Genomic DNA, 144,179 nt, shown 5'->3' on the forward strand with positions numbered 1-144,179 from the left:
ACCAGATAAATATCCCCGGGAACTGAACCTCAGACATCAGCTCCTGAGGCAAAGCCTCTAATGTTGTGCCACAGCGGCTGGTTCGCTTACTTGACATGGAGAAAATCAGAATATTACATTCATAGGCCAAAACCTCAATCTGATTATTCATTATTACCAACCAGGTAACGCTTGTAGCTGCTTGGCCAGTCTGCAGACACCGGCCACATCCTCTCAGTTGTGAGGAGCAGATTATAGACATGCTATACTGTATCTGCCAAATACTGTAAGGGGATGCAAAAGTGCGTACACCTGACGAGCCCCAATAAGGGCGAAACACGGGTCATGTACACGTACTCTTTGTATTATTTGGTAGATAGAAGGGCTGGGAATCAATTAAAAAAATTAACTAATTAACCGCATAAATGTATGTAATTAATCACGATTAATCACATCGAACATTAAAACATGCAATTATAAAACTAATGCATAACTCATGAAGTAAATACACAATGAATCACAAATTTAGTGCTGAATCAACACAAAGGAATTAAAAAAAAAAAAAAAATGGCATAGTTTAATTTTAAACAGTGACCTTAAACCTGAACAAAATACTGCTTGAGCAAGTACAACCTGAACTTGAATGCCCTTCTAAAAGGCAAGTTGAAAAGAAGGCAATAAGAAAACAAGGCCAATGTATTAATTGGCATAGCATATGAGACACAGACGTGTCAAAGTAAAAAATGACTGAAACGACTGTTGACTTTCACTGCACTGCTAAAGACTGATGTAATTGAAAGAGTAAGCATCTCTTAAATGTGCATACATTAAAACTTGTGCTAAAATTCCACAAATACTATCCTCAATTGTTCATCACCGTCAACGACTTGATAATTATACTCTACTGAAGTGTTTTTCAACTGGTGTGCCATGGAAAGAACAGTGTACTGCCTGGGGGTCCTCACCTGACAGACACACACGCTTCAGGTGGTCAAAACCTGTCTGAGGAGGATGGGACTACCTGGAGAAGCTGACATAAAAGCCGCTCTGTCATCACCTTAACTTTAATCGCACTCCTAACCCCTCTATACTGTGTTTTGCTTCAGTATTATGGCCCAGAAGCACGCTGCTATTTCACTCTCACTCCTCTCTACTCACTCGTTCACTCCGTGCTGCTCCTTCTCGTCTGCACCCGCCCCGTGTGTCTCCTGCGCTCCGTCACCAACACCGAGCAAAAGCGCTTCCATTCCAGCACCAGCACCTTCCACACTCAATCCAGTCTCTTGCGCTCCTTCCACCCTTTTGCTGGGCCTTCCTCCTCTCGCTCAAATGTTTCATTTGTGTAATGCTCTGCGCCTTCGAAAAGCACAGTGCTGAGTAGACGTCCAGCCACTTGACCCTCTGCCTGATCATTATAGTATTATTGTTTCATAATGGTTAAAAAAAACCCATGGAAATGCCACCACATTAACCACGAAAATTAACGTGTTAACTTCCCCATACATGTCGGGGCACACGTTGGCCATGGCACCAAGTGGTGTGGGACTGGCTGGCTCCGTTGTTTGAAGTTGCGGCTCCAAGCGCAGCGGGATGCCTCTTATTTGTTTTCAGTCTGTGCAGATACTACATATTTGTTTCTCCCATAAAGAAGACAGAAAGGCCTTGTAAATCTTTCATTATTAATGTTATTTCACAGGGTCGTGTGTTTTCTGAAGCAGGGGGGCTTTTTGAAGGCTTGTTTTGACTTGTAACTGTGGAACATGTGGAGCTGGAAGAGGTTTGTGACTAAGCGAGTGCACTGGGATCAGAGTTTTATATCAGGTGGTGGCCGTCATAATATTCTCATGGCCAGCTAATGTAGCCCTAAATTGAAAAGAATGCAAAGTTTTTGTTTTTACCGCATGCAGGGTGCAAGTCTGGCTGGATCGGATCTGGACAGCACACACACTTGAGGCATACTGGGCAGTGAGCTCACTCTACACACGCGTGTAAGTTCTGAGCTTGGTTGCTACTGCTCTGTGATACCACTCCGGCCTTGCAAAGCAGCATGGCATGCTGGGGGAAAAAAAAAAGTTCACCGTGCAGCAGACTTCCAGGAAAATATTGAGTGGACAAGGTCACGAGTGAATGCAGCATATTCGCTTTGAAAACCACTTTTTTCAATTTTGACAATCAATGCTACTGGACACCCTTCCCAGATTTGAGTCCCCAAATAACTTAACCCATGCAACTGACAGCAGAGGAGAGGCCAGAGCTTGCGGCACCTAAGACTCCTGCTGCCTTCAGCTGGAGGAGCCTCCCCAAAATAAGAAGCTGGCAGAAAAAAACAAACCTATACAAATAAGTAATTAATAATAATTCTTTACATTTACATAGTACTCTTCTCATTACTCAAAGCTCTTTACACAGTGTGTGGGGAGCCACTTCACCCACCACCAATGGATATCACCTTACCTGGATGATGAGATGGCAGCCATTTTTGCACCTGAAAACTCACCACACATTAGCTATTAGGTGGTGAAGGGGTGAGAGCCAGTTAGCCACTTAAGAGACAGGGTAGGATGATTAGTGGGACAGAATGATCAAATCACATTGGGGTCTTTAGCCAGAACATCGGGATACACCCTGCTCTTTACGGAGGATGCCCAGGGATCTTTAATGACCACAGAGAGTCAGGACCTCAGTTTTACATCTCATCAAAAGGATGGCACCATTTTTACAGCACAGTGTCACCGTCACTGCATTAGGACATTGAGATCCACAGAGTAAGCACCCCCTGCTGGCCTCACCAACACGTTTTTCAGCAGCAACCCAAGCTTTCCTGGTTGGTCTCCCATCAAAGTACTGGTTGAACCTGAACACACTTAGCTTCATGTGCATCTTCACCTGTTCTGAAGTGCATGTGGTAAGGCTGCTGGCAAAAATTGAAAAATCTATGCCAAAAGCTCCACGGGTGGAAGGATGAATGTTTACCTGTTCTTCTAATCTGAAGGGTAACAAATAATAATTAATAACAGAATAGGAAAAACAAAATCAAGGAGAGGCTCCAAATTGAAAAAGAGACACAAAGGAAATGCCCAAAAAGAAATCCAAAACACAGTCCAGTGACCAGAATCCAAAAAGCAGGCCAGAAATAATAAAAAAAACAATAAATCTCATCGACTCATAAACCTCCAATAAAGGAGAAATGGAGACATGGTTCCCAGGTAACTTCAGAAGAGTCCCACCCACAAGGAATACAAGTAAATTTAAAGGCGCAGTACATAATTAACCAATAAGAAATACATTCAAATAACTAACATGCATATATGAAAAAAAAATACAGTGACAATGAAAACAACGGTAAAACATCTAAATATATACGTTAACAAAGAGCAGCACTCAGAGAAATGGCAATGAACCTCTGCTGCCTCCTTCTTTCCTACAAACTTCTAAAGCTAGAGGGAGGATCCAGCAGGAGTGATGTCACAGTGGCCCCGCCTCCTGGGGTTCCACCCACAAACAATAAAGAATGGATGCCACTTTTAAGAGACACTACAGAAATAATGAATAATAAACAAAACTACCAGAAGGAACACAGCAACATGAAAAATAATGATTCAAACTTAACCAAAACAGCAGAAAATAAATATAAGCCTGGCTGTAATATAGCAGCTGAAGTTTCTACTGGAGCTTATCACTTGGTGAATGGACATGGCCATATCAGAATGAAAACTGTCAGGAGGGACACCCCCTCCTCTCGCTGGGTCGTATTCATTTGTGGAGTAAACAGACACACACCCATTTGAAATTAAAAACGTTTAACAAGGGCACAGCTCCCTCCCACCGAGATTTAATCCATTTCCACAGTAAACTGTCATACTCATGTCACACTGAAAACTGTCCAGAGGGCACCCTGGCTACATATGCTGTTTGCATGCCCACATGAGGCTGAAAATTGTCACGATGACTGTAAGTTTGATCAGTTTCAGAGTGGACAGACATAATCATTTCTGATGGAAATTGAGGCAGGGTGGCATTGTGGTTAAGGCTTTGGACTGTAAACCCTGAGGTTGTGGGCTCCAATCCCATTACTATCACCGTGTGACCATGAGCAGGTCCCTTCACCTGTCTGTGCTCCAATTGGAAAAACAAAAAGAAATATAACCAGTTGTATTTCAAATGTTGTGAGTCGCCTTCGCTAATGGCATCAGTTAAATAATACAAATCTTCAAGGGCGACATTTCCCTCCAAGTCATGAACTGCGTGCAGGACAGAATAAACTGGTATACCCACTTAAAATTTGGACACTGCGCCTTTCCGGCGTGATTAATAACGTTGGTGGGGTGAGATGATGCACTTTTCTTACTTTGAAACTCCTCAAGGTGGTCACAGTTCCCCCAGACCGTCACTTTGACCAGTTGTGGAGTGAACTGACACGCTCACTTTACTCTGAATCTGACCATGAGGGGCATCCCCCTCTATAACCATGATTCATGTGGTCTGCTGAGTGGCCACTACAAAATTGAAAATAGTCAAGAAGAGTCCAATCTGCTGTGTTCATTATGACATTTTTGAAATGAAACAACATGCCTATTATAGAATCCAAATCATCGAGAGGATCACTCGCCCACTGTGTAACTCATGCAATTCACTATGTAAAGTGACATGTCCATGTCTGACCAAAAGCTCACCTTAAACTTAGACTCAATCTCTTTATCTGTTGATCAGTGTCAGAAGAGCCAAATTAAATCCAATGCGGTTTAATGTTGTTTAACATGAAAATGTGAAAACTGCCAAGGAGGAGAATACTTTTTAGAGCCACTGTATGTGTAGACTTTCCTTATTCTCTCTGTGTTTGTGTGGGTTCCATAAGAACATCCACATTATTTACCGAATCTCATTTGGGCCAATATGGAAATGGTGCCCAGTTCAGGACTGATCTGTCCTTTTTGTCCTGTCCTGCTGTTGTGGGTTTCTTGATCAGGACGCTGCAAGTCATTTCTGTCCAAATGCCAATGTACAGCAAGACACTGATTGCACGTTCAAGTCTCACTCTAACTGGTTTTCATGATAAACATATGCATACATTCAGAGGTAAGCTGTACACACCACCAAAAATAGTGTTGTGCTCTAATATCACACCCCCCCCATCACCCACATGCAAGAATGAGAAAGCTGCCTTTGGGTGTGATCAGCATGGTGGCAGCAGAACGTGCAAGCAGCTCAGGCCCTCACGCTGTGGGTTGTGGTTCATACGCCAAGCCCACTCACCATGCATTTACCGGCCCACACATCACTGCATTTGTGTTTTGAAAAGTTTTCTTCTTCAGTTTTCATTTTCCCACGTGAAAGGCAGACAGGCTAACAAAATACAGGAAGCTAAATGGAGCATACCTGGAAATGTTTGTGCAAATTCATGTTGCTGAGGGCTATTCTAATGGGAGACGACTCACAAATCCAGCAAACCTCATTTGTGTAAGAGAAAGGTCAGCATCAGGATACATCAGTGATGGTTTATTGGCCTAGGATTCTGTTACTCTGCTTCTAGAAGCAGTCAGAGACCTTCAATATCCTAAGGCGGATGGCCCATGTAATGCGAGTTCCCCCCTTTGATGCCTGATGCTGTGGGGTCAGCCTCTCGCCTTTCCATAACTCGGAAAATGACTTAAAGCTTCTTCAGAACTTCACAAACACACCCATGCTAGGACAGCGTCACCCATGAACCTAACCTCTGCAAATCCAGCGTGTGGGAGGACAGCAGATAGTGACCAGACTGCCATTTGGACCCAGTGCCCCAAACTCATGAAGCAGCAGTGCTAAATGCATTACTGTATCGCCATAACCATTTCTAGGCCACATTTAATAACTTGTGTTGCATTCCCATTCTCAGAGAATTATTTGCAATGTGGAAAAAATGTCCATAAATCCACTTTGGAAACTTGAGCAAAAAAAAAATAAATAAATAAATATCCAAGTTGCCAACTTGCCAAGACTGTGAAATAGTATTTCAGTTTTATAGCAAAAAATTAATGAATCTTTACATTGGGTGGAAAGAAATAATAATATCAGCACAACAAAATTAAATGTTAACATACCAAGCATTAATATGCATCCAATTACTTAATCACTTGCCTTTTAGTGGTAAATTTGGGAAAAATAAAAGTTTAAAATATGAATAGTGCATCTTGATGTAGTTAAATGTACACTCATTATCCCAAAACACTTACTGTCATTTGCTGTATAAATGTCTGATCTGCACTACAAATCAAAATGACAGATACAATGTTGCCTTTGTCAATGCCAATGGCACAAGATTATCACCCTTTTCAAAGTTAAACAGGCAATAAACGCAGGGGAACCGAACAATTCATGAGCTCAGGAAATGACGCCACTATCATCAGGTAGAAGAGTGAGTGAGTGCCAAGTTAATCAGTCAAAGAGCCAACATCATCGGAGGGGCCCCCCGCTATATAAACGCAGGTTTCGAGTCACTCATACAGATTTAGTGGAGTGCAACACACCACAAGCCAAAGACATGTCTCAAATGACCTTTCTAGGTGAGTGTTATAAGTGTGTGTCACTCTAGAAAGGGTTATTTAAAAAAAACAAAAAGTCTGAGCAAAGCATCGATGAGTTAAATTAGTCTTTAGGAAAATAGCGTACAATATCGAGAATGTAAGAAAGCGACTTCCACAGAGCAACAAGTACATGGACACAGAATAGCTAAATGAACCTCATGACCATATTCAAGGAAGAATGACAGTCAGGACAGGGCAACCTGGGAAAAATAAAATGCTTTGTCCTCAAAAAACAATATTGATGAGCACTTGAAAAAGGCTACGTCGGTGCTGACCATCAAGATTAGGAACTGTCGCTTGAGGCCATCTCACTGTAATTGGATGGTTCACCATCCCTGAAGGATAGGACTATCAAGTTCAAGTGTATTGTTGTGTGTACAAATTGTACAAGAAGATTCTTACTGGTATGTCTCCCTCTGATTCGTGACATCATTAAAAATAATAAAACAACCAACAGGCAATGGGCACAACATCAAACACTAGATGCAATATCAGATGACACATTACGTGTAGTGCAGCAGACAAAGCACTCGCAGTCTGGTTTGGAGCTGGCTACCTACATGTTCAGGTGGCTAGTAGACCAAGCACTTACTGGGTACAAACTGGGCGAGGACAGCTACCTGGTGTGCCAGTGAGTGCTCCAGAAAGGAATGGGGTCCAACAGGAAGAAGGATTGATCACAGTACGAGTGAAGAGGGTCCCTGACTAAAATGTAAGGAGGCAGGTGCCACCCTAAGATGTAATGCAGCCAGATAGGATGGACTCCACTGTGCTTTTGTAGATGTGGCAAGTATAGATACATATGTCTGGGCTTTCCTCAGAAAACTAAGGAACTAAAGACATTAGTGGGCCTTCTTGCTGATAGCTGAGGACTGTTGTGCCTACTTAATGTTATCAGTGATGGTGACTTCAAGAAATTTAGGGCTACTACCCTTGTGCGCTGCATCACCTCTATGGTAGATAGAACTAGGTCTCCATCAAGGTTCCTAAAGTCTAAAACCAACATTAAGGAGGAGATACTTAGATGTTAGAAGGCAAACCTCTTCTCTGTACGCCATATCATTTATGGTGATTAGGTATATGAAGGTCCTGTCTTCGGCAAATTTAATGATACAGTTGTAGCTGTGTCTGGCCACATAATCAGAGGTGAATATGGAGTAGAAAAGGGGTCTTAGCATAGTACCCTCAAACAACAATGGACAGGTCACCAGTATCTCACAGGGTTGATATACACATGCACTCCACATGGGGTCAATTGAGAACTGTCAGTTAACCTAACCTGCACATCTTTGGGAATGGGAAGAAAACTTAATTACCTAAAGAAAAACTGGCAAGTGAACAGGAAATATTTAAGGTGTTCCCAAAACACATCCACACAAATGGTGGGCTAGCATCCTTCCCTTTTCTGCTAGACAAGAACCCGCTTCCCACAAGCTATAAAAACTGATCAAGTGTGTCCAGTAAATGGATGGATGGATGTTACAGAACATAATTCAGCATTTTAAACCACAAACAAACTTTACCATGCCAGGCAAAGTGAACAAATGATGGATGGCCTAATAAATGATGGTAAAAACGCTGAACCTCTCACAGATCATCACACATTTGTCAGGTTTAACTGTTCCACTGCAGTGGGTATGAAAGAGAGACTGGCAGGGCCACTATTTGTTCTGACTTTTGGCAGACCCCAGAGCAGTTTATCTACAAAAACAGGAATATGTTAACAGCTTAACGACATGTTTGACCGGTCATGCTCCTCTGCACAGAATTCCTGTAACCCCACTGTGCACAAAAGGTAGGAAGAGACCCGTAGCATGAAGTGCGTGCTTCTCCAGATTCTCTTTGATCATATCAGTTTGTGTACATGGAGAATCTAAAACTGGCCTCTGTATGAAGTATAAATGAGTCATCACATACACCTTTCATCAGAAGATAAAGAGCCATATGCTGGCCTGCTCTCTAGCTGACTAGGTGGGTACAGCTAAGTCGCACTGAAGCTCCACAGAGCTGCCCATGTTTGAACAGCACAAAGGTTGCTTCTTTCTCACTAGAAATGAAATTCAAATAGGAAATATTGATTAAAAAAAAACAAAAAAAAACAGCAATTATACCTGGCATGTCTGAAGTTGCATAGTGCTGACTGGAGACACTTTGAACACTCAAAACTGTAACACAATTCCCAATTTATTTGAAATTAGGGTACAAATGTGGCAGTCCCAGTTAGCACAAGCAAGTCCACATACCTTAACTGGGGTACTTTTAAATGTCGGCCTGACATCCAATAAGAAAGGGGAATCATAACAGGTCAGATGATTTTGGCTTACGCCTTTATCACTAAGAACCCTTCCAGGTCTCCACCACCAGACTTCACATTTTCAGCTGCAATTCCAGTCCTACAGAGTGTGCTGATCTAAAAACATTTGTCTACCATAAACATAAAAAAACAGAGAATATGCATATAAATTAATAAAGAATGTACAGCTAGCCAGGTGTCCCTGAAGACGAGTTGTTTACACCACACAGACCAGCTCTATCAAGACAGCCTGTCTGGCCTACAACAATGTGGGCTTTCATACATGACTAACCTGCACATGCCAGCATGTGCTCAGTCACCCAATACCATACCTGGAAGCTATGCTTGTGTTTGAAGAGTGACCCTGCTGCTTTTGTAGCCATTTCGTGTAGAGGTTACAGAATTATTCTTTTATGATGGAACAGTAAAAGGTTATATGATTGCAAGTTCTAAAACAAATACTCAGTAAAAGAGTAGGAAGAACAAACACACCCAGATAGTGACTAACTCTGCTTAATGTAACGTTTATTTTATGTCTCATTAAATACTTGAACAGCAGGACAAAGAGAAGCCACAGTATGGACATTTAGCCTCCCTTTTTCTTTGGGTTATCTTTTCATTTAGAAAAAGCAAAAGCAAGAATAGCAGCTAAAAAGCAACTGCCCTTTGCAACACAAGAGAAGACAGGCAGACATGCTCGATGCACAGGATGAAGCTTTCAAATGACACACTTGGAATGTTTCTCAACCCTGTGGTGACCCCTAGTGGCAGTGCTAAGCAGCCAGCTAATGCTCTCTAGGACATTTCACATGTCTGTACCCTGAAAGACAGAGCTGTCTGTCCTAAGTTACCCCAATCTCAGACCTTTGCTCCCACAAGTGAAACTGTATATATAACCACTGCCTAAACTTGAAGGAAACCCACAGAGTTGTTTTGATGTTCAAATGGCAGCAATGGGAAAACCTCCAGGAGAGTTGCCAGGGAGGCAGCTGGAGAAAAAGATGATATTCAAGAGCAACTTGTACGTTCCCAAATGGCAACTGTTACACCTCAGATGCTCAGAACCCTCTAGAGATATGTGGATGTACGTAGTTCTGAATTCTCTGGTGATATTACAAAGCAAAATGGAAATTTTAGACAGCCAACACTAGAAACAACCAACACAGGCTGCCTCTTCTCTAAGAATAGATCTCATTGCAGAGACCTGGGATGACCCTGCTATAGCTGGGCCAAACTAATCCCAGGGAGATTAATATCTTTTTTTTTTTTTTTTCCTTTTTAACCCTGTATAAGCTTCATCCATTAACTACATAGTCTGTCCAACGATTCATGTATTTAATTGACAAATTTTTCTCTTTTTGTACAAGTGTAACACATTAACAACACACAAATTAAGTATTACGTCTATAACATCTGCAAAATCCAAGTACAGATTTACTGAGCATTCAAACCAAAAATGATGTCCATCCTTTTCTGACATATTTTAGACACCTAACTACGGCTAAAGCCAACCACACCTTACATTAGTGGCCAGTGTCACTGCCCTATTGACAGCAGTCATTATACGGTGTGGTCATACATACCAGAACAGTAAACATACCTTCAGTGGCTCAGCAGCGTCTTCAGCTTTAGCTCCCTGACATTTAATGAAAAATCATACATACCTCAGTAAGTATATATTCCATACTCACAAACAGGTTTAGACAAACTCACTTCTTATTTGTTTAATTTTACTTAAGTTAATATTGTGATTTTTGCTAAAGGCAAACAAGAAGCAGAACTCAAAATTCTACAAAAACAGAAATGCAATAGAGTTATATACCGTATTAAAAACCCATTTAATCCAATTCAGAGTCACAGTCCATAACATCAGCACAAGACATAAAGCATGTCTAAAGCCAGTGCATTGTGGGTCCAATTTGGAATTTGCAGCTAACCTAAAGCTTGTGTCTTAAGGCCAGGAGAAAATCCAACACAAACACGTGAAGAACATGCAGACTCCACATGGCCAATGACCAGGTATGGTATTCAAACCCAGCATGCCAAATCTGTGACACTGCAGTGCCAGCCTCTGTGCCAGCATGCCATTCTGGTATTAAAAATTACTTGCATAGAATGTGTACCTAGACAGTGGGTGTCAGTATCACCTGGTTTCTATGACTGTGTACAGTTTATATTTTAAAGCAAGGCACTAGGCCATCAAATAATAATGCCATACATTAAGGAATTGACTTGTATCCGTCTCTAGGGTCTGTGTCTAAAAACAAACTCTATAACTCATCCAGACAGACATAACCTACTGTATTAGATGGATGGCCTTATTGAGCAGCCTTTATTAATAATAATAACCTTACTAGCAGAGCTGACAAGGCAACCAGACAGCTTAAAGAAAACTACACCCAAAAGTGATGAATTTTTTTTAGAAGTTAATTACACCACGTAGTTTCTAGTGTTGGCCAGGAAAAGTTGTTAATCTCATTCTTTCTAGCAGAACAAACAAAGTTTCTGAAACTCAGACATTTATGGGGACGAATGCTGCACAACAGCAAGCAATATAAAGAGAAACATCTGTGAAAAAAAATCTCATGTTGCATAATCCACACGTCAAGTCCTCCAGTCATATGCTCACAATCCTAAAGACAGGTATTTCTATTAAAATACTATCAAATAAACAGTCTCCAGAAAATGGTCACGTGAATGAAAATGAAACACACTCGGACACACTGAAAGTGAAAGCGTTACCAGGAGGAGAATATGCCTCGGACTTGAGCGGACGTCTGAACAAGCAGAAGGTCACTTCACTCATGCAGTTTCACCGCCTGCCACTAAATAATGTCGAGGTGCTCCAGGTGTGGTTCACTGCTATACATAGAAATACAACGGGAGGTGGGCTGACAGTTCAAACGCTTGTTAACGTCTGGCCACATTTTTGTCAATGAGAATGTTTTCCAGAGGTGGTTTATTTAACAACAGTTTACTAAAAATGCATGTGTTTGGGATGTTGCGAGTGCACGACTAGTAAACTTGATAAGTGGATTATGCGATATGAGTAATGCTGTCCACCACTGGTCACCACAGATGCTTGTTACATCAGAAACTTTGTTATCTCCATTCTGCATGAAAACACAAGAATAAACATTTTTCTTAGCCATTACTACAAACTATATGGCGTAACATATAAAAAATCTGTGTGTAGAGTAAACCTTTAAAGCCCAAAAGAAGAGGGCATTGAAGAGAGGTAGGCAGAATGTAACTATTCCAAGAGTTTCTACCACAACAGCCCTAAGCAGGAGATGTGTAAAGAATAAGCTTAGAAAGCATGACACGTATTCTGTCTTCTGTCCATCATCTAACACGTACATTTCCCTACTGTACCTCAATTCTCACGTATAAGCCTTAGTGAAAGAGGACGTTTTGAACATGACAAAATCAAATGACTTACTTTAGCAAGTGTCATCTACAACCATCAATCATGTCATTCCAGCACAATAGAATACTTGTCAAAACAAAACTTAATTTAACATTCACAAATCCAAACAGAATTAGTTTGGATTAATACATCACTTGACAAGGCTACAGTTATAATTTATCAATCATAGTAATTATAGTAAAAATATGGCAGGCCTTGGTGAGCAAGGCAGTTAAGAACGCTAAAGGAAAATCTCTCTAGTTACACACAGAAAATGACAGCAAAGCTGTTTTGTCTTGATCACAATGGCATATTTTCAAACATCATAATTATTGTTGCTGAGTGATGGAATTCTTGTGAAGAATAAGTGAACAGGAAACCTAGAAGCAAGGCTTTGAAAAGCCAAAGTACTGATTTGTTAAATGATTAGAATTGCTGCCCTGTATGTGGCTAAGGTACAGAGGAGCATTAAGCCATACGTTTGCAATAAAATGTGTCTCACTTACTTCAAAATAAGCATTATTTTATACACTCCCTTATCACAAAAAGTGAAAAACAGAAAGCAAAGAAAAGGAAACTTGGCACTTTTAGAGATAGTGGTTGACAGTAATTTAATCATGAAATACACCCTGACACATACAAACAGCGCTGAGCATGGAAAGGTAACCAAACTCTGGAGCCTCAAGCTCACTTTTGCATGCTCAAGGAATCCTGAATGACCCAAACACACAAACACCCAGAGAGTTTTTTTACTAGCATGGGTCCTTTCCTGACTTGAGCGGGTGATAGAAATGTTGCCTCTACTTAATGCAGGGTTGCCAGCTGAAACACAAAAGTCTGTTGGAAATATGTTTGCTTGTTTTTACTTTTGAGCTAGATACCAGTGCTCCACAATCCAGGAACATGAAGGCACCAATTTAAAGTGATGAAAGTGCAGAGCGTCCTTGTCCAGAACATTGGAAGAACTTTACCCCAGACAGCAGAACCTTACAGCATTGCATTTTTGGTAGCCACATTCTGCTTTTTGCTAAGTGATTTGGCAGATTCATCTTCTTCCTCTATCTTCTCATAAGGCACCTCTTTTTCACGTTTTCGCTTGTTGACCAAGTTGCTTTCTTTTTCACCAATCTTCCCCTCTGGAAGTCCAAGAGTGCGAAGGCAAACAATGGCAGCAGATTGCTCTGCCAGCTTCTTTGATTTGTCCCTAAATGAATAAGTTCAAATGCAAATTAATAATAGACGAAAACTTTAATGAATTACAGAAAGTCTGGGGTATGGTTTCCAGAATGACAAAGAAAACTGCTTTCTACAGTCACTTAATCTTACATAGATGCATGAGTAATATTAACAGAGCAGGCAGAAAAAAGCATATTACACTCTGGCTGTGGCACATTCTGTTAAAGGTGTTAAAGGAGAAATACCTTGTAAAATCCTTGTTTTTTGTGTAGGTGTATTCTTTTGAATGAGCGTGGAGCCCATCATGGTCATCCTGTTATATTACACACTTTGGTATAACCCCTGTAAAGGACGACGCACCTAGTGGGTGTCCCAGCTGGGATGGGGTAAGGTTCCTTACCTAGATAGAAGGCCAGCCCATTGAACGCTCAAAAGGAAAGACAGGGTGTTCCTTACCTTAGCCAGGAAGACAGCAGAAGATACCAGCTTGGAACTGGCTACACTGGCATCCCGGCAAAGTCAGATCGAAGAACAATACCTGGCCAGAGGGCCAATGTGATTGAAGAATCAAGGGAGAGAATGTATCAGGGCTACAAGCTACCCGAATGTGTTAGGTGGCAACATCCCTGGGTGGCGCTATCTGTATGGACACCCACAACGCATGCTGGGAATCACAGTTCCACGGATCAGCCTTGCTGGGATTCTGGGGGAGCCGCCATAGGTGGCTGTGAGGGCTTGTGATCCCCATGTTCAGGGACTTCCACTCGTCTCGGAAGTACTTCCATTGGGCTATGCTGTAGCACCAGAAGTAATCCTGGGTCTAAGATGAAGGAAGCTACTCGATCTCATCCAGACAAGGAGCTGGGAGAGGAGCTGGACAAGACTACATGGTAGAAGTGGAGGAATAAGACAGAGAGAGAGAAAGTGAGAGGAGAAGACAGCATTTGTGGAGATTCAACATATAAGAACCTTGTTGTAAGGTACTTTAATTAATGAACCTGTTTTATTTAAACTCAGGACTTGTGCAGTGTGATTATGTTTGGGATTTGGGGTGCTACAACAACACCCTACTGGTCACACCCCCGTTATTAAACATATATCCTAAAATAACCCATTAATTTAAAGGATGATTCTGCAGTCAAAACTAGGTTATGAGAGTTAAGCCTGTAATGTTTTAGACATTTTGTCTTATTTAATGGCAGTATAAAAGTTAAAAATTATGAAATGGTTTAGGAAAAACATAAAACAAAGTAGACCCTGAAAGAATTTTCGAGGCCGCATAACTGCCAGAACCAAAAAAAACCTTGGCCTGTTCTTCAGCCTTGTCAATTATCAAAAAACCTCACACTATCTGTAACAATTTTTTCCCTTCGAATGTAACACATAAAATAGCATTCCTAAACCAAGTCAGGGTTGGTTGGGGTTGGGCCAGAGCCTCGACACCACTGGCATCAGGCACAAACCTCTTTAAAATTCTTTAGATCACTCAGAACATTTTAGAAAAAAGAGAACCCTTGTATTGTTATTAGTGAACAACCACTTCATATCTTGCTACTCTTGCCATAGATGCCGTCATCGCCGTGTGCCTTTGTGATGGTTATATCGTGCTTGCCTTGCAAATCCCTGGAATTTGCTCTTAGGGTTCTTAGTCACTTTGCTCTTACAATGATTTTGGAAAAGTCTATTGTTTCAAATTTTAGTAATTTGCACAATAAGAATCTAACTATTTTCTGGTGGAGTTACAGTTTGCAGCTTTATAAAAGGTAAGACCTGCACAAATGCTTCATTCCACCAAAATATGAAGGGAAAACAATCTACAGCAATACTTCTGTAAAATACCATGCAGTGATCATAACAATCACATAATAATGCAAAATGAAAAGGTATTAATTATTTATATACAAAGGGTAATTAGAAGGTGAGTCTAAGAAAGATAATTAAATGGACTTGGCTACTTATTTTAAGAAAACAAAGTTTTAAATACTACACTCACCAGACTGTTGACCGAAATTGTTTACCATCTACTGTTACCGTGGACCTAAAAAACCTGTCCAATGATCTTTGCACCTATGGGTGAAAAAGAAATATCAATTGTCAGGTGTTACCAGTTTTTCATTTTATTAGGTTACATTCATGACTTCTTGTATTCCTATTGAATTCTATGGTTTACTGAACAGTGGGCATTATAAATTTATACTTTCTAATATGACAAAAAGAGAAAATAAATTGAAACATACTGAGCACATAGAAGTACAGTATATAAAACAAACTCTCAACAGAGTTTAAATTAGTATTAATATGAAGGACGGCAATTTATTTAGTAAGACTAAGCTGCATAGAGTTAAACCCTACTTGTTTGTGACTCTGCTTATTCCTACTTGTATATATTTACTCCAAAAAACCAAGGGAAATGAAACTGCTGGTATTTCAATGCTGACAGCCAGTATCACTTTTAACTCACTGTCTCATAAACAGGTTGAGGGAGTTTCTCCCTGCGGCTCCATTCCAATAAGAACATCTTAGGTGTGATCTGTGGAGGGTATTCTCGCCTGAAAGGAAGCAAATGTGTAAATAAAAACAATTCAGACAAAACAATAATTGTAGAACAGTAAAAATAAATTTTTGCTGTTTTGCTTTTTTAAATCCACATTTGATAACACAGAGATTACAAGAAAGATTATCAATTAAAACAATTTTTTCTACCAACCATGTAATAAAAATTTATTTAAAATAGGATTATGTATTACTTGTGTTAATTCCATCATATTTTAGAATACAAAAATCATTATGGAGATTAAATATGTGAAGTTTACAATATGCTTTTCTAGTTGAGTGCCTGGATATACTTTTACTACATCCTTTACTTAGTTTATTTATTCAAGTAATTTACTTTTACTCTCATTATGATTCAAAATACTGACTAGCAAAGTGGTGGGCAACGTCAGTCCTGGAGGGCCGCCAGTGGCTGCACAAATTCGTTCCAACCCAAACCCAAAATTTGCCAATCTCAGACACTATTTAATTTTATGGCTTGTAAATCTGTAACGTTAGGCTCTAATATCATAGATTTTTTTCTCATCAAGGACAACATACAAATAATATGAAGCCTAAAACTGCTAATTTACAGTCTGTCACATTTTTCTCTTAAGTGTTTTATTTACCCAAATAGTGCATGATGTATCCACACAGGTGGACATGAAAACAAGCTAGATGGAGAACTGCTGGCTCCATGGTCATTTGCATCTTATTGCTAATAAGGAACCATGAATGCAGCCATTTAGGACTGAAATAAGCAGTTAAGGGTGGGAATCTTAATAAGTGAGACCACTAAAATAAAGCATTAAAATGTTTCTTGAGCAATAAGTGCTTCATCAGCAATAATTGACTTCTTATTAAGAAACTGGGTTGGAACAAAAACCTGCAGCCACTGTGGCCCTCCAGGACTGACACTGCCCACCCCTGGACTTGCAGCTAATACATTATTACTAATAGAAGTTAATTTACTTGTCAAACCGGACTGGCAACTGGATCACATCTGTATCATTTGGTTGCTCTTCAGTCTCTTGTCTTCCTAACTCAACTGCTGACTTTCTTATCTCCAGAGCTGACTGTGTCTCTTTCCAGTATTCTTCCATCCCAAAAACTTGACTGAAAAAGAAACAAAAAAAAAAACACAAAAAAGTCATGTGGCACAGGAGATGGTAATGGCTATGATATGAAGAAATCATGGTCTAATTATCAGATATGAATCTGTATTTAAGCACAGTGACTAGAGCCAGAGTAGATTTTCCTCATTTCACATAAATTTAACTTAGTATTCATTTTAAAATTTTCAAGATTCTCTTATATATATCTCTTTTCTAGTTTGTCCTGCTTCCACTTCAAAACTGGTCCCACCCACACACAGCCGACACGGCATTTCTCGATTCCTATTCGTCCTCTTCCAAATCCTTCCCCACGCTGCCTGCGGCTGCTCTTCAAAACCGGTCCCGCCGACACGCCATTTCTCGATTCCTATTTGCCACTATGAAGCCCTGCTACCGATTCCGATCATGTCTCCAGAGCAGCATATAATGTCTGATAACACCAACACATCAGTCCTCAGTCATTCTTCTCTTCCACAAAACACTACAGTTTCGTCTACTGGTACAACCTTCCTCTGCGACATTTGTAGTAAACCTTTCAAAATAAAACAAAGCCTGGCCAAACACAAGAAAATTCACTGCAACGACAAATTGTTTCAGTGTCACACTTGCACAAAACGTTTCACAACACAGAACTATCTTCACAAACACACAAAAAATTCACTCCGCTGAAAAATTACCTGACTCCCACTCCAGTACTACATTCTTCCAGTACCATTCCTGCAAAAAAACTTTTCAAACGCAAACCTCACTTGCTAAACACAATAAAAAGCATTCTTCCCAACAACTATATGAGTGCCAGAAATGCAAGAAGTTCACTACACAGGATTGTCTGACTAAACACAACAAAACTCATTCACAAGTCTTGCAATGCAACATCTGCAAAGCAACATTTCCAAACCACCGCAGTTTCAGCAGACATACACACAATCCTCTTCCCGTTACCACGGGTACTTCTTCACCTCATTCCTGTCTTCCCATCCAAGAGTACAACATTGGGACTCCAGACCAGCAGTGCAAACACTGTCATGCACTACACTGTCTGCTAATACATCCAACAAGTACTCGAGGTGCTGCCATGACGGTAAAGTACCACCTTGGCAGGAGCCACCTGTGTCTTTACAACAGCTTCTTACACAGCAAATATCAGAAGGTAAAAATGATCATGAACACATTCAAGAATACAACTCTTCTCTAGCGTTTGCTTCCATGGGTGCACAGATAACTCAGCCTCCTGGCCACGGACCATACTGTTTTAAAATACATGGGCAAACTTATCACCAAATCTCTCCACTATATGCTAACACTTCTACTTCTCCAGGATATGGACAGTTGTATGTTTTTGACACAGCGCAAGCTACTGAAGTACGCTTACAAAATAAAGCAAACTCTGCATGCAGCGAAAATTTATTTCTCCGGCTAGATTCCATGATCAGAACTATCAACCCCTTTGCTGAATCATACAAACACATACATGAAATCGCTCAGCCCAATCTAACAGCATCTGTATGAATGGTTTTCAAGGAAACCCCTGGGCAGGATTTACGACGATACAGTGCCTCAACATGTCACACCGATGTTGCAGCGATTTTCGTCAGAGAAGATTGTGAACCCCCTGCCGAAAGAGACATTTGCATCTATCCCAGAGGCAACTCCTGTAAACAGATTTCCACTCTCAATATGAATTGCGATCCTATGGTTTACCCACTTTTATTCCCTTACGGAGACATTGGCTGGCACAATGATTTACGACATGTTCCAGATAAAAGAACCGTCAACTGAATCAGAGTTACTCAATGCCATTGTTATGCGTACAGATTAGCAATGAGGAATATATTTAGCATTTTGCACTCCAGCGGCAGTACGTCATAGATGCGCATGTTGAAACAGAGGGCGCATGTCTCAACTATCTCAGATTACATCAACAAGATCTGCGTGTGGAACAATACCAAGGACTATCAGATGCACTGCAAGCAAAGGCTGAAAATAACAACGTATGTGTAGGCAAAATGATCATATTACCGTCCACATTTCCAGGAAGTCCAAAATACATGCAACAAAACTATTGTTGTACGTGGCTTTTTCTAGGGTTAGATCTTTTGACTCATTATCTGTTGTCTCCAGCAAAACACCTATTCAGAACTGCGTCTTTCAAGAAGTATTTCTTTCTGCTTGATTTCTGAATTCCTTTCTCACCGTTTTCAGTTCCTGTTCTTACACCGCCGTATGCTATGGCGGGCATTGGCTAGTATAATATTAATATGGCTGATAAGGCTGGTATTTTTGAAGTCAACGTTATTTCTTCACAAACATGGTATATATGCATTTACCACAATGAATTGTGTTCCAAAGTCCAGAATTTTCAATCGTTTTTTTTTTTTTAAATATCTTGCCTGCACAGACATTTTACATTAGAGCTAACAGGTGTGAACACCACGGAGGACATGACCTCTTACCAAGATGGAAGGTAACAGGGAATTCCGGTGACCCATCATGACTTGTGGGGTGCACTTCTGGGTCATTTGGGAACCAGGACAGTCCTCTCCCAAAAGCACCCCCTTGATGCACCCAAAGACCCAACACGGCCTACTTCTGGACTCCGAACTCTCATGAACCATTGCAGGTGTCCAAGCTGGGATGCCTCCAGTGGAGCTCTGCCACCTAACATATGGGGGACTAAACTGCTCCTGGCCCCGGGCTTCTGCTCGTCCATCTCCCTGCACCTTCCATCTTGTTAAGACGTCACATCCAGCTGGGATGCTCTTCTGCCCTCCATGGCACTCATACATGGGTATAGTTGGAAAAAAAAGTGAAAACCAGCTGCGTGTGTGTGGCAGCCTGCAATAACTTTTCACACCTCCACCCCCTCTGGAATTATAAAATCACAGTATAATGTTTTGTGCCACGTGGTTGGTTTTATTTTGATCCGCTTCCGTATTCATGTGAGAATGCACACAAGCGAATAGATAAAAACACTACCAGGAATTTGTGGTAAAATGCTTATTTCCAGATTCCTTTCATTGTCACAAATTTGCTTCAGAAACACAAAATGCATGTTTTCTTTTCTCAGTCTTAGAGGACATATTCAGTCAGTTTTAGGCTTTTATTTTCCAGTGGTGCTTCACACAGTTGCACTCCATTCGAACTAGTATGGTGCTGAGGTATCATCTATTGCAAGGCTGGGCTTGGGTCTTAATCTGGAATCCTGAGGAGGTTGGTTGTGTAGTGGGTACGACGACACACTGTATCAGTGTAAGTTCCCAACCTTCATGCCCCATTGCCTCTGTTGTAAAGTGCCAGTGTGGACAAGATTTTTTTTATAATTTATAGAAAATGATGGACTTTGCAAAAGAATTTTGTGTGGCAAATGCATATATACCACGTTTGCAAAAAAAAATAATAATAACTTGATAAATGAAAAATACTGAACTAAATCTTTAATGGTTTGCAGTAGCTGCAAGTTTAAACATTTTAGAGGAAAATAAAGCCTTTTCATACAAATCTGTATATAAAATGCTCTAATATGTAATGAAAGATTCACATTTATTATGGAAACTTTATTGTAGAATAGCACCTTGGTATCAGTTTATACTTTCCTTCTATAATTTGAATAGAGATGTGACTCTCTTTTGTTTGTGAAATACACTAAACAATTTTTCAATAAAAATGTGACCAAAATTGAGTTACTGAGTTGTTGAATAGAAGGTTCAATTTGCTTCTTAATAAAAAAGGACATGTAAGAAGAACAAAAGAAAAAGAGAGTGAGAGAAAGAGTGAGATGTAAACTAGTTTGTCATAATTATTAATTCCATGGCATTAAAGTTACTTTGAATTCAATATAGTGTGCAGATCAATAATTTCATAAGAGAAAATAAAAAGTTTTTTGAAAGTATTGTGCATCTATAAAAATATTACACTGAAAAAAATGATTTACCATTAAATACATTACCTAGAAGTTTCAAATCACTAGCCTGGGATCTGAACATGCTATTCACTGCCATTTCATTTAATAAAAAAACAAACAAACACACATTCGACTACAACACCAGAGGGTGGTATTAGACCAGCTGCTCACAGTTTGCAGATGGTTTCCAGACTAAACAGCTCCCACCAATTTCTCTGTGCAAGTCTCAAGCCTGAAGAAAGCAAGTAAGTAGTTTGTTGTTTTAACAACATAAGTAACATCCTGCAAGACCTACAAACTGAAAATAGAAATTGTTACTGTAAATTTGCCAGTCTTGCATTACTCTACATTTTCTGCTTGATTTAAATGACATTTGAGGAATTTTAACCCCCAGACGACACAATCTCATTACACAGCTAATGGCATGATTCACTAGACCACTGGTGTCAAACTCTAGATTTGTGGGCCAAATGCAGTCTGCTACTTCACAAGGCATGGCCTTACAAAAAAAGTGTGTGACACAATAACTGATCACTTCCCTTGTAATTTAGTTTAGAGGTGTCTGTGTATACAGGTATAGGGTAAACAAAACACATTATTAAAAAGTTCTGGAATGATTTTCATCTTTGCCCATTTCTTCACTGACACTATTTTCCATATTATTATAGTCTTACTGCTGTGTTCCCTTTTTTGCAAATATCAAGGAAAATAAATGCTGGTAAAAAAGGAAGTTTCAAGAGATATGGGAAACAGAGTACAGTATATGCTTTGGCGGAGTTGGGCTTGGAATTCTATGTATTTACATTTAAACCCGTGTCAGGCTTGGGGTGATTTGTAATGATAAAATTTATAGTGTTCAGCCTGAATACCTCTTGGGAAAGTCTACTGCTGCCATCTAGTGGATTAAATAACATCAATCCAAAACAAAAAAGACTATTTCTATGCTTTCTGCCAATTTATGGCAGCTCTAAGGTAACTCATCAATCTTGATGAGTGGGGCAGAACTGCCAAAGAAAAACACAATGGCAAACAAAAACCTGTAAAGGCAGTTCAAGAACGAACTGAAAATGAACCATTGCTTGAAACGAATGATAGTGATGACAATGTGAATTGGTCATCAGACTTTGACACAGAAAGTGAAACTGATGTATGATATGGCAACGTATGTCCAAACCACTGTGATATACCTGGTGAATTTGATTGCATGAAGCTTCACTGTAGCTGTATAATAAAAAGGCAAAATGATTGTAATCAAGTGCACAAGCAAGATATTAGCCCCTTAAGCACTGTTCACTTCAGGGAAAATGTGGAAGTCACTAAGCCTTGCACTGTGGTAGCCTACACAGGGGGCATGTTGATTGTGCAGGTCAAACACAGACATTCTACCATCTTGTATGTAAGCAAAAGAACAAATATAAGAAAAATGTGCAAAGAAATATGCTTCTACTGTCCTAATTGCAACATCGGCTTTGCGTTGATGACTGTTTCAAAATGTATCACACAAAGGTTGTGTACTAAATCTGCATCAGTACAGCAGTGGACATTAGACGTACCTTTTCTACTGAATTTATTTTGACATTTTGGTATTTACATGTGTAAGAGCCATATTCCTAGTTCTATAAGATTCATGAATATTTTACTAGATGACAAAGCATAATCTATGGGAGGTTCCTAAAACCCCCATAAGTAGAATTATATTGGTATATTTTTGACATTTCTAATAGCTTTGAGTAAATATTACTGTTCTGTTAGTGACAGCCTTACCATGTGTGTAAGGCATAGAGCGCATACCGTTTTAAACTGTGCTCGTGCTGTGCCTACGGGCTCTTTGAGTGTGTGAAGTAACTCGCAAAGATAACACGCTTATATAAGCATGAAGCCATACACTTAAAGCGTACTGAAGAAGAAATTAAGAACTTTTAAGTACAGAAATAACTAAAGTTTCTCAAGAAAAGCTAAGTTTAGAGAAGATACATTTTTACTTTTTTTTGCCTTTTACTCTACGTGTGTAACTATTTTTTCTTTATTCTTGTGTGGAATATTTTGCTGTTAACTTTCACTAAATAATTTTAAAACAAACTTTGGGACTGAGAGATTTCTTTTAACACGTGTTTTACCCGTGCTCGATCTCGCCTTACGCTTTGGCGGCTACAACATGTTACTATTACACATAATATCATTTTGTTTTTATTGGAAAAAACGTAACAGTTTTAGCTCATTTTTCCTGGAGCTAATATAACGCTAAGGAGTATTAGTAGTCTGTTATGAAACAAACCTCAAATGATTTTCAATTGTTTAAATCAGGAGAATAAAACTACTAAAGGGGAAAAAAACCCTTAAATATAGGGATTTAGTGTAAACTACATGTGATTTGAGCTACAATCGATTTAAATATTTTTAAAAAGAACTCATTCATCATAATGAAGACATATCTTACCATAGGGGTGTGAACTGGCTAAGTAGGTGAGACTTTAGGAGGAGATTGTACTTTCCATGATCAACAAGTGAAAAGATGCACCAGACCTATCAGAAGCCATGGCTTATATCTTTCATTCTCCATGACATAACTGAACATCTCGGTACAGCTTAAAAAAACCTTATCAGCTTAAGTAGGGAATCACTTGCCCATTTTAGTATTTGTCTGCAAATCAGTCCTCATCCTGCTGAATAAATACATTTCTATGTAGTGGAGTTGCTGATAAGGTTACCCTTCTGAGCACAGGGTTTGAGAAAAGCATTTCCAATTTTAGAACTCAACAGTTAATTTTCAAGTTTTTACGCAATATATTTGCAATTGATATGGAAGATGTTCCTCACAACATACAGAATAAACTTATCAAGTTAAGGTGCAGCAACAATTTGAAGGCCAAGTATTACATTGTTCCTGGCTCTGATTGTAATGGATTCCTCCTAGATACAAAGGCACTGCTGCTCCTTCAGATTACCCGAGTCCTCTCTATACAGTATTTAGGAGCAAACCAACAAATTGAAACACTGACACCACAGTACTGATGACCAGCAGGAGGTGCTACTTTTGCAGCTAGGGCAGCACATAAGTAAAAAGTTAACACTGCAGTTATAACCTCAAAAGAATATAACCATTGCTTTTTATTAACATTATGCTATGTCAGTGCATTTTTTCTGTCAACCCGCAATGTGAACACATCATGTCATTTTGGCATAGTCAACGTGAATCTGACAACTGGCACTAAACAACAAGAAGCATTACTCATGTGACTTGAACGTTTAGAGCCCCCATACCTACTACACAGCCCCTGCTTACCAGATTTCTTGATTTGACTGGGCAGCATGAAGTCTTTTACCCAGTGGTGTCTCCATCTTTTCCCTCAGCATTTGACAGAGGCAATATTTAGTGTTTGAGTGGTAGTTGTCATAGCATACAGCCTGTGGACAAAGATAATGTACAGTGAAGAGCAGCACAAGAAAGCACCTCTGCTTATTTGAATCAGAAGGAACAAAGAGAAATAAGAAAAACAGCAGAAGACAAATGAGTGCCTGACTGTTTCAGCAGATCCAATATGTACACTACAGTAGAAGACAGCAACTAAAGTGGCTTTAAAAGTCACTGATTATTAAAGTAATGTATGCATATTGTGTGCTTCATTTTCTTGTAATCCCTTCTGCTCTTCACATAATTCTCAAAAAATATATAAACACTTTTCTTAAAGTATTTTCTTAAAGAAGTAAAGTTATAGGAACAATAGAAAAGAACAGAGCTACACAAGCATAAGAATAAGAATTACTAAAAGTACAGAATATTAATATGAAATATGTTAAAAATCATCAAAATTCCAAAATGAAATAAAATATTTCTTGATTTTTTTAAAAGTGCTGATTGTAGCTTGTTTCAGTGCATTGAATGTCCTACAAGCTTCATCACTTCAGCTACTGGCCCTGTGAGCTGAAGGGACGAAGAATGTCTGTTAAAAGGAGAAGGCTGCACTTCTCCAACTAAGAATTCATCTGGTAAAGACAATACGAGATCAGCCTTAATCATTTCCCTGCCTCTGGTTATCCACCCGAATCCTGATGCGCGTGTTTTTCACATGATGTTTGTGACAGATGTCCAGGGACCTTACCCCACCAGGATGCTAGAAGAAGGGAAGGACCGGGTAATGAGCAGTATCTTCCCTGGACCATTGGGGCCACAGAGCTTGGGAGCTCAACCCTATGGAGGGACGTGGCCAACACCAGGGGGTGCCTGGACCGATCCAGAACTGTGGTCAGCAGCACTTCCGGCCAGAAGAGGAACTGAACTCACTAGCAGCACTTCCGCCACACCTGGAAGTGCTGCCAGATGAGGAGCTGAACTCGCTAGCAGCACTTCCGCCACTCCTGGTAGTGCTGCCGGATGTTAATTGGGGACCACCTGGAGCACTTCCGGGTGGACTATAAAAGGGCCCAGCAACCACCACTCAAGAGCTGGAGTTGGGAGGAGGAAGATGGAGCTTGCGAGAGAGGAGTGGAGGCGGTCGAAGAGAGAAAAGGACTGAGTAGCTGTGTGTGAGCTGGTGGAACTGGACTGTAAATATTGTAAATAAACACGTGTGTTGTGGACATTTGGTGTCGTGTCTGTCTGTGGCCGGGATATCTGCTACATGTTCAGTAAAGGTTTTGCTAGCTCAGTATGGTTAGTTCACTATTGTATTATGTACAGTATGTACACACATTTAATATTGAGACATGTGAGAAACAATGCTGTTACCAACAGTCTCAGATACAGACTTGACCCACAAACAGTGCACATCTGGGCCATAACAGAGGAAACATAAGCACAAATAGGTAAACAAAAATGGTGACGAAATGATAAAAACATAAACATCTCATAGAAGAGTTGGAACCAAAATCCAATGTAGTAAATTAAATGCTTATACTGAAATACCCAGATAGGGTGAGAAAAACTGGGAAAGTTGTACAGTACAGTGTTTTAAATAAGTTTTGAAATGTTTTTTAAAAGTGCTTTAATATGTGTATTTAATAGATTAAATATGAAACACCATCATAATACCAGCAGCCTAAGAGGAAATTCACTCAAACAAGCGAATAACATGCTTACTCTTCCCAAGTACTGTAAAACACAAAGTTTTGTTCCATAAGTTGCAATTTATGATGTCAGCTTGTCTTGTTTAGTGTGTGTCCAAAGACAATATGTTTTTATCTCGCTTTATTCAGAGAGGGATGGCTCTGTCAGCTATAAGTCACCCAGCATAAATACGACAAAACAATAATGAAATTCAATCAATACATAATTAGCAAATAAGCAATTAGCAATAGTCTGTTTCTCTCATTGTCCTGTAACATTATCCCCAGAAAAGATAGCAGGAGTCGGGGTGAACAGCTGAAAGACTTACATATTTGATGTACTCTCTCATGACATGTTCCAGAGGCAGTATTCCATCTTTCCTAAAAATGGAAGGGTTCCACATAGCTGCTCTTGCAAGCATAACTGAGGAGGACCCAGTCAATGATTGAAAAACTTCTATATCTGAGTGTACCTTGACATGTTCACTGGATCCACCACTAGGAAGACAGAGAAGAAACCAGAAATCAGTTTCATAACTGATCCATCACCTAGAAATTGTAAAGTGTTCAAGAAAACAAAGAGCTTGTTTATAAATTGAACACAAACTGTCACAACGGCCTTGCACCTTGGAGAAAGAACCAGGCAAAAAATGGTACCCATAACTGTTGGTTTTAATAAGCATCTGCAGCAATGAGAAGTCAGGCAAAATGACACCTTTAACTGGCTAACTTAAAAGATTACAATATGCAAGCTTTCGAGGCAACTCAGACCCCTTCTTCAGGCAAGATGTCATGTCATCAACAATGGCCAACATGGTACAACACCCCCTTACTATAAGCAGTTGAAGCCAAGTCAAAACAATTCATTGAAGTAAAACAATCAAAAAATGAAGTTGTCAAATAAATGCTTCTGTTAAGAAAAGAACTTGCACAAATGAATATCCTTGTACATTTCTCATTTAGTTTACACACTTGAATATCTCTAAGTCAAAATACTAAACAACAGCAACTTCACTGCAATGAAGAAACTGACAACCACTGGTCACAGTGTTGCTTAGACTAGCTTTGCGAATCATAGATTAAGAATTTACACCATTGATGCTGAATCGACACTGCAGAGTCCCAGCACACTTGCAAAGCCAGTGACCCAAATGACTGCCTTCATTTTCTAGGTTCTTACATACAGAAAATGAAAAAGAATGTCAGCACAAAGATTACAAGCTTTTAAAAAAATCTACTCTGACTTATTCAGCCTTGAACAAATATGAACATTTGCATAACTGCTAAAGGTACCAGCAAACTTACTTTGCAATGACTGGAATGGAGACTGCATCTGCAATGGCCTTGATTGTGTCACAGTGAACGGGATGTTGTGGTCTCTCTTCTTTAATCCTGTAAAGTCACAAAGTACAACTCTAATATCTGTGAATAAATTGGCACATACCCTACTAAAGACACCAAAATTGATAACATCCTCAATGAAGCAAGAAAGAAATGGACACATTTCTACAAAAATTGAACTACGGAGGTGTATGATGAAGTGTTATTGTGCCACAATTCTAAAGTTAACAGGGTTGCATCAAATTTGATTTTCAGATACACTGCTCTGCTAGAAGATGCATAAAAAAATTGAATTGATGCATCAAAGGCATTCCTTGTTAAGGAGCTCACAAGAACCAGAGCATTCCAATTTACAGACAGCAAAAAGAAAAAAAATATATACAGGCTAAGTAACATAGTAGTCCTAGGGCTCATTGAGATGAAATGAAAATATGAACATGAACTGCATTCACGAGACACTTGTCAGTAGATACTGTGGTCTATGGCCGGCCAGTCATCCTGGCCAATACCCCCAGGCTGCCAGATGGAGTTCTCTTTGCAGCATAGAGGTGCCCTGAATAACAGCAGAGAATTATGGACAATGGAGTTTTCATCCTCACTCCTGATGGATACCACAGGGGCCACTAGATGAAGCTGCAGGGAGGAGCAAAGAATATTTGCTCTACACTCCGGAAGTATGTCTGAGTCACATGGACAAGAGGAATGACGTGCTTCCGGGGTGAAGAAAAAGGACTTTTTATCTGACCCGGAAGTGTTCCTAGTCACATGGATAGAGGGAGTGAAACACTCAAGGGCTATGGGAAATCCTCAGACGGCGAGCTGAGCTGGGTGGAAGGGTGGCAACGCGTCTGGGAGTTGAGGATTGGTTTATTGTGATTATTGTAGTAATTTATGAGTATTGAGGAGAAGAGGGTGCTTTGTGCACTGTGCAGTATAAATAAAGTCAACATTTGGACTTTTACCTCGTGTCTGACGTCTTGGTCAAGGGTTCAAGGGAGCAATAGTGCCTCCTATCTGTCACAATACTCAACACTCTAAATGCTGTCCAGAATGCTAAATTAAACATGAATGATTGATATTTACAGCAGGAAAAGGCAAACAGGGTGTTCAAACGTAAGATACAAAGGAATATCAATGTTCTCAACTGACTAAAGACATCTGACTATCTTGACAATTACTGATGTCATTTTTGATGCTGGCCACGTCTGTTTAGTGGTAACCAAGCTGGTTGCTATCACATGATTAGCATTAACATGACATGACATCCAGTGCTGACTATTTAAGATGGCATTGCAGCATTCTCAGTATACTAAGGATTTCAAAAACAAACCTTTCCAACATGACTCATGTTTATTTTAGTTACGGATCAATTCTCAATGACTTTGCTAAGTGAATTCTGCTCTACTCTGTTTCACAACAATGTTTTTTTGTCCCAAAAAATAAGTTTGCTACTTTAGCTAGTAGTCTGATCTAACCTCTGCTTGTTTTTGAGCTGAAATTTGTGAAGCTCTTTAAAAGCTCTTTACTTCTGCAGGGAGCACATTGACAGTATAACTGAGTGATTTTTTTTTGTTGTTTTTAATATACAGTGGAGGAAATAAGTATTTGATCCCCTGCTGAATTTGTAAGTTTGCTCACTAACAAAGAAATGAACAGTCTCAAAATTTTTATGGTAGTTTCATTTTGATGGAGAGAGACCGAATATCAACCAAAAATCCAGAAAAAGCACATTACATAAAAGTTATAAATTGATTTGCATGTCAATGAGATACATAAGTATTTGATCCCCTACAACCGAGCCAGAATTCTGGCTCCCACAGATTACAATCAATCAATCAATTACAGATACTCCTGATCTCAACTCATTATGTGTATGAAACACACCTTTCCACAGAATCAATTTCTTCCATTCCAACCTCTCCACCATCATGGGCAAGACCAAAGAGTTGTCAAAGGACATCAGGGACAAGATTATAGACCTGCACAAGGCTGGAATGGGCTACAAGACCCTCGGCAAGAAGCTTATTGGTATGATTATTCAGAAATGGAAGAAATATAAAATGTATATATTGATATACACACTATATTACCAAAAGTATTGGGACACCTGACTTTACACACACATGAACTTTAATGACATCCCATTCTTAATACATAGACTTTAATATGGAGTTCGCCCACACTTTGCAGCTGTAACAACTTCAACTCTTCTGGGAAGGCTTTCCATAAGGTTTAGGAGTGTGTTTATGGGAGTTTTTGACCATTCTTCCAGGAGAGCATTTATGAGGGTAGGCACTGATGTTGGACGAGAAGGCCTGGCTTACAGTCTCCGCTCAAATTCATCCCAAAGGTGTACTATCAGGTTGAGGTCAGGGCTCTGTGCAGGCCACTCAAGTTCCTCCACATCAAACTTGTTCATCCATTTTCTTATAGACGTTGCTTTGTGCACTGGTGCACAGTCTTGTTGGAACAGGAAGGGGCCATCCCCAAGCTGTTCCCACAAAGTTGGGATCATGAAATTGTCTAAAATGGCTTTATATGCTGAAGCATTAAGAGTTCCTTTGACTAGAACCAAGGGGCCAAGCCCAACCACTGAAAAACAACCCCACACCATAATCCCCCCTCCACCAAACTTTTCACTTGGCACAATGCAGTCAGGCAAGTGCCGTTCTCCTAGCAACCGCCAAACTCAGACTTGTCTATCAGATTGGCAGACAGAGAAGTGTGATTTGTCACTCCAGAGGACATGTCTTCACTGCTCTTGAGTCCAGTGGTGGTGTGCTTTACACCATTGCACTTGGTGATGTAAGGCTAGGATGCAGCTGCTCGGCCATGGAAACCCATTCCATGAAGCTCTTCTTGAGCTAATCTGGAGGCCACACGAAGTTTGGAGGTCTGTAGCTTTTGATTGTGGAGAAAGTTGGCGACTTCGGGACACTGTGCACCTCAGAATGCGCTGTCTCCGGTCTGTGATTTTACGTGGCCTACTACTTACTTTGTGGCTGACTTGCTGTTGTTCCCAGTTGCTTCCACTTCATTATAATACCACTAACAATTAACCATGAAATATATAGTAGCGAGTAAATTTCACGAATGGACTTATTGCACAGGTGACATCCCATCACAGTTCCACACTTGAATACACTGAGCTCCTGAGAGCAACCAATTCTTTCAAAAATGTTTGTAGAAGCAGTCTGCATGCCTATGTGCTTGATTTTATACACCTCTGGCCATGGAAGTGATTGTAACACTTGAATTCAATGATTTGGAGGGATGACCCAATACTTTTGGCAATATAGGAAATTTTATATATACATATAACAGTAATGGCACTCTTGACTTATAGTTTTCATCCTCTTTCTCTGTACATTTAGTTTTCATTTGCTCAGTGGCTGATGCGCTTGATGCATCCTCAGCAGCTCTTTTTTCATCGGCATCTTTTCATGTTAAAACTGATTAAGTCAGTGTTTGTGTTGTAATTACTTAATACATTTTCTTAATTCTTCATTTAAGCTGGCACTTAAGTGTTCAGTCTGCATCAAGAATGATTTGATATATGGAGGGGTAGGGAAAATGACAGCAAAGGTGAGATGAGAATGGCGCCCGTATGCATGCACCTCACGGCCGCCCTGCTGCTCGCTGCCGAGAGTTGATTCTACAATAAAATAAAAAAAAAAAAAGAGTAATAAAAATCATCACCCCAAAAGCGGACAGCACAGGTCATGTAGTATATGTGCACCAAATGTCAGGTCAATAGGTCAAACGATTTGCGAGCTACAGGTGATTTAAAATCCTGGGCAGACAAACAGACAGCCACGGTAGCGTATTATATAAGAAGATATGAAATGGTTTCTTAAATATCTTATGTTTGTGCCTCATGTTATTTACTCCCCACTCTATTCATTGATAATGCTTTATGTTATGTTATATAATAATAACAATAAAAAGCAATGTTTGAACTCTAGGGGGCTCTGCCCCCTGCTCACTTCGCTCGCCAAACCCTGGGGTTTGGCTAATCGTATATATACAATTTAAAGAGACTGTTATTTTCATGACAATTATTACATATGCATTATTTTCACTTTTACTTTAAAACTTCAGTTAAAACAATATTTGGAATTAACTTTTCTTCAAGATCGCTTTGAATTTTGATTCTGTGTTTGGATTTGCATCGTGACAAAGCACTGTATAACTGACTGTGAGTGAATATAATTTCTTTCTCTCTAATAAATAAATTGACTTTTTCGAAAGTTTGCCCCTCTGATTTGTTAATTATCATAGCAAAAGCTATTCTCACGGGAAACTGTGAAAGTTTTAATATGAATGGCATATCAAGATCTCCTTTTGTGTCTAATGTTATTCGCGGAATATGTACTACATTACCTTTCTTGTTGCCTGTTAAAATTTTAATACAACTAATCTTGTTCCACTGCATAGTCCATCACTCATACATAACTTACGCAATAAAATTATGATACATCCTTCTTTCAACAGTAATTCGGCAGGTGGAAGATATTGTATTGTAGATATTCTATGGGATATTGTAAATTGATGTTTTTATCTTCCGCACGAACTGCTTCAGCATAGTCTATTGATACGCACTTAATCAATTTGCCGTGTAACTGATCAACAATTTCCGTGTTAATTCAGTTGACTTCATCGTTTCTTGCTGCCATATTTAGATGAATGGGTGATTCTAAACTGGATCTTCTTAAGTGTGTGTGTGTGTGTGTGTTCAAAAGTAAGCCCTTTAATGGATTGGTGTCTGTTCAGGCTAAGTGCCGGAATGCACCTGATGTCCGTGGTCTTGTTTGAAAATACTTGTACGTAGGGCGTGACTTAAAAGAAATTCATGGCAAAAGTGTCTGTCTTGCGTGACTTGCTCCCAAAAGTTGTAAGTATGGCGTGACTTGAAAGAATCTAATGGTAAAAGTCTCTATCTTGTTGGACTTCCTTCCAAAGAGTCACGTCTCGTTGCAAGATTAGTCTCATTACAAGATTTTTTTTATTATAATAGAGAGATAAGGAAATTGATAAATAAAATAAGAACCTGATCCCCAGTGATTGCTTACAGTCTTAAGTTTTACTTTGTCTTTCTGGAACCTGTGCTACTTCAACCACTTTCAAAAACCAGTCCCAATGCCCTGAAACTCTGAAGGCTCATCATTATTTCCACTTAATAAAACACAAACACTGGTGTTCTTCAATTTGCATTGGTAATGAAAGCACACAAGTCTAGATGGGTTGATGATGATTTGAAATTGCACTTAAAAACAAAAGTAAAAAATACAAATCTCCTCATTCTTGTACCGAGTTATGTCTGCTTGTCAAAACTCGTAAATCCGTATGTTGTCAAAGAAGAATGTCTATTCAGTGGATAAGGGTGACTGAAAGTTACGATAGAATAGTTTATGTGAAATCAAATATGTATCAGGCATTATGCACTCTGGGTCAGGGATATAAAATTAATCACCATCATCATGGTAGAACACACACTTACCTTCCGTGTACTGCAATTGCAGCTACACCTGTGCTTTCAATGCGCTGAACTAGCTTCACCGTTTCTTCCACCTAAAAGTGCAGAAATAATAACAGAGTGTCATTACAGGAAAGCTCAGTGAAGACCTGGCAGGAGTTGGCTAATGAAGGCTATGTCCTTCAGTGGGAAAGGGAAAAAAAACAAAAACATACTGAATACATTGCATTCTGAAATTATTCAGACCAACTCAATTTTTTTTACATTTTGTTAGCTTCATGCTACAATCTTTTAAATTAATTTTTCCCTTTTTCACTATGTAATTCTGATATAGTGAGTGTTGCTGGATGAGGGGAAAACATGAGTACAAAAAGATTTTATCATCAGGCAGCAACATAGGAAAATGTGTAAAGAGTTAAGGGGTCCGAATACTTCCTAAATACACTGCATACACATATACATACACACACATACAATAAATGTAGCAATGGCGCCGCCTGTCTGTCACAGTATATACATGGTTGTAGGGAAGTAATTTCCTGATAATGTATTACAGTTGTAAGGGTTCTGAGACTGTACTCAGTGACTATCACTATAGAAATATTAACCCAACTCAAATAATGACCCTAAACTGACGACTTTGTTCATATTTTACAAATGTACAGTTGTGCTTGAAAGTTTGTGAACCCTTTAGAATTTTCTATATTTATGCATAATTCTGACCTAAAACATCATCAGATTTTCACTCAAGTCCTAAAAGTAGATAAAGAAAAACCAGTTAAACAAATGAGACAAAAATATTATACTTGGTCATGTATTTATTGAGAAAAATGATCGAATCTATACTAATAAAAGGCAAGCCCTCACTGACTCACTCACTCACTCACTCACTGACTGACTCATCACTAATTCTCCAACTTCCCGTGTAGGTAGAAGGCTGATATTTGGCAGGCTCATTCCTTACAGCTTACTTACAAAAGTTGGGCAGGTTTAATTTCAAATTCTACGCGTAATGGTCATAACTGGAACCTATTTTTTAGTCCATATACTATAATAGACTTCTGCTTGATGCCCGTAATTTAGTGCCTGCCCATATAAGGCCGTCTGTCAGCGGCAATCCAATAGAAACACTGCCGCTAAATATTCATGGGTGAAGGACTGTGCTTATGCAGAGGAAGATGAGATGGTCAGGGTGGTGTTTGGCACAAACTCAGCGAAACTGCGAGAGAAACTTAAGTGCTGAGTCTTAGCTAACATTAAATACAGCCGTGCGGTGGAAAAAGTCAATGTCCCGCTAAAGAAAGACAGTGTAAAAAAAACCCGTGCCTGCAGTGTGTCACGTCTCATATAAAGAGGAAGACGAGCTGTTTATTGATGCAGTAAGAAACGAATCGATGAATGAAACCTGTTATCTTTACAACGATTGACAAACACGGAATGTAACTTGAACACAACACATCCTACAAATACGAACCTGATTGAAAGAAATAATGATAATCAAATCCTTGCTGACAGCAACACTCATAACACTCACAAAACAATTAATGTATATTGACAATCATGTTACGTTATTTTTAAAATGTTCCCTTTTCTTTTCATAACTTCTTTAACACACTACTTCTCCGCTGCGAAGCTGGTATATATATATATATATATATATATATATATATATATGTGTATATGTATATATATATATTATATATGTATATGTATATATATATACCCCAATCTACATACTCTCAAATAGACAAACCACACGCTGTGGCGCAATGGGTAGAGGCTTCGCCTCTAGCACCGACATCCGAGGTTCGATTCCCAAGAGGGGGTGCACTGAGTATGTACGTGCGCTTCCCGATTTATTTTACCCTCGCATCGCCTTGGTTTGAGACGTATGAAAAAATATGCGGTTAACGCAGAAAGACAGATCACCAATTGAGGCGTAACCACAATAGCACGCGGGCTCGAGGCGTCGGTGCGCGTCAACTCGATCTGAATTGCGCGATCACATTCGAAAAAATATATCTTTTCAAGTTCTATTTAGTCAACACAAATATCTTTGGTTGGAATGTAAGGCGAATTTACTCTTTACATTTGTATGGTGAAGAAAAATTTATGCAATGATGCCTACATTTAACTTACATTCCTACCAAAGATATTTCTGTCGACTAAATAAAAATTCCTTCTATTTAAAATTTAAATAGAACTTGAACAGATACGATAGTATCAGCGTATTGCACTTATCACTGATATGAAATAGGCTGCCCATTTAATTATTTAGGAATGGATAAATAAAAGATTTTGTACAAATAATGTTTTTCATTTTTCTTCCTTGATGGATTCTGGCACCCCCAGCAACAGTTGCTCGCACCCCAAAGAGTGTATATATGTAGATATGTATGTTGTGATGTATGGCCGGCTGTTCATCCCGGCCAATACCCCCACGCCGCCAGGTGGAGCCCTGCCTGCAGTATGGAGGTGCCCCGAAGACCAGCAGGGCATTATGGACATTGGAGTCTTTATTCACAGCTCTGCTGGATATCATATATATATACACATACAGTATATATATATATATACAGTATATATATATATATATATATATATATATACACAGTATATATATATATATATATATATATACATATATATATATATATATATATATATATATATATATACACAGTATATATATATATATATATATATATATATATATATATATATATATATATATATATATATATATATATATATATATATATATATATATATATATATATATATATATATATATATATATATATATATATGTATATATATATATATATATATACACATATATATATGTGTGTGTATACATATACATATATATAATGTGTGTATACATATATATATATATATATATATATATGTATACACACACATATATATATATGACAGCAACACTCATCACTCACAACAGTGACAAAACAATTACATTGACAATCATGTTACGTTATTTTCAAAATGTTTCCTTTTCTTTATCATTACTTCTTTAACACACTACTTCTCCGTTGTGAAGCACGGGTATTTTGCTAGTATTACATATTTGTGAGTGGCAAAAGTATGTGAACCTCTAGGATTAGCAGTTAGTTTGAACGTGAAATTCGACTCAGGTGTTTTCAATCAATGGGATGACAATCAGGTGTGAGTAGGCACCCTAGGGATCTCGCAAAGTCTGCTCTTCACAACACATGTTTGGGGAATTGCATCATGGCACAAACAAAGGAGATTTCTGAGGACCTCAGAAAAAGAGTTGTTGATGCTCATCAGGCTGGAAAAGGTTACAAAACCATCTCTAAAGAGTTTTGACTCCACCAATCCACATTCAGACAGATTGTGTACAAATGAAAGAAATTCAAGACCATTGTTACCCTCCCCAGGAGTGGTCGACCAACAAAGATCACTCCAAGAGCAAGGTGTGTAATAGTCTGCAAGGTCACAAAGGACCCCAGGGTAACTTCTAAGCAACTGAAGGCCTCTCTCACATTGGCTAATGTTCATGTTCATAAGTCCACCATCAGGAGAACATTGAACAACAACGGTGTGCATTGCAGGGTTGCAAGGAGAAAGCCACTGCTCACAAAAAAAAATTACTGCTCGTCTGCAGTTTGCTAAAGATCACGTGGACAAACCAGAAGGCTATTGGAAAAAATGTTTTGTGGACAGATAAGAAAAAAAACAGAACTTTTTGGTTTAAATGAAAAGTGTTATGTTTGGAGAAAGGAAAACACGGCATTCCAGCATAAGAACCTTATCCCATCTGTGAAACATGTTAGTGGTAGTATCATGGTTTGGGGCTGTTTTGCAGCATCTGGGCCAGGACGGCTTGCCTTCATTGATGGAACAATGATTTCTGAATTATATCAGAGAATTCTAAAGGTCAGGACATCTGCCCATGAACTGAATCTCAAGAGAAGGTGGGTCATGCAGCAAGACAACGATTCTAAGAACACAAGTCGTTCTACCAAAGAATGGTTAAAGAAGAATAAAGTTAATGTTTTGGAATGGCCAAGTCAAAGTCCTGACCTTAATCAAATCGAAATGTTGTGGAAGGACCTGAAGCGAGCAGTTAATGTGAGGAAACCCACCAACATCCCAGAGTTGAAGCTGTTCTGTACGGAGGAATGGGTAAAATTCCTCCAAGCCGGCGTGCAGGAATGATCAAAAGTTAGGGAAACGTTTAGCTGCAGTTATTGCTGAAAAGGGGGGTCACGCCAGATACTGAAAGCAAAGGTTCACATACTTTTGCCACTCACAAATATGTAATATTCAATCATTTTCCTTAATAAATAAATGGCCAAGTATAATATTTTTGTCTCATTGTCACAACTGTATGACAAGTTTTCTGACCGTTAGAAACTGAGGATGAAAATAACACACACCTTACTGTTAACTAATTAAAAATGGTAAATGGCAGTATTTGTTAGTTGATTATCTTATTTCTCATGTTAAAAACTTTGGGAAAGAAAATGTTTTAAAATGTAAAATGAATGTGCAACTAATAAGTACAGGTAACAATATTAAACGCTGAAACTTATATGCACATAAATATCAGAGTAACAAGACAGGCTTTACATCAAGAGGAGACACACCTAGAAACAATATATCCAGTTCATTAGTAATTGAAAAGATTTATCCAAAAGAACTTTCTTATTTTTAAAAGAGGCAATTTTTAAAACATAAAGTCTAACATACAATAATACATATTAGATAATAAAAGATGGAGAGGAGTCTTATTATCATTTTATTTTGATTTGTGTAACTGTGCAATATTGACCATTAAATGAAAAAAAATCAACGTTGACAAGAGCAATATTTTAGAATTAGGAAGAAAACAAAAAACTTACAGAAGGAAGAATTCGAATTTTGCATGTCACAGGCTTGATAATTCCTTTGACAAGAGTTCTCAGTATCTATCAAAAAACATAAAATAGTTTTGTTACTCAAAACATTTCAAAGTGCATCAACATCAGCTATTGTGCTCACTGAGCCAAAACAATACTCAATTTAATTCATTTTTCAGCTATTTGTTTTAAAAGGGAGTATATCACCGTCTTTATAAAGCAAGTATTAAAGTGATAAAAATCAGGCCATTCATTTTTTACAATTTTGAAGGAACTTCCTTTCAATATGCACATCCATCCATCCATTATCCAGCCCGCTATATCCTAACTACAGGGTCACAGGGTCTGCTGGAGCCAATCCCAGCAAACACAGGGCGCAAGGCAGGAAACAAACTCCGGGCAGGGCGCCAGCCCACTGCAGGGCACACACACACACCAAGCACACACAAGGGACAATTTAGAATCGCCAATGCACCTAACCTGCATATCTGGACTGTGGGAGGAAACCGGAGCACCCAGAGGAAACCCACTCAGACACGGAGAGAACATGCAAACTCCATGCAGGGAGGACCTGGGAAGTGAACCTGGGTCTCCTAAATGCGAAGCAGCAGTGCTACCTCTGCTTCACCACAATATGCTCATGTTTCTTAAAGTATACCTCTCTATTATAAAAGAACATTTAGAGACGAGACAAGATTATTTCCAAGAGATTCTTTTAAGTCCTGTGAGACGAGACTATTGCAAAGAGGTTTTTTTCAAATCCTGCCCTCCTCTCAACCATTTACAGTTAACGGCCCATGCGCATGGTCCTCTCACTCATGTGAAAGCTATCGTCAGACACAGTTCCAGCGCTCTCAGCTCTTATAAATTTTTATGTTTTCCTCACTTTAAGTTACCAACAAAAGAAGACTTATGTCCAAATCTTAATGAAGAATGTTATCCTAAAGGGTAGAAATGATGAATGCAAATGAATTAGCGTGAAAATTGATGATCGGTTACACAGCAAATTGGTTAAATGCGTATCAATAGACTGTGCTGAAACAGTTGGTGGTGATGGTGTGGAAGATGAAAACATCAACTTACAATATTCCACAGAATATCTACAACTGTTAATACCCTCCGGCCTTCCACCGGTCGAATTACTGTTAAAAGAAGGATATATCATAATGTTATCGTATAATTTATGTATGTGTGATGGGCTATGCAATAGGACAAGATTAGGTGGATTCAAAATTGGTCAAACAATTCTGACATGTAAAATTTTAACAGGCGACAAGAAAGGTAATGTAGTACATCTTCCATGGAAAACATTAGACACCAAAGGAGATTTTGACATGCCATTCATATTAAAACGTTTACAGTTTTCCGTGAGAATAGCTTTTGCTATAACAATTAACAAATCACAGGGACAAACATTAGAAAAAGTTGGTTTATTTATTAGAGAGAAAGAAATGATATTCACTCAGGGCAGCTATACGTCGCGTTGTCACAATGTCACTCAAACACGGAATCAAAATTCAAAGCGATATTGACAAAAAGTTAATTCCAAATATTGTTTTTGCAGTAAAAGTGTAAGTTTAAAAAGTATTTGCATGTTAATTTCAAAGCCAAACAGAATGAAAACGTATAACGCAATGAATACCTCTAATGCAACATGAAATAATTTTCTTATTACTTTTTACTATTTTTTACTCTGCTTAATTACTCGCTGTAATGTAAAATATTTAGGTCTATTATGTATATGTAACAATTCTCATGAAAATAACAATCTATTTAAATTGTACATCCGCTTCCGCATATGCGAGTGGCAGAGATGCGAAGTGCGTAGCACAGTGAAGTAAGCAGGGGGCAGAGCCCCCTAGTACTTCATTACTTAAATTCTTATACAGCATTAAATTGTTGATGTCTTCAAGAATTTTGAAGAGATGGATTATACCTCTACAAACACTTTCTGCTCAGGACCTTAGACGTTTACGCCTATTGGCTTCTCAGATGAGGACATGACTTTAAGTTCCAGGGCAGCAATTGGCTCCCTTTTTCAGCACTGCACTTCTGGATCTGTTCCATGTTTGTTGGTAGTATAATAACGAGAATTCCCCTTAAAACACCATGCATGGCTTCACTACTACTGCTTTGTTGACTCTGAGTGTAATATCTCTTGGTTTATATTCAGTAGGTACTACGACATAACCTTCTTACTTTTTGTACTATGTCTGGTTGAGAAAATAAACATAACCCTCTAAATATGTTTCAGGGCTTGCTTCCTATTATGTCAGTGTCTTTCTTTGTAGTTTTCTTCTTTTTAAATTCTTTAATTAATGTCTCACTTATTGGAAAACAAATTAGTCTCTGTGACAAGAAAAGCTAAATTAAAAAAATGCCTTGTTTTGAAAACAGTGATATCAGGAAACCACCATTATTCAAGATTGCTAATAGGGAAGTCATTACCCTGCACAGTTTGTGATTCGTAAATAAATGTTCTTTCTACCATCTGTGCATGATCAATCTGCCTCATTTTCTGACAATTCTATTTTCTCTTACTGCAGAAAAGTAAACAAAAAGAAAAAGAAAAAAAGAAAGACATCCCGAGACAGTGTGCATATAAAACATATAATGCGTTCACATGCTGGCAAGCCAGTCATTTTTGCTAGGTGAAGAGGCAATTATTGTGAATCGTCCCAGGTAATGTGTGCAGACAGCTTTCTATGGCAGTGCTCCAAAGTGCTTTAAAAAGCTGAGAAGAGTGATTGTTTCAAAAATAACACAATATCAATGTAGTATGTTTGATGATTACAGATACTCATGGACTGCTGAAATCTGTAGAAGAATGTTCTAACTAGCTTTATGGACAGTTTATAATATAAAAAAAAAAAATCAATCAATTAATCTTCAATTTAAACAAAACCTTTCATATTCGCTGCAGAATGTGTTAACATGACTTTGATTTCACTTAAATCAAGGTTTATGAATCTATATTACTAAGCAGTTACTGCAATTGTGTGTGCTTATGCATATAAATTTGTATGGTTCTGTTCTTTATTCTTGAAGATATGTAGAAGTGCTTGAAGTTTGCAGTTATTCAAGAGAAAAAAAAACAGAAGAATAAACTGAAATGAGCTGAACATTATCTCAAAATTAAAAATAAAATTCTTTTAATTTCAGTAAAATGTGGGAAGTGACTCACTCTGTGCTTCTCACTTAAATAAGGGTAGGCAGTGAATTTCCTTGTTTAATGTTTTCCCCTCACCTGCAAGGTGGCAGTTTTTCCTTAAGTAATAAAAACACTGAATTAAAAGTAAAATTAAAACCAGTGTACTGTAGTCCTATTACAGTGACTTGGGAAAAGGGTCAGACGACATCTTTCAAGAATTTCTATATTTACAGTAATATCCATCATTGATTGTCCTGGCTACTGTCTTGTTCCCCATACCATACTTAAAGAAACATTTTTTTTTTTTTTTTTAAGAACGCTGCAAAGAAAAAAATGCCCCAAATAGTGTGACACTGTACTGCCATAATTTACTCCAGCTACATTATATTAAAAGCCATTTTAATAACAAAAATTCCAAGTGGTACATTATGCAATACATTTGCAAGCCCATTTCTTACACCAGACATAACAGTGGAGCATAAAGATCACGGTTTACAAAATTAGTTAATTTTGTCAGCAAAATATTATTCTTTTTGCCTTCCACTCATAGTGTAATTAAATTTCTCCTTAAAAAATATGACAACTGTTTCTAACCATAATACATAAAAAAGGTAAATTTTCATTTTCCTCCCTGTCACCTCACATGATTTAACATAGTAAAATGTGACAAGGCAATTGCTGAACAATCTGAATGATTAAAATGAACAACAAATTTGGTAATATGAAAATTATATACAAATAACCAGCTAAAGATAAACAAACAAGCGGCAGGACATTTCTGGCACTTTTAAAAGCAGCCAAACAGAATAAAGACTGTTTGTCAAACTCAGTTCTGAATTGCCAGTGCCTTCCGGTTTTCATTCAAAACAATTTATTACGCAGGAGTCAATTTCTGCCTGTAACTGGCCTGCTTGTGTATCTGAAAATGTGTTATTTATATATAATGTGTTTATACAAAAATAACCCTATTTACATTTGTGTTACCTTCCAAATGTATTTGTTTTGATTTTAAGTCTTAGTGTCAGTTATTATTAGTAGCTTGAGGATGAGCTCACAGGTGTCAGCCCTTGTGTGAAGATCTACTTGTGTAAAACGATAATCTCTTCTCCTTTGGCTTGCGGTTCTCCCAGTCTGCAGTCGACAAAGCAGACTTTATTTCAGTTTACGTCTCCCAAAGGGGTTTCCAGGTGGTGTCTCTGACAGAGACATGGATTCGACCAGAAGTCACAGTAACACTGACAGCACTTTCTTCTTCCACTTCTCTCACTCCTGTCGCTCCATTGGTAGGGGCGGGAGGACAGTTATTTCTTACATCTAAGAGCTGGAAATTCACCCCTCTGAGTAATGTAGGCAACTTCACTACTTTTGATTTAAAATCTATTACTGTCTCCTTTCCAATTAACATGATCATTGTTGTTGTTTATCGTCCTCCAGGTTTGCTCAGGATTATCCTTGATAAACTGGATGGACTGTCCTTTTCCCACCCAGATAATAGCAGCCCACTTCTAATTCTCAGGGACCTAAACATCCAACTGGATAGCCCACCTGTTGATGAATTTCTTGCTCTTTTTTCCTCCTTCAACATCATAAAGCTCCATACCCTTATGACTCACAAGGCTGACAATCTGCTTGACCTCATTCTCTCATGCAACTGCACTCCCACAGATGTAACAGTCACTCCTCTACATACATCTGACCACTTTTTCATTCAGTTCTACTGCTCCCCTCTACTCACTCTTCTTCTCTCCCCACTGTATTCTTCCACCAACAGCTCCTCTCCCTCGCTCCCACCCATTTCTCTTCCATAGTCTCCTCTACTCTCCTTGCTCCTGACTAATTCTCTTCTCTCGACACCAACACTACCACATACACCAACTCATTAGGCTCCATTTTCCAGTCCCAAGGGTTCTCTTATCATTGCTATACAGATTATACACAGCTGTACCTGTCATTCCTCATGGAAGACAATACAATATTAGCTAGAGTCTCTGCATGTCTTACTGATCTCTCAACCTGAATGAAGAACCACCCTCTACAGCTCAACCTGGCAAAAACAAAGTGTCTTGTGATCCCAGCCAGCTAGTCTGTTCAGCTCCTCATCTCTGTACAGTTTGACTCACTGTTGCCAACACCTGCCAAGTCAGTACACAACCTTGGGGTGGTGAATGATCAGCAGCTATCTTTTTCTAACCACATTTCTAGTGTTTCTGGTTCATGCAGGTTCATGCTGTGCAACATCAGCAAGATCGGAAAGAGCTTGCAGAACCACTTCTGGCTTTGGTCTTGTTGTGACTACAACAACTCACTTCTGGCAGAAGTACCCGCATGTGCTATCAAACTGCTGCAGATGGTCCAGAATGCAGCAGCCTGTCTTGTATTTAACCAGCCAAGACAGGCACATGTCACTGCTTTCTTCAGGTCGCTACACTGGCTCTCTGTAGCAGTATGCATTAAGTTCAAATGCATGCCTACAGAGTAGTCAGTGGGTCAGCACCTGAGTATATGGAGACACTGGCATAGTGCTATACTCTGGTGATACCGCCCTTGTGTGGAATCAAGTCTCAATTCAGATTCTTTTCCTGTGTAGCTTCTATTTGGTGGAAGGGGCTGCTCACATCAATCTGTACAGCTGACTCCCTCATTGTATTCAAGAAATAATGTTATTCAGCCTTAACCACTCCCCTCAACACCACTTGCCCAATCACTACGCCTACTGCGCACATCCCCTCCCTGTATCACCCTGTGACACTCTCATTGTGGCTACCTCGCCCTTCAACACAGCCGGTTATAATGGCATGGCAGAAAAGTAAATTTTCTATTCAAAAGCACTGATATTTAGTTCGTAATAGAAAAAGGGGGGCAAGAGCCGATAAAGACCATCAAAAAAAAAGAAAATGAACAAAAAAGAGCTGCATATAATAAAAATCAAGAACAAAGGGAATCATCCAATAAATGAAAGTGAAAAATATCACAAACAACATGCGAACAAAAAAGCAAAAAAGCAACATTTATAGAATGTAAGTTAGAGGATACAGTAATTCATAATATTGTTTTTGACGAGGCATTAATATAATTTAATTTTTTATTTACTTTTTATTATGTTTTACTACTGCTTTTGGGCAGAACAGTGGCACAGTGGTAGCGCTGCTGCCTCGCAGTTAGGAGACCTGGGGTCACTTTCCGGGTCCTCCCTGCGTAGAGTTTGTATGATTTCCCCCTGTCTGTGTGGGTTTCCTTTGGGTGCTCCGGTTTCCTCCCACTGTCCAAAGACATGCAGGTTAGGTGCACTGACGATCCTAAACTGTCCCTAGTGTGGCTGTGTGCGTCTGTGTGTGCCCTGCAGTGGGCTGGCATCCTGCCCAGGGTTTGTTCCTGCCTTGCCTGTGCTGGCTGGGATTGGTTCTAGCAGACCACCCGCCCCCCTCGTCACCCTGTGTTAGGATATGGCAGGTGGGACAATGACTGATTGACTTCTACTTTTTACTACGTTTTATTATTCATTGGTATTTAAAATAGACAGTTGTAGTGAAATACTCAACTCAGTGATTTTCTCTCTATAACAACTAAGGACCAAACCGTCTTCCTCCCGCTCCCCACATACCCTTCTATATACCATCTCTTTAAATACAATCACTTTCTCTAATGAAGGAGCACCCCGACACCCTTTGAGTGGCTCAGCAAAGAGATGGCAGGTGCCCAGTGCCCACTCCTGGGGGTTGCCAAGTGAAGCAAGCAGGGGGCGGAGCTCCCTAGTTGATTGGGAAAAAAAAAACTTTGCTCTGTGATATTTTACATTGTTGGTTAATTTACTGTTAGATTAAGTTTAATTGCTCTATCAATTGTAGCCTATAATTGTAAATGTATTAGTTATTACATATTTTCACTTGTGGCTATCAACCTGTCCCACTACAATTGCCAAACAGGCCCTAGCCTAATGTTACTCGATTATATTTACCTCTTTTGTAAGTTGTTTTGGATAAAATTAACACTCGTTCTTAAAACACAGTATAGCCAGCACTGGCATCTCGATTGTTAATTCTCAATTATAAAGGAAGTATTCAAAAGTAACAAACAGAATAATATGTTAATTTGAAAAATAATACAAAGCACAAAGGAAGTATCTGTGCTATAGAAAAATAACCCAAATTAGGTCCTGGAACTAATATATTTTTTTTCTCAATTGAAATAAATTGCTTTAAAAATTTTTGTTGTTGCTGCTCCATATGAACTTTAAACATCAAACTCTATAAATGATTTGACTTTGACAAAGCAAAGTGGGCCTCAACTTGCAGTATACTAAAAAAAAGGTGAAAAATATTGGGAGGCCTCAAGGGCATGAATGAAATAACCAAAGGCAAAAAACAGAGTCAGAAAGCAAGCAAAAAATAAAAAAGGGAGATATCAATTAAATGGACCTTACTTAAAATGCAAACTTGAAATTTATAGTTAAAAACATGATCCAATAACTATTTAAATCTTTCAGACACAGAGAAGAGCACAGGCAGAGTGCTCTTTTGGTAGAGGATCACAATCTCGGACAACCCAAAATTATAATGATCTAACATTTGTTTATGTGGCAAGATTAACAAATACTGCATCCAACACTCCCAAATTTGGATGTTCTGCTGAGTACTGCTGTATTGTATATAATGGGGTGTCCAACTCCTGGGGGGCCACAGTGGTGGCAGGTTTTCATTCAAACCACTTTCTCCATTATTAACCAATCCCTAATGCTAATGGCATACTGTGTTGCCTTGACTACGCTAAATTAGCAGTAACTGGCTGCTCTTTAAGATAGTGGCCAAAACGAAAACCTGCAGCCATTGTGGTCATCCAGGATAGAGTTGGATACCCCTATTAAAAATGAACACATCATAATAAATAAAAACTTAAGTTTAATTGGGGTATCTCGTTTATTTTTTAATTTGAATTACAAATAACTGCTCAAAAAAACTTTTGCAAATGCATACATACAAAATGCACAAAAAGAATAGCTGTAATTTAGATAGTTAACATAAAAATTCAAACATGTGTCAATGACCACTTTTAGTCATATACTAATACAAGACTATATTCTTGTATTATACAACAAAAGAAGCAGGTCCATAAAAGTCAAACAGTTTTTTGAGTGGCATGTAATCAAATCTGTCTTTCATCCTCACAAGAAATATTAACCTTAGGGTTGAATGAGTTTGTGTAATAGAGCTTACATAATAATTGGGGGATAATTAATAGCAATTATCGATAATGCTGCTTTCCTTTGTAATGTTGCATATACTCTTTGTTCATTAATAGTGTATATGAAAGAAGATCTTGTGTAAAAAGACAAAATGGTGAACATATTAGCAGATTACAAAATGCTGCACTTTCAGTTTTACTTTTCTGAGGATAATTTGGTTAACCACTACGGCCAGCATAATATTCATAAAAGTTTAATATGTAAAACAAGGCAAAGCAGGGCATCATTTTAAGTAATAAAGTAACCAAATGAATTCAAATTAAAAATGATTTATTACATGCATCTAGTACTGAACGTGATATTTGGTCTAATTGACATTACATAATTCTGCAAAGATACAAAATAAGAAACACAAAAATTCTTCCTATCAGCTAAAGCTCTAAACAAGTCTTTCTGTAGCCACACTATTAGGGATGAAGTAGTGAATCTCCATTGACACACAGTTTCTGAAGAACTCATTATTCTGAATTACACTTCTGCTAAAGACTGAATAACAGGACAAAGGTTCAAGTTCAGGTTTATTGCCTTAGGTTTCTCATAAAGGCTCCCAACACAAACCACAATGCTTTGATAACCTTGTAATTATGGGCTGATGTAAAGACAAATGTACAGTAATGAAATACATCCACCCAACTGTCCATCCATCCATCCATTCCTGCAGCCTTGGGTGCAAAACTGTCTTCTGCAGGGCATACTCCTGAACACTGACTGTTAACCAAGTAGGCATGTCTTTGAATGTGGGAGGAAACTGGAGAACACGAAACAGGTTCATGATCTGTTAAATAACATTTCCAGAGGAGTGTTTCTTGACATTTTTCTCACTTTAACTCCTAAACCAATATGATGATCATGTTTACACAGTAAAAGGATCAAACTAATATTAGTGTCTGTGGTTGAAACCAAGTTGATAAAGAGTTATTGGCCATTCTCAATTTAAAATATGCATGCTTTAGGGATCTCCAACTCCAGTCCTGGAATGCTACACTGGCAGCATGTTTTCATTCTAACCCTTTTCTTAATCAGTTACCAGGTTTTGCGGCCAATTAACTATTTTGCCTTCATTTGAATTGTCTTATTTTTTTTTTTTTTTTTTAAAGTTCAGTCCTCAGAATTGCTCCATTTTTTTCTTAAACAGCACCCAAACAGAAAAGAGATGTGAAGTGAGCCAACATAATAAGTTGGGGCTTCAAACGCCAAACAACTTCACTCCAACCAATTTCTCTGGTTCTAATTGTTCATTAAAGCCATTATATAATTCCATGGTTTGTTATTACTCTCATTCTGCTCGACTAGACATGTTCAAAATTGTTGTTTCTTAGTTTTTCCAAGTACACCATCAAAATGTTTTGTGGACCTGAGCAGATCAGCATCACAGAGACCTCCACCTTTCTGTATGATGGACACAGGTTAGGTGGTCAAGTGTTGGCTTGTTTTGTATCTCATTATTGTTTGGCTGCTAATTAATGAAAAAATAATTGAAGGATCTATGAGTCTTAAGTAGCACATTAAATAAAATTAAGGCAAAACATTTAACAGTAAAAACTAGCCACTAATTAAGAGAATGGTTAGAAGGAAAACTTGCAGTCACAGTAGCGCTCCAGGTCCTGGACCCCCTGCTTTAGAGTATGATTTTGAAACTATTAAAACAAAATGTTCATAATTTAAAGAAACAAACAAACAAACAAACATGATTCAAGCTGTTACTTCTAAATCTGAAAGTGAGAACACATATGAAGATGGATAAATTAAAAGATATTACATTAACTTACTAAGGAATAAAAATCATCCAAATTTCTACTTGGCTCCATTTTAAAAACAGTAATTGAGTACACACAATTTGTAATACTGCTGAACTCAAAGGTCTATTCTCCAGGTGCCTTAAAATTTTGAAAGAAATATACAACGAAAAAAAAAACAGCCCACCATCAGTTAATGCAAACCAGAAACTAATGACTCACTTCAAAAGTGTGTCTGATCAGATCTGAAGTAGAGCAAGTCATGTCAGTCTCCTGGGGCCTTAGTACAGAAAATGTCAAATACAATATATTAAGCTGCAGCTAACTACTGTTCCAGTAATCTGTGACAGTGTTCCCTTGAGGGCACTAGATGCAAGGGACCTTAAATTCATTCATTGAGAGTTTGATTAGTGTCTCCAGTTGCAGAGCACAAATACACATCGACCACATCCAGAGGGCCAGCTGGGTATATCGGAGAGAAATGTTTCACTTTAGAGATGCAGGAACTGCTGATTGAGCTGCTGCACCCTATATGTGCCACATTTTTAAAATGTATTTGTTTATTTTTCCAAACAGAGCAGAAATGCCAATTCTAGCTTGTTGAAATTTTAATTTAACACAGATGACTATGCATATGTTTTTCAGTTGCACACAGCCAAGAAGTTCATTTACTAATGTAGGCTTCCACAACTCCTTTTTTGATCTCTGCACAAATATAAATGAAAACAAAAAGAATCTGATGAAAAGGGCTAATGGCATTTGGGCTGCAACTAATGATTATTTTGGTAGTCGACTAATCATTCAATTTATTTTCAATTAGTCACAATTATTTCATGCCTGACTGTTTTGATGCCTGCGACCTGTGATTGCACATCCTGTTCTGGGCTTCAGTGCATGTCTTACCTCATCTGCTCACGTCTGTCAACCTGTGAATGTCACCCTGATGTCTCCGCATTAACACGATTAAAATTAATAATAATCAAATTAAAATAACAACAACCAGTGAAACATATGAATTTGAAAATAATCAGATGTTTTTAAATTAGTGTGACCATCACAATAAAAAAGAAATACATTAAACAATACAAACTAAAGTGCACATAGTCTTTAAACAAAAAAGTGCATTTAACTTAACCAAAAAATACATAGTTAAAACTGAAATGTTTTTCATATTTTAGTAATAAATGACAAAATGTAGACATAAACTATATAATGTGTAAAGCCTGAAGTGCAAAAATCAAATAAACTTTCACAAAAGGTTCAAGGACGATACAATAGCTTCCGTGGTGCAGCGGTAGGAATTGCTGACTTATAATCAAGAGTTCCCCGGTTCGATCCTGACTGCCTCGTATATTTACCATAGTGAGTAGTGAGTTGCTTTTATTGTTAATATTATACAATAAACACATACATTTGATTTGCGTCTGTAACAGCCACTGGATTAAATGTATAGTACTTGTAAAAGTTACCGTGTTTTTTTTCACTTTATTTCTCTCAGTCACGATCACGATACATACTACCGCCACCCCCAGGGATCTTTTTATCTGAAACTGAGAATAACTGTAGATGTGAGTGGTGTTTTGAGACAATTGAACTGGAAATTCTCTGATCTGACGCTGGCGAATCTGCCTTATTCGTATCTCATTGTCATTTGATTTTTTTTATTCAATTTTATTGAGTATTCCTGCTTACGTTGAATTAGTTTGGGCCTTATGGCCCGTGATATCAAAGCTGCACTGACAAAAAAACAGAGACATAAGTATATATGATATTTGGAATTATTCATTTTATGACTTTATAGAACATTTCGGAAAAGAATGTTCCTCTACAAGGTGAGCCATGAACGTCGTTCTTTCCTCAGTGGACCGCGTACATGCCTTGCACCGTACATGTGCTTTAATCGCCGCCATGTCAAGCTTGTTATAGCACAAGCAACCGGCCACCTGCATGTTCCTGATGGCACTGAATAAGCTCATGCCTTCTGGTGTCAGTGCACAGCACCAGGGAAAAAATGAAAAAGAAAGAGACAAATATACGTGATATTTTGAAGAAATCATAGTAGGACCTGAATAGTACCAATCAGAAATCATCATCACACTAATGCAATATTATTTGAAAACGAATAGATTGGGTGTAAATTTGTTACTTGAAAAAGTTGGCTTTTTTCACTTTTATTTTCTCAGCCCTCCCCTCCTGATCTGACCCTAACTAACTAACTAACAGTGCCAGCATAAATTTACAAGAGACGGCGGCATCACAGCTCCAGGATGCTTGCGTTTCAGATGCCCATGCATCGCGGTGGTGCTGCCATGAAAAGAAAGCTCCGCTTTGCTTAATCTGCATTCAACTTTTTTTTCTTTTAAAGAAGTGCTCCCTCACTTTAGAAAGCTTCTATCTCAATTTTTTTCCATCTCCTTCCACCACCTCTATCCGACTCGCCATTGCAACCATGTTTATTTTCCTCTACATTCTTCTTCTCCTCAGACATTCTTCTTCGTTGGTAGGACTGTGTGCAATCTTAACAAACAATAACAAACGATACTGCCCCCAGACGTTCATGTAGTGCACTGCAGTTATAAAAATCAATGTGGTTCTTTGTGACTGGAGCCTCTATTGAAGGTTCTGTTTATGACGCGTCGACAATAAAAATCTGCGTCGACGTCGTCGATTACGTCGACTAATCGTTGCAGCCCTAAATGGTATATACAATTATGTACAATACAGTATTAAAACTGTGCTCATTGAAAATTATAAAACACAGACTTGCACTTTTGCAGATCATTACAATACATCCATTTTTCATGATCCTTTTAAAACTAATGCAACTGTATTACTAGGCTTCACCAAACTTATAAAACTGGTTTTACAAGAAGATTTCCTTTATTTATTGAAAATCTTGTTATTTGAAAGTATGACTTTCCTTTACCTACATTAGTTTGTCAATTTTAAGATGCCTGGGTGTATGTATGCACTTTACTTCTTTACAATAATTGTGCAGTTTTTTAGAAAAGCTATTGTTTTCATTTCATTAAGACAAAGAAGGGGAGATAGCATACCTGTAACCTGCTATTAGGGACACAGTGTTAATTAAGAAAGTTTACGGCATGTTTTAGGTGTCCACTTAAAAAATGGACTACACCAAATTTACTGCTACAAAAAGGCTGACAAAACAAGCACAGATGGCTACACAATAGTAAGGAATGTGAAAAACAATAAAGACTATTGTACAATATACTGATTTCAAAACAATACAGTATATCTAAAAGCTTATTTATCTCACCACCTCTGAGCCATTCTCAAGATTTCATCTACTAGTCAACATAAACTGTACCTCTCCCCAGATAAACAAAATATATTTACAAAGTCATACTTCACCTTCAATGTAACACACAAGATCAAGTATTTAAAAAGATGAAAGACAGGCCTTCACCAGCCATTATAAATAAAGTTACACCAAGATTTTTTTTATAGTAAATACAGTGGTGTGAAAAACTATTTGCCCCCTTCCTGATTTCTTATTCTTTTGCATGTTTGCCACACAAAATGTTTCTGATCATCAAACACATTTAACCATTAGTCAAATATAACACAAGTAAACACAAAATGCAGTTTTTAAATGATGGTTTTATTATTTAGGAGAAAAAATCCAAACCTACATGGCCCTGTGGGAAAAAGTAATTGCCCCCTTGTTAAAAAATAACCTAGCTGTGGTGTATCACACCTGAGTTCAATTTCCGTAGCCACCCCAGGCCTGATTACTGCCACACCTGTTTTAATCAAGAAATCACTTAAATAGGAGCTGCCTGACACAGAGAAGTAGACCAAAAGCACCTCAAAAGCTAGACATCATGCCAAGATCCAAAGAAATTCAGGAACAAATGAGAACAGAAGTAATTGAGATCTATCAGTCTGGTAAAGGTTATAAAGCCATTTCTAAAGCTTTGGGACTCCAGCGAACCACAGTGAGAGCCATTATCCACAAATGGCAAAAACATGGAACAGTGGTGAACCTTCCCAGGAGTGGCCGGCCGACCAAAATTACCCCAAGAGCGCAGAGACGACTCATCCGAGAGGTCACAAAAGACCCCAGGACAACGTCTAAAGAACTGCAGGCCTCACTTGCCTCAATTAAGGTCAGTGTTCATGACTCCACCATAAGAAAGAGACTGGGCAAAACCGGCCTGCATGGCAGATTTCCAAGACGCAAACCACTGTTAAGCAAAAAGAACATTAGGGCTCGTCTCAATTTTGCTAAGAAACATCTCAATGATTGCCAAGACTTTTGGGAAAATACCTTGTGGACTGATGAGACAAAAGTTGAACTTTTGGAAGGCAAATGTCCCGTTACATCTGGCGAAAAGGAACACAGCATTTCAGAAAAAGAACATCATACCAACAGTAAAATATGGTGGTGGTAGTGTGATGGTCTGGGGTTGTTTTGCTGCTTCAGGACCTGGAAGGCTTGCTGTGATAGATAGAACCATGAATTCTACTATCTACCAAAAAATCCTGAAGGAGAATGTCCGCCATCTGTTCGTCAACTCAAGCTGAAGCGATCTTGGGTGCTGCAACAGGACAATGACCCAAAACACACCAGCAAATCCACCTCTGAATGGCTGAAGAAAAACAAAATGAAGACTTTGGAGTGGCCTAGTCAAAGTCCTGACCTGAATCCAATTGAGATGCTATGGCATGACCTTAAAAAGGCGGTTCATGCTAGAAAACCCTCAAATAAAGGTGAATTACAACAATTCTGCAAAGATGAGTGGGCCAAAATTCCTTCAGAGCGCTGTAAAAGACTCATTGCAAGTTATCGCAAACGTTTGATTGCAGTTATTGCTGCGAAGGGTGGCCCAACCAGTTATTAGGTTCAGGGGGCAATTACTTTTTCACACAGGGCCATGTAGGTTTGGATTTTTTTTTCTCCCTAAATAATAAAAACCATCATTTAAAAACTGCATTTTGTGTTTACTTGTGTTATATTTGACTAATGGTTAAATGTGTTTGATGATCAGAAACATTTTGTGTGACAAACATGCAAAAGAATAAGAAATCAGGAAGGGGGCAAATCGTTTTTCACACCACTGTATATACTTGCATTAATAAGGTAAATGTAAAAATATCAGATATGCATTAATACCATGGTAATAATTGTTGATGTGCCACTTGGGGCTTCATATTGTTTAACTAAATATTATTGTGGCTGAATTAGACCAAATGATAACAGATTAGATGAAGCACATAAAAACAAGTCACACTCTAGAATACTTATTTTTGGAAATAATAGCTGATATGCCAGAGTGACCAAAATGCTGAGAAAATTATTTGAATTGCTGTTATGAACTTCTGCAGGTGGTACAATCAGCCAACTTATGGAGGCAAATAATCAGTTATCTTTCTGAAGTTCATCTAATAAAACTGATAAGGTAACCTCTTTAACAGACTAAATAATGTCGGAAAGTACATCCGCTTTTGAGCTTGGCAGACAATGAATACTGTATACCTGGAAATGAACCTGCATCCAATTACCAAAGCTACACTTTCTGTTACAAATCTGGTGTGTAGCTCAATTCCCTGCCTAGGGCCTGTGTCATTGTCTCATTCTGAATTAGAGTGAAGTGAAACGTTTCCATAAGACAAGAATCTTTCACATGAAAAAGGCCGCTATATCACATGCTGGTTGGGTGTGCCTTAAAGAATTATCACTTTCCTCCATAAACATATAGAGAGCTTGTAAAAAAAGCAGAAAAGACATACGACTGCAGATCAATTCGATTCAGATCAATAACAATGCTAGTCCTCACACTTTGAAAGCAGGATGGTGTTAAAACTTCTTTGATTTGAATTTCAAACATATAGTAAATATCCTGCCAAAGAACTATGCAAGGGTAGAATTAGCAATCATGTCAGGTACACTTACAACTTCAAGATCATACCTCATGGCTGCATCAGAAGTGGGCAGGAGGAGGAGTACAGGAAGCTAATCAAAGACTTTATTAAATAGTGCGACTCAAACCACCTACAACTGAACACCAGCAAAACCAAGGGAGCTGGTGGTGGATTTTAGGAGGCCCAGGCCCCTCATGGACCCCGTGATCATCAAAGGAGACTGTGTACAGAGGGTACAGACCTATAAATACCTGGGAGTGCAGCTGGATGATAAATTGGACTGGACTGCCAATACTGATGCTCTGTGTAAGAAAGGTCATAGCCGACTATACTTCCTTAGAAGGATGGCATCCTTCAACATCTGCAATAAGATGCTGCAGATGTTCTACCAGACGGTTGTGGTGAGTGCCCTCTTCTACGCGGTGGTGTGCTGGGGAGGCAGCATAAAGAAGAAGGATGCCTCACACCTGGACAAACTTGTGAGGAAGGCAGGCTCTATTGTAGGAATGAAGCTGGACAGTTTAAATAACTGTGGCAGAGCGACGGGTGCCGAGCAGGCTCCTGTCAATCATGCAGAATCCAATGCATGCACTGAACAGTATCATCTCCAGGCAGAGGAGCAGCTTCAGTGACTGACTGAGGAGATCGCTCCTCCCCCACACTATGCGACTCTTCAATTCCACCCAAGGGGATAAACGCTAACATTATTCAAAGTTATTGTCTGTTTTTACCTGCATTTTTATTACTATTTAATTTAATATTGTTTTTTGTATCAGTATGCTGCTGCTGGATTATGTGAATTTCCCCTTGGGATTAATAAAGTATCAATCTATCTATCTCAAATCCCAAATTAGGACCCAAGTATAGCCATGCAACAGGTGACATCTCAGCACCAGACTAACTGGATTCGAGTCATTTTTCTGACTAGCTGTTTTCTGTAATTAGTATCATACAATTCTCCAATCAGTGTAATCAATCTATTTAAATTGAAAAAAAAAGTCACTCTTGTTTCGTATCGTGTGCCCCACACTGAACAGAGCTGTCTGAGGAGATCAGAAAGAAAATTATAGACAAGCATGTTAAAGGCAAAGGCTACAAGATCTTCTCTAAGTAGCTTGAAGTTCATGTGACAAAAGTTGCAAATATTATTAAAAAGTTTAGAATAAAAAAAAACCTTAAAGGAGACTGCTTAACATCATACCCTTGGTTTACTGTTATTGTTATTATTGCATTAGGGTTTACTATGCTTATCCAGGGCCACTTTTTAACACCATTCCCTGGGTTTACTGTCTTAATATTTCAAGACTGTTGAAGATTATATTTTATGCTTATAGTATTAAGACTTTATCGGCAATAGATATCTCCACTTTTTAATCCTCAAATGCCACTGCTGGGGGGCTTGTTTTGTTTTGAATGTGCTGTCTCTAGGTATGTCAAAGGATGGGGACTTTGTGAAGTGGGGTCCAGCCTCACGTGGGGAGGCAAAATGGTGGGGTGGAGGGATAAGGGGGGGAGAGAAAGAGAGCGAGCTATATCTAATCTATCCTTTTAATCCTTATAATTATAACTTCCAACGTAACAATAGGCTGCATGGTAATAACTCGTGGGAAAATGTAAATTAAGGTTAAAGCAATCTCACTTCCAGTTAAGACTACAAAATGACATAAAAAATTCAGAATCAATGTCTCCATGATGGGACAGTTAACTTTGTGAGCTGGAATGTTAAAGGCCTGAATCACGAATTAAAGAGAAAGAAAGTATTCTCTCACCTAACAGGTCTAAATGCTAAAATAGTATTTTACAGGAGACCCACTTATTAAGCAAGGATCAGTTCTGGCTGCAAAAAGACTGGACTGGCCAAATGTTCCATTCCAACTTTACAAAGAAAACAATAGGTGTGGGAATTCTTATACATAGAACATCTCATTTGTAGCATCAGATGTAGTATCTGGTCCTGAAGGGAGATATGTGATTGTCATGGGGCAACTTATTTAACTGTAAAGTGATTTTGATAAATGTTTTCTGCACCCAATGTCGATGATAAGGAATTCATGCAAGATGTATTTGCATCCATTCCCAATGTGAACACTCATAAAATTACAATGTAATTATAATATAATCCACTCTTAGATAGGTCTCCTGTCACAGGGGGGATGACATCTAACACTGCAAAGACAATTACGCAGTTTGTAACTGACCACAACTTATCAGACCCCTGGAGGATTCTAAACCCAAGCTCAAGAACATATTCCTTCTACTCACCAGTGCATCATTGCTACTCAAGAATTGTTATTTATTTATAGATAATAATTTCTGTCCTACAATTAAATCCTGGAAATATGATGCAATTGTTATTTCCGACCATGCCCCTTGGTCATGGAGCTAAAATCATTATGCCCCACATACTCATCTCGCAGATGGTGTCTTAACCCACTTCTATTAGCAGGCGAGAACTGTACAGAATTTATATCAAAACAAATCAGTTTCTTCCTAGAGACAAATACATCCTCAGAGGTCTCTGCAAGAATACTCTGGGAAACTCTAAAGGCCTTCTTATAAGGACAGGTTATTTCATATCTTTCCCACAGAAATAAATTAGAAACCAACAAGATATCAGAGCTAACCAGCAAAATTACTAGAATAGATCAAGTGAGGCTCTTCATAGGAAAAGACAGGCTCTGCATTCAGAGCTCTACCTCTTAACAACCAAAGAAACTGAACAACTCATTTTTAAATCAAGACATCATTACTATGAACACGGAGAGAAAGCCAATAAGCTCTTAGATCAACAAATCCACAAGCAAGAAGTTCGCAATGCAATCCCAGCAATCACCAACACGAACGGAGATAAAATCATTGACCATAAAAATATAATGGACACATTTAGAGACTACTATAAATCCTTATATTCTACCGAGTTCAAAGAAGACGACACACAATCTAATGCATTTTTGGATACATTACAGATACCACAAATAAATACTCTTAGTGCTGAGGAATTGGATAAACCTTTGGCACTATCAGAATTACTAGATGCTATAAAGTCACTTAAGACTAGGAAAGCAGCAGGCCCTGATGGCTACCCTGTCGAATTTTATAAGAAATTCTCCACTCAGCTTGCTCCCCTCTTATCCTTATATATAATTTGATACTATCCATATGTATGGTGTTCGCATCAATACCTCGACTCAATACAAGTTATAACCATGCAATGGGACTCTGCCTCTGTAGTTAGAACATAACGTGGCAAACGCAGACGCAGTATTGCATGATTGGCTAAGAATGTTCAAATGCTTCAGTGACGCCGCTGGACGGCCGAGTATAGTAAGTCGGTGTTGGTTCGAGCAGATAACAGTAAATTCAGTTGGTTATTCGGGTGTACTTTCCAGGACTAACATTGTCGACGGACTTAAACCCTTCGACAGCTCTGGAACCGTAAGTAATTTAGAACGTATCGCCATTTGCTTGGTACGTCGAAATCTATCTTTGGGCAGTTCGGTTTTGGCATCCGTCCTTCTGACATCTATTGGCAAACTGAGTAATGGCGGCTGGGTATTAATAACAGTCATTGTTTAAACTTTAGCCGATCTCAGATCTAAAATGACCACGCCAACATAATTATTACTCTGACTCTGATTAGAGTCGTAAAATATGGTTTGTTTTGAAAATTTGTTTGCCGGAAAAAAATCAAATGAGGTGCGCTGAACAGCTAAGTTCATGTCTCACAGCCCCGTTTAAACAGGAAGCTCTTTATTACATCAGCCGAAAAGGTCTATTTTAAGCACAAATCAGTGCCATGATAACAAAATCATTTCAAGGATTAAAAAAAACAAATAATTCTTTGCAGAGAAAGTAGTTTGTAGCCTGATTTGATCGGGTTCCCAGTCGCTAGTTAGCAATATTTACAGAAGCTAGAGACAATCAAATTCTACCTCAAACTTTTCGCCAAGCATTAATCACTGTCTTTCCTAAACAAAATTAGGACTTATTACAATGTGCATCATACAGACTAATTTCACTTCTGAATACTGATGTTAGGATACTCTCCAAAGTCCTAGTTAGAAGGATGGAGAAAGTGCTGTCTTCGGTAATATCACAAGATCAAACTGGATTTATTAGAAACCTGGCAGGATCTAATCAATAATATTTTAGAATAAGCTCTTAAAGCAGTGAGGAAGTAGATTCTCTTTCCATTTCTTTTTCTTCTCCATAAATCTTAATCCAGTTATTAAACTCATCAATTTATTTATTTCTACTATCTTTAAGTTTTATTCCGTTGGCCATGATCTCTTTCTCAGGGTGGGGGTTGATTTGTTTTCAATCCTATTTTTTGTAAAAAGTGATCTATTTGTATGGAATGATTACAATAAAATCCACAAAATTAAAAAAAAAAAAAAAAGTTTAAAGGTTCATGGGACTGTTGCCAACCTCCCTGGAAGCGGCCGCTGGAAGAAAATTGACTCCAGAATGTGCAGAAGGGTAATGTGAATGGTGGACCAAAAGCCAAGGAAAACTGCCAAAGAGATATAAGCTGACCTCTAAGTTCAAGGTCCATTTGTGGTTGATTGCACTATCTGGTGCTTTTTGAGTGACAATGGGTTAAATGGAAGAAGAACCAACAAGGTCTCCACTGGTGGGGAAAAAAAACATTAAAAAGCCAGACGGAAATTTGCTGAAATGGATGTTGACAAACCACAATGCATCTGGGAGAATACCCTTTGTACAGATGAGACGAAACTGGGGCTTTTTAGCACATTGCATCAGCTCTATGTCCAGAGGAAAAAATTAAGCTTTCACGGAAAAGAACATCATACCTACTATGAAAAGTGAAGGAGTCTTGGTTATGTTTTTGGAGATGCTATGCTGCTTCTGGCACAGGGGTTGTGCAGGGAAAGACAACTCAAGACTACAAAGACATTCCGCTCATTGTCAGAAAGCTCGGTCTAAGTCGCAGGTCATTGATCCTCCTCATGCAGTGGTACTTGCAACTTTGTCCACACTTATACAGTCTTCACTTTCTCATTATCATCCAACAGTTACCCGACTAGGAAAACTCTATTATTTGTTTACTTAATATTTAATCAATCTACAAACTTGTGGAGGAAATACTATTGAGACATGGGAAAACTATACAGCTTCCACATGGACAATGACTGACAATGGAATTCTTACCTGGGATACTGGATCTATGAGGTAACAGCGCTATCCACTACACCAACATGTCACTCATTAAGAAAGTAGAAATTGGATAAATGGATTTTAAATTTACAGACAAACTGCAATGCACACAAGCCTAGGCACTGGCTTGTCATGACTGACTGCACTACAAACGGGTTGCGAACTTGATGGAGTCACGAACTGGGCCCAAAATCTGTCTGATGTCTGAACAACTGAAACAGTAAGAGACACTATTATAATGGGCAATATTTGATTGCTGTCAAATAAGATGGATGAACTGTCTGCGCTTATAGTGGGCCAGGCAGCATACAAGTAGAGTGGTATTTTGTTTTTTACAGAGAGCTGGCTTAAACCTGATATACCTGACGCTGTTTTAATCCTGGACAGATTTCATCTTATTTGAGCAGATAGAGACCCAGTGCGATGTGAAAAAAGACACGACTGGTCATCTATGTGAATGAGGAATGGTGTAAAAGGGAGCATACTAAAGTTAAAGTTTGCAATTCAGACACTGAAATTTTGGCCGTTGGAATTTGCCTACATTATGAATCCAGGAAGATACATTCCAACATCCTTTGTAATATTCATATTCCTCCCTCCACAAATGTGGACTCAGCAACACCACCACCACCACCTGATCAAAGCACTATGATGTCCTTACATTGATGGATTAAAGGCCAGAAGTCCACTTGACCATCATCATCAAATTCTTCCATGAGAACCCTGAATACAATGAGTACTCATTGTGAGGTCATTTATGTTAGGTAGACTGCCTAGAGGAGGCTGGGCAGTCTTGTAGCCTGGAACCCCTGCAGATTTAATTTTTTCTCCAGCTGTCTGGATTTTTTTTGTTTTTCTGTCCTCCGTGGCCATCGGACCTTACTTTTATTCTATGTTAATTAGTGTTTATTTTCTCTTTCTTCATCATGTAAAGCACTTTGAGCTACATTGTTTGTATGAAAATATGCTATATAAATAAATGTTGTTGTTGCTTCCAAATGACATGCTGGGACATGTGTGAGTTACATGGGGCAAATATTGAGGGACTCACTGCATCACAGACTATATTAACTTGTGTGTCAACTCATAGCACACAAAGACAGTATGTTGCTTTCCAAACAACAAGCCCTAGATTACTGAGGAGCTAAAAGGTCTCCTGAATGAGAAAAAGACAGCATTCAACTCCAGTGTCAAAAAGCCTCTTAAGGATATACAGTGTGTGCTAAAGAAAAAGGATGAGTGACGGAAACGAAACTTACAAAGCTAAAATAGAAAACAAACTCACTCAGAATAACCAGAAGGAAGTCTATAATGGACAGGGTATAATGGACAGGGTATAATTACAGGGCGTAGGTGCTAGAAGAGGATATTAGTCCCGCAGGGCTCAGCACTGAGACCTTTACTATTCTCAATTTACATGCTTCCACTGGGATCTACCATTAGGAAACATAATGTTAATTTTCACTCATATGCAGATGACACCCAGTTATACCTTTCATTTAGATCAAATTAAGTTTCTCCAATTTTGTCTTTAATTAGTTGTGTTAGTGAATTAAAGGAGTGGATGGCTGAGAACGACTTGTCTTAAAACACAGATAAAACAGAGATGTTAATTGTTGGAGGGAATGACGCTGATCACAACAATATTCTGTCATCATTTAACTCAGTTGGAATCACCATTAATTTTACAGAATCAGCCTGCAATCCAGGAGTTATCTTTGACTCTAGCATGTCATTTAAAGCACATATTACAAAGTTGTCCAAATCATGTTTCTTCCATCTTAAAAATGTTGGGAAATTAAGGTACTTTCTAAATAAGCAGGATTCTGAGAAATTAATTCATGCATTTATTTCTAGTAGGATTGACTACTGCAATGCGGCGTTCACTGGATGTTCTTTATACAGCCTCCAGTTAATCCAAAATGCTGCTGCAAGAATTATTACAAGAACAAGAAAGTATGAACACATAACTCCGGTTCTTAAATCCTTACACTGGCTCCCGGTTAAGTTTAGGGCAGATTTCAAAATCCTCCTTTTAACATACAAAGTATTAAATGGCCATGGTCTGGCTTACTTGTCTGAACTTATTATGACTTACAAACCAAAGCGCACATTAAGATCTCAAGATGCAGGTCTGTTTATGGTTCTAAGGATTAATAAAATAACAGTGGGAGGTCGAGCTTTTAGTTACAGGGCCCCTAATCTGTGGAATGGTCTGCCTGCTACTATAAGAGATGCTCCTTTCTTCTCAGCTTTTAAATCCCAGCTGAAGACTCACTACTTCAGTTTAGCATATCCTGACTAGAGCTGTTGATTAACTGTACAGACTGCATCTCAGTTGTTAGTCATTAGCACTAAAAACATACAGTAAGTGACATAATAGTTATAATTGGAAACTAACCCTCACCTATTCTGCTTCTCTTCTTGGTACTCAAATGTGGCGCTTGGTGCCACGGCCCACCTGCCAAGTTGTTTTGCCTGACTAAGGTAAAGTCATCCCTGATGGAGGATCACAGGAATCGTGGGAAAGAGGGGTCCTTTCATCAGATTAGTGCTATATCACCTGTGGAATGGCCAAATGGGGGAGGCAGCTTGATGGCTGAGGTCTCCAGGACTCTAAACAAATCCAAATCATATTATGTGATATCATCTACTGTTAAATTCTACTCCGTACTTCTAAAATTTTTATTTTTATACTGTACTGAGGATTTGTTCTGTTCTGTTCTTTTTGACACCCACTGCATGCCCAACCTATCTAGAAAGGGGTCTCTTTTTGAACTGCCTTTCCCAAGGTTTCTTCCATTTTTTCCCTACAAGGGTTTTTTGAGAGTTTTTTTTGTCTTCTTAGAGAGTAAAGGCTGGGGGGCTGTCAAGAGGCAGGGCCTGTTAAAGCCCATTGCTGCACTCCTCATGTGATTTTGAGCTATACAAAAAATAAATTGTATTGTACTGTATATGGATAAGCTACCTCCCTGAACCAATTTTTTAATAGATTTTCCCTCTCACTTCCAGCTTCTTCCAATGACCATTCACCTGTTCAGTCTGTCCCTTCAGAAAGTATCACATCTTGTGTACAATAGACCCTGCATGTTCCTGTTCCAAAGTAGACAGGTGCCTCTTCACCTAATATATAGACCAGTGGCACTTACGTTTCACACCAGGAAGACCTCTAAGAGACTGGTTTTGGACTATATGAGTCCTCTTGTGGTAGACAACTTGGTCCTACTGCAGTTTGCCTATTGGATAAAGATTGGAGTGGAGGATGCAATGATCTATCTGCTCCACAAGGCTTATTCTTGCCTAGGTAAAGTTAGAAGCACTGTGAGGATTGTGTTTTTTGATTTCTCCAGTGTCTTCAATACCATTCAGCCATCCCTGCTAAGGGGTAAACTCAGAGATATCCAAGTGGATGGTGTCCTGGATAATGGACTGTCAGGCAGACCACACTTTATGAGACTCAAGGATTGTGTTTCAGATACAGATGTGAGCAACACTGGAGCACTATATGGAACAGTCCTGTCTCCTTTTCTCTTAACTCTGTATACCTTTGACTACAAATTTAACAGCAGGTCATGTCACTTTCAGAAATTCTCAGATGATTCTGCATTTATGCGGTGTGTTGATAAAGAGGATGAGACAGAGGAGAGGAGCTCTGTGGAAAATTTGCTTCTTGGTGCAAACAGAATTGTCTGCATCTTAACATCAGTAAACCCAAGGAACAGGCTATCAATTTTCGCTGCACCAAAGAGCTTCTGTGTCCGGTCACTATTCAAGGAGTGTATGTAGAGGTGCTCTACTCCTACAAGTACTTGGGGGGTCCAAATTAATGACAGGTTGGACTAGTCTCGGAATACAGAGGAAGTATATAAGAAAGGGAAGAACAGGCTCTTTTTCTTTACCAGAGTGCTTTCTTTTAAACGTGTCGTTGCCAGTGTGATTATCTACATCATGGTGTGCTGGGCTGGTAATATCACTTTAAGAGTGGCCAATTGAATCAACAATATAATTAAAAGGGTAGGATCATAGAATGCACTCTGGACCCCATGGAGGTTGTAGCGAAAAAATGTGAGTGCCATTATGAGTAATGCTGCAAATCTTCTCCCTGAAACACTAACACCGAGTTACTTTCAGCCAACAAATTATTCAGCAGAAGTGTTTCAAGAAACATGATGGGGCTGCTTTATACCAACAGCAATACCGCTGCATAATGTCTCACTGGAACTGCAACAGCCAAGTCAAACTTTTCTTTCTTTTGAATTTTCTTGCTTTATAGTCATTCTGGTGTGTGTTCAGACCAAATTGTATGTATATTTTTTTATTTGCCTATTTATGTATTTATTTATAAACATATTCTGTAAAAAGACAAATTTCCCCCTGTGGACAAATAAAGTTCTATCTATTTATCTATGTATCTATCTAAAACAGTAGGATCATCATGTTTGAACGACTCTGAAAGCTTAATAAATCTAGGGGGTCCTCAATGCATCTGACTGAATGCTGTGCCAAATCTGTGTAGACAAAATGTTAAACATTCAGCCCAACCCACTATAAAGATTTTTACTGACTAAAGCAAAAGTCAATAGTTGATTTATTTATGGGTTTGTGCTTGTTGTTAGAAAGTGCTGCTTGATAATCTCTGTGATATGAATGGGTCAATTTGATGGATGGGAAGATAGATGTGTTTTACATAAAAAATACAAATGCTCCATACAAAATTAAGAACTAAGGTAAGGACTGTTTTACACAAGGGATATTTGGACTCAGCCATCAGAATTGGGAGTTTATCTGATAGTTGAGTAGCACGCATCTCTGATGATAAGAGTACTTTTATCCATTCCTCTAACCCCTAACTAACACTTAAACAGCAGAGGCATGTGCTAGCAGAACAAAGTCCAAATCCATAAAAATGTACTCAAACAAGACCATGCATTTGACCACTGCCTACTTGTAAGTACAGATTGTAACCTCACAGGTTTTTCTCATTACAAAACCATGTCAAAGCACTAGTGAAGTAGAGAGTTGCAAGAGTTATTTATTGTTTTGGATAAAAAATTTTGTAGCACGTATTGTTTTTCAATTGCAATTCTATCATATTAACCTGGCTGCAAAATATCAGTTTGCGGACATTTTTAAATGTAACCATATTGCGTGTGGCAGATACATCTACTTCAGCCACCTGAACACTACATTTCTCTAGCAATTACACCACAATTGTCAAACTCAGATCCTGGGGGGCCTCAGTGGCTGCAGATATTTATTTCGGCCCCTTTCTTAATCTTACTGTTACCAATGAAACAGTTATCTTTTGCCTCAATTTTAAGTGACATTTTTTTAAGATCCACAACTATTAATTGTTTCTTTTTTCCTTGATCAGCAACCATAAAATAATGATACAATGTGAGTTGATGAGTAACCACCTAACTCATTGTTTTCAAACTCAATTTTGAGGCATGTTTTCTGCAACCAATTTCCTAATTAGAAGCCATTTCTTGCTAGAATAACATGTTGTTTAATTTGATGGCTTGTTAGTGGTCTCATTCTAACACAGGAGACATTTCCAAAACCATCGATTTTGTTTTTCTTTATACTGAAACAGACATTGAAAGATGGTGCAAATGGTCATCTATTGGCTTGCTTTACATCTAACTGTTGATCTGCTGGAAGCAATTTAAGTTTCTGAACCTTAACATGGAAGCCGTTAAAATGAATGCATAAGTGGTAGGATCTATTATCAAGAAAGTGGCTGCAAAGTAAACCTTCAGCCACAGTGGGCACCCAGCATTTTGACCTGCATATTACAAATTAAATGTGCTTTACTTTTGTCTTCTGGAAGTATTTATTCAGCAATATTTCAGCAAACAGAAGCATGTGTTTTGGGAACTCAATGCATACAACTGGGTAACTGGCATGCATTATGCAACATGAGTAACACAAGATTTCTTTCATGGACATTTTGATACAGTTTGCTGGATATGCAACCCTGCTAGCCCCTACTGATGCCCGTTTGTCCATAAATATATAGGACTGAACATTTTTCTCAGGTATCTCCAAGACTAACACAGTGCAAAAACACATTAAAAAAATATATTTTTTGGGTGGGAAATTCCTTTAAATATGTTACTTGACATTGTGATAATTTCATGTAATAGTATTAGGGTAATATGTAGTGGTCATATTAGGAGCATATTAGAATTATCTTTTTTCTTTATTCTGATTAAAATGTGATTTGAGCTTTGCTAAAGGTCTAATAATGTAACAAGTGTGTTTTTTACTGGATTAAACAGATATTAATGCTTTTTTTCTTGTTTTTGTTGATTCAAAGTGTAAAATTGACTTTATCTTTATATGTAATATGCTAACCTGGCTGTCCGTTTGTCTGTCAAGGATTTTAAATCACCTGTAGCTCGCAAACCGTTTGAATTATTGACCTGAAATTTGGTACACTTATACTACGTGACGTCTACTATCTGCTTTCAGGGTGATGGCTGACCTCTAAGGTTATTCCTCTTTTTATTTTATTTTATTGTAGAATCAACTCTCAGCAGGGGCCAGCAGGGTGGCCGTGTGTTGCATGCTTACGGGTGCCAATCTCATCCCTACCACCTTCGCCATCAGTTCCCCTACCTCTTCATATCTTAAATCATTCTTGAGGCAGATTGAAGAAGTGAAAAATTAAGGAAAACGTACTAAGTAATTGCAAAAGAAACACTGATTTAATCAGTTTTAACGAGAAAAGATGCCGAAGAAAGAAGAGGGCCGCTAGGGTGGAGAAAAGAAGACCTGCTCAGCAAGCGCATTAACCTCTGAGCAAACAAATGGTAAATGTACAGAGAAGGAGAATAAAAACTAGGAATGCTCACGTCAAGTGTATTCAATGCACATTACTGGTTGGAAATAATTGAAGATTTTGATTCCATGAACATTTTTTTTTGTTCTTTATTAACTTTTTTTTTATTCTTTTTAAAAGGATTATGCTGTCATGTGGAACCCTAGGGCTGCAGGAAGGTGGAATGAGGCAAACAGGAATTTGTTAAAAGGAAGAGTTTCACTACCAGCTGACAGCTAAATAAGGGAAAAACAGAAAGATGCCCCCAATGTCCTAAAAACAAGCTCCCCCTAATGTAGAGGAGATGCATTTACAGTGGCTTTACATGCTGTAAGTCAATACTTTATAATAATGAGAGACTTCAGCTTTTGATTTTTAATAAATTTGAAAACCCTTCTGAAAACATGTTTTCACTTTGACATCATGGACTACTGAGTGAAAGACTGATGGGTAAAAATGGAACATTTAATGGAAAATTGATCAGTTTACAATTATATCTAAACCTCAATAAAGCGTGCAGAAATTGAGAGGATCTCAATGCATTCTGAATTCACTGTAGTCGTGTTTACTTTCCAGTACCTCTCAAATCATGAGGCATTCTCTGCTGAATGCATTAATGAAAGACATTTAGAAATGTACACTTCATGTTTCTATAATTCTGAAATGGTTTATTGTAAGCCCCAGTCCTGCGATTCTCATTATCTGTCATTGCTGTGCTAAACATGACACGGTCTTGGTTAGCATACTCTAAACTGACCAAATGGTGTCACTCCTCCATTCCCTTTACCTGCAACTGAGGAAAGGAGGTCTGATCAGATACAAATTAACTGCCATTTATCCTATGATTCAATCACACTGTCTTTAGTTTTGTGCTCTTGGAAGAGTCAGTCCAAGAAGGATTCTGCTATGTGCAAGCCTGTGTTACAGATGCTTCAAACACCTCCTTGCCTGAAGTGACTGTTCATGGCATTCGGGGGATCATGTGAATAAATTACTCGACAACTGGCATTTCAGTTCACACTATGTGGCAAAATAAGCTACAGAAGAACTGATCTGAAGATTTTTATTGGATCACATCTGATGCCTATTTAAAAAGGCAAATGATTCAAAATGTATAATCCTAGTTCATAATATTTTCTAATATTCTCAGATTGATTTAAGGTCTATAAACTTTACATGCAAATTATTCATGGCACAGAAAAATGAGCTTATGCCTTTGCTCATCCAAGTTCCTTTACATGATCACTGACAATACACCTTTAATAAAGTAGCAAATCCTCAAGAAGATGTGCTCTTTGAAAACTCAGCGAAAGCAGAAAAATAAGAAAATTTTAATAAAACATTGTATCTGTTGTCCTTGATTGTCTACAGAGTCCTAGGTTTGAATCTTAGCCTGGTCATTGCCTCTGTGGAGTGTGAATGTTTTTTGCATATCTAAAGGAGTTTAGCTCTGGGTGGTCTCGTTTAAGCGAGTGCAAGTGGAGTGTGTTGGGTCGACTATTTTCATTTGGTTTCTGCTATTCACTTCATTCTACTAGGCTCTAACACCAGCAGCTCTGCCTTGTACTAAGCAGGTTGGGGAAAAATGAATGGATAAATAATTTCAACTTGTCATTTTACCCAATTTTTCATTGAGTACTTTTAAAATTACTGTGAACAAACGGAAACCTAGGATAACATTTAAGATTGAAAAAATATAATTAAAATTTTGTAGAGAACTAATTTTCTGCAGCACATCTTAAAATTAATTTAAATATTTTAATTCTGATAAGGAAAAGTTTGAGGAATGGGAGCTTAAGGAGACATCCGAGGTACTTACCAATTCAATTTTGGCTGGATCCGATAGTAGAGCTGCCCCCATTCCACCCTGAAAGAGGAAATAAATAAACATGGGATTTGTTTTTATATACAGGTTGACAAGAGACCAAGCCATAATAATAAACCATTCAAACAATCACACAGAGAAGTGAATGAACACACACTGAAATGTATACCTTAACAGATTAACTCTGCCAGAAAGCTGTGGGGCCAGATGGAATCAGTCCTCAAGTTCTTAAGGCCTGTGCTGACCAACTCTAAACGAGTACTCTTGTGGTAGACCACCTTGGCCCACTACAGTTTGCCTACTGGGCAAAGATTGTAGTGGAGGATGCAATTATATATCTGCTCCACAAAATTTAGTCTCATCTGGACAAAGCTAGCTGCACTGTGAGGATTATGTTTTTTGATTTCTCCAGTGCCTTCAATACCAACCAGCTATCCCTGCAGAGTTCTCCATAGCGTCTTTTAGCCAGGCGCTTCATCCTGCTAATTTAGTTGAGCGCCCGGCTGTCATCTCGCATGACATTGTGAGATGACAGCCGCAGATCAGCAGGCACAGGCAGATCTAATGATCTGCAGAGATGGAAAGGCATGAGCGGGTGGGTGGGCAAATACTGTTAAAGCTAATAGCGGGTGTCGAGGCAGAGCAGAGTTCACAAGCAAAGAGTATAGGGAGGTGGGGTTTCGAGAGCGGGCTGTACATGGTAATAGCGGAGGTGTTGCAGCTTAATATAGTTGCAAGGAGTATGGAAAGGTGGGCGGGCGAGAGGGGGCTGTACATGCTAATAGCGGGAGCGGAGCGGCAGTTCACAAGCAAAGAGGATGTGAAGGTGGGCGGGCAAGAGGAGGTCTGATAAAATAAAAAAAGTCTAGTGAAACCAGCCTGTCAGATATCAGAAAAAAGGTGTCAGGAAGTGATATCTCTGGTCTCATCTGCGGCTGTGCATACAGCAGCTCTCTTCTTGTAAAGTACATAGCAAACCAATATATACACATACAGTTGTTTAAGCATTAGGTGTGTTCTGTGTGCAAAAATCCTTGAAGCACTCACTGTGGTTACTGTTTAAAGTGACCCCATCTGTCGTTCTTATATTTGCTCATATTTGGACCTGCGTCCATATTGCAAAAAGTGTGCAGAAACCCTTGCAGCACACACTGTGTCCTGAGCAAAAGTTTTGACACTGAATTGCTGAGGGTTTTGTACGGAAGCGTATTAGGGCCACAGTGAAGAAAAAAAAAAAAAAACTGACAAAGTGAAGAAAAAAAAACTATATGTCGAGAATAAAGTCAACATGTTGCTACATAACTTATAACGGGGGTTAAAGAAAATCTAGTAAATTAAACAATCATTTTAAGATGAAGTTTAGTTTACGATGTTCTACTTTAATGACAAACTACAAGAATAAAGTCAACATGTCGAATTTAATCTCGAGATAAATGGTGAGAATAAAGTAGAAATGTTGAGAATAAAGTGGAAATATCTACTTTAGTCTCGACATAAGCGTCGAGATTAAAGTGGAAATGTCGAGAATGCGTACCTGCCGTAGTGCAAGTGTGAACTGAATATCCAACAGGTTTTCCCTTTCCCACTCAAAAGTCTTATTCATAGGTACTTTAAATTTTTTCAAACGTTTTACCAACAAGAGCAAAAGAAATGTACAGAAAACAACACTGCTCAGTTATTTCAGAAAAGAGACGTCACAGACTAATGAAGGTGCGGTATCAACTCCTCATGTGGCAATTTCAGACAAAGACATTGCAGAGGCTGGTCCATCAGGGGTCTCTTCAGCACACACTCTGCCAATTGATAAATCTAAGCACCGCTTATCCGGCATAAACAAACAATGGTTTAAAGATTTTGATTGGCTAATGGTCAAAGAAAATGTTATGTGGTGCTCATTGTGCATGAAATACTCAAACAAACACCCCCTAAGGAGGGGTTACTTTGGGTAAACGTGCCATACACAAGAATTCGAAAAGAAAGCTTGGTGGACCATGAAAAAAGTAAAACACACATTGAGTCTTCTGCTGACCTTTTAGGAAAGCGTGTACTAGAACAAACTGGAATTGGTCAAATTGAAAGATCTGTATCTTTATTAAATAACTTACAGAGAGATGCCTTTGTGGGTGCTTTAAGATCCATGCATTGTTTAGTAAAAAAATGATTTGCCACATACAACATTGTTTGAAAAGCTGTTTGAACACTGTAAAGAAATGGGTTGTTCCTTTTTACAACATCTCAATGTTAGTAAAAATGCACATTACACCTCTTAAAGAATAATGCAAGAGCTGCTGGATGTCTTAGCATCAGAAATAAAATCTAACATGCTGAAAAATATACACACAGAAAAGTTTTTCAGTATTCTGTGTGATGAAACCACAGATATCTCAGATGTAAAACAATTAATTATTTACATTAAATATGTTTGCCAGGTCACTAAAAAGGTCAGAGTTAGTTTTGTATCAACCCGCAAAATGATTGACGGCAAAGCGGAGACTATAACCAACACACTGAGTGAGAATATGGACACTCTAGGCTTGAAAATCTGGTTGGACAAGGGTCAGATTGAGCGGCTGTTATGATTGGGAAACAGAAAGGTGAGGCAAAACTGCTTAGAGATAAAACATCTGGACTCTTGGTCAACTGCCACTGTGTAAAACCACTGATTGGCCCTTGCAAGGGCCAAAGCAGCAGCTGCTGTACCTTATTTAACAAAACTGAACATCTTAAGGCAGCTATTCTATTTCTTCCAAAATTCTTCAGTTAGGATGGCTGGTTTAACGGAAATTCAAAATATTCTGAACATTCCCCAGATTAAGCTGAAAATGGCCAGTGACACTAGATGGCTGTCTGATGACTTTGCAGTACAGTCACTGCGACAGTGTATGATGAATGATCTCCTTGGAGGGCCCAGATCCTGGGCACTTTGATTATGGGAAAGCTTCAGACAACTGGGCCTCTAAGAAGAAAAGAAGAATAAATATTTAACTGAAGACACCTTCTGCATATGCAAGTTGGCTTTGAAGAATATTTAAAATTTTTTCTTCATTAGGTTCCCTATACTTTTTTTCAATGTTTTTATTTTTCTTCCCGACAGCGACAATACTTGTGCCTCTTGGTTTATGTCATAAAAATTGTTATTTAAATTTTTTGTTAAAAAATATTCTTTCACAAGTGTCAAGTCTTAAAAAAGGAAGTCATATTGAGCTTTGGATAATAGTTAATAGTAATTAACTAATAAAAATATTGCACATTTAATTTTCCACACCACCAAATTTCCCCGCCCCACCCCACCCGGCTACTTTTTCTTGCCACTTGGCTGGAAAAAATTTCTGGGGAGAACACTGCCCTGTTAAGGTAAACTCAGAGATATGCTGGTGGATGAGCCTATGATGTCCTGGATAATGGACTGTTAGGCAGACCACAGTTTATGACACTCGAGGACTCTCACTCTGTACACCTCAGATTACAAATACAACACCAGATCATGTCACTTGCAGAAATTCTTAGATGATTCTGCACTTACTGGATAAACAGATAAGGGGAATGAGTACAAGAGTCTGTTTGTTTCTTGGTAGAAAGAGAATTGCCTGTAGCTTAACATCAGCAAAATCAAGGAACTGGTCATTGAACTTCTTAGCAAGAAAGAGCATCTATATCCAGTCACTATTCAAGAAGTGGATGTAGAGGAGGTCTACTCCTACAATAAACTATAGAAGAAAAGGCAGAGCAGGCTCTTTTTTCTTAGGAGACTGTGTTCCTTTAATGTGGAAAGTGACTGCCTTCACATTTTCTAGAACTCTGTGACGGCCAGTGCAATTTTCTGCAATGTGTTTTGCTGGGGTGGCAACCTCACTTCAAGGGAGGCCAACCAAATCAACAAGCTAATAAAAAGGGCAGGCTCAGCTATAGGATGAATTCAGGACCTCCTGGAAGTCATAGTGAAGGAGAAAATTAAGACAAAATTGAGTGCCTTTAGGAACAATGCTGCACATCCTCTCTCTAACACACACTGAAGACATTCAGCCAATGAATTATTCAGCAGAAGTGTGTGAAGAAACGTGACGGAGGCCCCTTCATACCAAAAAAGCCAGATAAAGGGTGCCTTGTCAGTCAATCTGAAATTTCTTTGTTTTATTGTGTGTGCTTAATGTAATCTTTAGTTAAAAGTATGTACATTATGTATTATTTAATACCAATAACAGCACACTGCATGATAATGTGCAGTGAATACACTTGACTTATAGTTTTCAGACTCTTTCTCTGTATGTTTAGCATTCATTTGCTCAGAGGTTGATGAGCTTGCTGCTTCTTGAACAGCCCTTCTTTTCTCCACCCTAGCGCCTACATCTTCTCTTATTTCATCGCCATCTTTTCACATTAAAACTGATTAAGTCAGTGCTTGTGTTGCAATTACTTAGTACATTTTCCTTAATTTTACACTTACGCTGGCACTTAAGTTTTCAATCTGCCTCAAGAATGATTTAAGATATGAAGAGGTAGGGGAAGGCCGGGATTTGTTCCTGCATTGTGCCCTGTGTTGGCTGGGATTGACTCCAGCAGACCCCCGTGACCCTATGTTAGGATATATATATATATATTTTTTTTTAATTGATTTTATTGTAATTATTTCATACAAATAGATCAATTTTTACAAAAAAATAGGACTGAAAACAAATGAACCCCCACCCCTGAGAAAGAGAGCATGGCCAACGGAATAAAACTTAAAAATAGTAAAAATAAATAAATTGATGAGTTTAATAGGCAGATACAGATAAATGGAGAAGAAAAAGAAATGGGGAGAGAATCTATGTTAGGACATAGCGGGTTGGAAAATGACTGACTGTCTAAAAACAGGAATAACATTAGAGGTCAATCATCACCCCGAAAGCGGATAGTAGACGTCACGTAATATATGTGTACCACATTTCAGGTAATAGGTCAAACAGTTTGAGTATTATATAATAAGATTTACAATTTGCGTTTGCCAGTAAATACCCCTCTGAGCCCGTACTTAGTAAAGAGTTCTATAAAAAAAAAAAAAAGGATTGAACCGAACTATGTTGTGGAACAGTGTAAATAAAATGACGACTTATTTAAGCTATTTCAAAGTTTTAAAAATGAATTTCTCCGATCAAAGCAGAGAGAGTTTTTTATTACAATATATATTTTGTTTTCTTTCTTTGCACTAAACTGCTACATTATCGTCTATAATCACTCCACATTCCCAGGTATAGGACTCAATGATGTTTCCAACATCTGAAATTCAAGATACACTCAAGGTGTCCAATTTCTTTACTATATGTTTGTATAAAATCAAATTATGCATATAGTTGTATAACTATTTAATAAAATGCTAAATAACAATGAATTAGATACAAATTCAGAACTGCTGCACAACCAGTCCTAAATATAGAATGCATAAAATGGTTTAGGAGAGACAGTATTCAGAAATTAGTTTTTACAGTTTAAATGACATTACTAAACAGAAATGGTCTCAATTGGGTTGTCAAGGTTGGCTGGGCTATTTTCATTTTTAAATATCATGCTGGCAATAAATGATTGGTAATAATACTTAAGGATCACAATGAATGTAAAGTTATGGAAGATTTGATGATGTGGCAGTGACTGATTTTTACTTTACAAAAGCACACAAAGCAAATTACTGCACACTTCTGGTTTAGCAGCAGGTGATCATGACTTGTACTTTTTGGTTCTGAAATTCTTTCAAGTTACACACATCTTTTACCAATAATAAGCAAATACTAAGAATGAAAATACGATCACTTTCACCATGTATTAATGCCAGCACCTAAAGTACTAGCTAAATAGCTGCATAAATAAACCTCTTTCTATATTCCATAAACAATGCTTGAGAGAAACATCTGTGATTATATCCTTGTAATTCATATCTCATCTCCCTGTCCTTTTTAGCCCCAACATGAAACCCAGGCTTCTGCTATAAGCATAACGACAGAACTACAGCTCCTCCTGGCACTGGGGAAAGGTCACTAGAGAGACAACAGAGTGGGTATAACATGTAAGAGATCTGGAGTTCCAAAATGGAAGGGAACCCTCAACAGTAATAGAATGATTCACTGGGGGTTGACTACATGACAATCCTGGACTTTAACTGAGTGGCATCTGATACAGGTAAAACTCCAACTTTTACTACCAGTGCAATTGGGAGAGTCTTTGGTTCAGCACAAACCTGAGTAAAACATAGTTATTAAAATAAAAATGTCAGGGACTTAGTTAACTGATTTGAAAGTTGAAGTGTTTAACTTTTTTTAGTTACTTCATCAAAGAGTCACTTGTGACAATTTGTTTAATAAATATTTTGTAACAGGGAGTCACATTCTAAAAGAACAGTAATGACAGATTGCAATTACATGCATTACCACACTTTATTGTGAATATGATTAACTGTACTTTACAATGTTTTGTAGTTACAAACTACATAGCCCAAACAGGATTATGGTGGCTCGATAGCTTCCAAATCAAGTGATGTAAAACTGAAATCAGCTGAGGTCCTGTTTTTCGTTATTGGTTGTGGAGGGTCTATGACTAAATGTGGTTGATATTTTTTTCTTAAATACCACACGTTTGAAGAAAATACCCGATAGAGAGAATCTCTTTTGAAGTGGGAATATTTTAGCTGCCTCAGACCATGATAGAGAGCAAATCTAGACCTTAGGTGATAAATTACAGTGCCAGGGAAATACTCGGTCATTATGATAAGCCAGGAGGTTGTTTTTACTGTTGTGTAAATACTGAGTACATATTGATTGAATCTATGCTTAAAGCAACACTTATAAAATTACCTTTCCCTTACATTAATTTCTAGATAAGTGACTTCTTGCTTTTTTAACTATACAATTAACATACTCCAAGCAGCAGAAATGAGCAGGTGTACAAGCGACTAGCCCAATAGACTCTACCGGCATTTGACTAACCTGGACTGCCAATCTATTTTGCATTTAAGATTAGCTGTCAGTTCAATAAAAGAGGAGAATATATAAAATATACAAGTTGGAGTGATCTCTCTCTAAGGAAATTTGAAACAGTAAACAAATCTGTACCGGTCTCTATATTAAGATTGAGTTTACAAAAGTTTTTTAATTGTGGGTTTTAAAATTTGAAAATTGTGCGTAGAATGCTATATTTGAAAAAACTTAACAAAAATGGAAATTTCTCAATAATTTCTTTGAAGAATAAGTTCCAAATTTATCAGTGCACTGCGAACTGAGTTGTTACACAGAGAGAGACAGATGATGCAAACGTTTAGCTAGATAGATTTACAACACTGTTAAACTAGGTTGTAGTGGCCCACCAGAGTTTGAGTAGGAACTTCACATTGTTTTTTGTTGCATTTCACATGCTAGAAGGGCTGGAGGTACTCTTGCCCAGCCCCAAAATGTCACATTAGGAAAACAAACTACCTGCAAACATGGTTTGAGTTTCAAAGTTGATGTGCCATACATTTGAAGTCTGTGAGAACACAGAAATTCAAGTTAAACGTGAATGCATTAACATAGGCTTGTTTCCTGCTGGTACGGGAGGAGAGGCTACCCTAAGAAGAGTTCACTTATCTTGGGGTCTCGTTTACAAGATTGACCAACAAACTGGTGAAATGGAAGCAGTTTCCCCAGAAGTTGTGCAAAACCATGATGTTCAAGAACGAGCCAAGTCCTCAGACATTTAATCTATATATCCATTCTCACCTAGCGGCATAAGCTCTGGGTAGTGGCAGAAAAAAATGAAATATAAAATGCATGCTGTCTAAAATGAGGTCTGAGAAAACTTGATCCATATCGAGCCAAGAAAGTTGAGGTACTCTGAGCATGTAGTTATGACACCATCATCAGGCAAAACCCATTGGGAAAAGACCCAGGACATTCTGGAGGGATTATATATATTGACTGGCCTATAAATGTCTAGGAATTCTATAGGAGGACCTGGGAGATGCAATTGTGGATAAGGTGGCCTGTTGCTACCACAACCCTCAAAAGAATAGACAGAGTAAAAGTTAAGAAATAATGCCAGACCATACCATTCTCAAACTTGCTTAAACCAATTAAGGCTTGTGAGAGGGCTGAAGCCTATCCCAGCAGCACCAGAAAAAGAAGCAGACTTTGCATGTAAACTACTTACTTTTATTTATTTTTCTCAGCTGTTTCAAGGGAACATGCAAGTACAAACTTCACTCTACTATGTACACTTCATAATAAACTATACTTAAATATATTGCATTTCCTTATATGTTAACACTAATATCAGTATTGCTGAGCTTTAGACTTTCAAGATGATGGGCTGGGAACACTGTCTTAACACATTTTGATATAATCTAATCCTAATTATGTTCAAATAAATTGTTATTTCAGACAACAACAGCAACATTTATTTATATAGCGCATTTTCATACAAATGATGTAGCTCAAAGCGATTCACAAGATAAAATATATATTGTGGACGCTGGCCCGGACACAGACGGACAGACATCGTTGGCTCCACCACACACTGTTTATTTACAATAATTATTTACAAATTACGTGCACTCACAACCCCAGTGCATCCAGCACCGATTCCCCCAATGTCCAGGCCACACAGTTCCAGTGTCTTTCTCCTGGCCGCCTCTAGTCCTCCCTCCAGCTCCGTCCTCTTCCACCCGACTTCTGCTGATGACTGGAGGGAGGCGGCCCCTTAAATGGGAACCCGGATGGGTTCCAGCTGCTGCCCGGCATTCGTCCATAGCCACACCCCAGTGTGGCGGAAGTGCCGGCTGCGCACCCGGAAGCTGTCCGGGTGTCCCCTGTCGTCTTCCCCCCAGCACTTCCTGGTGTGGTGGAAGTGCTGGGCTCCCGGGATATTCAGGCACTTGGGCGCTGCCTGGCGGTGGCCACGGGTCCCTACAGGGCTGGGCTTCCAAGCCCTTTACCCGAGGCCCCCAACATAACCAGGACGGACGCCCCCGTTTAGGCAACACTAAATAACAAAGAATAAAGTAAGATCCGTTGGCCGGGAGGACAGAAAAAAAAAAAATCTGCAGGGGTTCCAAGGCCATGAGACCGTCCAGTCCCCACTGGGCATTCTACCTAACATAAATGATCTAATTGAGTCCTCATGTTTTCAGGCTTCACTTGAAAAAATTTGATGACAAAGTTATTGAATGTGTGTATGTACAGTATGTGTTTGAAACAACATTAGAGTGATCCCTCACTATATCGCGCTTCGACTTTCGCGGCTTCACTCCATCGCGGATTTTAAATGTAAGTATATCTAAATATATATTACGGATTTTCCACTGGTTCGCGGATTTCTGCGGACAATGGGTCTTTTAATTTAAAGTACATGCTTCCTCAGTTTGTTTGCCCAGTTGATTTCATACAAGGGACACTATTGGCGGATGGCTTAGAAGCTACCCAATCAGAGCATGTATTACGTATTAAATAAAACTCCTCAATGATATGCGATGTGCTTCCTGAGCGGTGCTTGATTGTTTGCTTTTCTTGGTCTCTCTCACTCTCTCTGATGTTCTCTGCTCCTGACGGAGGGGGTGTGAGCAGAGGGGCTGTTTGCCTAGAAGATACGGACGCTACTCTAAAAATGCTGAAAGACTACCTTCACATTGCTCCCTTCTTTGCGGCTGCTTTATCTCGGTGCGCATACTTAAAAACCCAACAGCACATATTGATTTTTTGATTGTTTGCTTTTCTGTCACCCGCTCTCTCTCTCTGACATTCTCTGCTCCTGACAGCGCTCCTTTGAAGAGAAGATATGTTTGCATTCTTTTAATTGTGAGAAAGAACTGTCATCTATGTCTTGTCATGGACCACAGTTTAAACTTTTGACTAAAGGGTGTTATTTCATGTCGAGAGGGCTCTAATAATGTTAACAGTGTGGGAGAGTTTATAAGGGCTTAAAATATATAAAAATAACCATATAAATAACTATCTGTATCACAAAAGCTGAAAGTTTATACTTTGAATTAAACTTTGAATAAAAACTAATATGTGTCATGGAAAACTTGTAACAGACATTTAAATACTAATACATCATATTTAAGAGAAGCACTGATATCATGAGAAAGACAATAATATGGAAGCTGAAATTGAAGATGGAACCTCACGAGTTCATCACTTGCATGCCATACTGTAATCTTAGGCATGTCTAAGTCATCAAGCCAAAAATTAGTTAAAAGTACATTAAAATACATTTTATTTCTTTGTACTAAATGTATAGTTGTAATTGTGAGATCATTTGTCCGAATTCTGAACGTTCCTTAAAAATATTCATGTAGTTTCAATGGCTATGCACACAGAGGCTTACACAACATATTGTCTGTAGATATTATTACAACACATGTAAACTAGGAGCAGAACTGATATATTCCCTCACTCGCTGTGACCAGTTTATACAAGGTGCATTAGGGGTAATGGATTTTACAGCAATTCCAATAAATAAATGAAGCCCTTCATAATGATTCAGGGTGCTTGACAAGCAAAATAATGAATATGCATGTCTCCATCTTGAACCTCAACTTTGGCCATGGATGGCTCCATATGATCCAGCAGCGTTTACACTGTAATATAAGGCAGATTGCTTGTATTAAAGAATCGATAATTAATCTTAGATTATTGTGAATTTGTCACACTTACTGACTGCAGAACTGGTTTTTAAGGCTGCAGTTTTTAGCGTTGCACATGTTTTCCAGTCATTACATGAAATACAGAACTATTCAGGCCTCCCATTGGTCACCTGTTTAGACTAAGTAAACCTCAAAAGACGTGCCTTTCAGTTACCTTTCTCCCCAGACAGTTCATCAGGTACTCAGACAATGTTTATATATGTTATCATTTCATCAGCTCCATAAATACTGTGTCCTCAATACACCAGTCTAAAAAGAATAGGCAACATCCGCCTCAAAATCACGCAACACCAGATGGGCTTGATTTGACTACATTGGTCAACTCCAACGGACTGCTTTCTGAGTATATCCCTAGTAGAAACCCTTATCATCCACAAATAGGCTTTATGATTCAGCACTTGTCTTTTTTTGTGTGTATCTAAACAAATATTTATATTGAATTCATTCAAGATTTTATAAATAAAAGTTGTTCCCATACATTAGGTTTAACCAGTAAAATCAATTATAAACAGACAATACACAAGAATAAAGTCAGAAATCCTTTATAGTTTAGAAAATTAAAAAGGATACACAGAGAAGAATAAAGGAAAATATAAACTGACAGGGAGTAAAATTCAAATACTAAATTGGCAAAATTGATAAGAAAATCAGGACTATTGCTAAAAATAAAAAACTAAAGGAATAAAAATGGACAAATAATATAACAGAAAAAATATAAATTAAAACTGACATAGAAATGTGTATTAACCTTTAAAAACAAAAAAAATATTCTTTGTAAGAAGTGTAGTTTCAGCACATATAGAGAGGTTGAGACCATGCACTGATAACAACGTGTTGCCACATCCACCACACAATGAACCACCTCAGGATCCCAAATTAGGACCCGAGCATAGCCATGCAACAGGTGACACCTCAGCAAGACACTAGTTTGAATGGAGTGCACAATAAAATAAAAAACTCATTACTACACTTTCTCACTATACAGAATACAAAAACGTTAATTCATACATTCATTTCAAGGATTATTATTCAAAGCTTTATTATTTCCGGCCTGCTGTTAATTCAAAATGCTGCCCCAAATATTAATAATGTGACTAGAATTACAGCCACATACTTCCTTAGCCTATACATTGGTGACCAATATGGCTACTCATATTAAACTCGTTATGCTTGTTAGATATTCTAAAACACAACTTTAACAAACAGCTTGTCAATCATTTCCAACAGTTATTCATCTTTTCCATTATATTTCTCTAAGTGGTGTACTGCTCTGGTTCTGTGCGTCACTACTACTTTGATAAAAAATTACTGTCTATCTACAGAATGTGAAATCACAGTGATTATAAAACTTAGGAATCAACGGTGAGTCAAGTCAAGTGCACCAAGTTCCTTGGTGTGGCAGCTCATCTTATTTGGTTAATTAACACCACCTCCCGAGCCAAGAAGGCACACAGCAGCATCTTCACTTACTTCAGTGGCTGAAAGTAGCAAGCCTACCCACCCCTATTTTCACCACATTCTACAGGGGCACGATCGCTCCTTCCTGCATCCCTATTTTAGGAACTGCAGAATTTCTGACTATAAGGACCTCCAATGGATAGTGCACTTAGCAGCAAGGATAACTGGGACCTATCTGCCCTCCTCTAAAGACATATTCATTAAGTTTTGCATCCACAAAGTCTATAACATTGTGGACGACCGCTTCTACTTCTCCAATAGTCATTCTGTTCCACATATATCCGGCAGAATGTACTGTAGCAACCAAACCTCTTCTGCCAGGTTCTGCAACAGCTTCTACCCCATAGCTATCTGGTCTCTGAACTCTGTGCTGCCCCTCCACCCTCAGCTCTGCTCAGAGAAGCTTATTTATATACAGTACATTTGTTACACTTGTTACTTCTGGGTTTTTTATTATTAGTTGTTATTATTTATTTATAACTATCTGTTTCAAATTATTACTATCTACTGTATTCACTTAAATATCTATTTATAGTACAGTATAGTTCTTTACCCATCTTGCACGGCAGTCACAGGGAACATTATTTCATGCAACTGCATGATGCAATACTGTGGATGGCATGGCAATAAAGTCTCTTGACTTAACTAACAGAACACCAAGAACTAGCATCATATTATACTACAGTTTTGATGTAAAATATAGAAGAATGTCAGGAAAAGTCCTAATACAGCCAAACTGCTTTACTTGTTGCAAGATACACTGGGCACTTCAAGGGTCTCTGGCTAAAGGATCCAGGCTGGTAACTTGAAGGATACCGGCAATTGCTCCAGAGTCGCTGTACAAAATAGCTGACCCTGTGCTCTGACCCCAAAAACTCTCTAGAGTGTAAGTTGGGGTATGCGAAAAATGAAAAATTTTTAAGACAAGAAATTGTATACTGCGAAAGACGAATTAAAAATCTCTAAAATTACTAAATCTGGTTTATTGGCTTATAAATTCTCCTCTCGGAAATAGTACCCACCCCCGAAATCCAAAACCAAACAGCATTTTTTTCCAAGACTCCATTTCTGAACACTCTTAATCCTACCTACGTAATACATAGTAAAAATAATAAACAAAAAATGAACCCTTTAGCACAATCTAGTGTGGTCCCCTGACATGACCTTTCTGATTGGAATTATCTCCTGTATGCATTGTCTGTTTTTCATTTTTGCATTAATTGTTAAGAATTTGTGAGAACTTGTGTTAGTTTGCATTTACTGTAAATGCAATGCAAGTTATAGAGAAATGTAAGTATCATTACCTTTAGACCAAATGCACCAGAACAAATTATGTGCACATATTTATAAAATATTTATATATATTGCCAGAATAAGGCCAATTCTAATATATTTTGTTGGCTCAAAAATATTGGTTAGCATTTTTTTGTTCACTTTTAAATAAAGATCCTGATTTTTACATTACGCTGACATGAAAGTTTAGGTATAAAATTTTTTATTGTATTATACTTCACTGTTGCCATATTGGATTTGTAAACCTGTGTATACAACTCCAAGCCTGTGCTCCATCAAGACCGCCATGCAATAACAAACTAAACTAAAACGAGTGTAGGAACAGTTCACTTAACCTTGAAGCATCTACTCTGCACATTATCACATGTAACCTCAATATCATACCCCACATATTGTGCGACTCCACACCAAATTTTCAAACTTACTGATTTTCCTGCATTTCACTTGCTGTGGTCCAGTCTCCCCCAGTTTGATCTACAGCCAGAAAAAAATAATAGCCTAAAAAGCAATTCTCCCACAATGCTTTACTAGGCACAGACACACATACACACAGCCTCAAAAAAACAGAAGTACCTGTACAATTTTCCTCACCTTTGTTGAATATTCCTTGGGACAGCCCATATTCACATCTATCCCCGCAACATCGTTTTCCCTATGAAGGCAAGGGGGAAAAAAAAAAAAAACTGGATTTTTTTCACAATCTCTTTTTTAGATTTTACCACTGCCAATGAATTTAAAGGATTAAATCAATTATTTAACTTATTTACAATTAAGTTTTATACTATTAGAATGAAATATTTCCCCAATGTGTTTAACTTAAAAAGAAACAGAAATAATTTGGACTTACACCAACTGTGCCACTGTCAATGCTCTCTGTGGATCAGCAGTCCCCTGAAAAATTTAACACATTAAAAAAATTCCCAACCTTTCCATAAAATCATTTTCAATCAGAGGAGTTTACATAAGAAATTAGTAAAATAAAATTAAAAACAAATTTACAATGTTCAAAGGCAAAACAGTTACAATAATAAATAGAACTTATAGTTTCACCCTTGTGATCACTACACTACAGGAAGAAAACTGCAATTGGCTCCTCTAGCCTGTACCAGACTACCTTGAGATACAATGTGAAGAATCAAATATAGCCTAAGTTGCACTTTTACTAGGTCAGTCAGCTCTAATCTAGTTAAAAAAGGAGATCCAGGGAAAAACAGGTCTACAGGAAAAAGTCACAGAGAGTTTCAGTTTAAAACTTGAACATACAGTATCATCCAAAAAAAAATACAGAGGAGAACAACAAAACTCAATACATTGTCACTTTTCACTACATTTCCAACTCACAGCTCCTAGGGGAAATAGTTACTTTTGGAATCCATCCATCCATCCATTTTCCAACCCGCTGAATCCTAACACAGGGTCATGGGGGTCTGCTGGAGCCAACCCCAGCCAACACAGGGCACAAGGCAGGAACCAATCCTGGGCAGGGTGCCAACCCAACGCAGGACACAAGCACACACTAGGGCCAATTTAGAATCGCCAATCCACCTAACCTGCATGTCTTTGGACTGTGGGAGGAAACCGAAGAGCCCGGAGGAAACCCACGCAGACACGGGGAGAATATGCAAACTCCACGCAGGGAGGACCCGGGAAGTGAACCCAGGTCTCCTAACTGCGAGGCAGCAGCGCTACCACTGCACCATCATGCCGCCCCACTTTTGGAATCCTTTCTTCCTAATTAATCAATAAATAAAACGCTAAAATGAAAATGGACGAAAAAGGACTACAGCTCCAATGTTGAACCTCCTGTTTTACAGAAACATTCTGAAGAATTAAATATGTCTTCTTACCATCTGGAAGACTACATGATTCTTTTCTCTTTCACAGGTTCGAAATATAACTCGCTCATCAGGTGCCACAAAATCCACTGTTTCAAGTATTTCTTAGAGAAAGAGAGAAAGGTTCTAACATCAACTCATGATCACGATCAAAAGGCACCTTCACCTTTAAACATCTTGTTTTTTAAAAGAACCGATAAGGATTTAGAATTGACATACCATTTACAACCCTTCTGCACTGCTGCATTTTGATGTCAATTATTTCCTGTAAAAGAAAAAGAAAAAAACTGAGTAGTAAAAAATAAAAATATTTAAAATTAAAAAAAAAAAATTGCACTGCAATTTTCAAATAGTGCTTTAGATTCTCAATTAAACAGAGATCAGTTATTTAACAGGACCATTTTAGGACAGTCACCTTTTGTTCCTGAGTGACTCTAAAATTATTTGGCCTTGGGTTTGGCATTACTATCATACTAAAAGCTGAACTTTCCCCAAAGCTTCAGTTTTTCAGCCGATCAGAGCTTGCCATATTTGTTTGTATTTTCCACCACCTATCATTGCTTCTGTTTTACCTGACACCCAACCCCTGCTGATGAAAATCAACTCCACAGCTTCACTTCAAGTGTGGTGCTTTTTGAAGTGTAAACAGTGTTTTGCAGAGGTGTTGAGATGGTTGACTTAGGCACCTTTACTCCAGACTCAGCCCCTGAATGCTTTGTCAAAGTGATTTTTGGCCTCTCTGTGGATTCTTTCACAAATCTTCTTTTAGTCTGCACAAAGTATATTGAGAGAAAACTTTTTTTTTTTTTTTTAAAACAGAGTCTGGTTTCTGCTTCTTAATAACTGAGCCAAAAGTGCTTCACAGCGATATATTCAAACACTTGGACATTGTTTTATAACCTTTTTCTCTATTTATGCATTTGGATTATTTTAACGATTACTCTTTCAGAATGCTTTTTACTCCTCATTTTCACGACTGTCCATCAGATTCACCACCTAAATAATGATCCCTTAATTGTGTTTTTTATCTTGAAAATGTTGCAGTCATTTTAATGATATATTTGTGGGAGCCACTTGTATGGCAACTGAATCCTCATTGGGCAATTCGTATATGTGCAAACTCAGAGACTGAATACTTCAACAAAATGCTAGAGTTCATCTATTCAAACACAAAACAATCTTACAATTTTGAACCAAAACAGCACAGACAACAAAAATTTCAATGTAAAATGTGTTATTCAGTAAATTCATTAGTCAAGGGACTTAATATTTTTGTAAGGCACTGTAGATTTATTAACTGCATTTGCCATCCCATCATGAAGAGTTACAGCTACCATCAAGTCAGTTAGATTTAGCCAAACTAAAACAACTATATCTAACAATTATTTCTATTACTTGCTGTCCTAAAGAGGTAGTGATTTTTTTTCCTCTAGATTCAGATGGCAAATGCAGTTAATTATTCAGTTAACACACTTTTTTTGTGATGGCTACTTATTACCAAATTATTATTATTTGCATACTTCATGATCAATGTTAAAAAATAAAATCCAGTAATAAACATAAAACAGAATGGCTATCTGAAAATGACATTTCTTGTACTTTTTAATAAATCTGAGATGTAATCTATAGAGGATATAACTTTGTTGGAAATTACAATTGATTCAAGCAAAGCTGTTTAGAAGGAATGTTGACAAAATTGCCAGTCTTTCACCAGAACCCTTTAAAATCGAATAGAGGAATTTATTTTAACTTAAACTTCTAATTTTTTAATTTTAAATACAAAAGGGGTAGATACATTATTAAAATTCTTCTGGAAGTCTATTCTTGAAGCTAAATCTATTTGATAAATACACTAAATTATTTAAAGCTGCAAATGAAAAAACATGTTTTTATTTAATACTCCAGTTATCCAGTTGCCTATTAAACGACATGAAAAGGCTGCATCAAAATAAACATTTACACAAATTATATTTTTCAGGAGTTCTTTTTAACACGGTTATTTTTTTGTTTAATTAAAACTTTCATAGCATTTGTTAATGAAACACTATAGATTAATATCCCACTGTTGAGACTATTAATCAGTACCTGCATGGTCTAATCGGTTTAAATCTATCTTCTACATACTATATAAACCATTAATGCAAAATAAATGAATCTTGCCTATTCTGGGTGTGCTTATTTATCATTTTCAGGCTTGTCTGTTTTTCACTGCAGACAACGTCTTGGTGCAGTTGCTTTTTCATTACAGTATGTCATTAAAAGTGCCCACATGATGTTACTTTTTGGATGGAAATGAAAAAGCACACACATAATTAAAAGAAGAGAGGAAGACGGCAATTGAAAGGCCAGTTGTCTCAAATAGATTAGATTGTTCAGACTTTTGTTGTAACGCACACAGATACTGCTCCAGCTGCAGCGACCTTTTAAAATGGACTATACATGCAGAACAGGATATGAAAAGCACCTTTTTTTTTTAAAATTGTGTTTTAGCTGTATTAAAATAAGATAACAGGCAGCTTCCGTAAAGGTCACTGGCAGAAATGAAACTAGGGGTTTACACCATTATCTCTGTATAATATGGTGTGGTTACTCAAAATGTTTTAGGAGATGTATGTAAATTTTACTTCAGCACCAAATTATTTATTTTAGAAATGCTTGCATCATAGAAGTGTTAATTATATTGACAGATCATATTACACTCCTCACCTTAAAAAGCAGCCTGAGCAGAAATACAATGGGAACATATCACATACAGATATACCCAAAATGAAGGCTGAACATCTGAAACATCCCATTTCTAATTTTTGATTTAATACAAATTAAGTTTCGCTGTATATGTTTTAATAAAGGCACTTTGATAGACATCCTTTCTGACTACATATATAAATCTTTATTCACATGCTTTAAACACAAGCTTGTAAATTTAAACAAAGAATACTAGAAACCCGAAACCCCTCACCCATTCACACAGTGCCTCCATTAGAAGAGGTCTTTCTTAACCAAGTGCACATTTAAATTGTTGCTTATTTGAGAAGGTGACTAAAAACACCTGCCCTTCTTTGAGTGGATTGTGTTTACATTTCTTATCAGACTACAACCACTTAGAAAATCTTTAAACAAACACAAATAAAATTTAATAGCAAAATAAAACATTTTACTACAACAGGATGCTAAATTTTATAACTGTAACCTCAAACATATTAATATTAATCATGAAGACTAGAAAAACATCTTCTGACTACAGCAGATGAACTCAATCCGCAACTCTGTCATCACCACAGTATGAACCTGAGCGCGTTCCTTAATCTATCAGTGTAAGAATCATGTGGTTATGGTTTCGATTAGTTCTTTATCAAACTGGCATAATTTATTTGAGGGTCTCAGAAGGCTACAGCTTATCTGGGCAATGCTGGCCACAAGACTGGAAATAACCCACAATGGAACATGAGTGCAGCACAGGTTACACTCTCTCTCCAATAAGGACAACTTACTGTACATAGCATGTACATTTTTGGGATGTCAGAGAAAAACTGGCATAACAGAGAAAAAAAATGTCCATACACCATAAAAGTAGAAATCAAAACTTGAGTTTTGGAGCTGTAACATGAGAAAGAAAAAACTTAAACCCTTAATTTGTATTCCTTTATGAAGAAGGGCTGACCTCTGCTACTATCAGAAGACCCCTGAAGAATGTAAGATCTTTATGGACTATAAGAATGTTTAAATTGATTCTAAGTGGGTGCAAATACAGGGGTGTATTCCTTAGGAATGCAAATGGCTGTTTATTTCATGTTTTAGGACATTCCAGTATGACATAAATTAAGATTTATGTATAACCTCAGAATGAACTGCTAGGGATTTTTTTTTCTTTTCTAGGATATAAAAGAGAGAACGTTTTTACTTTAGGTATTCTGCTAAAACCCAAATCAGTCGACTGAGTTGGAAAGAGGCAGTCTCACATTCTCTCTACTCACCAAGAATTAAGAATAAAGAAATTATTTTTACTTTAATTGGGTTTAAGTTCTTCCGTTGTTTCCGACTTCAGCGCTCACAGTTTTGGCGCCCAACGTGGGGCAGAGACGGCCAAGTGACTCCTTGAGCAGGATCGTCCAGAGGACCGGTAAAAGGACCGACACCGGCCGGGTCGGGAGGACCAGATCCGGAAAAAGTTAGGACTGGCCTGCCTCGGGCGACTCCTGCATGGGGAATCCTTGACCTCCTCTGATTCTTCCTGAAAGTCGAGTAAACTGGGAACTTCCAGGCGGGAGGAAAAATTCTTGGTGAGTAGACCGAGGAGTCCGACCGGGAAAAGAAACCAGGCAGTGAGTGGACGGAATGTATAGATAAGCTCTCGGAAATAAAACAGTGTAAAGATTATGAATGTTAAGGACATGAGTTAGTACACTCCCTAGGAAATGAAGAAGAAGTCTCTTAGAGGCTTAAAAGTAAAATAAAGGAAGGGAGTGGGAAGAATAGATAAATAACTGAACATTTCATGATCGGGAAAAAGCACTGTTGCGGGAGGGCGAGACTCTTTGCTCTAACGGTCTGGTTATATTCTGAACTCAACGGGTCACTCAGGAAATGATCACCTAAACAGCGGTAACCAGCGGCCTTCGGGTGAAACTGTCAGTCCGCTAATCAGGTTGATCGTCCCGTGGACCAGGGAACAGGAGGGACCGGGAGTGAAGTGACAATTGAGGCTGGTTTAGCAAAAAGAGTGCGGAAAACTCACTGACCATGGGGAAAACTAATAGCAAACCGGTTACAACTCCTTTGGGAAACAGAAAGCATGAATCAACGTACTCATCTGTGACTGAATAAAGACTAATTGATTGAACTATTCCTGTCTTCCTCGGGTGTTACTTCCACTGTTTATTTGGCACCTGAACAGTTTCCTTCGTGTTGGAGAACCCGAGTGAAGGTGCAATTGCAGACAGGAATAAGATCGGTGACCGCTGAGTACAATTGCTTTACCGTCCGGGAGAGGTACTGGGACGTAATGATTAGAGCCTCTTGGAATGAGACGGAGTCTTAAATAGACTTATAATTAGAAGGAGAGGTGGAAATTTAATAAAAAGGGAAAGTACCTCCCGGTCGGGAATTCGCTAAAGAAAGAGATTGAAAAAACAGGGTGTGAATGAGGAGCCTCTGTTCGGATTATTGTTTTCGGAAAACATACCAAGGAAAAAAAAAAGCGGCTCTCCAAGACACTACATAGAACAGAAAACAGGGTTAGATTAAAAAAAAAAATGTAAACGGTGGAATGAACAGAGCAGGGGCAGATGGCCAGTAGAAGGCTCTGGTGATATGAGTGAACTACAGGAAGTTAGGTAGATTGTATATAGAAAAGCACGAGGGTGCTCTAGTCGAGAAAATGGAAATGTTTTAATAGATGGGAATTGATAATTAAAGATAGAGCCCTGAAAGCGATGCAGAAGTGCAATGAGGGACTGCAAAGCCAAATTAAACTTATTGTAGAAAGAGAAAAGTTGTCCTTGATAATGCAAGAACTGTCCCAAAAGTCCGGATGAAAGAAGGAAGAATAAGTAAATATAATATAAATAAAAAGAAGAAGAGATTATACCTTGATTTAGCGTCAGCATGCGTGTCCACTCCCTTTGAGGACAATAGTCCATCACCACCCCTTGGGCAGCTGGAGGAATTAATGAGGGAGAGGAAGAAGATGGTCCCGATGATTTTTAAAATGAACAGTTTCAGCCAGAGAGGATGAAGAAGCGGGAAAGGGATACCTAATAACCCGATTCTGCCCCTCAGGGTCAAAAACATGAATATGAAAGGATGGAATTTCAAGCACCATTAATACAAGTGCCCTTTCTGCAATATAATGTACAACAGCCTGACTCAGATTAAAACTGTCCCACCTTCATGGTGCAAAGAAACTGGGACCTGCAAGAATTAAAAGAGGTGGTGCAGGAATTGCTGAACCAGTTCATGACAATGAAGAAACAATTAGATGACATATATAAGCCAAATACTGCAGAATGGATTCAGGTCCTTAGAAGGAAAGCTCATTTCAGGCTGAAATGATGTGAGAGTGCAATGGACAGAGACTCTGGGACGACAGCGGGTTGATAGTGGCCAGTTCAGTGTTCAGTGGACAGTTACGAGCACAAATAAAAGCAAAATATATCAGCCCTAATGCCCAGTGAACTTTGACAAGACTTGATGGTCCGCCTGTGCCTTTGCATTTCAGTTACAAATAAGAGAGTGAAGGTTGCATCAGAACAGCACACCGCCCTTGCACTGACCACCACCATTACATGCTTGTATGCTGCCTTGATTGTTCATGTTTGACTCAAAACAGCAAAAATCTCTGCTGTCCTGGGTTCCTCTTGGATTACAGTATTCAAAATCATTTTACTGTATTGCATGATTTTTGGACTGTATTATGATGAAGTTTGACTTGGACTTTTCAGCTGCTGTTTTCAGAAAAAAAAAGACTATTTGCCTAACGAACTGTTATATCTCAGCAAAACTGGCTGGAGCAGTATTTCTCTTTTTACAACAATCGCTTTTCTTCTGGAGTGGTTTTACCACATATCCTCATTGCTAAATCCTCTCGTTTTCAGTGGCATAATGTGAGACAATTGGTAATAGCATGTCCAGAAGGGGAGGATTGGGAGTATGTGGGACCTAACATTTAGTTCACCCAGATAGATCTGTTAAGAAAATAGCAGTAGAACTAGTTGTACCTGTAACCCATCCGTTCTGTCATTTACCTTTCACTTCTCCACCTAAACCCATGCTGTTTACCCTTAAAATTTTTTAGTTAGATTTGCTCCACTCATCTCTCTGGGTACAAGGGAAATAATATTTTGTCTGAATAGTTCATGCTGAACCCTTGGTCATTTTCCCAAAGACATCCTTCCGTTTACATTGTGCACAATTCTTATTTCGTTTGAGGCTGAGACCGGTATTACAATTGTTTATGCTGATTTAGTTAAGCGGGGTGCTATTATTCCGATCCAATACTTTCCTATTCTTCCAGTTAGAAAGCATATGATTCATGACGATTCATTCAGGACCTCCTGGAGTCAATGCTGCTATACACCCTAGGACTCCTATAGTCTCAAACCTTCCACTATTCTCTGTACTGTCCCGCCACTGCTATGTGGTTTTCTGTTACTGATCTTGTGAATGCTTTCTTTTCAATTACTGTACACCCTGAGTCTCAGTTCTGGTTCACATTCACTTTTAAAGGGAAGCATTGGACCTGAGCTGTGATGCCGCAGGGATATACAGAGGCTCTGTGTGCGTGCGTGTGTGTGTGTGTGCGTGTGTGTGTGGACAAAGAACTAGAAAAGATAAAAAGTTGAAAGGTTATTGGCCAAAGGGGGGTGGTGTCTGGTGTAATATGTAGATGAGTTGCTTTTATGTTCTGAGGCTCAGGAATAATGCTAAGAAGACACAAAGGCTTTGTTGGTCTTTCTAGCGGAAATCGGGCACAAAGTGTTCGGAAAAAGTTGCAACGGGTTGAAAGAAAATGAAATACCTGAGTCATGATTTGACTTCAGGGAATGTGCACCGTCTGCAAGACGGCAAGTTATGTCTGTTCTTGGAATGTTATGATATTGATATTGCTGGCAATGGGTTAAAAAAAGATTTTTTTTTGCTGAAAAGCACAGCCACTCCAAGAATTAGCGACCTTTCTAATTTAGTTTTGACTGATAAAATTTCATGAATGGAGCAGGCTGAGAAGGCTTTAACTGATATAGACTAAATTTTGATGTCTGCGCCTGCGTTAAGAGTTCCGGACTACGGTAGTCTCGTCCTTTCACTCTGTTTGTGGACGAGAAAGGGGGGTGTATGACTGCAGTATTAACTCAACAACAAGGAAATAGACAATGACCGGTCACATACTATTCTAAAAAAAAATAAATAATTAACAAATAAAACTGGATCCAGTGGCCGCTACAATCCCGGCCTGTTTAAAAGCAGCTGCTGCAATAACAGAGGCCATATTAGCATGCTCAGATGTTGTTCTCATGAGTTTATTAACTGTTAAGGTACCACATGCTGTACATTCCATCTTAGTACAGACAAAAACATCTCATTTGACAGGTGCGCTTGCGTAGTGAAGTGTGAAGCTCACAAGGGAAACGAATCCAGTGAGTAGGGAAAATGCAAGCAGACATGTGGGCAAAGAAAGCCACCCAGGATCCTACTTCACCACTAACTTCTTTATTTCTATTACAGAAGGAGGAACAAGAGTCACACAAGGATGGAGTATTTATCTCTACAAACTGTAGCAACGGAAAAGGAGATAAACACGTTGCAGAAAGAGGGATCAGATAAAGCTCTGAAAGGAATTTAGATCCATCCATTAACTAAACATCCTTTTTCCCAAAAGCTTTCTTTCTAGGAATTGCAAAGGCTGCGCATGGTTTGGCCCACCCTTCCAGAAGATGCAATGATGGCACAGGTGCAACAATACTGTCACGCCCGGGGTTTTTCTAACTTTGCTGATCAGTTCTGTAAGAGGTCTACATTATGGCGAAGATTTAATGTAGGAAAAGGCTTGCAGGTTTGCGTAGTGCCTTACAGAGAGTGCATGAACAAGTGAGGGAAACATGGTGAACTACCTCACTACTGTAAGGGCAATACACTATTAAAATGTGCTCTGTACCCTGTCAAATGTCACTATTGAAAGATGCTCAACTCTAAATCCAGCTACCTTACTTCCCACTGAGGGAGAGGGGGAACCAAATAACTGCCAGGATGAGATAACAAAGATCCTAAACCTAGTCCGGACCTCCAGGAAACTCTACTAGAAACAGGAGAAATTCTTTATGAGGATGGCTGTTCCTTGGGATTGGACGACAGAACACTCTCCACCAGTTATGCAGTGGTCAAGGAAGACCACTTACTTGAAGCAAACTGAATTTCTTCTAGTTTAAGTGCACAAGCAGCTGAGCTAATAGCTCTCACTCGAGCTTGCCAGTTGTCTGAAAGAAAAGTCATAACCATTTACACAGATTCCAGATCTGCCTTTGGAGACTTCCATGATCATGGGGCATTATGGAAATTAAGGGATTCAAAACCAGTACTGGTAAGCCCATACAACACCAGAAATTAGTGGAATCCCTTTAAAGCTATAACAGAACCATCAAAACTGGGAATACTTAAATGGCAAGCCCATTACTGGGAAACAAAACCCAGTCAGCCAAGGAAATGAACTGGCTGACCATTTGCTAAACAGGCCGCCTGTAATAACACACCAGTCTTTATTCCAACAGAAAGATGACAAAGACTCTGATAATCAAATTATTTCTTTACAGAGCGCTACCACTGACTTGTAAAGGATAAAGTGGTCCCGAGAAGGATCCCTCTCTGCTGGGGTCTGGACCCGTAAGTAAACTAACAAACCTTTCCTCCCAAAGCTTCTTTTCCAGGAATGGCAAATTCTCACACGGCCTGGATCATGCAGGAAAGACACTATGACTCAGGATGTCGAGCGCATTGGGAAACCACAGGGTTTCTACATATGCTGAACAATTCTGCTGACGATGTGCACTATGCCAAAGGTTTAATGTAGGTAAAGGTACTCAGGTAAGCCCCGTCACTCTAACCCAATGGGTCCCTTTGAACACCTCCAAATGGATTTCATTGAGTTAACACCGTCTAAAGGCTACCGTTATTGCTTGGTAATTGTCGATGTGTTCTCCCGATGGGTGGAAGTTTTCTCTCTAAGCATGCAGATGCAAAAACTGTGGCTAAAGCTTTAATAAAAGAAATCATTCCAAGATGGGGAATATCACAGAAACTGCATACCGATAACGGAACCCACTTTGTGAATTCTGTAATAAATGAGCTGACTACTTGGCTCTAGATAAATGTGCATCATTACTGCAAATACCATCCTCAAAGTGGAGGTATTGTAGAAAGGTGCAATGGTACCCTAAAATCAAAATTGGAAAAATCTGTGAGCAGACAAACTTAACCTGGCCAGATGCTCTATCCCTGGCCTTGATGGGGTTGAGAGGAAGGACACATCGGCAGTTGGGACTGTCGCCATTTAAAATTGTAACTGGATGCCCCATGCCTGTTGGCATGGTTATCGGAAATGTTACTCTGCATACTGTGGACAATGATCTTCTCTCTAGTCTTGCAGGTCTCCGAGCCTCCCTGAAGGAAGTCCACGAACAAGTTAACAAGGCTTGGCGGACCGATTCCCCGCCAATGGAGTTCAAGATCCCCTTGGAACCTGGATACTGGTCAGAGACACCAAGGAAACATTGGCATCAACCTCGCTGGAGGGGACCATTCCAGGTGCTATTATCTACACCTCACGCTGTTAAAGTCGAAGGACTTCCTGCCTGGATCCACATCTCACATTGCAAAGAATGGCATTCTTAGTTCTATTATTAATAACTTCTTTTGTCCCCTTGAACATGGGACAGCGAACTTATGGGGACCTTCCCACACTAACTTTCCAAGTAGGGAAGACTACCTCACTCCAGATTGACTTTTGTACTGTTGCTCCTTGTGGAACCGCAGCCATGAACAATGGACTAAGGCTGAAAAATATGTGTGTGTGACTACTGACTCCACTCATTATGGTAGTAATTGTGAAAAATGGCAGTGGGTATTTGCCAATACAGGTACCTATGACTGGGGTTATCAGCCCTGGAAGGCTCAGCAACATGATCTCAAGACAAAGTTCTCTATCATTAAGGGACATACTAGCAGAACATGTTTACATGATAATTGTAACCCATTAATTATCACTTTAAAGGATCCGTCACCTTATGATGGGGTATTTACATATTAGGGGCAGATGTCTCTGGGAAAGATCCTCTTGGGAAATTCGTTATTCGAGTCACAGCACTAACACCGATTCTGTCACCCCTACCTCTTTAACCTTCCCTACCACTGTCCTTCCTGATGGCTCAGTATCTCGTGCACTTGCTGGTCTTACTGCCCTTTCTGTAGAACTTGCAGAAAATTCTGGTATCTCCAATCCCCTTGATGAACTATTTGAACGGTGGTTCGGAATTTGGGCCGGATGGTGTAAAACTATTTTCACCACTGTCCTCATTTCCCTTGCAATCATGGTTATTTGTGGTTGCTGCCTCATCCCCTGTATTCGTGGCCTTCTTCAGAGGCTTATTGACACCTCTCTCACAAAAGCCTATTTTCTTTATGCTGACAGTTCCCAAAACCCTGATTACAACCCTTTGCTTTGAACTTTCTCCCTCTTCTGAATATGATGATATTATTCCCGATGATTGGGTCTGATCATTCACATGTGCACATATTTATGTGCAAAAGGGGGGAACTGAGAAAGAAAAAACTTAAACCCTTAATTTGTATTCCTTTATGAAGAAGGGCTGACCTCTGCTACTATCAGAAGACCCCTGAAGAATGTAAGATCTTTATGGACTATAAGAATGTTTAAATTGATTCTAAGTGGGTGCAAATACAGGGGTGTATTCCTTAGGAATGCAAATGGCTGTTTATTTCATGTTTTAGGACATTCCAGTATGACATAAATTAAGATTTATGTATAACCTCAGAATGAACTGCTAGGGATTTTTTTTTCTTTTCTAGGATATAAAAGAGAGAACGTTTTTACTTTAGGTATTCTGCTAAAACCCAAATCAGTCGACTGAGTTGGAAAGAGGCAGTCTCACATTCTCTCTACTCACCAAGAATTAAGAATAAAGAAATTATTTTTACTTTAATTGGGTTTGAGTTCTTCCGTTGTTTCCGACTTCAGCGCTCACAAACAGCAGCACCAATCACTGCCAAAAAATGTTTAAAATTCTGATTTTTTTAAGTAGTGTTCGGAAAATAAGTACAAATTATTACAAAATCCAGAGATCATTTACTCAAGTAGACATCTTCATACACACTAAGCATATTATAGTACACTTTTGTATAGTGGATCAGTTCCATTCACATTACTTAACCCTGCTCAGAAAAAAATAGAAAAAAAGGAAAGCATGATAATGTTAGAGCAGCAACTGGTCGGTAAAGAAGGGATGTCATTAAGAGCTATTAAGTATCATCAGCACTTAGATTAAGGAGAGTGGAGGAGGTTGATAAATGTTAAACCTAAAGAAACTGAATACTCTAAATTTGATTTTATTTTCTATTTTAAATAGAACAATACAGCTTGCTTTTATTATAAAATAGTATGTGAGTTAGAATACCTCCAGTTACTCAAGATGAGACATGGCAGTTTAACAAGATTGCTAAAAGAAAATCGGTAATCTATCTGGTATTACACTAAAGTAGTCTAAAACAGTTTGATCTATGGCAGCACCAAAGCTGTTCAAGGAGTATATAAAAGCTGAAGACACAACCAAAGAATTTCAATTAAGGACACGGGGATTTGAAGGCCCATATTATAAGCAGACCCTGATACTTGGAAGATTTTTGACAGTCTAACTCAAGAGATGGGCTCAATGTACAACTGAAGTGAATTTTACCATTCCTGGAACAGACTGAAAAAGTATATTCTATCTAGGGTGTATGTCTGCTCAATACCTGCAAATATGATTGATATCCTATCCGCACTATTGATACACATAACTTAAACATGTTTTGTGATGGAAGCACTCGCCTAGATTTTACATAGTCCCTTTATCTGCGGCGTGCTGCTTTAAGATTATATTTGTGACAGATGAAAATGAGTTATGTTGCCTCAGGTATAGCACACGGAAGTAATGAGTTTCTTTCTGTGAGGTTACATTTAGAACAGAGTTGTTCAACAGATGTGAATACATTAGCAGTATACATGTCTGTGAAGGTGTTGTGATTGACAAACTCAATGCTGTGATATTTTAGTGAGAGATAAAAAAAAAACATTACTGGTCTTTACTAGTGGAGACAGCATTAAAATTATATATATATGCACACACTCTGCATATGGGGGGAGATACTAATTCACCAACGCTGATGGCAGACTATTTCAGTATCCAGGGTTTTGGAGTCCGACTTAATTTACGGGGTCACTGACTCCAACTCTGACTCCTGTTTATAATTAGACCGACATATTTACTATGTTAATTAAAAGCACACAATAGACAACATACACAAATTTCATCACTCCCAGTGTGAATCATCAGGCTACTTTTTACCACCCTAACCTGTTAAACTTTGATTTTAAAGGCAGTAGTGATGCTGCTGTGACGTTTTAATATTATTTATTAAAGAAATTACAAACATTGAATAGCATTAAACCTAAAACTTACAAAATAAAAAAGAGGTTAAAGTTTTTATCAAAAGGCCAAAAGTAAAAAATAGTTTAACCAAATTAGTAAATGTGAATTAGAAATTTTAAAACACATTAGGTTGCAATTTACATTTAGTCAAAGTCGGTGCATTTTTACTGACTCATCTCAGACTCCAGTAACCCAATAACTGCTTCCAACTCGAGTTCAACAGTCTTGATGGCATCAAGAGCTACTTTTTTTTTCATTCCAGAGCTTCATAGTCAAACATCTACTCCTCAAAAATAAAACTTAAAATTAGACAGGGTAAGATTACAATCTGCCTTAAGTTTCAGGAGTAGATATTTTTGTTTCATTTTGGTTATTTCTCATTCAGAATAAACATAGCCTCTTCTTGCCTCTTAAAGAAGGATTTATTCATAGAAAATGGGGATACGGTGAAAATGAATTAGAATATGAACAGCATTTAAATGTAAATTAAAGATTCTTCCAACCAATAATAAATAGGTTTTGGACTATTTGGCAAGATACTATTTAATCTAATAAAGTGTACTGTTAAAACTGGTTTGAATAAGTCTTTGAAGAGTAATTATGATTCTTAGATATGTAAATTGGTATGAAACAGTGACCAGAATCTGTTTGTGTTTAGACTATCATGCAGCGACACTGACAGAAAATAATATGCTTCTGTCTAAGTTGATTTTAAACGTAAAATGTTTATGAAATTCATTCAATGCAATTAACACTTGTTGAAAAACAATTCTGGATTATTTATACAGAGCAGGAGATTATCCAGAATAAACACATTGTTTTTATTTATGTCAATGGTTACAGATGTCACTTATTTCTGGAGTTTTGTGTAGATATATAATGGGTAGCTCAACAGAAATGGTAAAGAGAACTAAGGACAGAAGGCAGTCTTGTCTTCTTGTTATCCCCTGCTTTCTTTAGTGCAGAATTAGATGCTAGCCAAGAATCAACACACGGTGATGTAATGTACAAGTCCATTACGTACAATTACCAACACTTAGTCAATTTAGATTTGTCAGTTAACCCAAATATATTGTATATGTCTGTATGTCCCATGTATGAGACATTGAAGGCAAAACAAATAGTTTATGATGACTACTAATGCTAAATTGGCCAGAGTATGTATGTGTGTGTGTTTGTGGGTGTCTGTGTCTTCACCCTACAATGGGCTGGTGCCCTGATCAAGGACTGTTTCTGTCCCGAGTCCTTTGCTTGCTAGGATATGCTCCCGCATCCCTGCAACCATGCTCAGGATAAACAGGCTTTGAAGCTGGATTTGGAAAGATGTTATTGTCTAAAAGCAGTGTCAGATTTACATTTCATAACAGCTTGTAACAGGTTTTAGACTAAAGTTTAAGGACTAAAGTTGCTAAAATCTTGCCACCTTAAGTAAACCACAGTGGTTGACAAGTTACAGAACTGCTTTAGAGTTTTCACACTGTTTTCACCAATTTTACTGATCATTTGGCAGCCAACTGACTTACACAACATAGGAATAAGAACAAAACATCATGCAAAATAAATCACCATAGGCAATTCTGTTGTAGTGCACCCCTTCAAATGTACACAAAATCAAGTGTGAATGTGACAATGCCTTTACTCTCCAAGGAGTTGACATCTATGGATTTCTGGGCAGGTTATCAAGATTACTGCAAGACCAGTCCACTAGTTTCACAGGTAGTAGAAAACGCTGCCTCTCAATCAAATTTAACAGAAACAAACGGAAAGGAAATATGTCATTAGATTCAAGTGAAATATGGGAAGTCTTTTGGGGACAAGGACGTTATACGGCAGGGCACATTCATTCATAAACCCATATTCACACACGTACATTAGGATCAATTCAGAGCTTCCAGTTAACTCTACATGCATATCTTTGGAAATGGAAAGACAAGCACAGATGGTTGATTTGAAAAAAATCATATGACTTTCAATGATTTACTTAAACTTTACATTATTTCCGTTTGGGTCTGTATGTTGGTAAAAGCTGCATGCATTCTCTGTACGTTAACACTGTGTTGGTAATTACTTAATGGCAAGCAACAGCTGCCCAGTTTATTTGTTTTATGTACATCTCTGTTTTCTGTATATATTTATTCTTTTTTGATACAATTATTTTATGTTTCAAATATTTAACTGCTTTAAAATTCTTGCTTTAGACATCCGTGTGTAGAGCCTTGTTTCACAATTTGTAGATGCTTTTCTGTTTACTTTGGATAATTTGATCCTTCAGAAAGTGACCAGTGCAGTTTCAAAACACGTTGTACAATGAAACCTTCTATAGCAGTGATATTTTCTTCTCCTTTTGGAAACGACATGTGTGTACTGGCCTGTGAAACCTACAAATGGGATATTCACTCACGGTCCTGGAGGGCCACAGTGGCTGCAGGGTTTTCATTTCAACCAGTTAGAAGTACATTAGAACACTCTAGATGAGAACGGGCCATTCAGCCCAACAAATCTCACCAGTCCTATCCACTTATTTCCTCCAAGAAAACATCAAGTCGAGTTTTGAAAGTCCCTAACATCTTACTGTCTACCACACTGCTTGGTAGCTTATTCCAAGTGTCTATCGTTCTTTGTATAAAAAAAAACTTTGTAATGTGTATGTGAAATTTACTCTTAACAAGTTTCCAACTGAGTCCCCGTGTTCTTTATGAACTCTGAGGTTCCTCACACCATCACCCTCTGCTTCCTGTGTCTGAGCCAATTCAGCACCCATCTAAAAACATCACCCTGAACTCCCACTTCTTTTAATTTGATGCTCAACCTCTCATGTGGCACCTTATCAAATGCTTTCTGAAAGTCCAGATAAATAATATCATAAGCTCCACTTTGATCGTATCCTTTTGTTGCCTCCTCATAGAATTCCAACATGTCAGTAAAACACGACCTCCCTCTTCTGAACCCATGCTGACTGTTCAGAATAGCTCCTGTCCTTGCCATGTGTTGCTCAATCTTATCCTTAATAATTCCTTCCATTAATTTTCCTGTGATGCATGTTAAGCTTACTGGCCTATAGTTGCTTGGATCTGCCCTGTCACCCTTTTTATGTAATGGGATGATATTTGCCATTTTCCAGTCCTTCAGAATCTATCCAGTGCACAGTGACTTCCTAAAAATATGTGTCAAGGGTTTATATACAGTATGTACTCACTAGCCTCCTTAAGAACATGAGGATAAATATTATCTGGGGTGGGCCTGGTGATTAGTTTGATTTCATCTTATTTAATCTGAGCAGCACTTCTCCCTCTACAATTTCCAAATCCCTCAGTACCTCCTTAGCAGTTGCGTTTACCTCTGGGAGGTTATCCACTTGCTCACTTGTAAACACCTCAGAAAAATGTAAGTTTAGGGCATCTGCTATTTCATTGTCTGTATCTTTTAATTCCCCTTTACTATTTCTGATGTACTTGACCTCCTCCTTGACTGATCTTTTACTACTAAAATACTGAAAGAATCTGTTGGGGCCTTCTTTCGCCTTATCTGCTATATTCCTCTCCAACTGTCTTTTAGCCTCTCTGATATCCTTCTTAATGGTTGCCCTTGTGTTCTCATACGCTCTACAATTCACTTTGCAGTCATTAGTCTTATATGCCTTATACAGCAGTTTTTTCCTTTGCAACTTCTTTTTTAAATCTTTATTAATCCACTGTGGAGTTTTTTTAGTTTCCTATTAATTCCAAATTTAGGTATGTATCTGTCCTGTATTACATGCAACACATTTTTAAACCTATTCCACTGCTCCTCGACTGTCTCCACATTAAAAAGCTTAGCCCAGTCTATCCTACTTAGACTTTGTCACATCTGCTCAAAATTAGCCCTACCAAAGTTCAATTTAAACAATTTTAGTTTTTGCATCTGTACTCTTACAAAATACTGAGAATTGTATTACATTACGGTCACTTGACCCTAGTGGTCCAATCACCTCTACACCCTCAATTCTATCCTGATTATTACAGAATACTAAATCCAGACAGGCTGCACCCCGTGTTGGTGCTCTAACATGCTGTGTTAAACAGTCACTGACTACTTCTAAAAACTCCTGCTCTTGTGCTCATCCATCTGCAAGGTTATCCCAGTTAATATTTGGATAATTAAAGTCCCCCATGACTATAATATCTCCCTGCAAACTTGCCTTTTTGATATTACTAAATATCTCCCTGTAAACTTGCCTTTTTGATATTACTAAAAAGATGTGTGTTGAAATTACTGTCTGAATTGGGTGGTCTATAACACACTCCTAAAATAAGACTTCTTTCCCTAATATTTTCCAGGCAAAGCCACATGTCCTCACTAAGATGGGGCTCATCATCCAACTGAAGAGGTCTTACATTTAAACCCTGTTTGGCATAAACAGCAACCCCACCTCCTTTTCTGTTCAGTCTATCCTTCCTAAAAAATGTGTATCCCTCTATGTTACACTCATCTCCATCTTTGTTATTTAGCCAGGTTTCCGTTATTGCTATAATATCAGAAGTATGCTTTGCTACATACAACTCCAACTCACTTACCTTATTTTTGATACCTCTAGCATTAGGGCAAGCTATTTTTAATGTGTTATTCCTTCTACATTTACGTGTTTGCTTAGAATTTGCATTACTATGCATTTTTATTTCTACACCATTCCCTAGTTTAAACAATCCTCGACTAGCCTACATATACGCCTCCCCAATATATTGGTGCCCCTCCAGTTCAGATGTAACCCGTCACGGCGAAACAGGTCCCATCAGTTCCAAAAGGAGTCCCAATGCCCCATAAACCTATACACTTCTACCCTGCACCAAGATCTGAACCACGCGTTAAGCCTTCTAATCTCCTCAGTCTTACCTGGACTGGCGCATGGCACAGGCAGAACTTCGGAGAAGACTACCTTGTCAGTTCTGCTCCTCAGCTTGGCACCTAACTCTTTGAATTTGGATCGCAGAACTGACAAACTACCCTTATGTATGTCATTTGTTCCAACATGGACAAGGACAACTGGATCCACCCCTGCTCTGGCCAAGAGCCTATCCACCTTTCCAGGGATGTCTCCAACCTGTGCTCCTGGAAGGCAACACACCGTGCGAGACTCTCTCTCTGGAGCACACCTGCGCTTCAATCCCCCTAAAGACTGAGTCCCCAACTATCGCTACCTCTCTCTTTTTGGGAACTGGTTTTGAGGTGGCCCGTGGGGTCCTACCACCTCAGAATTATCAGAGTCACCGTCCAGCTCCTCAAGGACATGATAACGGTTAGACACTTCTAATTCTGGGGTTGATGCCCCCGGACAGTGTGCACCCTTTACCTTACGCCTTGTGACCGTGACCCACCTATTCCTACCTGTCTGGTCTGGAATCTCCTCCCGCGCCACCTTGGGGGTGCACACTATCTCTCTAAAGGACGCTTGGGCCAAGTCCGCCAATTCTCTATTACAACGCAGGTCAGCCAACTCCTTCTCCAGTTCAGCGAACCTAAGTTCGAGGTGCTGGATCAGCTGGCATCTCTTGCACATGTAGCCCTCATAGACAAATGGCTCTTCCAAACCATCATCTAAAAAGTCCAACATCCAACAGGACTTGCATTGCACTGGCCTCAGTTTCCTAATTAGAAGACAGTCTTTGCTGATAATGAGACATGGTATCTAACTCCACTGCTCATTAGTACTTTCATTCTTCCAAGTCAAATTTTAATTACATTGTAGAGAAGAGATCTTCACTCATTGCCCTGGAGGGAAGCAGTGGATTCGGGTTTTCACCTCAACCACTTAATGCTGCATCAAGGAAAAAAAATCCTAAAGACATAAATATTTTGCTTCACTATCCGGGCAATGGCTTTCATCTAACGGTCTCCTGGTCCATTTTTTATTTTTTCTTTTCTAAAATTATACCGCATTTGTTTCTTAAATTTTTTTCCAAGCCAATCTACATTTGTGGATGAGTCCTCAAAAACTAATATTGCTCATATTTTTGTGTTTGCTCAGATTTGGCATCCTTCTGTCTTTGATCTTGAGGTCCTAAAGTTGATATTTCTAAAATGATCTGTTCTGCCTCATTCTCTGTCTCAAATTAACCCTAGACTCCTACCTCTGCAGTAAAGCTCACCAGCTAGAAGGTGCTTTTTGCCAAAGGTGAAGTATTTTTCAAAATGTTTGCACAAAACATTAGCACCTTAGTGTAAATAAAGAAGGGCACCGATTCTGCAGGCCTTACCTCACAGTACACAATTTCAGCTCCATAGTCCAGAGCCAGCAGTCGCATCGGTAGAGTCCCAACTCGGACCATGGGTGCCATGATTAACTTATTTTGAAAACAAAGTTTTGCTGCTGCTTCCTTTATCACTTGCTCTTTCATTATCTATCAATAAAAATGAAAAATAGTTATCCAGTCTTGATTTAAAAGGAAAAACACTTGATCCAGTGGATATGACCCTAGGCAATCAAACAATACGGCTCTCCAACCTTAATGCTACTCTTTATCTAGGATATCGATTTCTTTCTTTCACTTTACCATTCTCGATGTCTCTCCTCGTTACTGCTTCTCAGTTTCTTTCTGTACCCATGTGTTAAGTCAAAGCTCTAACTGCCGTTCAGTCCTAGCGTTTTTTTTTAAATATAACTAGCCTCATCTCTCTCATGCAGGAACCTCAACCACGAATTAATTTGCTTTAAGAAGTTTGACTCACCTCTCCAGCCCCAGGTTCTCCCTCATATAGCGAACGTTCCCTGCCTGTACAGCCACAGAGCCTCTTTCTAATGGAAATTCAAGCAAAGCAATGAATTTACAAAAAACGATCAAAACTGCTCTACCCTGTCAGCAACTCTCTTCGCCACACATGTGGTCGCTGTAATGACGTCATTGAAATGCAGCGGTGCGTCATCACGGCGCGACAGTACCGAATCTGTGCCATGTGTAGATCGTGAAGGGAAAAGTGATTGCTTACAGGACAGATGGGAAGCAGTGATGGGAATGAAATAATACTCATCAGGTAACAGTTACTATTTTATTTAACATTTTGCATTTTCGTGCAGAGTTGTCTTAGTCTACCAGTTAAACTATACAACGTGTGTCCCTTTTTAAAACTTGCGCTTCAGTTGTATCAAACGTTTAGTAGCTTATTGAGCGTGTCATCTGCTTGCTATAATGACTCAGGAGATCATGTGCCAGAAACTCGGAAAAACGATAGATGACTGGAGAGCTCGTTATATGTCATTTTAATCGAATATGTAGTAGCTGTGTCATTATTTCGTAAGATAGTTATCGTCAGTTATAGTACCGTCGCTTACTCTAATGCATCAGAAGTACAGTGTATCGAAGTACTTTTTCTTTTTACAATATTTGTAGCTTTTTATGTTATCAAGAACTAATATTGTCGGGCAGTGTTGTGTAGTGGTTAAAGCTTTGGTCTGCAAACGCTGAAGTTTACGGGTTCGGATTCCACCGCAGACACAGTGTGACCTTGAGCAAGTCAGTTCACCTTAGCAACAGCATAATAAAGTCACTTACCCTTGAACAGTTGAACTGCCATATACAACTGCACCCGAGTCAAACACTCCTGCATTATATCAATGCCTGCTTTTCCTAGTGACCTGGCTTTGGTTGATAGTCACTGCAAAAAACAATTTTACAGAAAAGTGTATTATTTTCTATTGAAACGAGTAATCGTAAGGATAATGGGAAATTTCATCATCTATTACAGTCATTATTACAGTATTTAGGATTTTCATTTGTTTATGTCATTCACTCAAGTATTTCTTTTTGCATTTTTTGTTTGTTGTATGTGAACCTCTTTAAAAGTCCACAGATGCAAATGAATATGTAAAGAATTTTGGAGAGTGGGGTTGGTGGGGCATCCTTGTTTGAATTAAGAAGACATGCATGTAAATATAAATGATTTCAGAATTTTGGGGGGTTCCCTTTCAAAGTCTATATAAACAAATGTATATTACAGTGGGCAAGCCTGCTGTTAAGATTAAACTAATGCTGTTGGCCCCGGCTTGTCTTGGACCTAAGAACAACACTTCTGATTCTCTCTCCTCCATTATTGCTTTTTGCGATGCAACAGCTACACTCACAACAGGGCCTGGCACCCGCACTGGATCTTTATAGCACTTGCTAACCATTGAGCTTTGCATCTTCCTTGAGCTTTGTCAACCTTTCTTGTTTCATTTTAGACCTCGCTGTACACACCAAACATCATCCTGCCTCTTTTTCCTCTCCATCTTTACTCGTTCGTCTGCCCTTTTGGTTTGTGCTGCTGTTCACTTGGCCCATCAATCGCTTCTGCCACATCATGCATTTGCATAAAGCCACATCTCAGTGCAGAGCATGAATGTTAGTGTAGTGTTAATAAATACCAACAGTTAAAAAAATGCGGGTCAGCTAATTTTCTTTTTTCTATAACATCACCAAATTTCAATTAAATAATTTTTGATGTTTTGGGGTCTCTTGTTTTCCTGTTGTGGAAGGGTTTAACCCCTCAATATTGATGTATTGAAATGTCCTTGCTTAGCAGATGCCTACTGACCAAGATGTACCATCCTCCCAAAAATAGTGTTTTTGTTAGTGACTGAGTGAGTGAGTGAGTCAGTCAGTGAAGTTTGCATTATTTATGTACTTAGATTCATTTATTTTATGGATTTTTATATCCTTGGTAGACTTGCTAGGAAATAGAACCTAATCGGTCATGAACGCCTGTAGCAATTAAGTGTTTCAAGAGCTTAGTCAAGAATAACATATGCTCTTCACTGCCCAAACAACTAGATTCATTACAGTTCACACATCACTCAGGTAGATCCATGGATGATGCCATCACTTTGATGCTACATAAAGTTCTAGCCCACCTAGACTACAGGAGAGGAAATAAAATGTGAATCCTATTTATGCTATAGTTTGGTATTTAAAACAGTAAACCCCTCTCAGTTCATTACTAAGCTTTGGGTCCTGTGTCTGACTCTAAACACCTCACTGTGCAGGTGAGATTGCAACTTTATTGTCAGGCGGTTCAGGTGGGAGGCCACACTTCATCAGCTCTCACCCTCGACACAATGGCTGCACTGGGCTGTGTTGTGAACCTTCAGCAGTGCTCTCTTTGCACATATGACTGCATGGATCAACGTGACTAGTGTCATTGTCAAGTTTGCTGATGACGCAGCAGTGGTGGGCCTGATCTCTAACAACAATGAACGGCGTTGCCTGAGTGAACCAGAGAGTCTGTCACACTAGGGTCAGGACAGCAGCCTGCTCTTGAATGTCAGCAAGTCAAAGAGGCTGATTGTAGACTTTGAGAGAAAACGGCAGAGGCCCTACAACCCCCTCAGTATTAACAGCACTTGGGTGGAGAGGGTGGACAGTTTCAGATACCTTTGTGGCCACATCACAGAGAACCTAACCTGGTCCAAACACATTGGCACCTTGGTGAAGAAGGCACGATAACGTCTTTACCACATCAGATGCCTCAGGAATTTTAGGCTGCTCTCTCAGATACTTAAGAACTTCTATAAATTCACCATCGAAGGCATCTTGCCTGCCTGATTTGGAAACAAGCATACATTAGGACCACAATACAGACAATAGACAATACAGACTGTGGTGCATTTAGATAAACACTTCACTGGGTCTGCATTCTCTTAACTTCCAGGACATCTACATCAAGCAATGTCTGACCAGGGAAAAGGAAATTATCAAAGACTAGCAGACCTGGCGCGCTTCGCTGCACATTTGACCGGCTAGTTTTGGCAGCGGATCGTGGTTTTTCTAATCTAGACGTCCTGTCTTTTTCAGATTCTTTTAACCGCCTGGTTTTGGCAGCGAATCGTTTTTTTTTTCCTAACGGAGAAGTCGTTTCTTGTTGTGATTTGTTTAATCGCCTGGTTTTGGCAGCCAAGCGCTTTTTTTCCAACCTAGAAGACCTCTCTTGAGATCCGTTTAATGGCCTCGTTGATTGCATGTCTTCCAAGGTAGTTTCAATACCCATTTCTTGCACAGAGTCTTCTCCCCTTTTATGAGTGACTGTGTAAGTACCACGTGTACTAAACAGTAAATTAGTAAAGGAGAAAGGACTAAACACTAAGGAAAAAGAACGGCAAGACCGCGTCAGCTGCGGAGCTCAGCTCGGAGCAAAGTGAATGAAATGAGGTGAATGGGAGGGGCGATGATCACATGACTCCCCCACCCGCCTTAACTCTCAATCCCTCCACAAACACTGTCTCTCGGATCCCAACTCTCCTATATATATATATATATATAGATTGTAGATAGATAGATAGATAGATACCTGTTATCCCAACAATGGCCTCTTCTCTGGGCTGCGTTCAGGGAAATACTACTACTGCCTGAAGACCATTTCAGAGAGACTTTCTGTCCACAGCCTGTCTACATCCTAAATGAGGACAGTGTCTAGATCTTGTTTATTATCCTGTATTATCTGTTAATTTATTAAATAATTTTATAGTCTTAATATAATGCCGACACTGTATGTATTTATATTTATTGATATGTATAGAGTTGATCGTCTTTTTATATTTTTCTAATGCACTGTCTTGGAGTTCAGCACCCTGGCATTTCCCTGCATATTGTACTGCGTATAACTGTATGTGACAAGTAAAATTTGATTAGATATTTTCTACTGTGTTTGCAGCTTGAGCACAGGCAGGTTAAGTGAAGAAAGTGGACTGAACCATCTTCCTTGTTGCATTGAAACAAGTAGGGACCCAGTGTTAGCTCAGTGGCAACAAAGTAGGCAGCAATCATTAAATCTAGAAAGAGCAGTTGTGAAATAAGGTAGGGTTTCACATGAGATTTGAACATTATAGTCCCTCTTGGATATACCTGGAGGAGACATCCAGCAAATGAAGGAGGAGTTGCAGAGAAGTTCATAGCAGAGATTCTGGGTGGTGATGATGTGGTTGTTGGAAAGTGGCAGGTGCCTCACTTCTTTAAATCAATCAAATGTAAATTGAGAGTAATTTGCATACAAAGCACAGATTTGTGGGACATCTCTAAATACACAACACATGTAAAGTGTTGTGAATGAATTTAATTTTCATAGCACACATTTTGTTTTGTTTTCCCTTTTATGTGAAGTTTGGTTGCGGCTTGTTTGGTGAAGACCTAGCTGAGCAAAGAAACCCGTTAGTCTTCTGGTACTTCTGAAAACCCCAGAGTAGTGCATCTGCTTCTCTTATTGCATTAGCAGGTAGCTGAAGGAGTTGCTCATTTAACCATGCTATGTAAGGTCCTTGATTTGTAATGTTTTAGCCTTTTATTCACAACCTATTATTTTAATATTTCATAAACTTTCTGTATTATTTTATCTTTACCCACTCTTTAATGCTAAAACAACATTTATGGACGTGAATGTGTTAGTTTAGCTCTAAACCAGAATTTTTAATATAACTTGCAAATTGTTCACAGAGCAGGAATATATTATATGCTTAATGTCTTGTATTCTTCAGCTGAGGTGACATCTGAAATCATTTCAGTTAAAAGTGGCCATTTATTCTGTTTCTTCTTTCCCCTGCTTCCCGTTCTACCACAGGTTCAATGATGAGCTTAGGACTCCGAATCTCTTCCAGGGCCATTGTAGCTCTGCAGTGGCCTGCTGCATTTGTTGTTCGAAGCTGTCATTCAGATACTGGGGTGAAGCAGCAGCTGGGCACCTCTGTGGGTGACAAGAAGAATGAAGCTGTCATTAAAATTCCCCACCGGATGCAGCAGCGCATTGAGACTGTGCAGCAGCTGAAACGCAAGAAGGTGGGGAAAGTGACAACAACCAAAGCTGGAAAGCAGCTTATTGTCAGCAAAAACAGTAAATTTAACCAGCCAGCTAGCTACACTGTGGGCAAGTTTGACCAGCCAGTACTGGCATCTAAAGGCTGGAAGCACTACAAGTCATTTGGAGACTACTTTATTATTAATAACACCCAGAATACACCTCCCTTTTTGAATGCTGAGAAAAACAAAACCGATAAGGAAACTGAATCCATTAAAAAAACTTTTCAGTCATTGGGCCTTTGCCCTGAATTAACCAGTGTTCTTCAAAGTGTGGGAATTGTTCATCCCACAATTGTCCAACTCCAGACCATTCCGAACTTGCTAAGAGGGAAAAATGTCCTATGTGCAGCTGAGACTGGAAGTGGAAAAACACTCTGCTATTTGCTACCCATCATCCACAAGCTTCAGGCTGATCGTGTTCAAGGGTGGGAGCCAAAGGGAATCGCGGCCCAGAGTATTGTGCTGGTCCCTTCCCGAGAACTGGCAGACCAAATTAAAGCTGCTGCCAGACCTTTATGTGCACCCTTTGGATTGACCGTGAAGGCGGTTGGTGGTGGCCGAGGACTGGGCAAGATCAAGCTGGCCTTTTCCAGTGGTACACCTGAGCTTATCATTGCCACCCCAGGTGCATTATGGAAAGCGATGCAGAGAAAATGTGTGGATCTGAGCTCTCTTGGATACTGTGTTCTTGATGAAGCTGACAGTTTGTTTGATGAGAGCTTTGTGAATTTAGTGGAAAAAATCCTGTCTCAGACCCGGGTGGCTTCCAGTCCTGCTGAAACTAAGGGTATCGACCGAAAATCACAACTTGTGGTAATTGGAGCCACATTCCCAGGAGGTGTTGGGGAGGTATTGAGTCAAGTCACAGATTTGGGTAGCATTGTCACTGTGAAAAGCAAAAACCTGCACTTCCTCATGCCTCATGTGCAGCAAACATTCATGAAAGTGAGAGGTTCAGATAAGCTTTTGGAGCTCCTTCACGTTATTCAGATGTCTGCTGCTTCTGGTGACAATGGTGGAGTGGTAGTCTTTTGTAACAGTTCCTCCACTGTTAATTGGCTTGGGTATCTTCTGGATGACAACAAAATCAAGCACTTGAGGCTGCAGGGTCAGATGCCTGCTGCAATGAGAGCAGGAATATTCCAGAGCTTTCAGAAGGGCCTAGTGAATGTTCTTGTGTGCACGGACCTTGCATCGCGGGGCCTGGACACCAAGCGAGTTAGAACCGTAGTCAATTATGACTTTCCCCTGTCTCACACAGACTACATCCACAGAGCTGGACGTGTTGGCCGGATGGGCAGCAGTGAGACAGGCTCAGTTATCAGTTTTGTCACTCATCCGTGGGAGGTCGAGTTAGTCCAGAAAATTGAGACAGCAGCACGAAAAAGGACAAGCTTGCCTGGAATGGAGTCCAAAATCCGGAAACCAGTAGAAGAGAAAGATTTGATTGAGTTTGAGTCAAATGTAAAGGAGGAGTAGAGTACACTGACATTCATTTTACATAACAGTAGGTAGAACATTCATCCTGTTTTGTACTGGCACATCCAATTCAGGATCATCCAATGCCTCTTTAGTAGCTTTGGCAAAGTGCAGGAAAAAGCCCAGGATAGGGAGAATTTACACAAAAGCAAATGAAGAATTTAAAAAAAAATTGAATATTCAGTTGAAAAAATTATATGCAGTATATTTGCATAAGGCTGATTCAAAACATTCTCCCATGTGACTAGAGGTTAATAGTAATTAATTTTGCTCCATATTGCGCAAAATTCAGACCACTAAAGCTTCTTCCTTTGTGGTATAAGTAGGTGAAATATATGTGAAGAGTTGTAAAAGAGGTTAATTGAAATTCTGCTTTATTTGTATTTTTTTTTATGGAATGTAAAATAAAAATGGTCTTTACTTTCCAGCTGAATGTGTTCTGTACTTGGACGGGGTATCTGTGTTGTCTATTCAGGTGTCTCACAGGGTAAGTACAGTGACATGGACAGAGTACAGTGAAATTCTTACTTGCATGTGCTAATCAACATGCAGCCAGTCGCCACTTTCCAGCGCTGTGATCAATGACTAGTACTACTTTCGATTCGAAGCTTCTGTCTTCCCTGTCTAAAACAACTTCCTTACCCTGATTCACAAATATTCAGGAGGGAAGGTGCTGGTTGACCATCAAAATAGAGTCTTTGTATTTTTTGTGCTCAGTAATCTTGCATTAATGTGCATCTTTATATAGTAGAGAAGCTCTAAAGACGATCAGTAGAAATTAATTTTACACTGCTTATCAGTAAGTTGTGCAGAAAATATACTATAAATAATATTACATAATGTGAATGCTGTTGTTTATGTGATTTGTTAAAGCAGTGTTTCTCAACCTTTAAGTATTTGCTACTCGAGTTTTCATAACAGTTTTAATTATGCCCCCCCTAACGTTTTTTTTGAAAGGAGCCCACTAATACCAATTTGTTCTTTTTTAATTAATATTATATCATAGGTGCATATTTTATTATACCTACTTAACTTTTATCGACATTTATCTAACTCTATATTTATTTTTCTAATATCAGAATGTAGTTTTAAGTTAATTTGTTTTGGTTTCAATAGATGTAATTTTCATATTTTTGATTCTTGTTTTCTTTTTTCACATCTTCGCGCCCCCCTTTTTGTTACTTCGCGCCCCCACAGTTTGAGAACCACTGTGTTAAAGTACCTTTCTATCGTAGTGCATAATTATCTATGGTAGTCCAGTATATTATTCTGGAATCTGATCATCAAGGCTTTATTGTTAGTATGTAGCATCTTTAGGAAATGCACACCTATGTTTTTGTGCCTATCATCCTTATTCCAGGGCACATTAAATCAGATCCTAACTATCCCATATGTTCAGTCCCATATATTGATCAATAAGAATTTCATTGTACTGTGTACACATGATAACACTGTAGCTACTGCATATCTCTAAGTTAAACCTTGCACATTTCATGCACCATATTTAACGAAGCCCTTTGTCTAGATTTACAGTATTTAAACCCAAGATTTCAGGATTTTCCAATGCCCTCTGCAAACACTGATGATGAAAATGGTGCCTCAGTGGTTTAGTGGGGCAGAGGGGGTAATATTCTATGGCTGGTATTATCCTAGGCTTGTTGCCTGTGCAACTGGGTTGAACTCAGTCTGAGAAGACTTGAAGGGTGAAATGTTCTCTTAGTGATCTCAGTTTGGTGCCAGTACACCAATGATTGGATGTCCGCTATAAATCATTTTTGCCTGATCCCAGGAGATGTGAACTCCCATCTCAGGTTTGACTCTCATCTCAGTTTAGAGACCAGTATAAATGAGAAATGGAAGTACTCACAACTGACAGGTCCTCTTGTACATTATTACTCATTTATGGAGCTTTATTGTTAGCTGTGCTATTCAAATTATGGAGCTCACTTCCAAAGCGTAAAAAAAACGCGTTTCTACCCTATTGACTTGCCTAGGTCAGCCATTACAGGTTAATTTGACTGTTTTACTACACTTGTCACCACTGATTGTGATCCTTAAATCTTCTCACCCTTAATCACTTGCACCCTGTGCTTCAACTCCCTCTTAAACCTTTCTCCTGTCAATCAGAATCCTCTCCTTCTTGCCGTAACATCACACCAGTATTCAAAATAGCTCATTCAGTTTCTAACAGTCTGAACCTGTTCATAAAATACTGATGATGGCTCAGTTCTTCACAGTTTCAGACCGATATCAACCTGTCATCGTTAGTCAAAAAGCTCTCATTGTGGACATGAGCCTGGTGATAGTAAGCTGGCACTGGAAATATCCGAGTGGTCCATGCCTGGGCTGTGTAGACCAAAATCTTACAAGCTGTCACACTGTTCTTAGGTAACGTTTATTGGATGGTCCTTGCAAATGCTGTCAGGCAGGTCTCAGACTGGTGGCAGGAGTCAGATGGTTTAAATGCCTTTCTCCTTCTGCTGGTTCATGTCTGGTTCCAGTTAAACAATGGCTGACATGTGCTGAGATTGGTTCAGTCTGCGTTTAGTGGATTTCTAGATTATTTTTTCTTTATGAAACATCTCAGGTAGTGTCTGATAATGACAGGCCTCCGCTTGATCCCAACCCAGTTAGTTTTGAAGTAGATGATATATTGTACTGCAAGCTGGCTGGGCATTCACAGTTTTTTATATGTCTAGTCATATTAGCTGAATTTATTACTGGATCCTATAGAAGTGAAGCATATGTTTACTAGCAGCTTCCATGAGATGTGGCTAATTTAGGTTTAAATGACCACAGTCAAAGATGAATGATGAGACTGACACATTAGTTTATTTGTAATTGTGATCTACAACGTACTATAATTAAGGAAAAATGAATAATACAACCAGTTTAGTGCTCCCACTATTCCCCTTATGAACGTTTCTGAGGTTTGGGGTGATGTACTCTTCCTTGTGTTCCATCCAAGTCTTATTCAGCCTCCCTGTTCACCTCACTCCTTCCTTCACAACAGTCCTTCTCTTCACCCAGTCATTTCCAAACACCCAAACCCCCTCCAGCTATTTCATTTTTTTAACTAATTTAGTAGATAGATACTTTTTATTCACCTGATTGTTGTTAATCTCAGTTGTTGTAGACTTTTGCCTCCATCTGCCTTATCTCGCTCCCATACAATGAAGAGGAGACTTCAATAAAATTCAGAGCTCAATATTGATAAGTGTGCACCTCCATCCATACCATCAATATGGAGAACTGCTGAACTTTCCTCTCAAAGGAACACATGAAGATGCAATACAAAAGATAATCCATGTTTTTCCTACATCTACTAAATCCATTTTTTTTTGGTCCCAGGAAGTGGAAGCCAGTCCTGGTGATATTGATAATTTAGTTAATTCACCTATAAAATGTGGTCTTGATAACCTTGTACGTTTAAGGGGTCATTTGGAAGGGGATTTTGGTGGACACCTCAAACCCCATCAGTGATCTGTGCCTCTGAAGCCAGTGAATCTTGTACTTCGAGCTCATCTAATGATGCACTAAAATGTACTAACTGGGGTGGGGAGGTAATTTATGGAACAGAGCGCATGCGACAGAGAGAGAGAGATGTGGTACATTTCTCATCACAGAGTTTATTTTTAGGGTCACTTATGTAATTGGCTTTCCAGTGCTGTGTTGCTATGGAAAACAAAACCAAAGATTATACTTTGCGATTGTAATCTTTTTCTTTTAGAAGATTCTGCCGTGGAGGCCGAATGCAGTAATTTTTCTTGTACAATTCACATGCAGTTAAAGGGCGTATTGAACACTTGAATACAAACCAAACACCTATTATGAAACTCTACGCATCCATTTGAGAGTCCCAGGGTCCCAGAGCCCCTCATGCGGTACTGGGAAAGACCAGGAACCAAACAGCTTCAGTTCATTGCAGGACTCATTCAAGCATCTACAGTGCCAATTTGGTGCCATATATTAGCTCAACTTGCATGACTGGGTTATGGGAAGATAACACATTCAGACACAGAGAAAACATGCCAGCTTTACGCCGACAGGCACCAAACCTAAAGACACTGGAGCTGTGAAGCAGTAGAGCTGACCACATCGTAATATCCTCTTAGCTTATTAACTAGTAATACCACTGGGTCCAGTGTTGTTCTTCACCAAAGGTTTTGCACTATGAAAATGAGTGACTAGAAGTACACAGAAGGTTGTGACTGAAATGACTCTGCATACAATGACACTAATGACTGTACCTGCGTCAGATTCTGGCCCATAGCCGTGTCATTCAGGTATTTGTTAGGTTCTGCCCCAACTATTTTTATATACACTGATGAGCCAAAACGTTATGACCACTTTCATATGAAGTGAATAACGTCGGCTGCTACTCGTAACAGTGGCACAGTCAGGGTCTGGGATGGTTTAAACAGTAAGCTGACATTACGAGATTGTAGTTGACATGTTGAGTGCAGAAGATATGGGCAGGTGTAAAGACTTGAGTGACTTTGGTAAGGGCCAAATTGCTATGGCCAAATGACTGGGTCCGAGCTTTACTGAAAAGGCTTGTGGGGTGCTCATGGGGAACTGTGGTGAGTACATGCAGATAGTGGTCTGACGATGGTAGAACCATGAACTTGCAACAAGGTGATGTGAGAGGTCAACGACAGCCATCCTGTCTAGTAAGAACTAACACAATGACTACCGTGACACAAATCACAGATAATTTGAATGATGGCCATAGGAGCAGTGTGTCAAGACAAATACAGTACATCAGGGATTTTGTAGCTGCAGGCCAGTCGGAGTGCCCCTGCTGAACCTGTCCACTATTAAAGTGCCTACAATGGGCATGCAAACATCAAAACTGGACTTTGGATAAATGAAAGAAGGTTGTGTGGTCCAATGAATCTCATTTTCTCTTGTAAGATATGGATGGTTGGGTACTTATGTGTTGGTTACTTGTGGAAAAGATGGCACCTGGATGCACTTTCAAACCGGTGAAGGGAATGTGATGCTTTGGGCAATGTTCTTCTGAAAAACCCTGGGTCAGGAGATTCATGTGGACTTTAATTTGACAAGTACCTCCTACATAAATGTCAGTGCAGATCAGGTACACCCATCACTTCATGACAGCCACATTCCCTGATGGAAGTGACATCTTTAAGCATGACGATGCACCCTGCCACACTGCAGTGTTTGTTTGTTTGAGGAACAGGATGAAGAGTTCAAGGTGTTGACCAGGCCTCCAAACTCCTCAGACCTCAGTCCAGTCAAGCATAGTTGGGATGTGTTGGAACAACAAGTACAATGCATGGCAGCAGCACTTCACAACTTAGAGGAGTTTGAGGACCTGCTGCTTACGTCTTGGTGCCAGACACCACCGGACACCTTCAGAGGTCTTTGTGGTGAAGCAAGCTGAGGGGGCTCTTTTAACAGATTAATTTATTAGTAGTTTTAATTGATTTTTAGTACGAGTGCAAGACCCACATGAGAAAGTGTGCACAGGTTTAATTGTTTATTTGACAGTCCAGTGAAGCAGCAGGATGGTAATCAGCAAGCACTGGCTGTGGGTTGAGTCGGATAAAAGGGGAGCAATTTAGCATATAAAAGGAAATTGCTGGGCTTTTTTAAATCAGAAGGCTTTTATTTAGAAGTTGTTTATGAGAAAGCAATATGTGGTCAGCGAGGAAGTCAGAGGATGGAAAGAACAGCTTTGGACAGCAGACTATTTAAACAGAGAGCCAGACTGAGTGCTCAGTGGAGAATTCATGGCGTGAGCAGGCGAGATACATAGGGACCACCGGAGCAGGGAGAAGGCAGAATGTTCAAGACCTGGTAGAATGTAGAATCCATTGAAGGGTAGTGAAAAGGTCCTGGGGGCTGTGGCAATAGTGAGCGGAGCAGTTCAGGTGTTTGTGTTAGGCTGTGCCAGGGAAGAAACAAGATACATGGGCATCTGTAGAAGGGAAAGGCGCCCTGAGAACTGCGCCAACCAGCGCCTGCGCAGTACTGGTCTGTGTGGTGGGCCGAGAATGTGACAGGCTCTGACAATGAAGTCCTGACGAGAATACAGAGGGAGAAGTAGGCAGTTACCTCCCAACCTTTGGATGGTATTAACTTTATTTATTTAGATTTCAGTTTATTTACTGAACACCCCAAGACTCAGGATTATTCTAATGGCATAGACTTCATAGATGGGATTACTTATTAAACTATTTATTCATTTGTGGACGTGCACTGCTTTATACTTTTTGCACTTTGGATTCTCTGTTTTCGTAAACTGCCATTCTTCTGATTTTAAACTCTCCACTTGTCTGCTCACTAACCCTGGTCCACCTCGGTTTATGACTATCAGTGTCTCGGAAAACAGAAGATACCCATGGCTGAGGGGCCGGGATATCCCAATCGTGAAGAGTCCATGCTTCAGCAAGCAAGTAGGAGCAGCAGCATATTAGGCAGGTGGTCATAATGTTTTGGCTCTTTACTGCATGAGCTGTGCACAGACCACACTAATGAGTCCACCATCCAAGTGATGCTTGCTTTCAGGCCTCATTATTTCAAATAAGCATTAATTGTGGGATAATTACATAATTGATGATGCTTTTGAAATAGATTGAAGCTAAACTATCAATGTTGTGTCTTTATCCTGTAGCCACTATGCAGCTGTCAATGCTTTTGAAATAACTGAGTATCAAATGTTTTAGCTAAAAATTTATGGAAGACTACATCTTTATAAATCATTGAATCTTGGTGGTATTTGTCATGAATAAAGCAAAAAAATGGTGAGGCCTCCAAAAAGAAGCTAGAAAGCAAGCCGAAAACCTACCTGGTCTGCCCAAAAGTGGCAACCTTAACGTCAGCCAGGCCCAGTTAGCCTCATCCACCTTATCCTAGTTGAGGATACGCATGCTTCTGGTGATTTATTTTTCCCTAAAGAGCTTTATTTAAATATTAAGTGACTGGCAGATGTATGCAGAGTTCCATCCATCCATTTTCCAACCCGCTGAATCCGAACACAGGGTCATGGGGGTCTGCTGGAGCCAATCCCAGCCAACACAGGGCACAAGGCAGGAACCAATCCTGGGCAGGGTACCAACCCACCGCAGGACACACACAAACATACCCACACACCAAGCACGCACTAGGGCCAATTTAGAATCGCCAATCCACCTAACCGGCATGTCTTTGGACTGTGGGAAGAAACCCACACAGACACGGGGAGAACATGCAAACTCCACGCAGGGAGGACCCAGGAAATGAACCCAGGTCTCCTAACTGCGAGGCAGCAGCGCCACCATGCTGCCCGTATGCAGAATTAATACATGAAAATCCAATCAGCCAGGAACTAAATGCCATTCTTATAGTGTATATGGCATGAATGTCGCTAAAAGTGAAACACAATTGATTTTGCACATTTTTAGCAAAGTATGACGCTGAGTTTCACTGTCAATTCAATTTTGCACAAATTTTTTGCGCATCAGTACTCATCAACCTTGAGTGTGGATAGGGACAGACAGCAGACTAAGACAATGAGAACATAACTTCTGTTTGACCGTTCGTGGTGATCAGTAAGGACATATGGCACTGGAGTCATATGGCAGCTATTTTTATCCAACAGCAAGATGTACAGAGAAATGGAAACATCAGTTTAAAGGGGTGACAGGACAATGACACTTTTGTCATTCTTTTACTCTATTGCATTCATCCATGCATCCATTGTCAAACCCATTTCATCCAGTTGAGGGTCACAGGGTCCAGTGCTTACCCCGGTATCATCAGGCACAAGGCAGGAACCACTGCTGGACAGAAGACATTGTTACTAATGAGCGGCAATATCGTTATTTTTTTCCTAATGTTTACTAATCTATTGAATAAAACAATTGGGGAAGGATATTTAGTTATCACTTTATGCTCCATTTCTATCATTTTTGTATCAATATTATATCTGTTGATTGTACTGATTTATTGTTTGTAGACATTTTTTAGGATTTCTTTTTGTGGAAGTTCAATGGACATACAACAACAACAACAATCTATTTCTTGTATAGCCCAGGGATGCCTCAATGTGCTTTACCAGGCCCTAGCCTTGACTCTCTCAAAAGACTAGAAAAACTCACCAAAGAGAAACGTTTTAGGAGAAAACAAAAATGGAAGAAATATTGGGATAGGCAGGTCAGAGAGAGGCCAAGTAGGCTGAGTATGCAGTGGGGGTTCTCCGACAAAAACGAGATAGACATATGAGCGCCGACAAACCTGCGAACTGGTTTTCGTCAAATGCGCGCTGACATAATCAACAAGACAAAATCACGAGAGAGGCCAAGAGAGTGGGACGCATACGTGCGCATTATGTAGGCCTACACATTATGTGCTAGGTTATAGCTGCTGATGTCATGCCTCGAACAAATAACTCAGTCGAGGGTTGGCATAACACGTCGTATACAAAGCGGAATTACAAGCAGTCAGGCAGCCAGCAAGTCTAAATACGCTCAACTATCAAGACGTCTTGCTGCAATTCTTCCTACATATGCAGGGCGTGATCTTAAGAACTATCTGCGTGCCGTGCTGATGGCATGCCACGTCTCATAATATTGACTTCTAAAATAAACATTATTATATATGATTTAAACTAGTAATACATATTTAATGAAACTTTCGCGATTTTGATGCCGCGTTTTAATCGGCGCTATTTTGTCGGTGCTCATATGTCAATCGCGCAAATGTCACGTCACATGCAATGGGTGTCAAAAAATGAGGAAAATACATGACACAAAACAGAATACAAGTAATCCTTTTCACAGAGCTTGATGGCCAATCAGTGCCCCCTCAGAAATACAACACAATGTAGTACAAACTATTTTGACTTTGCACATCCCTCCTCGCCAAGTGCAAGCGCAGAGCAGCGCGACAACTCGCAAGGCAAACTGCAAGAACAGATTATAACTATCACATATGAGGATATAGATTTGTTAACCATCCATCCATCCATTATCCAACCCGCTATATCCTAACTACAAGGTCACGGGGGTCTGCTGGAGCCAATCCCAGCCAACACAGGGAGCAAGGCAGGAAACAAACCCTGGGCAGGGCGCCAGCCCACCACATTTGTTAAACACATTAAAAACAAAATAGAAACTAATTACCATAAATGAAAAACAACATACAGTAGCCACCACTCAGATAGTTTGCTTTTCTAAGTTGCGTCCTTGCAAATAACAGCACATGGGCAAAATGTCCCCCCTGCTTGCCTACCGTAAGCCCCAACTGTACATAGTAGGATGGGAAATTTCTTTATTTTATACAGTGCCATGAACACCAGCTTTAAATGATCTACATAATTATTAGGACAAATTCTTAAACCTGTGTGATCAGGTTTTCTTTGGGGGGGGGGAGCACTAAACGCAAAGCAATAATGGACCCTGGACAGGACCCTAGTCCATCCCAGAGCCTCCATCTTCAAACAACCAGCCCTGCATGTTTTTAGACATTTGAGGCTCAATTAAGTGCAGCAGGGGTAACATTTCCAGCAACAATCTTGTAGCTTTCAGGCTCAGTTCCGTCAGTACTTGAGCACAGTGGCTGCTCACAGAGTCTGAAAGAGATTAAAAAACAATGTTCAGCGAAGGCAGCTCCATTGCAGCCATCCACTCCAATTCCAAGCTCTTGTCATTGTCGAGCCTCAGTAAGTATTTTAATTATACGCAGCTTTGACTTTTGAGATGTGACATTTTAAAGATATTGGTGTCAGGCAGCAGAATCTTGAATATAATTAAATGAAACTGCACCTTTATGACTTGGTTATCTTTTAAAAAAAAAGGAGAAGAAGAAGAAGAAGAAGAAGAAGAAGACAGGCTTTTCAGCTGCTTAATTAAGAAACACCTGCGGAGGAAATTCTAAAAATTGCATGGAGCAATTAGACAGATCTTTTGCTGGCTGCTATGTTTCAATTTTTCTGTTTAAATTTTACTAGTGGGATTTTTTTTTACACCGCTGATGTTATTACTATGTTGGTTTTTTTTTATTGCACCTTCATTTTCCAGTGTATGGTGACTTGAAAAAAACAGAGCTTCACAGCCAGGGTCAGGCAAATTAAATAATACCACCTGAGGCAAGGCACATTTTGTCCCAACCCCTCCCAATACACTCTTACAAATTACAGTTCTACAATGGCACTTTACTGGGTTGTGTGGTTCTTCATAGACCCATTGCATGACAAAGAATCATTTCACTCTGGGAAGGTTTCTTTGCCAGTTAAATTGGTTGTTTGGGCTTTGACAAAGTTCCTAAAATGTGGTGTCGTGAGCACAGAAGTCTCTAACTACTTTCAAAAATCATCCTGTAGGAGGGAAACTGCGGTCCAAACCCTGGCTAGAAACCAATGAGCCCAGAAAAATCTTTATAATATAAAGGTTAAATTCACCTGTTGGTAGACATCTCCTGTAGCTACCTGGACTGTCACAGAAAATAAAATGCAATCTATATCTGATAGGAATGTAATAGCTTTTTCTCCCAATTGGGTAGTCCGCACTTTGGCCTCAAACCAAAAGAACATCCATCCATCCAGTACATTATCCAACCCGCTATATCCTAACTACTGGGTCACAGGGGTCTGCTGTAGCCAATCCCAGCCAACACAGGGCGCAAGGCAGGAAAGAAACCCTGGGCAGGGCACCAGCCCAAAAGAACATGCATCTTCTAAAGAAGCATCTTAGCCTTTTGATATCATTATTAATGTTAATATTAAAATGATTTTAGGCAAGATTACAGTACTATTTTGGAATTACACTACTACATGACTCAAACAAGGGCTCTGTATCTTACACTGCCTATCATACAGAATGCGTACAGTATACAGTATACTGCATGTCTCCTGTATATGTCTCCTTCAGATGCAGTCAACATTCCCGACAATGACTGCATCGTGCAGACAGCGCTACTGGAAGCCAGAAGGTAGGTATCCATGTATCATGTGTGTGTGAGTAATGGAAAACGTCATTGAAGATTTAAGTTGCTGTGAATGTGTTCAGACAGTCAGTATGAGATATTTGAAACAAAGGAGGCACAATGGAGACTAACATGACTTGGGCTGATGGACTGTAGTGACTGGAGCCCAAACATTTTTAGCCAAAAATAAATACTGGCCAGCGGTGGGTTGGCACCCTGCCCAGGATTGGTTCCTGCCTTGTGCCCTGTGTTGGCTGGGATTGGCTCCAACAGACCCCCGTGACCCTGTGTTTGGATTCAGCGGGTTGGAAAATGGATGGAATAAATACTGGGAGATAACTAAATTTTAGAGAGAAGGTAGAATTGATGTAGGAACAAGCAAAAGCCAATATGTTGGATAGGTAGTCATTAAACCAAATAACAAAACACAAAAACAAACATTAAAGTCAAAAGAGAAGATTCTTTTTTAGATTTTTCAGTCAAACAAAACTAGAACATAGCATATAGTGCACTGCTAGGCACCGTGAAATTAGACACCGAAGACACCAATCACTTGGCTGACAACCAATGGCAAACAATTCAGTTCCCAAAATGACAAAGCGGAGATGTTTCCAACAAAACAGTAGCAAGTAATAGCAATAAAATAAACACGTATAATTACAGAAATGAGAGAGAAAAGGAACGGACAAGTCAAATTATGGAAAAACATTACATCTACAGACAGCTCCCTACCAGATAAGTATGGAAATTGTAAAAAAGAAGGCTTATGAACATGTAAAATTGTGAGATTTGGCATCCAGCAACCCAGAAGTCATCAAAAGACAAACGGGTGCAATTTCACTGGGCTGAGACACAAAACACTGGCATGGTGGACTAGCATTGTCTGCTGAGTCCTGCTTGCTTCTGGTTGGCGCTGTCTTGTTCAATAGGACGTATGGCATGTCCTGCTGGGCACATTTCTGGTTACAAGTGGCAGCAAAATTCTGTCTTTAAGGGAAAAACAGAAGAACCACTGTGGCTGTATGTGAGAGTTGGGATGTAGAAGTCTGATCAAGGACAAAATGTGGTTGAAACAAAACAAACTTTAAAAACAGACTTTTTTTCTAATTTGTTTATTTGATGGCTTGCTCAAGTGTAGTCTCTTTCAGGGTCTTTACACTAATTAGTAAATGTTTTGATGTTACTCAAGGTGGGCGGCCATTTTTTATAGTGCAGCCATAATGAAGTCATGCAACATGTGTACTTCCATGAAAGCAGCCGGATAAACTGGTGGCACCCATACAAATAAACATACCCAACATGGTGATACAGTGACATCACTGGGAAAACAGTTGCAATATAGAGGACTAAAAATAAAATTGAACAGTGTACTGAAAAAGGACGCCAAGAATCAAATAATATCATGTGACGAGCGAAACAGTTTCACTTTGCTTACAGTTTTGTGATTTTGAAATTGTGAAACTCGCTATAGTATTTTTTGGATTTTGCATCTTTAAAGGTTATTTTCTTTAAGTGGAAAGCATGTATGATTGTATTTTAAAGCTTTTTTCACACTTCTGCGTCTACACGCCGCTGCTGTGAATTCCAGGTTGTCAGCAGCACAAATCAGTAATATTTTTTGGCTCTCATTCATAGCACTGTGGAGAGGGCCATTGTATCTTTTAACATCCTGCATATTTTCTGTACCTAAATGCACCATTGTGTACCTGGGACACGCCCCTTGATGTTACTATAGCAACCACCCTTTCCTGTTTCTTCATTTCTGCAGAATGGACTAAGAAGACCAAGCGCAATGGAGGAATGTAGTGAGGATCGTTTCTGCCTTTGACACCTCTTTACAATTGCAGTTGCCGAGACTGTCATCATAATCTACAAAGCAGTTTAAGAACGCTAGGGGTCGCTGTCGCCCTGTTAAACCCAACAGACAGATACGCAGACACAGGTTTCTCCTTTTTCACAGGGCCTTTTAAGCATTACAGCCACCATAAACAATTAAACCAACAACAAATTAACACAATGCTCTCCTCCACACCTCCCAGCAAGCTCTGTCCTACTCCTCCCGACTTCAGCTCGCCTGCTGGGTCTTCAGCAGTCCTTTATATAGTGCCCGACCTGGTAGTGCTTCTGTTCTTCCTTCCACGTGACTTGCCAGCACTTCCGGGTCAGACAGAGAACTCCAATTCTTTAGTCAGCCCGGAAGTACTTTGGGGCTCCTGTCCACGTGATCCATTAGTACTTCTGGGCTATAGGGAAAGCATGACTTCCCAGTCCTTCGACAGCTCCCCCTGGTGTCACCCATGGCACCCAAAAGGGCTGTGAAACTGCACTCCAAGTTCCTGGATGCCTTGCAGGAATGCCGGGGCACCACAATATTCCCAGGTAGCTGCCATCTAGCGTCTTGAGGGAGGCAGTGTCCAAAAGTTGCTGTCTTCCGAGCATCTTTTCCTTCTTAGGGAATCCTGGCCGTTCATCACAGCAGGCACAGCTACATCACATAACTTACTGTTCAAAAAAAAATGTCTAAACACGACAGGAATTTACTCGGGTGGGTTATTTTTATGAGACTGTACCAGGCAAATCCAAACAACACTGTTCTTCCTGTGTTAGTGGTACACATTTTGCTGGTTGTGAAGTCTTTTGGTTTTGCTGTAAATTCACTGTTAACAACATGTTCCTGATAAATGAAGTTTGGAAGACCAGGATATGCCCCAAAGCCAAAGACCCCATTAATCAATGCTACTGATGTAATGATGTGGGGAGTATTTTATAACAAATATTTGGCTCCTTGATATGAGTTAGACTGTCACAGGATATCTGAACACTGCTGCTGATCAAGTACACACCTTCATGGCTATGTCATGGGCTTTTAATTACAGGGTAATACTCCATGCCACAAGGCTAGTAAAGTCTCCTTTATAAAGCTTGCGTATGCACAACACGAGGCTCGAATTCTGCAAACGCAACTTTCCACACAAATGTCGGGATTTATAAAATAAAACTTGATGGTGGAATATGCGTATATTCACAGCAACACATGAGCATATTTGCAGCAACTCTGACCCATGCATACGCAACATTTCTGAGAAAAGGGGAAATGAGGACACCCTTGATCAAGAAAGGAACTGCAGTCACATGTGATAAATGACAAATCGCACACATAATAATTGATATCACCAGGCTGTTATTATAATGTGTTGTCACACACATTCACATGGGAGGCAGCTAATAGGCTCAAATGAGGGTAATGCCACACCAGACCAAGGGGTGGCAGAATGCACTGATCCTTTCTTTCTTTCCTCTGCAGACCAGTTATGGGAAATTCCTCCTGCCCCTGATGACGTCACTTCCTCTCTGCCTATCCATAAAACTGCCATCTTTAGCTCCTTCAAATCAGTTCTGTTCTGGACTCGAATCTGTACGCAATTGTGCAACTAATTTACTATTTTGCAGGCAGGTTTCAAGTATACGGATGGCTGCCCCAAACTCATTTTGGTAGTGTGCAGATGTGGCAAACGTATTACAGCTCGAATATGATGCAGAGCCTGTATTTTAGCTCCCTTTTAAGAAGACCAATACTGCGTATTTACAATGAAGAACTTTTTTCCCTCAGTTTAGACTACTTGTTGTCACATCTCAGGGAACTGAGAGGCAGGTTATGAATATCTCAGCAAACCTTCACTCCATCACGCCCGCTGTGCTGGAAGCCAGTGCTACATCCAGGTTTTGTATCGTGTGGGTGCATATACATGTATCATAACATGTTGTTACCCACATAAAAAGTCAATTTGCTTCAGAGCCCATTTTCCTTACATAATTGGGGTATTTTAATGCACTAATATTGCAATAAGCGGACGTAGCAAAAATGAAGCTGCTTTTGTTAACCGTAATCCGTTACATTCTATTAACACGCAAGTCATCTGTGATGCCAAGATAAGACTGGCAGTCATCAGGACTGCTCTAGCATAATGCCACATAAAAAGGCATCTCCAAGTGCAGATGCCATTCACAGGTTGAAATCAGAGAGCACAGATGTGTGTTTTTCTCCTCCTCCCGTTACACGAACACTCTGCCGCTGACTAGCGATCCGCTTTGACTCCATACATAGGATTTTTTTTTAATTATTTTAGGCGCATGGCATTTACAGTATCAGTAACATGTTGCCATTTAACATATTTGTGCCTTCTGCGGACGTCCATAGTTAGACCACCAAATAAAGTTTTTTTTGTGTGACTCTAATTTAGAAACGAACACTTAGTCCTGAGTATAACATTAATCTGCATCCAGTCCTACAAGCAGGTCCTCAAGCTTGTAGGGAAAACTTAGGAGTTGGTGGCAGGACTGGCACTCCAGCCACCATAAAAAAACTTACACTGTTCCAGTTTGGTGCTGAGGTTTAACCCTCGGGTCCCAATTCCAGGTGGTTTGTCGTGTGGTGGGCGCATGCTCTGAAATTTACCATACCATACTTCTGTCTTGCCGTACTGGGTACGCCATGTGGTTGCACTACCAGCCAATGTGTGAATGCATATGTATGAGGTTTGATTAGCATGGTCCATATATGGTTGTTTCAGGGCTGAACCGGGCAGGGTTTGAGACGCCTTACAAGATGACTGTAACTTATAAAGGGTGATTTGCATAGAAATGTGCGTATGCCAGGTTTTATAAATTAGATTTTTTTTTTCTTTTGGCATATGCATTTTCCTGATTTTTGGCATATGTGAATTTTCACGTTGAGGCTTTATCAATGAGGCTCCTGGAATGGTGCTGGAAACACGACAATGAATTTATCTTAGGGTAGTTTCCTCTCAGTTATCAGATCACATCCCAGACAAGCATCTACTATTTGAAGCAGACATAAAATAGTATAGAGTAGAACATACTGGAGCTGGCGCTGTGCAATATTATTTGTACATTTTGTTGAGTTCATGACTTGACCCTTTCAGGCTCTTCTTAGGGAGAATCTGAGACCTTATTATGTGGGTGGACATAATTCAACAGTCACGCAGTATATGTGCTGTACACCATAAACTGTAATAGCTGGTACCTTCAAACAAGTGTACACTTAAGCTACTCTTCACAAACACGTTCTAAAAGCTTTAAGGTCTCTACAATGTAACATACAGTGCTATATGTGAGAATGAAAAAATGAAGATCAGAAAAATAATAAAAAGCACTTAAAGAATGGTGCAGTCATTAGGACTGAAGATGCGTAGATCCAGAGCTCTGTGAGTGAATCCCATGCTAGCATGCTGTGATGCGGAGTCAACGCTTTCTCCCAGTGTCTGTGCAGGTTTTCCTTCGGGCACTCAGATTCTCCTCCCGTTTCTCCAAAGACATGCAGGTTGGGTAATTGTCAGTTCTAAACTGCTTTTATATGGGTTTGAGAATGCCATGTTATATCACTTCCAGAAATTACACCATGACTTAAACTGTAAAGAAATAGGCTTTGTATTTATTTCAGAGTTGATATGTATTTAGAATTACATTATCAAGAGGTGGGTTGGTACTTTAGCACCGTAGTCAAAGGCAAAATGCAGCTGGCCTGGTAACTACTGCTCTGTGGAGATTGTATGTTCTCCTTATGTCTGCCTGGTTTCTCCACAGCTTTTTCCAGTGGCGTAGCTCGAGTTCGTGCTGCTTGGGGTGGGGCGGTGATTCAATTTGAATATGTTAACCTATTTAAATAGGAAATTAAAATAACATATAGAGAAAAATTACGACAAATTGTGCATAGATTTATTCATATATAGAGAAACAGCAATAATTTTTCCACATATAATTATTTATAAGAATCAACTAGACAAGAATATAGTATAGATGCACTGGTAAGCCATGTTCTAAATATTAGTTTAATATAATTACGCTGTGAAAACCAGAACCAGTGTAGTGCATAAGTGATATGTGGGGATGTTTTCTGCACAGAAAAAGAACGCATTCGGATTGATAACGAAACAAAATTATAAATTGTAAATTAGTTGTTTGTCTTCCTAGAAATTATTATCGGTGTAATGTTTATGTTTATTTTTGTTATTGCTGTTGTGTCTGATGCCGTCACAGAAGGACAATCTGAAAATTATTTTTGAAGTATTTGTGTAAAAAAAAAAAAAAAATCACTGAGAATTTAACTTTTTTCATTCATGAGAGATATTTTTCCAAACCCTGCTGCTTACACACGAATTGTACTGAGCCTCTGGTCCAATAATGCCGCCCCCAAAAATGTGCCACCCAGGGCAGACCACCACCTCTGCCCACCCCTAGCTACGCCACTGTTTTTTTTTTATTTTATACTTCAATTCAAAAGACATACAGGCTGGGTAGAGTGCCAGCTGTGAACTGGGAACCATTGTGTTGGTAAGTGTGCTCTGTTCCCCTTTCTGTAGTGAATTCTTACATGAAATTGAGGGTCCAGCTCCAATTTGGAGTAAGCGAGTTTGAAGAAATAGATGAATGACAATCACAAAGCTGTAAGTGTCATGAATAACCTGAAAATATTAACATACATTGATAGATTGATAGATAAAGTTTGTTTTAAAAAAAATATCTATTAACAAAAACACCGGTCAACTATACAACAACTTACACATTATATTGTCATATTATTACACATTATATTATTATAAATACATTTTCATGTTAAATATTTTTGGAAACACAACTGAACCCACAATCTCCCCTAAAAAACAAACCGCAGTTCTTCATTAATACAGTCACATAATAAACTATTCACACACCATATGGTTTTAAACTTGTCAAGATTCTTTGTGAATATGTAAACATTAAAATCAATGAAAAAGCAACTAATGCACAGTATCTTAAAAGCTACTATTGGATCTTGCAAATCACTCCCTAGAATTTTTTATTTTCTGGTTTTGCAAATAGCTAATTTACTTTGCCCAATAATACAGTTTGCCAAATTTACATTGTCTATGTTTCTTTTTGTTATTTTAAAACTGAACAGAAAGCCCACTCTAGTGTACACCATTCCCAATCCCCCAACAAGCCTCTCTATTAAATTAAACAAAGGCTCCAACCAGATAGAGAGAGAGAGAGAGAGAGACAGACAAACAGACAGACTGACAGAGAGAGACAGGAAGGAAGAAAACAATAGCTTTGACACACAAAAAAGGTTTGGGACAGCCACCCATATACTTAAATCCATCCATCCATCATCCAACCTGCTATATCCTAACTACAGGGTCACGGGGGTCTGCTGGAGCCAATCCTAGCCAACACAGGGCACAAGGCAGGAAACAAACCCCAGGCAGGGTGCCAGCCCACCGCAGGGCACACACACACACCAAGGACACACTAGGGACAATTTTTAGAATCACCAATGCACTTAACCTGGATGTCTTTGGACTGTGGGAGGAAACTGGAGCACCCGGAGGAAACTCACGCAGACACGGGGAGAACATGCAAACTCCATGCAGGGAGGACCAGGGAAGCAAACCCGGGTCTTCTAACTGCGAGGCAGCGCTACCACTGCACCTCCGTGCCGCTCCAATACTTAAATCCTGGTTGCAAAATGTATGAAGCACAGTTGTATCCAGAGTTGGGACCAAAACAGAACTGAGCTAATACAGGAAGTGGTCTGGTTTTTAAGGTGGTTCAGTGGAAGTGACGTCTTCGGAACTGGGCAGAATTTCCCTTGTCTGGTCGGCAGGGTGTCACAAACTCCACAAAGAGCTACAGCAAGGTTTGGGGCAGCCACCCATATATTTGGTTTCCTGGCTGCAAATTAAGGTAAACGATAGCACTGCTGTGCACAAAACCAAGTGCAAAACAGAACTGAGGGAACAGGGAAAAGGTGGAGGCTTTTATAGAGGAAGACAGGAAGTGAGGTCAAAGAAGTCGGGCTCATAAGGGTCGTCAACTATAGGCTCGAGCCCAGATGTGACATCACAGGGGCCGGAGCCAGCAAGGTCTTCTTCCACAGGCTCGGACCCGGAAGTGATGTCAAGAGGGCCAGGTGGAGTTTCCCATGAATGGTCTGCAGGAAAGGGAGAAAAAAGAGTCAGTGCACTGCCACATCCTGGTCTGATTCGGAATTGTCCTTACTCAAGCCCTCTAGCTGCCTCCCATGCTCACATGTGTGACAAGGGATAAAAGTGAAAGGTTTACTGCACCCTACCACCCCCAGGCCTGGCAAAGAATTACCTGCTTTTGATCCTTCTGGCTGCCTTCTATCCCCACGTGAGTGATGATAGATAGTTTGAATAGATAGATTTGATAGGATAGATAAGATAGATGAGTGTTAAAGGCACTATATAATTAATGTATAGATCACATTACTTTACCATTGCCTTCTCATAACTTCACTTTAACTTAATACTGATACTCTGTATGTTCAATTCATCACAATAACTATTCATAGTGGCTCTAAAATCCGTACTGACCCCAACTCTCTCTTCTGTTTCTTTTTCCGCCACCACCACCTACTCAAAGCATCATGATGCACCAACATTGATGGACTGAAAGCCAGAAGTCTATGTGACCATCATCATCAGGTCCTTCCATGAAAACCCTAAATACAAAGAGGACTGTTTCATGTATGTTAGGTAGATTGCCCAGAGGGGACTGGGCGGTCTCTTGGTCTGGAACCCCTACAGATTTTATTTTTTTCGCCAGCCTTTGGAGTTTTTTTTTTTTTTTTTCTGTCCACCCTGGGCATCGGACCTTACTTATTCTATGTTAATTAATGTTGACTTATGTTTATTTTTTATTGTGTCTTCTATTTTTCTATTCATTTTGTAAAGCACTTTGAGCTACATTTTTTTGTATGAATATGTGCTATATAAATAAATGTTGATTGATAGAGACACCCCATGTAGTGGGAATTGGGGACACCAGACTACACTCTAGGTGTCTAGTATGTGGGACCGAGCGTGACCAGGATGATGGTGTATGACAGGGAGACACAGACACAAAAGGGTTGGGTTTTTACAAAAATAAAGTGAGATTTTATTTACAGATGCACTTAAAGAAAAACAAAAATAACATCCTGCTTGTTGTGTTCAGTTGTAGTTTCTGGGGGAGTTTTTAAAAAATGTGTTACCTGTTGAAAGAACAGAAAAGGAGTTTTGGAAAAAAAAAAAAAAAAAGAAGAATGTTCATCTTGATTGGAGATCAGTGTGTGCCTGTCGTAAAATAAAGAAGTTAATGTTCTGAGTTATCCATGGCTGGCTAATTATTTTACCCTGCTCTGGTCACAACACTGTAGAAAATATATATCAATACACAGTCCAATACCACAAAAGGACGCACGTAACAGCTATACAACAGAGCCCAAAAATGATGACTATTTACAGTGCTGACTGAAAGTCCCAAACGAAAAAGAAAAACACACACAAATTAATAAAAACCCATATACAGTATACACAAAAATCAAAAACAAAGCTGTCTTCCTCCGCAGTAATCTAAGTCAAGAGGTGGCTCCTCTAAACCAGGGGTCCACAACTCCGGTCCTGGAGGGCCCCAGTGGCTGCAGGTTTTCATTCTAAACCCTTTTCTTAATTAGTGCACTGTTTTTGCTGCTAATTAGCTTCTTTTGGAGAAAATGTTAATAGACTTGTAATTTTAAGATTTGTTCCCCCAAATTTCTTCATTGTTCCTCTAAATTGCTTCATTTCTTTCTTTAAATGGCACCCAAACAGAAATGAAATGTGAAGTGAGTGAGACAACAGAAGACCAACCAAGTCAGGGCCTCAAACTCCAAACAATTTCACTCCAACCAGTTGCTTAATTAGTTGCCAATTCTCTTTTTTAATTAAACCCACTCTTTAATTCCATGGCTCTCATTGTGCAATAGCAGACATTTCTGAAAATGTTGATTTTCTCTTTTCTGAGAGCTCTTGTTAAAACGTTTTGTGGACCGGAGCAGTTCAGCATTCCCGAGACCTTCAGCTTTCTTTATTTTCCATGATTGTATGATGGACTCAGCTGGTCATGTTTTGGCTCCTTTTGTATCTCATTATTCTTTGGCTGCTAATTAAGGAAAAGGAAACAATTAAGGGGGCTGAGTCTTCAAGAGCAAGTCAAATAAAATTAATTTAAAAGAAGTTAATTAGGAGCAAAAACAGGTCACTAATTAAGAAAAGAGTTTAAATGAAAACCTGCAGTCACTGCTGCCCTCCAGGACCGTAGTTGGGGACCCCTGCTCTAAACAATATATAATACAGGGTTTACGAAAAACAAAAATATTCAAAGTACAGAAGAAAAGTGCATATAAAAAATAAACAGTGCAACATTAACCATAACCCAATAAATACCACCACCAAAGCTAATCTAGATATATTTATACATCCATCCATTATCCAACCTGCTATATCCTAACTACAAGGTCACGGAGGTCTGCTGGAGCCAATCCCAGCCAACACAAGTTGCAAGGCGGGGCGTACGCGCGCACACACACACACACAAGGGACAATTTAGAATCGCCAGTGCACCTAACCTGCATGTCTTTGGACTGTGGGAGGAAGCCGGAGTACCTAGAGGAAACCCACGCAGAAACGGGGAGAACATGCAAACTCCACGCAGGAAGACCCAGGAAGCGAACCCGGGTCTCCATGGCAGCGCTCCTCCTAGCAGCGCTACCCACTGTGCTACTGTGCCGCCCGCCTGCCCGTCCATCCATTATCCACCCCGGTATAGCCGAACTACAAGGCACAAGCCGCAGTGCTTAGTAAGTTTATGTTCTACCAAGTACACATCTCTCTGCACGATCTAGCCAGAAGAGCCCCTCTAAAGGCCGGAAATTCCGTTTTGTATTCGGCGCCCTCGAGCTGACCAATTAAGCTGCTAAACGCCATCCCTCCACGAGCACGCGATGACGTGGACGCGCCTACGAAGAGTGGCGTCTCCTGCGCCGCAAAATTCCTGTAAAACTGCGAGTGCCGGCATTTGAGACGCGTACTGCGCTTCTTCCAAAAACTGAAAGTAAGCACTTTTTTCTTCCTTTCTCCGAGCTACTACCCAGACAACTGCAGATACTAAGCTGCTTCGCACTTTCACTCTTCTAGCATAATGAGGTCCTTATAGACCTTGCTTTGTGCACCGGTGCGCAGTCTTTTTGGAATAGGAAGGGGCCATCTTCAAACTGTTCCCACAAAGTTGGGGTCATGGAATTGTCCAAAATGGCTTTGTATGCTAAAGCATTCAGAGTTCCTTTCACTAGAACTAAGGGGCCAAGCCCAACCCCTGAAAAACAACCCCACACCATAATCCCCCCTCCACCAAACGTTTCACTTGGCACAATGCAGTCAGTCAAGCACCGTTCTCCTGGCAACCGCCAAACTCAGACTTGTCCATCAGATTGGCAGTCAGAGAAGTGTGATTTGTCACTCCAGAGGACATGTCTTCACTGCCCTAGAGTCCAGTGGTGGTGTGCTTTACGCCATTGCACTTGGTGATGTAAGGCTAGGATGCAGCTGCTTGGCCATGGAAACCCATTCCATGAAGCTCTTCTTGAGCTAATCTGAATGCCACACAAAGTTTGGAGGTCTGTAGCTTTTGACTCTGCAGAAAGTCGGCGACTTCTGGACACTTTAGCATGCACTGTCCCCTTTCTGTGAATTTACGTGGCCTACTACTTACTTTGTGGCTGACTTGCTGTTGTTCCCAATTACTTCCACTTCGTTATAATACCACTAACAATTATCCGTGAAATATTCAGTGGCGAGTAAATTTCATGAATGGACTTATTGCACAGGTGACATCCTATCACGGTTCCACACTTGAATACACTGAGCCCCTGAGAGCAACCCATTCTTTCACAAATGTTTGTAGAAGCAGTCTGCATGCCTAGGTGCTTGATTTTATACACCTACACATGGAAGGTTAGTGATCAAGAAGGAATTCAGGGCATGATCTGTAGGAGGGTACAAGATTGGCTGAAAGCCAGGAAGCAGAGTGTCCTTGTAAAGGTAATCGTTGGTGGTCGAAGTGGTGTCCATCAAGGATCAGCAATCAGGCTGCTTCTGTTTTTAACATACATAAATGCTCTGGATAAGAATATAATCAGTAAGCTTCTTAGGTTTGCAGATGACACCAACCTAGGTGGAAGTGCAGATTTTGTGGAATAAGCTAAATTGTCACAGAGGGATTTGGAGAGCATACAGGCTTAGGCAGATTGGTGGCAGATGAAATTTAACATTAGGTAAATGTAAAGCATTACATGTGGGAATTAGAAATGCCAGATTTGAATACACAATGGGAAGAAGTCTGAACCTTTAAATACATTCACCGGGCACTTTATTAGGTACACTTTGCTAGTACCAGGTTAGACCCCCTTTTGCCTTAAGAACTTCTGTAATTCTTTGTGGCATTGATTCAACAAGGTGCTGGAAATATTCCTCAGTGATTTTGGTCCATATTGAGATGATAGCATCACATAGTTGTTGCATATTTGTTGGCTGCACATCCATGATGCAAACTTCCATTCCACCACATCCCAAAGGTGCTCTGTTGGATTGAGATCTGGTGACTGTGAAGGCCATTTGAGTCCAGTGAACTCATTGTCATGTTCAAGAAATCAGTTTGAGATGATTTGAGCTTTGTGACATGGCGTGTTATCCTGCTGGAAGTAGAAGATGGGGACACTGCAGTCATAAAGGGATGGACATGGTCAGCAACAATACTTACATTTAAACAATGCTTAGTTGGTACTATGGTTCCCGGAGTGTGCCATGTAAATATACCCCACACCATTACACCATCACCACCAGCCTGGACTATTGATACAAGACATGGATCCATGCTTTCATGTTGTTGACACCAAATTCTGACTCTACCATCTGAGTGTTGCAGTAGAAATTGAGACTCATCAGACCAGGCAACATTTTTCCAATCTTCTGTTGTCCAATTTTGGTGAGCCTGTTCAAATTGTAGCCTCAGTTGCCTGTTCTTAGCTTACAGGAGTGGCACTCATTGAGGTCTCCTGCTGCTGTAACCCACCTGCTTCAAGGTTTGACGTGTTGTGCATTCAGGGCTGTACTTCTGCACCCCTCAGTTGTAACAAGTGGTTATTTGAGTTACTGTTGTCTTTCTACCAGCTTGAACAAGTCTGGGCATTCTCTGTCATCAAGAAGGCATTTCTGCCCAGAGAACTGCCACTCACTGGATATTTTCCCTTTTTTGGACCATTATCTGTAAACCCTAGAGAACTGAAATACTCAGACCAGCCCATCTGACACCAACAACCAGGCCATGTTCAAAGTCACTCATATCACCTTTCTTTCCCATTCTGATGCTCAGTTTGAACTTCAGCAGGTCGTCTTTACAATGTTTACATGCTGAAACGCATTGAGTTGCTGCTATGTGATTGGCTAATTAGATATTTGCGTTCATATGCAGTTGAACAGGTGTACCTATTAATGTGGCCTGTGAGTGTATACCTTATGAGAAGGACCTAGTGATAGTAGACTTGTTACTATCTACATTGAGATGGTGTACAGAAGCAATTACGAAAGCTAACAGAATGTTAAGTGACATATTGCAATGTATGGAGTGCAGGTCAAAGGATGTTATGCTTAAGTTATATAAGGCACTTGTGAGGCCTCACCTGGACTGCTGTGTACAGTTTTGGTCTCCATATTATAAAAAAGATATAGCAGTGCTAAAGAAAGTCTGGAGAAGTGTGACTAGGCTGATTATACAGGACTGCGGGATGTGAGTTGTTAGGAGCGATTGAAGGAGTTGAACCTTTTCTGTTTTCGTGAAATGACTGAAGTGTTTAAGTTCATGAAGGGATTTAGTACAGTGGATCCCAGATGTTACTTCAAAATAAATTCTGCAACAAAATCACGAGGATACGGTTGAAAACTTAAGGGTAGATAGATAGATACTTTATTAATCCCAAGGGGAAATTCACATAATCCAGAAGCAGCATACTGATACAAAAAACAATATTAAATTAAAGAGTGATAAAAATGCAGGTAAAAACAGATAATAACTTTGAATAATGTTAGCGTTTACCTCCTGGGTGGAATTGAAGAGTCACATAGTGTGGGGGAGGAACGATCGCCTCAGTCTGTCACTGAAGCTACTCCTCTGTCTGGAGGTGACACTGTTCAGTGGATGCAGTGAATTCTCCATGATTGACAAGAGCCTGCTCAGTGCCCGTTGCTCTGCCACGGATGTTAAACTGTCCAGCTTCATTCCTACACAATAGCCTGCCTTCCTCACCAGTTTGTCCAGGTGTGAGGCGTCCTTCTTCTTTATGCTTCCTCCCCAGCACACCACCGCGTAGAAGAGGGGGCTCGCCACAACCATCTGATAGAACATCTGCAGCATCTTATTGCAGATGTTGAAGGACGCCAACCTTCTAAGGAAGTATAGTCAGCTCTGACCTTTCTTACACAGAGCATCAGTATTGGCAGTCCAGTTCAATTTATCATCCAGCTGCACTGCCATGTATTTATAGGTCTGTACCCTCTGCACAGTCACCTCTGATGATCACGGGGTCCATGAAGGGCCTGGGCTTCCTAAAATCCACTGCCAGTTCCTTGCTCTTGCTGGTGTTTGGTTTGAGTCACACCATTTAACAAAGTTTTTGATTAGGTTCCCATACTCCTCCTCCTGCCCACTCCTGATGCAGCCCACAATAGCAGTGTCATCAGCAAACTTTTGAACGTGGCAGGACTCTGAATCGTATTGGAAGTCTGATGTATATTGGTTGAACAGGACCGGAGAAAGTACAGTCCCTTCCAGCGCTCCTGTGTTGCTGAGCACAATGTCAGACCTGCAGTTCCCAAGACGCACATACTGAGGTCTGTCTGTAAGAGAGTCCACGATCCATGCCACCAGGTATGAATCTACTCCCATCTCTGTCAGCTTGTCCCTAAGGAGCAGAGGTTGGATGGTGTTGAAGGTGCTAGAGAAGTCCAGAAACATAATTCTAACAGCACCACTGCCTCTGTCCAAGTGGGAGAGGGATCGGTGTAGCATATAGATGATGGCATCCTCCGCTCCCACCTTCTCCTGATATGCGAAGTGCAGAGGGTCGAGGGAGTGGCGGACCTGTGGCCTCAGGTGGTGAAGCAGCAGCCGCTACATGGTCTTCATCACATGTGACGTCAGAGCAACAGGCCAGAAGTCATTCAGCTCACTAGGGCGTGATACGTTTGGGACTGGGGTGATGCAAGATGTTTTCCAAAGCCTAAAAGTAGAACAATGGTAGAAAATTTTTCATTATGCAAAGAAGCACAAAGACATAGAATAAATTACCAAGTACAGTGGTACCTCTGGTCACTACCATAATTCATTACAAAACTATGGACGTGACCCGAACGTACTTTCCCCATAAGATTGTATGTAAATACGATTAATCCATTCCAGACTGTACAAACTGTATGTAAATATTTTTTTTAAGATTTTTAAGCACAAAAATAATTATACCATAGAATGAACAGTGTAATAGTAAACTAATGTAAAAACATTGAATAACACTGAGAAAACCTTGAACAACAGAGAAAACTACCATTGCAAGAGTTCGCGCTACTCCAAGTTCACGCTAGACCCTTACAAACTTTTCACACAAGACCCTTACGAACCGTTCGCTGTAAACATTTTTAAGCACAGGGAAAAAAAAATTAAACTTTGAAAAAATCCTTAATTTATAGAAAACCTAACCCTAAACAACCAAGAAAACTAACCTTGCATGAGTTGATTTCTGGAGGAGAAAACGGGAAATGGAGAATAGGAAATCATTGGCACATACGAACCAGAACGGAAATTGGCCACCAGTGTTTTTGTTCACCACCAGGGCATGTGGTCGTGGACAGTTGTAAAATTTTGGTGAACTTTTTGATTGTTACCCGATTTGTACGTGCTCGGAAACATTTGTGATCAGAGGCTCTACTGTAGTGTGGTGGAGAGTGGACTTCAGGGACCTTCAGATCTCATCTTGCCTTTTATTTGGGACAGTCTAGATGAATAGTGAGGATGAGTTTGTTGGGTTTGTTCTAATGTTCTAATGATGGCATTATGAGATTCTGTGCACATTTTGGTTTTGGGTACTCTCCTCGTGTTCATTTGAGCTGTCAATGATTTACTGGATTCAAAGATGTTTTAACTTGTGTAGTTTCAAAAAGACTTTATAGCATCTTTAAATGTGGATAAAGCTGACTCAAAAAAGATTTTAATTTCTTAGGCTCAACAATCTCTGTACACCGTGAGTGTTTATTAATATCTGGCTTAAAACTTAGTTGTTTTTCATTTCTTGACAATTTGCATTGCTTACTGAATCTTGATGGTTAGCTCTGTTTCACTGTTTGGTTTCTGCTGTTTCACCTACTAATTTATGTCTCATGCTTTTTGCATTTGTATTGCTGGAGCTGAACTGTTAGGTTCCATTGGAATTAATGTTAAGTGTCTAAAGCCCTTTTTGCATCTAACCAACCTTAAAATGGATTAACATGATCAATAATGGACAGAAGGAGGTACGAATGAAATTCTGCAGAAGGAGAGCGGAGTAGGGCTTCATGTCCTAGCTCTTTGGCAGGTGTAGTGAGCCTGAAGAGCCAATAAGCAGTTAGCTCTTCTCTAATTTTGAACGGTTTATTATCCAGCAACAGCCTCGCCCGGCTTCTCCGACATATTTCTTGTCGGCTGCATTCAGAGTTAAAGTGATAGCAGGTAAGGTTTATTTTTATATTTCAACTCAACATGGAGCCACAGTCTGCCAGCTCTGAAATGAAGGCAGAACACCTTGCTTGCTGTGAAACAGATTGGACTCTCCTTCTAAACTGTTTTTCTATTAGTTTTAGTTTGTTTTCAAACTTAGATTTACACAGACACACAGGCTAAGTGGCAGCAAAGTCTTAGCTACATATTCTGACACTTTTATTCAAGCTGTAATGGCAGTTAGTTCTTGTTCTATCCAACACTGGACCAAGTCCTTTGGTCCTATAGGTCTGGGGTTCAGGGTAAAGTGGAGAGATCGCTCCCTCCTGGACACATCTTCCTTAGTATGACATTTCAAAATGGGGGTGGAGGGAGAGTTTAAAAAGTGCAGCAAAGTATAAAGGCTTTAGGTCAAGTTATCATCCATTAGTTATGTAGCTGCATTTTCTGTTTATTATTCTATTCTGTATACTAAACTGCTCTCGGTCTCTGGATGTACTACTGCTCTACTGCCATGTAAGAGTCATCTCAGATAAAGGAGCGTTGGAATCATCAGATGGAAAGACTCTCTCATCAGATTAGACAGCTACTATACGATGACTAGAAGTGGGTAGACTGCCAGTTAGCCAAGATCTCCAGGACGGTGACTTTGTTTTTGATTTTCTCTTTTACAATCTTAATCTCCACTGTTGTCAACTGACCCCCAAATAATTAATAGATTGTGTAACAGAAAACAAGGACGATAAAGAGTCGGGGTGCCAAAATAGCCACCCCGTATAATTGGATGCAGCAAGATTTAAAAAACATACACACACACAATTATTGTGAAGTCATCTCTGCAAACTATCCAAACATGCTGGAGCTTCTGGGTTTGGGTCCTTCTAACAGGAAGAGGCGGATCCAGGTAGACAGAAACTGGAAGTGAAATCAAAGATGTTCTGCCTGTCAATCAACTTGTCTGCAGAGGGAGGAAGACAGAGAGGCATCAGGACACAGCGTCAACCTCTAGAGTGGCGGTAGAACTGCAGTCACTAGGGCCCCCCAGCTGTCCCCTATGCATAAGAGTGTGACAACAGATATTGTTGGTTTCCATTTTTATTTAATCAGTTGCTTCCTTGTTCTCTGTGTGTTTTAACAAATCCGCATTTATATGTGCACCAGTCCCGTGTTTAGTAATTAGTAAGATCTACGTATATTTGTATTATAACTGAGAACTGTTCACAGTGGTCTGCACCTGTACTCAGTGAGGAGTGCTATACAAAAAATAAGTTGTATTCTAAAATAGAGTTTACTTCATTGGTAGCACTAAAACGGGGTGTCAGGGAGCAGAGGTGTGATCTGAGTTAGGATCCTTTGGCACCTCCATTGGAAAGAAATTAAATCTAGCATTTTGCCATTTCACCCTCTGAGTCGCTCCTTCATTGAAGGTTAGTTAAGCAAATGATTATTACAATATTTACAAAAAGAAGAATCAAGTATAAACACAAAAAGTGCACCAAAACCCAATCAACATGAATACCTCCACCATTACTAGAGGCGGGTAGCATGTGCTGATAACGGATTACCACACCCACCGCAAACCACGTGGATGGGGACCTGAGTGCAGTGGGTGACACCTCAGCACCACACTGGAACAGTGTGAGTTTTATATAATTTATTTTTTTTACAGTGGCCGGACTGCCAATCCTGACACCAACCCCCTACTTTTTCCTATAAATTGTAGGACCTGCTTGTCAGGGCTGGATTCAGATTAATGTCATACCCAGGATGAACCAATACCAGTATAAGGGCCTTGCTCAAGGGCCTAACAGAGCAGAGTCACTTCTGGAGTTTATGGGATTCGAACCTGCAACCTTCCAATTGGCGGGGCAGATCTTTAGCCTCAGATCCACCATTCCGCTCTACTATTATTAGGACATACTGTATCTATAATAAAGCACAAAGAAAATATACACAAAAATAGGCATAAGCTATTAGCAACTATTGCACTGTGAAATCCTCTGAAATGTTTCTGCCATGCTCTCTCTATTCAGTCAAAAGGCAGAAAGAAAGACGACCCGTGCAGACAAGAAGTGCCTTTTATACAATCCCGCTTCACGTGACCCCCCTTCCTCCAATCATGGCTGACACAAACGTTCCAATTGTGGACTACAGCACATCCCAGCAAGGCCTATATTAAATTATACAGCAACATTGTACACGTGTGTGAGTGCACCCACAAAGTCCTACCAACGCACATACCGACTCTTTCTCCAGACTTACCATTGTAGGTTACTCTTTCATTTTAACTCGGGATCCTTCACTGAAACAATGCATGCCTTACATTAAACTAACACTCCACGCTTCTTCTTTTTCTTCTTCTACAGCAGGTGGTGGTTATGTAGATTACCGCATTTTAACCGGGTGCACACGTGAAGTCCAGAAGGCCTTCTTGAACATGTGCATGCTCATCTATTGGTTTCACAGAGCGTGTTCCTGCCAGGACCGAATTAAAATGTTCACAGCAGTACATGATCTCAACTAAAAAATTTAAGAGCCTTTACTGTTCTGATTGTAAATCGTTATACACTTTTTTCTTTGAACTGGTAAAGTCTGACAGGCACATGGCCACAGGCTCACTCACACTCACTTATACTGGGCTAAATATTCCATGACATAAAACTTAAGATATTTGATAAACAGAGGAGGTCATCAGTCCACCAGGCTCATTTGTTTAGCTAATATCTAAGCTGTCCCAATTCTTCATCCAGACACTGCATTTCTTAAAGGTTGTCAAGACCTCTGGAGTTATGAAAGAGAAGCACTAACCAGTTGTGCCAGGTTGTAAAAAGAATTGGACATTTTCTATTCAGCACTCTTCCCGCTAGCTTTCTTATTAATATGATGCTAGCTGGTTTGCTAAAAAGCACAGGAATGAGGGACTCGTAGTCACCGTCACTTCAAGGCAACGCACCTGAGCCTTCATTTACAGCTTGTCTCTGCTGGAAGTGTAAAGTCATGACATTCATTATTTAGCTCATTAGCCCTAATTAGGCCTTTCCATTAACGAGCAGCACTTTCGCAAATCAGCACCTGAACGATTGGCAGACGTCTGTATTTCTTTTCTCTCGCTTCTGATTCCTCTTAAAGACAAATCCTCATGCTTACATTTGCCCCTGCTGTCTGCAGTAATGTGTCTTTCACAAATCTCCCCATGAGCGCTCTCCAGAATAACACTTAAGCGGCACTTTAGAAAAGTCTATTAAAATTCCCAGAGTCTGCAGCATGTATCCTCCAGTGGTCAGACCATCGGCGAAATCAGGGTGCTTTTTGTTTCTGGTTACACGGTTATATGGGGATGCCTTAGTAGTGGTCCTATTAATATATCCATATGCAGACCCCCCACCTTAGCTTTTATAAACATTATTGTGAAAGGCAAAGGTTAATTTGTTGGCCTGACTATCTGGAAGTGTTGCTCATTAGTAATCTTGTCACGGCACCTTTAGAATATATGGGGCTTATTAGAATTTAGTGTCCAGCTCCAAAACATGGCGGAAGAGACATCAAACAGAATCCTAATTATACCTCAATGAGAATGACCAGCTCCACTGAAAAAAGAGAAATGAGGAAGTGGATATGTCACAGGTATATGTCTCCCAGATGCTAATTGAACCTTAACCGGAATGACCAACTGATCTTATTGCTGATGAGAAACAGGTGAGCAAACATGTCGTAGTTATATTTGAAAATGAATCCCAGCTATGACCTAACTAAAATGTGCAGTCACTCTACAGAGGAGAGGTCAGACGAGATTCTTTTCCACGTTATTTATTATTAAATGTCTTCTAAACCATGGGATATGAGGGGACCCTAATGGCAGCTCTCTGCACATATAAATGGAGTTGAGGAGATACAAATGGTCTAACAGTGACAGCAAACACATATAAACTCAGATAAGGAATGATCGCAGTTTGAACACAAATAAACAAAGACAGAAAGATAAAACAGGCTGTCCCTCTGAGCATACTACACAGGTCGTCAACCGGCACTCACTCAACAAACTGCTCAGAACTCTATCCTAATATTGGGTACGGCCTTCTTTTGCACTCTGTTCTTTCTGGATCACTTTCCACAATGTGTTGGATGCAATCTTTTGAGATTCTGGTCTATGCTGAAATGATTGCATCACACGATTTTTGCAGAATTATCAGACGCACATTCATGCTGTGAATTTCTCACAGGTGTTGTAATGGATCCAGATCCAGTGACTGGGGCTTATTCTCATGTTCACAGAACCAGTGTGAGACGACGTTTGCTGTTTGACTTGGTGCATTATCTTGCTGGATATAGACATTAGAAGATGGGTAAATTAACTCTTTCAGGGCTGATGTCAACTCTTATCAAAAGGAGGAGTTGACGATGGTAATCATCTGTAAACTGTGACAAAACCAACCGTTATGTTTTAGTTGGACTCTCCTTGCTAAAAGAAAAGTTAGCTTAATTGGTTTTGACTGAGATTTCCTGCACTCGCATGAGTAGCAAGGCGCAAACAATGGCAAAAATGGCACTGACATCTGGCAAGAGATCAAAGCGAATGCGTAAAGCAAAATACTCTGTGGACGACGTTTTGCCTGTTATCTCTAAATTGGACTATGACTTGTCAGACTCCGATTTTGATACACGTGAGAGGTTCCAGCTTCAGCTGCTTGGTCCCCAATTGTGGTGCTGAACTGGTTCATGTAGCTGACACACCTACAGCAACGTTCAGCTGGGAAGACTGCCACTTACAATGATAAGTGGTAAAAACGAGATTTCAATGCATTGTGAGCGTGACAGCTGCTGCTGCCCCAGCCACGCAAAGGCAGCCTAGAAGCAAGCCTGCCGCACGTTCCTGGCAAACTGTCAGCCACAGCATGCAGCAACAGATGTTTTATTTTGATTTCTGTGTGATGCTATTACTTTGCAGAAAACAGTTTTTTGAAAAAAGATTTCAGCCCTCAAAGAGTTAAAGGGGGTGCACAAGGTCAACAACAATACTCAAATTGGCCATGGCATTCATGCAATGATTGACTGTTATTAACAGGCCCAAAGTGTACTGAGAAAACATTTCCCACACTATCACACCACCACCTCCAACTTAAAGGAGAAACACGGACAATTATGAAGAGTTGGGGCACCCATAGGCAAACCCCGTATAATACCAGGCTATTCAAAATGAAAGAGCAGATTTCAAAAATTTATTTCGAACAAACTGTATAAGACACATCACTGGATAGAGTAAAGTTCAAAGTTTAAAAGTACCAATGAATGCAATCAAGCGCTGTTTCTCGTTTCTAGTAAAATGGCAACAACACCATAAGAGAAATCATTCTGCATGCTGCAATTTGTGAAGTGTGAGATCCATTGTTCAAGTGCAATTAGATTGGAAGAGGTGGACAACAAGATCTTGCTCATCGTCTATGGCCTACCAGGTCTCCAGACCTTACCCTCTGCGATTTTTATCTATGGTGGTGCATGAAAGAAAGAGTGTTTGTTCCACCTATGCCCGCTAATCTTCAAGATTTGCGATATCGAATTGAGGAAACTGTGAATTCAGTAACTAGGGACCAGTCGACTCATGTGTGCCAAGAAATGGTCTACCATTTTGATGTACGTCGTGCTACACATGATGCTCATGGTGAGTGCATGCAACCTCCATGCAACTTCAAGAACCATTGGGCCAAACTTTGAAATTTCCTCTATCCAGTGATGTACGGAATGTGTTTCTGTCTTATACAGTTTGTTAGAAATACATTTTTGAATGTTCATTTTGAATAGCCCTGTATAAAGAAACTGTGAGTTACAAACAAATTAAAAAGAAAAAGAAACATCGTTGTCAACAAGAGTCTCCAAAACAGACTGCCTTAAGATGGCAGAGCTTCCAGTTATTAAGACTTCTGACAGAAAGGGGCGGGGCCAGGCAGGTGGACAATGGACGTGATGTCATAGGTGTTAACAATGTCAGTCTTTCAGTCTGCAGAGAGAGGAAGAGATAAGGTATCAGTTAACAGCACCCTCTTGTGTTCTGGTGGGAAATTACCTTTATATGAGTATTTAAGCTGCCCCCAATGCCAATGTGCACCTGTGTGACACTATCTACTGTATCTATCTATCTATCTATCATGAAAGTAAACAAAAACAAGATAAGAACTGTTAGGGACCCAGAGGATGCCTTGTTTAATTTGGATGTTTGATAAAATAAAAGTAAGTCACAGAAATGTAACAAATTCAGCATTTTGCTGACATTTAAACAAAGCCAAGAAATGTTGTGAGAGGTGCACATGATGAACATAGTCCAGTAATGAATGCCAACTTCTGATGGTGACTTTATTTAAATATCAATTGGGTTTTATGGCCACAGGAAGTGACCTCAGTGGTCATTTGATTGTTTCTTTTCCTCCATGCTAGGCAAATAGATGGAACAAAAGTTAGTGGCAGTGTCACACTCAAATCCTTATTAATAATGGGGGATTAGCCCATGAAGCACTCTACCCTCATATGTCTGACACTATCTATCTATACAGATCTATACAGATTACATCCACAAACAGAATTAAATGACATTTAGTGTCACCCGAGAGGAGATCATACAGGTGATGTTTGTGGGCTGCTAAGAAGGCAAGGAGCCAAGAAGAGAGAGATGGAGATGGTGGAATAACGGGAGCCACAGGGAATGGTGAGGCAGATTGGAAGGAGCTGCATGGAGATGAGGAGTTTCGCAAGTGTTGGATGGGACAGTGTGGGACGAGGAGCTTTGCTATTATTGGATGGAGCAGAGTAGGACACAGTGAGACAATAGATGGGCATCTCCCAACACCATAACAGCAGGAACTTGGTTATGGCTTGAATTGGCACTGTTAAATAAACAGTCCTGTGAACGTGCCTTTAACTAGGAATATTGCCAGATTGTCAGTCGTTTCTCCCCTGAAATGGTCATTACAACACATTCCATGGAAATGTAACTCATTTGCCATCTATATTTTAATAATCAAATACAAGCTTTCCTCCACACTATATGGTAGCAGTGCAGTGCAGTGGTTAAGGCTTTGGACCTTCCAACCCTGAGGGTGTGGGTTCAAATCCTGCTACTGACACTGTGTGACCATAAGCATGTCACTTGACCTGCCTGTGCTCTAACTGGAACAACAAAAGAAGTGTAACCACCTTGGATAAAGGTGTCAGCCAAATAAGAAAATGTAGTTGAACCTTATGAATGATTTTCTAATTTGCAATCTTTGTGTTTGTTAATGTTTTATTAATTATTTTGCTTCAACATTTTGTTTCTTGGGCGATGTATAAATAAAATAGAAATACCCTGTTTATGTTATGTTTAAGCCAGGGTCTCTATGACGAGTTACG

At 39.4% G+C, this 144,179-nt stretch overlaps 2 protein-coding genes across 2 annotated transcripts; one reads left to right on the forward strand and one right to left on the reverse strand.

The window, feature by feature from the left end:
• Positions 1 to 12,833: 12,833 nt before the first annotated feature.
• On the reverse strand, positions 12,834 to 102,847 carry dus2 (dihydrouridine synthase 2). The gene is made up of 16 exons (XM_039762943.1): positions 102,682 to 102,847; positions 102,210 to 102,353; positions 83,006 to 83,051; positions 82,799 to 82,890; positions 81,799 to 81,842; positions 81,543 to 81,603; positions 67,550 to 67,597; positions 37,715 to 37,780; positions 32,850 to 32,920; positions 27,314 to 27,400; positions 26,338 to 26,506; positions 24,249 to 24,370; positions 16,922 to 17,065; positions 15,879 to 15,966; positions 15,411 to 15,484; positions 12,834 to 13,445 (listed from the first exon to the last, which is right to left on the reverse strand). The coding sequence occupies exons 2-16, from the start codon at positions 102,348 to 102,350 to the stop codon at positions 13,229 to 13,231; spliced, it is 1,470 nt and encodes a 489-aa protein (XP_039618877.1). The 5' UTR covers positions 102,351 to 102,353; positions 102,682 to 102,847; the 3' UTR covers positions 12,834 to 13,228.
• A 50-nt stretch (positions 102,848 to 102,897) lies between these two features.
• ddx28 (DEAD (Asp-Glu-Ala-Asp) box polypeptide 28) lies at positions 102,898 to 109,652 on the forward strand. Its single transcript, XM_039762944.1, has 2 exons — positions 102,898 to 102,984; positions 107,536 to 109,652. Exon 2 carries the CDS (start codon positions 107,541 to 107,543, stop codon positions 109,248 to 109,250), a length of 1,710 nt encoding a protein of 569 aa, XP_039618878.1. The 5' UTR covers positions 102,898 to 102,984; positions 107,536 to 107,540; the 3' UTR covers positions 109,251 to 109,652.
• Positions 109,653 to 144,179: the final 34,527 nt, after the last annotated feature.

The sequence above is a fragment of the Polypterus senegalus genome, chromosome 9 (genome assembly GCF_016835505.1).
Source record: "Polypterus senegalus isolate Bchr_013 chromosome 9, ASM1683550v1, whole genome shotgun sequence".
In the NCBI taxonomy this organism is placed as follows: Eukaryota; Metazoa; Chordata; class Cladistia; order Polypteriformes; family Polypteridae; genus Polypterus; species Polypterus senegalus.

What these genes read in the sequence shown, in the direction of transcription:
- dus2 (XM_039762943.1), bottom strand. Translation starts at nt 102,350, where the DNA reads ATGAAAGAGCAAGTGATAAAGGAAGCAGCAGCAAAACTTTGTTTTCAA. An exon ending in ATCCAGCCAAAATTGAATTG is followed by an intron (nt 37,781 to 67,549) that starts GTAAGTACCTCG and finishes GTTTTTTGATAG; the next exon opens with ATACTGAGAACTCTTGTCAA. An exon ending in AAATTCGAATTCTTCCTTCT is followed by an intron (nt 32,921 to 37,714) that starts GTAAGTTTTTTG and finishes CTGCACTTTTAG; the next exon opens with GTGGAAGAAACGGTGAAGCT.
- ddx28 (XM_039762944.1), top strand. Translation starts at nt 107,541, where the DNA reads ATGATGAGCTTAGGACTCCGAATCTCTTCCAGGGCCATTGTAGCTCTG.